Raw genomic sequence first — 144,179 nt, 5'->3', positions numbered from 1 at the left:
GACTCTCTAATTTTACATTTTTTGGAAGATATTTAAGGGGTAGGGCTATAATATAGCTTATTAAAGCAATTTAAACTGAAGTGTACAACAATTTTAGACTCCCTTTTAAAGATTTTGATGGTCCTTAAAAGGACCGTTTATTTTATCTGTATCTGTTTCAGCAGTAGATGCATGGGGCTATATCTTCCTTGGTTTTAGAACTTTTGAACATCAGCTTCTGGTTAAGGAAACACTTAGTGCTCTTTTAATAGCTTCACTGTTTGAATTTCATTTTCATTAATGCTTCTTTCCTAAGTTTCATTTTTAAAAGTTCCTGCATTAATAACTTGTCTTTGTTATCTATATCCAGGTTGGTGAACTTGGACTAAAGTACATGGATCTCAGCCACCAAGAGTTTCAGTGTCGCCGAGAACACACATATGAACTAGTGGGACATTCAGACCAGTTAAAAGTACAACAACGCACAGTAGCATTAAGCGGTCAGGAAGATCAAGGATTGCCCTCCACATCTGTTAAACTATAGGAGGTGCTGTTTGACTGGTTTTAGCTACAAGTGAGAACTTCTCTGCATCTAGCCTCTTATATTGTATTTTAAATGACCTTAGCAGACTATTTGAAGACTTTGTCTCATATTTTATACCCTTGTTATGGGGTATGCTTGTTTTGCATATGTAATTCTTTAAAACGGAAGATTTTTTTATTCTAATTGAAAAAAATAATATATTTAATTTATTTTCAAACAAATTTTGGTTTCAACTAGATTTCCATACAAAGAATGAATTTATCTATCTTTCTTATGCAATTTACAGAATGTAAATATCTCTTAAAATAAAAAAGTTTTGATGATTTTTAGCATATTTTCTTCATGAATTTAAGATTTTCTACGATCAATTTTCTGGTATTTGAGATGTTATAGATAAGGATCTATAATTCTGTAACTGTTTGATAAATTCTTTTGAAACTTTGCATAATAACTACTGAGATGTATATCTTTATTTTAAAAGTGCAGTTTTAAGTCTGGGGAAAAAAATAAAGTCTGACAGGAATAGGATCCCAGTTAGGGCAACCAGTCCGGTACCCACGAATGTAGTTCTTAAAAAAAATATATAACTTTTGTTATAAATTGTGTAGTGTTATTATTTCACTAGTTCTGTAACTGAATGTAGATTTATTTGAAAGGGTAGGCTTTCTAGTTTGAATTTCTGTAAAAATTTTGATTGATTTAAATGTAATCTGGCGTCAGTACATAGAGTAAATTGCCTAAATTCTAGCCTTTATTCTTTCCCGGAAGTAGACAGACTGACCCTGTTGTCAATAAAAACAAAATTTTGCAACGGAATGCCGGTCATGAGGCACTGAGATTGTACTTAGACACTTCAAAATGAATTCCTAACATGAACCAGAAGTCCCAAGGTGGCTATCAAAATTATTTATTGAACAGTACCCTATGTGTTTACTATGATTTTCAATGCGTTCCAATGGGGCAAATAATTGGGTCCCCGTTCCAATTGAGAATATCGTCTGCTAAACTAAAGCAATTTTTATTTAAGACGTTTAGTGTTTTCTTACATAATTTCTTAAGCGGCTTTCTCGCTTTTATTTGATATAAAATTGCATGCTTATCGTGATTTTTGCTCATTGCCTGATGCAAACTGAATGAACATACCCTTTATACCACCATTCCCCATGTGAAATTGAAACATCGTCTAAAAGATTCCACGGTTGCTTTGGGATACCATACGTCATAGTTTGTTAATGGTGAACAAAAAGATAAAACATGCTACACAGAGGTGCAAGTGGTCATTATGAAGTTACTTATTGACAACATATTTGTTGAATTTTCAGGTAGAGTTTTTCAACAAATTGTCGGCATTCTAATGGGAAAGAACGGTACGACATGGTCAAGGTACGAAATGGTCAGGGTACGAAATGTTTTTACCAGGGTACAAAATGGTCCTTATCGACCTCATTTTATTTTCATATCAGTCGGAATTCCTATAGACACTTTCCAAAAACAATTTGATCTAAGATACGAGATCATTTAATTTCACATTCAGATATATCGATTATGTTCTTTCTATTAACAATCCAAACTTTTCTAATTGGGTTCCATTAATATCTTCTCCAGAACTAGAAATTAAAGATTCAATCGACACAGCTTCCTCCGCCTTATTTTTAGATTTATACCTCTAATTTTATAAATTCACCTGCCTCATAAGCAATTTATCCGGAATATGACAGTTGTTATCCATTCGTTTGATGTGTTTGATCTTTGATGTTGTCATTTGATTAGGAACTTTCCTTTTTGAATTTTCCTCAGAGTTCAGTATTTTTGTGATTTTACTTTTTTTACCAGCTTCACCTACATATGGAAAATACATTTCCCAACTCATTCGGATGGTAAGACCCTGCAGTTACTACTCAGTTATAAAACGATTTACAAAACGTCACCTGTGTACAGAAAGTGGATGAACCAGGGGTATGTCAAAGAACGTATCGTCCTTTTTCTAAAAATGTTCATCAATGATACCAAGATTTTGTTGATTAATATTTTTATTAACTTTACAAATAATACATGATTGTCTTGAGGTATAGGTTCTAATTATGTGTTAAAGTGAGGTTTTCATTTGACTTTATATGTTAAACCTTTAATTTTTTGTACTGTATATAGATATAGGAAGATGTGGTGTGAGTGCCAATGAGACAACTCTCCATCCAAATAACAGTTTATAAACCATTATAGGTCAATGTACGGCCTTCAACACAGAGCCTTAGCTCACACCGAACAACAAGCTATAAAGGGCCCCAAAATTACTAGTGTTAAACCATTCAAACGGGAAAATCAACGGTCTAATCTATATAAAACACGGAAACAAGAAACACGTATACATAACACAAACCAACAACAACTACTGTACTTCAGATTCCTACTTAGTAAAGGCAACAGTAATATACCGATGTTCAAAACTCATAAATCGATAGAAAAAAAAAACAAATCCGGGTCATAAACCAAAACCGAGGGAAACGCATTATAAGAGAATGACGACACAACATTAAAATGTAACACACACAGAAACAAACTAAGCATTAGACAAATCCGATGAGAATAACAAATATAACATCAAAACTAAATACATGAATTTGGGATAGAAAAGTACAGTGACACGTCTATAATATTGTGAATTCACACTCAAATATAAGAGGAAACAAACGACACAAAAGAAACACAACGTTGACCGTTGAAAAGTTAAATAACCACAAAGGACCTTAAACAATATACAAATCTATCTAAGATCAACTTTGCCCTACATAGTTTTCTTACAATTTCAAAAGTTTTCAAAAATTGTGAATTATTTGTTCCCATTTCGTCCCCAAGGGTATCAGCAGCCCAGAAGTCTATACTTCGGTGTTGACAAAAATATCAATAATGTTGTCATTTATATAAATTTCCTGTTTACAAAACTTTGAATTTATCGAAAAACTAAGGATTTTCTTATCCCAGGCATAGATTACCTTAGCCGTATTTGGCACATTTTTTGGAATTTTGGATCCTCAATGGTCTTCAACTTTGTACTTGTTTGGCTTTATAAATATTATGATATGAGCGTCACTGATCAGTCTTATATAGACGAAACGCGCGTCTGGCGTACTAAGTTATAATTCTGGTACCTTTGATAACTATCGTTATTAATCATTGTCAGTTTGTTTTCGATTGTAGTTTCATTTACGGGTCCAAATTTAGGTTGCCAAATACTACAGAAGTTTAAATAATAAAAAGCCTATGTTAAAAACATTTACTTGAAAAAATTTCATAACAATTTGACGCAGAATTAAGATGTTACCAGAGTTACAAGTAATTGTTGGAGGCATATGAAACAAAATTACAGAATTCGTAGGTTTTGTGAAAATATCAATTTAATACTAGTATAAAGATGAATAAATCTGTTCTTTTTCAATTTGAAGTCATCTTGTTTTTAATGAAAGAATCATGAAACGACAAAACTTTATCTTTTGAAAGCACACGTAAAAGTCCCACACAAAACACTTTTTGTTCTGGTATGTGAATTAACTCATTTGGAATGTTTGTGATAATAATGGCATCGCAGTTATTCCGCTTCTGTCACATGTACATTTATTTGAAATACTTAAAAACTTGTGGACAAAATATTGAATGAAGATCAAATTTGGTTCAAACAGAACAAAAAAGTACTCATGAATGATGCATATTGGACATGAAAAACTTCCCGAATGACCAATCATATCGCTTGGGCCAACCAAAAAAAGTTTTTTAAGTATTAAACGCCTACAATTTTGTTTCCCGTAGAATCAATGAATGTGTTTGTAGATAGATGTTTTTGTGAACTGATAAATTGTTCCTTTTAAAATTGTTACACGATGACGACTGCTATACCCATATTTTGACTATTTTATATATTACGTCTGTTTAGTTCAAGCATCATTGTAAATATAACGGAATTTGATGAGACTGTGATCAAAGTGAGAGGGTACGCGCTGTAAAACCAGGATTAATCCACCATTTTCTGCATTTGAAAATACCTGTACCAAGTCAGGAATATGACAGTTCTTGTCCATACGTTTTTGATATTTTTTGTTATTTGATTTTACCATGTGATTATGGACTTTCCGATTAGATTTTCCTCTAAGTTCAGTATTTTTGGTGATTTTACTTTTTGTTAAAGGGCTGATCAGTTATAAACTAGCAGTGATACTGAAGAGACAAGTTAGAAATGCCAATAAAGATGATCAGACATACAGACATTACAGGGAAAGGTTTGATTAACAAAACGACCAGATAAGATAAAATAGATATAGGAAGATGTGGTATCAGTGCCAATGAGACAACTCTCCATCCAAGTATCAATTTATAAAAGTAAAGCATTATAGGTCAATGTACAGCCTTCAACGCGGAACTTTGACCCACACCGAACAGCAAGCTATAAAAGAGGGACGAAAGATACCAAAGGGACAGTCAAACTCATAAATCTAAAACAAACTGACAACGCCATGGCTAAAAATGAAAAAGACAAACAGAAAAACAATAGTACACATGACACAACATAGAAAACTAAAGAATAAACAACACAAACCCCACCAAAAACTAGGGGTGATCTCGGAAGGGTAAGCAGATCCTGCTCCACATGTGGCACCCGTCGTGTTGCTTATGTCACATAGGTCTTGTGTGGACAAAATACACTTCTGGCGTATTAAAATTTTGAACTTGTTGCCTTTTGTTGGCTGTTGTTCGTGTGATTCTTTGTCTATTGTGTTCTCCAATTTATTTATATTGTAGTCCTGTGTTGTCATTTTGATGTTATATTTCACATGGCCATAAAAGTGCGAGGTTTGGCATGCCACAAAACCAGGTTCAACCCACCATTTTTTCCTTTAAAAATGCCCTGTACCAAGTCAGGAATATGGTCATTGTTATATTATAGTTCGTTTCTGTGTGTATTACATTATAACGTTGTGTCGCTTGTTTTCTCTTATTTTTGAGTGTAAATTCACTTGCGATAAGACGTGTCACGGTACTTGTCTATCCCAAATTCATGTATTTGGTTTTGATGTTATATATATATGTTATATTTGTTATTCTCGTGGGATTTTGTCTATATGTGTTACATTTTAGTGTTATGTCGTTGTTCTCCTCTTATATTTAATGCGTTTCCCTCGGTTTTAGTTTGTTATCCCGATTTTGTTTTTTGTCCATGGATTTATGAGTTTTGAACAGCGGTATACTACTGTTGCCTTTATTTATGTGATTACAAATCCGGTAAATAGTCTAATTCGGTAGGTCACATTCATGAAGGGAAGGGGATTGTAGTTACGACGTAAGGAACATATCCGATGTCATTTGTGAAACGGTTATTCCATAACGGTCAACCAACTCGTGATGGCGTCCGTAAAATTTACGAAGGGATGATTTCAACTTCACCATTTGGAACTCTTGGTTTAATAGCTTCCTTGTGAGCAGTAACCCTCTATCAAGAAAATCATGATAGGAAATGCAAGCACGGGAATATCGTATCAATTGGGAGATATATACCCCGTATGCAGGTGCTGCTGGAATGTTGCTACTTCGAAATGGAAAGTTCACAATTGGAAAGCTGAAATAACTCTTTTGTCGTAAAGTTTTGTTTTCAACCGACCCTCATTGTCAATTTCTAGATGTAAGTCAAGATATGAAGCCGACTTAACTGTATCTGTAGTATCCTTTATCTCCAATTCGATGGGATAGATGCGTTCCACATAGTCACCAAATTTTGAATTGTTTAGTGAAAGGACGTCATCTATATAGCGGAAAGTAGAGTTAAGGGATATTGCTAACTTCTTATCTTTCTTCCTAAGAAGTTCCTGCATGAAGTCCGCCTCATAATAATAAAGAAACAAGTCGGCAAGTAGAGGGGCACACTTTGTTCCCATTGGGATGCCGACAGTCTGTTGAAAAAAGGGCCCCAAAAATTACTAGTGTAAAACCATTCAAACGGTATAAAAACTAGAAAAGTCTGAGTAATGAACAAAGTCCCATCGAAACCGTGAGTTATTTTTTGGGGGTCTTTTATAACCTTCTTGCTTATCAGATCCGAACATTCGACCGGTATTCGAATATATTGACAATGTACATATAATTGGCCGCATAAGGGAATTACACGAGTGTATTAATTATTTCTTCAACTTTGTTCTCTTATGAAGCTGCATCGGCATTTATTTTCAGTCTTGCCCAATAAGAAATCCTCTACACACTACAATCGTCTTTAACACTTTTTAACATTTGAAGCCTTTACCACTGATAGGATTTATGGTGTTAGTCATCTTTGGGGAACAAACAGTCTTCAACAATAATGGATTTTTAAAACTTTATAAAGTTGTTTTTTTAAGGCTGTATGGTGACCCTGAGCTGTTTATTTCTGTGTCATTTGGTCTATTATGAAGAGTGGTCTAATTTCTTAAAATGTCCTGTACCAAGTCAGGAAAATGACTATTGTTAATACCTAATAGTTAGTTTCTGTGTGTGTTGCGTTGTCGCTTAGTTTTTTGTTGCACGATAGTGTTTCTGTTGTTTCGTTGTTTTCCTCTTATATTTGACGTGTTTCCCTAAGTTTTAGTTTGTAATCCGGATTTTCTCTCAATCAATTTATGACTTTCGAACAGCGGTATACTACTGTTCTCTTTAATACACCTTATCGCTATTTGTCCGCCATTACTGAATATCACACAGATTTCCGTAAAATTTTGACGTTGCACATTTACCTATTATGGTCCAATATCCAAAATCTAAATACATGGTTAGATTCAGCATATCAAAGAACACCAAGAATTCAATTTTTGATAAAATCAAATAATGTTCAATTCAAGATCCGTTAGACCTCAATGTGGACCAATTTGATAACCGGGCCCAAATATTAAAAATCTAAATACATCATTGTACATGGTTATATTCAGCATATATCAAAGAACCCCAATAAATCATTATTTGATGAAATCAAACAAAGTTTAATTTTGAACCCTTTTGGCCCCTATTCCCTAAACTATCGGGACCAAAACTCTCAAAATCAATCCCAAACTTCCTGTTGTGGTCATAAACCTTGTGTTAAAATTTCATAGAAATCTTTTTACTTATACATGCTATACTAAAGTTATTGTGCAAAAAAAAAAGAAAAATGCTTATTTGTGACCTTTTTTTGGACCAAAACTCCAAAAATCAATCCCAACCTATCCCAACCTTCCTTTCATGGTCATAAACCTTATGTTAAAATCTCATAAATTTCTATTTACTTATACTAAAGTTATAGTGGGAAAACCAAATGTCTTCAGACGACGACAACAACGCCAACGTCATACCAATATATGACCAAAAAATTTCTCAATTAAAAAAGTCTCAAATATATGATTACAGATACATACCAGCGGATACATTGACATTATGAACAACAGCCATACAAATAGTAGCAGATCCTGGATGTTTATCAATGAAATTCTCCACCTAAAAGTATAATACTTATAAGTGTGATACCAAGGAAAAATATATATATAATATTTGAAAAAAATATCATAACACTTTTTACATTTATAAAAAAATATGTCAGATACTTAAAGTATAGGTGTTTTATATCAGTAACTGGAAGCAAAACTTGTATCCTGCAGTCGACCTTTTCATTATAGTGAAAGAGTTCACGATTCGTTGAAAACAGATACATAGGTCTATAGTTATGATATCCACATGTATAATCTGTATAACATATACCACTTCTTGTTACGGTTATTGTTATTGGTCCATGGTCTTCTATTTCATTGTGGAATATGTATAAAAGAGACCATGGTATGTTTCTGACAGTCTAATTGATGTCCATAGTTTTCTATTTCATTGTGGTATAAGAGTCCATGATGTGTAAATACATTGTGTTATTTATAGAGTCTATGAAGTGTTACTTACAGATTATCCATGGTCTCATGTGTAATATGTATTAATGAGACCATTGCTTTTTATTCAGTCTATTTGGCTCATGAATGGTTTAATGTTTCTTTGTGGTTTAAAAATTCATGATATGCTTAGGTCCATGGTCTCATGTGTAATAAGTATAAATGAGACAATGGCATGTCGTTTAGTCTTTTTAGTCCATAATCTTATGTTTCTTTGTGGTTTAAAAGTCAATGATGTGCTTCTGACAGATATATAGGTCCATGGTATCATGTGTAACAGGTATAAAAGAGACCATGGCATGTTTAAAAGTCTAATTGGTCCATGGTCTTATGTTTTCATTGTGGTATACAGTTCCACGATGTTAATAACAAATGTTAAGGTCTATGGTCTCATGTGTAACAGGTATAAAAGAGACCATGGCATGTTTCTGATAGGGTAATTAAGGAATAACAGTACTGTAGTTGAAGAGTTGCCACCGTCAATTGTGGATTTGACGGTCGCAAATGCAGTTTTACTGGCGACGCGTAGCGGAGACAGTAAAACGGAGATTTGAGACCGTCAAATCAAAATTGATGGTGGCAACTCTTCAACTACAGTACTGTTATTCCGATTCTAATGCATTACAAAAATAAAAAATTACGATAAAACTTGAACAAATGTCTAAATTTGTCAAATAAAAAAAAATCCGTGAAACTTCATGAATGATTTTGGCACAAAGACGTCATGGCTAAATGTGACGTCATACAATGAAAACTCACAAACCAGATGTTATTACGTTACCTGTACGCTTCAAATTCGGTTAAAAGTACATTAAAACGGCGAATTCGAGGTAGGTGTTGTTTTATTATCGATTATATAGTAGTAATCGAACATTTGTTGATTCTTTAATTCATAATGGCGAGTCCCTCCTTAGTTACGCCTGGTCAACTGTGGATTTGACGGCAACTTTTAGCCAATGAAAAAAATTGTTACATTCAAATTGCATTAGAATTGGCTATTGTCTTCAGTTTCATTGTGGTAAAAGAGTTCACGATGCTTTAAAAACAGATACATACAGTCATGATAGTCACATGTATAATGTGTATAAAATAGACCACGTCTTGGTAACTCTTGTTACGGTTATTTTTATTAGTCCATGGTCCTCTCTTCGATTTCATTATAGTGAAAGAGTTCACGGTGCGTTGAAAACAGATACATACATGTAGGTCTATAGTCATGATATTCACATGTATAATCTGTATAAAATATACCACTTCTTGTTATGGTTATTGTTATTGGTCCATGGTCTTCTGTTTCATTGTGGAATATGTATAAAAGAGACCATGGTATGTTTCTATAAGTCTAATTGATGTCCATAGTTTTCTATTTCATTGTGGTATAAGGGTCCATGCTGTGTTAATACATGGAGCATATGTATATAGGTCCATGGTCTCATGTGTAATATTTATAAAAGAGATCATAGTATGCTACTGTAAGTCTTAATTGGTCCCTCGCTTCGGTTAAATACAGGTATAAAAGTACATGATGTAATGTCAGAGATACATAGGTCCATGGTGCAATGTGTAATTTCATAAAATAAACAATGGCAGTCTTATTGGTCCATTGTCTTCTGTTTCATTGTGTTATAAGATTCCATAATGTGTTACTAACAGATCTATAAGTCCATGGTATCACTTGAGATATGTAAAAAAGAGACCATGACATGCTTTTGTCTTTTTATTTGGTCGGGTTGTTGTCTCTTTGACACATTCCCCATTTCCATTCTCAATTTTATTTTAACAGATATCCAATGTAGGTCCATGGTCTCATGTGAAATATGCATTAGAAGGACACATCATGTTACCGTCCCATTGGTGCATGGTTTTTATATGTATCATTGTGGTATAAGAGTCCATAATGTGTGAATAACATATGTATAGGTCTATGGTTCAATGTGTATAATTCATAAAAGAGACCATGGTATGTTACTGACAGTCTAATTGTTCCATGGTCTTCTATTTTATTGTGGTATAAGAGTTCATGATGTGTTGATAACATATGCATAGGTCCATGGTGGTATGTGTCAAGTGTATAAAAGAGACCATGGCATGTTAGGGTCTAATCGGTCCATGGTCTTTTGTTTCTCTGTGTGTTGAGGGTCGATAGTCTCATTTGTAATGTGTAAAAAAAACACCTTGGCACAATACAGGACTTTTAATTGGTCCCTGGTTTTATGTGTTATTGTGGTATAGGAGTCCATGATGTATTGACAACATACATGTATATATATAGGTCCATGGTTTCATGTGTAATAAGTATAGAAGAGACCGTGGCATGATACACTTTTAACTGGTCAATTGTTTTATGTGTTATTGTAGTATAAAATCCATGATGTATTGAAAACATATGTATAGGTCCATAGTCTAATGCTAAATATGCACAAATGAGACCATGACATGTTCCTAACAGTGCGAGTACTCAGATCTATTCATTGTTTTTTTTTGTGTCAGGATGTTCATTGTATAAGTACTGGGCCACATTCATTTGTATTTTGTCCATCTGATGAGTTAAGCCTTTTTCAACTGATTTTTATAATTCATTCTTATGTTGTACTGTTATACCGCTGTCCCAGGTAAGGGGGAGGGTTGGGATCCCGCTAACATGTTTAACCCGGCACATTATTTATGTATTTGCCTGTCCCAAGTCAGGAGCCTGTAATTCAGTGGTTATCGTTTGTTTATGTGTTACATATATTTGTTATTCATTCATTTTTTTTAAAAATAAATAAGGCCGTTAGTTTTCTCGTTTAAATTGTTTTACAGTGTCTAATCGGGGACTTTTATAGCTCACTATGCGGTATGGGCTTTGCTCATTGTTGAAGGCTGTACGGTGACCTATAGTTGTTAATATCTGTCATTTTGGTCTTTTGTGGATAGTTGTCTCATTGGCAATCATTGCACATCTTCTTTTTTTTATGATCCATGTTTCTGGGTGATTTAAAAGTCCATAATGTGTTATAAAAAAAGATATATAATATATACCTATGGTCTGATGTTTAATTAATATGCATAAAAGAGACCATGGCATGCTACTACAATGTAGCTGTCTCATTGGCATTCATACCACATCTTGTCTATATAAGAGTCTAATTTGTGGTAAAAATAGTCCTCTATGTGTTTCTAACAGAGATAAAGATCCATGGTCTCATGTGTGTAATTCGCATAAAAAAGACCATGGCATGTTAATGACAGTCCAATAGGTCCATGGCACCCATGGTGTTGCTTATGTTAACTTCGAAACACTCAATTATGTATGATTTCCCAACTAAAAGACATTTCAGAATATTCACCCAACTAAGAACTAGCTATACAGAACTCAACTACTACAAGAACCGAGTAGGCCAAACCAACGCCATAGAGTCATGCAACTGTGAAGCTTCTAAAACGCCTCATCATTTCCTCTGGTGTGTCCCTGCTATGAGAACAAACATGAATATATGTTACACCAAATATTCAAAGAGGTCAGGGTAAGAAACCTCAATCTTCTATTTCTAACGAGACTGAACAGCGAGAACACAGAAAGGACAAAAGCCAAACTAAAAACAGTGGCACATTACATTCACAGAACAGGCAGATTTAATACTGCTGTTATACTGCTGTTCCTCAATCAGGACAATCTTAACCAGCGCATACTAATTTAAACCACAGAGAACATGGAGAGAAAAAAATGTTGAGAAAAACTGCACATTGAGACATTTCATGCTAACAGGCCTTAAGATTGAGGAACTGAAATAAAGGTTTTATCAGATCTGTCTGAACTCGAGACTCAAGTAAATTTTGAGGTGAAAAATACGGCAATTTCAGACAAAGGGTCCACAGTACATGAACCTTAATTTATTGAAAATTAACCTTTATCGGGGGGGGGGGGGGGGGGGGGAAATCGCCGCGATATAGCCTTTTTGTGCTAATGCGGCGTAAAGCAAATAACAATCAATCAATCAATGGGGGAAAAAACTAATATATTTTTTCAAACTCAAATGAACATTTGTGTGCTGTAGAGGTGATCAAATAGCAAGAGATTCATCTTATTTTGAAAAAAAAATCTTGGGGGAGCATGCCCCAAACCCCCCAATCGGGCCGATACTGGTAGAGATGGCCTACCAGGAATACCCCCATTTTTTTCTCTCGTTAGTCTTGTGGACTAAATATTCTCTAAAGTAAGGATCTAACAACTGCATGTAAGCTTTGCCTTTGCCACAAAATACCTAGTATCTGATGCAGGACAGTCGCCATCTTGCTTACAGCTTCACCATTATGCATAAGTATCTGCATATCTGATTGGCTCCCTAAAAGTGACGTATTAGATATCCTTATTTGGCATTTGCAGAATATTTCCCAACTACCTAGTGGTACCGTGCATTAATTCATTAGGAATTGCTTTTGTGATAATAATGGCATCGCAGTTATTCCCCTTCTGTCACATCTTTGGAAATATTGTAACTTGTAAATTAAAGGATCAAATATTGAATGAAGAATTACACGAAAAATTACCCACGAATGATCGTGCATGAAAAAAAATATATCCGTATATCCAATCATGTCACTTTGGCGAACCACAAAACATTTTAAGTTATGCCTTTATAATTTTACAGAATCAGGATCCTATAATGTTCAGGAACTATTAACTTTTAAGTAAGGAACATAATGTTCAGTGATTATCGTTTGTTGATGTGGTTTAGACGTGTTTCTCGTTTCTCGTTTTTATTTCATAATTTATTAAACCGTTGCTTTCCCTGTTTGAATGGTTTTATACTAGTAATTTTTGGGGTCCTTTATTGCTTGTTGTTCGGTGTGAGCCAATGCTACGTGTTGAATGCTGTACTTTGGCTTATAATGTTACTTGGATGAAGAGTTGTCTCATTGGCACTCATACCAAATCTTATAATTTATTATCGATAGTTTTAGAACTGTAGGCAAATATGTTTCTACAAAAATTTCCAGTGTCTCTCATTCTAACGATTGAAGTAAAATCATTTGCTTACTTACAGTTATTGTGAAAAGAAGACATGTTGGGTTGTTGTCTCTTTGACACATTCCCCATTTCCATTCTCAATTTTATTTAATAAGGTATGTTGTGTCAATTTTAAAGCGCTCAAATACCCCGCCCCCCAAGAAAGGTGTGTGCTACAGGCTCTAAGAATCTCTGTGTCCTTTTCCCGTTAACTATACCATTTTGGTTCTTGTATACAATTATGGCTGACACTAAAAGGACAATATATATCCTATAAAATATATAAAACAAATCAAATAAAAAAAAAATGAATAATCATTAAAGATGACGAATATGTGTGACTCTAAATTAGTGCTTGAAAGTCTGTAAATTTGTCCTTGAATGGTTGTCAATTTGTCCTTGAATGGTTGTCAATTTGTCCTTAAATGGTTGTCCATTTGTCCTTGAATGGTTGTCCATTTGTCCTTGAATGGTTGTCCATTTGTCCTTGAATGGTTGTCCATTTGTCCTTGAATGGTTGTCAATTTGTCCTTGAATGGTTGTCAATTTGTCCTTGAATGGTTGTCAATTTGTCCTTGAATGGTTGTCAATTTGTCCTTGAATGGTTGTCAATTTGTCCTTGAATGGTTGTCAGTTTGTTATTTGGATGTCTGTTCTCTTTTAAAAAGCGCGTCCTTACAGACTAGATTTAATATGCCTTGCTTTCAGAATTATAGAAAAGGAATTAAAGCTGCATTATATAAAAAAAACAATATAGTACACTGTAACCGTACTTCAAGATATATAAAAAAAAACAATATAATACACTGCAAACGTACTTCAAGATAATTTGATTGTATAAAGGACCATATAGTACACTGCAAACGTACTTCAAGATAATTTGATTGTATAAAGGACCATATAGTACACTACAAACGTACTTCAAGATATATAAAAGACCATATAGTACACTACAAACGTACTTCAAGATATATAAAGGACCATATAGTACACTGCAAACGTACTTCAAGATAATTTGATTGTATAAAGGACCATATAGTACACTGCAAACGTACTTCAAGATAATTTGATTTAACGGAAATGTCAACAAGCTATGTAACAATTAATTGTCTGCTTGTGCTTCGTATATCTACAGGATTATATTAATTAGTGGAATTACTTTTTTTCTGTGTGTGTTTCTAAAATAAAATACAAAAAAAACCCATTAAACTAGCCCTAGTTGTGTCATAAATTATCTTGAAAAAAAAACACATAAAAAGCACTCGAAAATACGAAAGATTGCATTGGGAGATTGTATATCAAATTAAGTATAATATGCAATAATTTTGATAACTAATTTTGTGAACTTTTGTTGGTTTTTTTATAATTGCAGATCTGAATCTTGATGTCCCAAATGTGAATTTTCAATAATCCCCGATGTTCATATACACGGCCGACACTCGGCTAACCGAGAGATTGGTCGGTTAATCTATATTGAGTATGCGGCTATATCGGCAGTGGGTCTGTTAATCGGGTTGGCTAAAGTCTGTTAATCAGGTGTTATCGAGAAAATCATTGAAAACTCAGAATGTTTCATTGTATAACCTTTTAAATATATGTTTATCATAAAAAATATTTATGTCTGACAAAACTATTCAATGTACTGAATCCAGTGGTGTAATTATTATTTTTCTAGCTTCTATGTACGATCTATAAAATGAAAAGGCAAATTACTTATCAGTAAATTTATACACATTTTACACACACAAAATGTACACAAAATGACACTTGGGTTGAATTTACTTGCATGCACTATTTTGAACATCGAAAAAAGACAGGCATTTTGAGTGTTAACCAAATTGGTATCATTTTGTGAAAAATCTACACGAAAATCTGTATTTTGGTGACATAAATCAATCTTTATTAAAAACCTGGTCTGTTAATGGGTCGGATGTATAAAACCCGGTCTGTTAATTAGTCTGTTAAGAGTTATGAATGACAATAAAAGTATAATTTTATTACTTTATGGTGCATGTTCATTTGGTAGGCTCAAGACGAGCGGCTAAAATATACGGAAACAACACTTGAGCAATGGAACATAAAATATATACGGAAACAAAACATGAGCAATGGAATATAAAATATACGGAACAAAACACATGAACAATAACAATGTAGGCAATGGATATTGGAAATTGATAAAAATGGTTTCAAAAAGTGTTAAATTAAAGTAAAATTGATTTTATCCGAGAATGGTCGCATATATCATGTGGATTCTGTTTAATTGTCATGAATGACACCAATTTGTCATCTACTTTGGTAACCAGTATATAAATCAGAGATTAACGTCGTAATGTAACTAAACATCAGTATATTGGGATGCCTAAATATAAAGAATAGAGAAAGAATAATGGGTAAGATAAATAAAATGTAGAGAAAAGTAACATAACCATTTAAAGAATACAGAAATAAACAACACCCCCCAATCCGTACCCTCATGGTATACACGAGAATCTGGATGGAGATACAGAATACAAAATAAAAGATAAGGACAGTAGAGAGTGATGCATTGCTAAAAAAGAGAAGAAAACAAATTGTTTAAGAATAAAGACATGAAACCCCCCTGGGTGTTGAAACAGTAACGGATTGCGATGTACTCATATTGGTGACAAATGCTTGACGTTTACATGTGGACACCTGCAGTTCTCCTCTGCACATATGTAGAAAAGGAACTAAACGGAATAAAATGAATTAAATTTTAATACAACCAAATGTAGCTGCATTCGCTCCTTTCCATTTACTTCTTTAGAATGATTTGTAAACAACAGATGATTAAGTAATATAAGAAAAAACAACAATTGGATGATGCTGAGGAATTAGGATTAAGGTGGTACCGAACACTTTCACTAAAATCAATGTGGTTCGTTTAATTTGGATAAAATTTCGACAAAGTATTTAATTTGAACCTTTAACAGAAATATAGAAATTTCAAAAAATTTGAACCAACCGTTTTGTCAGAAAAATTAACTGGTTATATAGCAGTTTGACAAACACCAATTTTGATCTTCGAGAAGCTTATTATTCCCTTTACAACACAACGTAATTAAAACGTATCACTGACTTTACAGAGTTTAAAACGTATCACTGACTTTACAGAGTTTAAAACGCATCACTGACTTTACAGAGTTATCTCCCTGTAGTGTTGGGTACCACCTAAACGTCCAGTGACAAATGTCATGTGCATATGAAAACGACAACACGTTATATATGTACCCTGTGTTGTATTAGAAAGACACGTTCAATCGGATTTGAGAACATGCTACTTTGAGCAGACACAAAAATTAAGGCTGATTGAAATCGTTAATAATAAATTCATGCATATTCCAGCGACCAACCCAGATCACGCTATATTGAAGTGACACACTCTTGAGTAAAATGCAAAGAAAGTCAAAATAAAAATGCTTTTACTGGAAGGATAGTGTTGCATCGTATTATTATTTTTTGTCGAGCCTTCGACTTTAGTCGAAAAAGCGAGACTAAGCGATTCTACATTCCGTCGTCGTCGGTGTTGTCGTCGTCGGCGGCGTCCACAAATATTCACTTTGTTTTTGAAATTTTAATAACTTTCTTGAACTATACTGGATTTCTAACAACCTTGGACAGAAGCTTGATTATGATCATATTAAGATAGTATCCAGAAGTAAATTTTGTAAAAATAAAATTCCATTTTTTCCGTATTTTACTTATAAATCATGGACTTAGTTTGTTCTGCGGGGAAACATTACATTCACTCTGTGGTTAAAGTTTTTAAAGTTTTAATAACTTTCTTAAACTATCCTTAGTTTGTACCAAACATGGACAGAAGTTTGTTTATGATCATAAGATAGTATCGAGAAGTAAATTTTGTAATTAAGTAAATCCATTTTTTTCCGTATTTTACTTTTGAATGGACTTAGTTTTTCTGCGGGGAAACATTACATTCACTCTGTGGTTAAAGTTTTTAAAAATTTAATAACTTTCTTAAACTATCCTGGGTTTGTACCAAACTTGGACAGAAGCTTATTTATGATCATAAGATAGTATCCAGAAGTAAATATTGTAAAAAGATAACTCCATTTATTCTGTATTTTTCTTTTAAATGGACTTAGATTTTCTTCCAGTTAACATTACATACAGTCTGCAGTTAAAGTTTTCAAAACATTTATTAGATTCATTCACTATCCTAAATTTTTACTAAACTTGGACAGAAGCTTCTTACAATCATAAAATAGTATCAAGAGGAATATTTTTATTTATTTTTTTCCTCATTTTTGTTGAGCCTGCGATTTACAGCAAAAGTACGCGAGACACTGGGTTCCGCGGAACCCTTACAATATTTTTTTTTTTAAGAACATCTCATTTTTAACATTTTCAATGGGAAAATATAAAGGTAGCACAACTATTTTCGTGGCTAAATAACTCTTAACTGACACAATTTCAATTGTCCAACCCATTAACAGACTTTATTCACATAATTTTCACTAAAACGTGGTATTACTCACGTTATATTACAATTATGAAATATTTACTAATGTCAATTTATATTTAAGAACCAAAGTAGTATTTTGTGTCTTTTAAATGATATCTAAAATTGTTTGTTTCGCCTTTTATTAAGAAATTGCTATGCGTGTAATCATAAATACTACATACTTGCGCGACGCCTTTTACTTTTACTGAAAACTGCGCAGACTATGAAATGTTTTTAAAGGTGGAAAATGTTCTTTGATAGATATCATTTTGTCAGACACTTTTCTTTTTTTGTTTTAATTCTTATAATATGCCAAAAATCTGTATATTTGATCGAGTTTAACATTAAATTGTGCGTTTTACTCTTAACAGACGTATAGCCAACCCGATTAACAGACCCACTGCCGATATAGCCGCATACTCAATATAGATTAACCGACCAATCTCTCGGTTAGCCGAGTGTCGGCCGTGATATAAGAAGCCTCGGGAGTTCTTCAAAAATAACTTTATAGGTAAATGCAATTAATTTTCATTATCATATGGTATTTTGACCTTAAAAAAACATTAATATTGCAAGCCCCGGAACCTTTTTTTTTAATTATTTTATCTTACACACTCACGGATTAAGAAGTAAATTGGTATTACCAACAACTTTATCCGTATTATTCCAATAAAATCTCAAGGATTTTCAAAACTTTATACGAGAAAACAATCACAGAGTTTCTCGTTAAATGAATCTAATATTATCCTGTTTTATCCAAATAGAATCTGTAAATAACGTTGAAAAATAAATTAGGTCGACATTCGTTAATTGATAAGATTCATTAGGAATGATAATACATCGTTACATCAACCTTCTCAAAATAATGTATATAAAACTGTTATGAGACATCTGTTTTGTGGAAATGTTCCAATTCTCGTAACCGCGATCCAATCGTCTTTCCTCGTGCGGGATACTTATCACAAATTTTATAATAATATTAGCAACACGACAGGAGCTACATGTGAAGCAGATTTTGTTTGCTATCATGGGACCACCACTAGCGTTTTGTAGAGTTCGTGTTGCTCTGTCATGCCGACTAAAAAAGTGGACCTCGCTATTTTAGTAGTATAGTTGTGTTTTATGTAAGATGTATTGTTTGATATATAAAGTTAAATTGTACTTTTCTTTCTATTTAGGGTATACTAATTGAATAATGAAAAACCATAAAACTTAAAAATAGATTTATAAATCACTAAGCTAACAATTTAATTAAATTTAAAACTTTAGAATGGAATTTTATTATAAGATTCTATATAAGTTTCAAGATTTCATAGGTCACATCGAATGTATGAGGATAGACAAAGTGCAACATTCTTTATTTTTCAGTAGAAAATAAAACTCATTGAATAATTCGATACGTCAGACGTAGATCCAAAGAAATCCAAGTTCTGACAATCAGCTTTGACACATAAGCTATTTCAATAAATAAACATCTGAGAAAGGAAATTACTTTATTTACTTTGAATTTGACGGCCTACATTCTGGACAAATTCATTAAAGGGTGCTTCATGACAGAACTTTGTTATTAGGTATAAGAACACTTTTCTTTTATTAACAATATTTTCTGAATGTCGATATTTTTGATATGAGCATTCCAACTTTATGCGTTATAGGACAAAACAATTATTGTGTCGATCCTAGATTGTTTTCATTGTCGAACGATTTGTTGAACTCTGGTGGATAGATGTCTCATATGTAACTCTGCCACATTATAGATATTTCTACTAAGTAGCGGAAATAAAGACCAGGTTTGATACGATAAACTAATTATCGGGTTTTCTGCAAGTAGATATTGTGAAATATCAGCCGCTCGACATAATGTCAAGCTTTTGTTGTATTTTGTAATAATACATAGTTCAATATTTATTTTGTTAATTTTGAATTTGGATTGTTTTGCGCATCTTTTACTATAGTGATCTTAATACTCTTTGTTAAATGTATTCAATATTTTTAAGACTCCAAACTATTTAAAGCGTGATGTAATGGAGCCTCCCTATTGACGATGACTGTACGATGACTGTACGATGATGTGTATATGCTTTTTATTATTGTTTTGTGTCGTTCCGATGCTGTAATATTTGCGAATGTACCATATTTCCAATTTTTTTTAAATAGTGTACATAGTATTTAATTTGTGTGTTAGGGTTCATGATAAATCGTTAGTTTTCTGAAGTTTTTTTTTTTTTTTATCTGAACAGAAAAGACGTCAAATTCCTTAAAAGCATAACATTCTAATTCCAACAGCCGTGCTTGAAATGTCTTTTACATAATTGAAATGAAATTAATGTGACGGTTTCAAGCCGTTGTAGAAACTGTAATTGAGTTAAGCGTATAGATACTTAAAATTCACCACTCTGTAAACAGTTTCTTCTATAATTATTATTCTTTTAAAGGGGACTGAAATATAATTGCGAAAAAAGTTACCAAACAGATCTATAATATATTTCGTGTGTATGTACCCTAATGCCATATGCGTCACTGAAGGAGAAGGAACTGATAACGATAAATTGTGCTGATATCTATACCTTGTATGCACATATTAAGTTTCATATATTTGTTTCACATAAGTACATCATAATTATCAAATTATCTGAAATTTAAGTTATAATTGGTAAAATGGTATAGTTACAAACATATATAAGTTACAGTGATCTGGTGTTGTATGCAGAACATACGAATTGCTGTTAACTTCAGACTAACTTCTCTATTTCAGTTGTACTTTTTTATTATTAAATTAAGACTAGCAAAGAGCGTTTTGTATCGTTCCCGGTCTTAGAAATATTTTAACGTTCTTAGTCATTCGTTTCTTTACATTTCAGTAACCATTTAAGGGGAGGGGTGAAATCTCACTAAACATGTTTAACCCCGCCATATTGTTGCCTTCTCGAAAGCCTCTGGCCTTTGTTAGTCCTGTTTTTTTTCTCCTTCTAATTTTAGTTTATTTATATGTTTTGTAGTTTGATGTGACGTCACTGAACACAATTTTAGTTTAGGTGACAGCTGAAGCACACTTCCGGTTACGGGATTTTTCTTATACAAATTGTGGCCTTGGACTGTTTTCTGCTCTAAGGTCGGGTCGTTGTCTCTTCGACGCATTCGATAGGTTTTAGTGATGGTTAGTGATGGTTACTTGAAATAAACCTACGATTTTTTTCAACTTGCAGCTGTTTAATTTTTATATTTTTCCGTCAACAAATATTATTATTATTTGCTGCTTTGACATCCTTTAGACCGGAGCTCATTGCTGTTTTAAGTGTGTTCAAAGCAATCTAGTATTGAATCATTCAACAATAACGAGACCATAAGCACTTGATTTTTAGAACTTGCATATACATGTTTGATTGTTTGGTAGTTGATATTTGTGCATTCATCACATGTAAATTAATGTTTAGAAGACTTTTAAAACAAGGACGTGAAAAGATTTTTTATGACTTCTAAAGTACACAAAATAAATTTAATTAAAGTCCAAAAGCAGAATTCAGAATAAACTGTAAGAATTCAATCTAGTGATGTCTCGTTTTGCTAGCCTAAATCATTTAATTTAACTTGATTCCAGATTGTGTGTTTCCTTATTCAATTTCAAATGTAACTAGTCTAATCATTATATAAAATAGATTAGTTGTAGCATTAGAATATCTTATTACTTATGTTTATATACAACTCGGTACTTTGATTCTCGATTTTTTTCTTTAACATAATGTAAACCAGAATGAGATTGCTACAAAGGACACTAAAACAACCATCAAAAAGACCAGAATGAGATTGCTACAAAGGACACTAAAACAACCATCAAAAAGACCAGAATGAGAATGCTACAAAGGACACTAAAACAACCATCAAAAAGACCAGAATGAGATTGCTACAAAGGACACTAAAACAACCATCAAAAAGACCAAAATGAGATTGCTACAAAGGACACTAAAACAACCATCAAAAAGACCAGAATGAGATTGCTACAAGGGACACTAAAACAACCATCAAAAAGACCAGAATGAGAATGCTACAAAGGACACTAAAACAACCATCAAAAAGACCAGAATGAGATTGCTACAAAGGACACTAAAACAACCATCAAAAAGACAAAGGACACTAAAACAACCATCAAAAAGACCAGAATGAGAATGCTACAAAGGACACTAAAACAACCATCAAAAAGACCAGAATGAGATTGCTACAAAGGACACTAAAACAACCATCAAAAAGACCAAAATGAGATTGCTACAAAGGACACTAAAACAACCATCAAAAAGACCAGAATGAGATTGCTACAAGGGACACTAAAACAACCATCAAAAAGACCAGAATGAGAATGCTACAAAGGACACTAAAACAACCATCAAAAAGACCAGAATGAGATTGCTACAAAGGACACTAAAACAACCATCAAAAAGACCAAAATGAGATTGCTACAAAGGACACTAAAACAACCATCAAAAAGACCAGAATGAGATTGCTACAAAGGACACTAAAACAACCATCAAAAAGACCCAAAAGACACAAAGGCTACAAAGGACACTAAAACAACCATCAAAAAGACCCAAAAGACACAAAGGCTACAAAGGACACTAAAACAACCATCAAAAAGACCAGAATGAGATTTCTACAAAGGACACTAAAACAACCATCAAAAAGACCCAAAAGACACAAAGGCTACAAAGGACACTAAAACAACCATCAAAAAGACCAGAATGAGATTTCTACAAAGGACACTAAAACAACCATCAAAAAGACCCAAAAGACACAAAGGTTTTATCCTAGAGTACTTATAGTAACTAAAAGATAGTCCAAATAAAATAAAAAATTATCATAAAAGATAATGCATCCAAGAATTAAACACAAATCATCCCACATCCAATGGATTCAGTGTATTTGAGACGTCACATTAACACATACTATATACTGATAGTTTCTGTTCATTCTAGTCTCAACATTTTTATCAGAGCATTTTAGAGCTTGACATATGTCACATGTTAAGTACTGTGCGTTGTTCTCCCGACGACCTTCAATTATTTGTGTGGTTTAGTTGCTGTCCCATTGACGTCTAACCTATATAAACTTTTATTTCAGATAAACCCGATTAATCATGACGTTATTAACACACACCCTTCCCACCTCTCCCCCAACCCCCAATATTTATATTTTTGGAAAATATCTAACATCTCCTTTTATTGATGTACACCGAAAACTATTTTTGACGCATGCCCCTGACATTTCCTTATATTTACGTATACCCTGTTACTGATGAAAAACTCGAAATGACGATTGTCATGATCTATTGTAGAAGATAGTATGTTGCTCTGGCTAACTGGGTTTCGGTTGTTTTGTATTTTGGTTGTAGTCTCATCTCCTCTTATCTATTTTTCCTTTTATTCACATATATATGTCTCTATTTATTATTAAAGGTAAACGTCACACCTCCTTTTATTCACATATCCCCACATCACATCTCTAATGGACGTGTACCTTAAATCTTATTGCTATTCACGTACGAAACTGCATCCCTCTTCATTTAAATTTACCACAACCCTATCTAACTACTTATATATCCATAGTTTCTTTTTTTATTTACGTTTATCCAGGAACATATATATTGACTGCTCCCAGATTTATCGCACATATTTAACAGACATACACCTAAAATGTTATTGTTTCATTGACGCATACTTCAAGCTTCCTTTTATTGACGTATTTACCTCATTTCCTTTTATAAATCTTATTTCAATGACGTCTTCTGACACATCCGTTTATTCAAGTATACCGACGTCTTTTTTATTGAAGTGTTTCAAAATCTTTTTTTTATTTATGTATACTTACATCTCTTATTGGAGTATGATTTATATCTCTATTATTGTCGTATGATCATGTGTTACATATTGTTTTCGTTAAGTTTTTGCACATAAATAAGGCCGTTAGTTTTCTTGTTTGAATTGTTTTACATTGCCATTTTGGGGACTTTTATAGCTGACTATGCTCATTATTAAAGACCGTACGGTGACCTATACATTGTAGTTGTTAATTTCTGTGTAATTTGGCCTCTTGTGGAGAGTTGCCTCATTGGCAATCATACCACATCTTCTTTTCATATTTAGAGTACATTTTACATGTCTTTTTACCAACGTCAACCTAACATCCTTTTATTGACATATACCCACATCTCATTGATGTATATCCACATTTCTTATAGACCAAACATTTTTTTATTAGTTTAACCCGACAATGTCGCTTCTCCTTGTATTGGCATATATTCCAAACATTTTCTAAAGCATACATCTTAATTATATCGTGATATACCATGTATGTACTTCCATGACGTAAACAGCATCTCTTTTTAAGTATACTCTACAACTCTTTTTACTGATGTACAACCGTTGTTGTTGTTGTGTCGTTGAGTTATGTCGTCATCTCCTTTTAACCATTTAACATTAACCATTGAGCGCATACCTACACATATCATAATGACGCATTCCTAAATCTCACATTGACGCATACTGCACAAATCTCGTACTGATGCATACCAACATCTCATATTGACGCATACATATACATCTCATATTGACGCATATCTACACATCTTATATTGACGCATATCTATACATCACATATTGACGCATACCTACACATCTCAGAATGACGCATACCCACATCTCATATTGACGCATACCTACACATCTCATAATGTCACATACCCACATCTCATATTGACACATTGCTACACATTTCATATTGACGCATACCTACACATCTCAAATTGACGCTTACGTACGCATCTTATATTGGCGCATACCTATACATCTCACATTGACGCATACCTATATATCTCATATTGAATTATACCTAACATTTCATATTGACGCATACCTATACATTTCATATTGGTTTCTACCTATACATCTCGTATTGAATTATACCTACACATCTCAAATTGACACATACCTATACATCTCATATTGACGCATACCTATACATCTGATGTTGACGCATAACTTCACATCTCATATTAACACATTGCTACATACTCATATTAACGCTTACGTACACATCTTATATTGGCGCATACCTATAAATCTCATATTGACGCATACCTATATATCCCATATAGGATTATACCTAAACATTTCATATTAACGCATACCTATACATCTCAAATTGGTTTATACCTATACATCTTGTATTGAATTATACCTACTCATATTGACTCATATCTACGCATCTCATATTGATTTATACATCTCATATTTATGCATACCTATACATCTCATATTGACGCATACTTATACATCTCATATTTGTTTATACCTATATTTCTCATATTGACGCGTACCAACGCATCTCATATTGGTTTATTCCTATACATCTCGTACTGATTTATACACATCTCATATTTATTTATACCTATACATCTCATATTGACGCATACCTACACATCTCATATAGACACAAACCTACATATCATTTTTACGCATACGTACGCATATTATATTGGCACATACCTATACATCTCATATTGGCGCATACCTATATATCTCATATTGATTTATACCAAAACATTTCATATTGACGCATAGCTATACATCTCGTATTGAATCATACCTACGAATCCCAAATTGACACATACATATACATATCATATTGACGCATACCTATATATATCATATAGGATTATACCTAAACATTTCATATTGACGCATACCTATACATCTCGTATTGAATCATACCTACACATCCCAAATTGATACATACCTATACATATCATATTGACGCATACCTATATATCTCATATAGGATTATACCTAAACATTTCATATTGACGCATACCTATACATATCATATTGACGCATACCTTCACATCTCATATTCGTTTATACCTATAAATCTCATATTGACGCGTACCAACGCATCTCATATCGGTTTATACCTATACATCTCGTATTGATTTATACATACACATCTCATATTGATTTATACCTACACATCTTATATTGACACATACCTACACATCTCATATTGACGCATACCTGCATATCTTATATTGACGCATACTTACATTTAAACATACCTACACATCCAAAATTGACGCAAAACTTTATATCTCATTTTGACACATACCTACGAATCTCATATTGAAGTATACGTACATATCTCACATCTCATATTGACGTTTGCCTACCCATCTCATATTGACGCATACATATACATCTCATATTGACGCATGCTTGCGCATTCAATATTGATGCAAACATACACTTTTCGTATTGACGCATAACTAAGCATCTTATATTGACGCATTCATACACTTTTCGTATTTTTACAAAACTATGCATTTTATATTGACGCATACATACTTTTCGTACTGACGCATACACACACATTTTATATTGACGCATACCTACACATCTCATATTGACGCTTACTTGCGCATCTTATATTGTTGCATACCTTTACATCTCTTATCTGCGTATGCCAAAATCTAACATTGACGCATTATTAAATATCTCATTTTGATGCATGCCTTTAAATCTCATATTGACGTATTCCCATATCTCAAATTGACGCATAGCTACGCATAATTTATTAGCGCATACCTTCATAACTCATATTGACGCATACCTAAGTATCTCATATTGACGCATACCTACACATCTCATATTGACGTATGCTCACATCTCACATTGACGTATACTTATACATCCTACATTGACTCATACCAACATATCTCGTATTGACGCATACATACGCATATCATATTGACACATACGTACGCATCTCATATTGACGCATACCTATTCATTTCGTACTTTATAAAAATTTGGAGTAAATCTGGCCAGTGCTACGACTCTGACTGGCATTAAATATAGCTAGTTAATAGCTATAAACATGAATATATTTACTGAAAACCATGAAATATATTGAATTCTATGTTTACAGGTATTCACTGACATTGTATTCTATAACTATATACATAAACTAAATCATAGTAAGACAGTTTTGTGATGTACAATTTCCTAGTCGAGTCCAAATTTATTTGTAAGATGTATTTCTATTTGTATCCATCTGATGAGTCAATCCTTTTACAGTCTGTTTTCATGTTTTACTGTTAACACTGTCTAGGTTAAGGAGAGGGTTGAGATCCCGTTAACATATTCAACATGTTCAACCCCGCCACATTCTGTTTGTATCTGTCCGTCCCAAGTCAGGTGGTTGTCGTTTGTCGCTATGTTACATATTTCTTTTTCGTTCATTGTTTTGGACATTATTTAGGCCGTACGTTTTCTCGTTTGATTTGTTTTACATTTGTAATTTCAGGCCTCTTATAGTTTACTATGCGGTATGGGCTTTGCTCATTGTCGAAGGCCATACGGTGACAAATATCTGTTAATTTCTGTGTTATTTGGTCTCTTGTTGAGAGGTTTCTCATTGGCAATTATACCACATCTTCTTTCATATATCAACGTATTTTACAAAAAGAAAACATAGTTATTGACTATTTCTTTTTTATATTAATATAGAAACTGTTTACAGATGTAACATTTTGTGATAATTTAAAAAAAAAAGTTGTTTTTATGATATGAATGGTCCTTATTTGCTCAAAGCACTGTATTGTTGCAAATCCTTTTTGTCAAAATGAAATGAAAGTAAATATAAGTGGAATTAAGTCACAATGGAAAACATGGCCGTATCAATTCCGTTGCGCGAATTTAATGAAGCATGAAACCAGTGAATGTGCTCATATTATGGACATAGAATGGAGGATGCCCATCAGACCCATGTCTAGTTACTTCAACATGATCTCCCTTCTCAAGATGCACAATTTCACTATTTGATGCGCAACCCAATTCTAGATGCTCTGCGTCTGCGTGAATAATCATTTCCTCGTGGTCCTCAACGTGAAGTGCGAATTCCAAAACGGAGTCCCTCTTTGTGCATATTGTGACACTGAAATAAAAGTAGCCTTCTTCTTCTGCTACAAATTTTCCAGTATCAGCACAGTAACAGCCTCCAGAGTTTACTCTGACTTTATCAAAATGAACTACTTCGTCGGCGACCATGTTTTCTATAGGATGGGTCAGTTCAGCAGAAAATGCTACGTGGTGAGATTTTAGGTATTCAACTTCCTTGTGCAGCTGTGTAATTTCATGATGAAGGTCTTCAATTTCGTGCGTGTTGTTTTGAGCAGCTAAAAAATAAAAATAGCCTGTTGTTCATATGACGTCACAGCATTGAGAAATATTTTTTTTTATAAAGTAAACCGCATTTTAAGTATGTCTAGAGAAAATGGTTTTTTTATAATGTTTGTCGTTTCGTTGTTTTTGTTATGCCATAACATTTTTAACAGTTCTTCGCCTTATGGATTTGAATGATAATATCTTTCTTAGGTTGTACTGTTATACCACTGTCCTAGGTTGGGGGAGGGTTGGGATCCCGCTTACATATTTAACCCCGTTACATTATGGATGTATGTGCCTGTCCATAGTCAGGAGTCTTTAATTAAGTGGTTGTCGTTTGTTTATGTGTTACCTATTTGTTTTTCGTTCTTTTTTGTTCATAAATAAGGCCGTTAGTTTTCTCGTATGATTTGTTTTACATTGTCATTTCGGGGCCTTTTATAGCTGACTATGCGGTATGGGCTTTGCTCATTGTTGAATGCCGTACGGTGACCTGTAGTTATTAATTTGTGTGTCATTTTGGTCTCTTGTAGAGAGTTGTCTCATTTGCAATCATACCACATCTTCTTTTTTATACTTAGCTATTTCATAGTGTGTCTTTCTTACTGACAAAAGTCTAACACTGAGAGAAATTTATTTTAAAACTCAAACAATGTTTTGAGTAAATGTGATATATACTGATTTTGCTTTTGAATTTTTCTTACAAAGATATGCACCAGGGTACGTACAACAATAAAACAGAAACCTAACGATTATATACAAAACATCATCGTTTCAATGAAAAACATATTTTCATTAAAGAAAAAAAAACATAATAGAAATTTGATCTTTATATCAATGAAGAACGCTAGTATATGTTGATATTAACACCGTATGAACTTTTGATATTGTATTGAAACCAGATCATAGGCCAGTGTATTTTTCTGCTTTTAACTATTTTTTTTCATGTTATGTTATTAATTATTTTATTTTGATCGATTGCCTAGCATTATTTTAAGGCAAGCGAGGTATAAACAGGGAAAATTATGTAAGTTTGCAGAAAACGCTTTTTTATTTGAGATTTTATAAATGAAAACTTGAGACAACAAGATTAACAAGGTGATAGGGATTACCGGAATACATTTAGAGTATACAGAGTTGTATAAACGGAAGGCAGTCAGTAGCTTAGGGGTGGGGTGGAAATGACTGTCATAAGAAGGAGCCCGCTCCGGTCATGCTTCAGTGATTCTATATGTAATCAACCAAATTTTTCCCACAAAAAGGGGTGGCCCTCTGGATCCACCTATGGCAGTTTAGTGTGCAAAAAAACAAAACAAACAGCAATAAATGTCTTTCATATCTAAATCTAAATAAAGATTGGTGTGTATCATTTTATTACTGGTGTGTATCATTTTATTGTCTATGGAATGATGGTCTTGCATTTCTTTCTTTCCCCAAGTTAAAAGATGAAAAAAAAAATCAGAGAAATTCTAAAGTATCCTCCCCTCCAATGAAAGAAAATAACCAGTTATATAGGTTCTAACAAGAAAATATCGTAAGCTGTGTCTTGAATAAATAAACAAGAGCTGGTAGAGTTACGATTGAATCACAACATATTTTCTGCAGCATGCATAAATAAAAAAAAAAAAAAAAGAATGCACACGCTGAAATGCCTCGACTGCTTTACTAACAATTGTTTTTGTTGTTGAAAGTCTTATCGATACAGATTTTACTACATGTATCACATAAACTTATTTTTTTTGACGATGCATAACAATGAGGCCAAGGTCAAGTAAATCCTGTTCGACAGACATGTACACTTTACAAGTATTCCATTCAACAAATATAATTGACCTATTGCGTGGGGTTGGTAACAAACAGACCAAAACACTTAGCATTGACCATTGAACCTTGGGAATAAGGTCAAAATCAGATGATACATGTACAGCCAAAATTCATTCAAAACACTATATATAGTTGACATAAAAATCAAAACGACACACAAAAAATTAACTTTGACCAATGAACCATAAAAATGAGGTCAAGGTCAGACGAAAACTTGTAGACTGAAATGTACCCGTTATAATAATTCCAAACACAATGTATAGTTGACAAACTACTTACGAACCTTTAACCTTAAAGTTTATCACTGAGGCCGAGGTCAGGTGAACCCTGTCTGACTTGCAGGTAGACGTTGCCATGAACCCATATACATGTACCTAACATACATGTAGTTGTCATATTACTAATAATAAGTGAAAAAATCATATGACAAATGAAATATGTTTCTTAGCAGTCGCTGAACCATGAAAATGAGGAAAGATGGCAGGAAACATTGGGTATCAGCATATAAAGTTAGAAGCATTCAGGTCATCTACTTACTAAAATAAGAAGCTTTATAGGAATAGTCCGCCCTACCGCAGCCGATGCTGCCGGATTGTTATTCTTATGTTTTGCATACTGCGACGAACACCGCGATTGCGACTTGTGTGCCAGGCGAGACAAAAACTATTGTTAGTATTACCCATTATTTAGAAAATATATTTTTTTAGGTGACCACCATCATCCTAAACAAGACTTTATTAACAGAAATTAAACATTGACATTTTCAAAGAAAACCTCCTTTTTACTATACGATTATTTGAAGTGAGGAATATATTATTCCAAAAATGTTGACGGCAAATATAATATCACAATAATTGAGACAGAAAAATGAAAAGAGGAATAAATAATCACCCATTCGTGTTAGTCGTCAAATAAGTTGAAAGCAAAAAATCAAAACAAAAGTAAATTTTTATCATCAAAAATAAATTAATTGCCGGATAAAAAAAAGGGGGTGGGGAGTTCCGGGTGTGAAACTCCCGTTTTCTCTCGATTTTTTACTCTTTTTTACTTAAATTAACCACTTTGCTTTTTAATTATGTGAAAATTCTGATGTGAATGGGGTTCCAAGACTATTTAGACAAAAACACAAACATCAAGCTCTATACATATAACATTTATATCGTGTAATATTGATTCTTCTTAAATAAATAATTTCTTACCGTGAAACTCCTTTTCAATGATATGGTGGACGTTCTTTTTTAGCTGAGCATTGAGTGATGTCAAATCGAATTCGGCCTTAAGTGATGCAGTGCGATGACCAATTATCGGCATGAGCGGGGCATCGTGGTGTGGTTCAGCAACGGGAGTAGTTGACCCCTGGTCAAACAAACTGATAACGCAAAACAGCACCAGGAGTGAAATATGGTAGCGACCCATTCTAGCACAAGACTGATGTAGATGTTGAAAAAGGTAAACGTCGACAGTCGTTTGTATCCAATTTCATTTAAATTTCATTTTTATACAAATGTGCCAAGGCGCATGGGCAATTTGTAGAGAGTCATTATCTGGTATGTTCTAGTACGAGAAACATACCTTGTATTCAAATTATTTTCAGCTGATTTCAATGTGCTGTAGAAGTATGTAATGATACAAGGGTTATAATGTGTTACGTTTGACACGTGGTTGTCTATGTAACTCTCATCACTGGCTCTCGATTCAGTGTAAAGGCCAAAATCAAATACGAATTTAAAAAAAAATCATTGGCGATCATATAAAACATCGTCTTATTTTCATATTATTAAAAGTTCATTGAAAAATGAAAATACAGAAAAGTTGTCCCTGAAAACTCTTAAAAATGACTGTGGGTAGAAATAGATAACTTAGGGTTTCGTGAACAGATAGTCTAAACAGAAATAAATGATATTATCATGTCAATATAGATGTCAAGATAGAAGTGCCGACTACTGTTCTGGTGATTCTCTCAGTAATGAAATGTCCAACAGCAGTGACATTCTCGAGTGACATTCACCCAGAGATTGTAAAAACTGAGCAGACGCATGCTTTGTCAAACAAAGACTCATTAGTAGCGCTCGATTCAAAACAGTTATAAGTATGTACCTTTCAATACAATTATTCTATATGCTTCATTCCCATTTGGGCCTAAAACGTTTATACTACAAATAAGTTCTTTCTTTCTTTCTTTATTAGTATTCACATAAGCATATGCATATATATATAGAGAGAGAGGGGTAAAACAAAATATTTCTTCCTTCCCTGGTGCATTAAAACTTGGAGATAAAACTAACCACGCCACTGAAACCTACTTTCGATATTTGGCCATGGAAATGTCGGTTAATCTGAAATGTATCGGCTGACTTTTAAGAAATAGCCACGAAATGCTGACATAATATTAATCTGTCGAATGTGTTTGCGTAACAAACCAGAGTGCATATGTATGTATCATTTTTTATCAAGTTAATGTACAATTTGATTACCCTATCCCTGTGTCATTCTGCACTCTAACTTGAAATGCATATAACCTTGGCATACATCCACGTTTTAAAACCTAATTGCACTTGGAATTGATATATTTGTCAGGGTTTCCTTAAAAAAATTACAGATAAATCTTGTATAAACTTCGTAAAACTGACATAATTTAAATGCTGCCGATGCAGTATTTTTTTCTTTGTTTCAATGTTCCAAATTTTGGACTGCTAATTCGGGCATTGCCATGCGCCTTGACACATTAGTATAAAAATGAAATTCAAATGAGAACAATCACAAACGACAGTCGACGTTTACCTACTACAACATATACTTCAGTCTAAACTTGTGTCAGAATGGGTCGTTACCAAATTTCCTTGCTGGTGCTGTTTTGCGTTGTCAGTTTATTTGACCAGGGGTTAACTAATCCAGTTGATGACCACCAAAACGATGACCACCACGATGCTCCGATAGTTGGCCACCATGACGCTTTCCTTAAGGCCGAATTCGATTTAACATCACTCAATGCTGACCTTGAAAAGTTCATCCACCACGAAATCGAAAAGGAAATTCACGGTAAGAGCTTATTTCTATTAAAACAATATAACACGATATGTATTTTACTCATATAACGCTTAATTTTGGATTTTCTTTTTAAAGAAAAAACGATTAATTTTCAATTTTTTTATATTTTTTATAATAGTACTATTACTAGCTTTTGGGAAATATAATTTTTTTTGCAATCATGATTTTATTTTTGTTTTAAGAATTTTGGAATTTTACTCTAATACGTTTGATAGATAATGTCTTCCCGTCTTGATTATTGCGATAATTATGTCTCTGTATCAAGTATTCAGATACTATATTTGACATTTATTTTTGAGGTAATATATATTTCTTCGTCTCAATTTATGGTAAAGTCGAAGGGTAAATTATTTTGAAAATGTAAATGCATTATTTATGTTATTAAAGTCTCATTAAAGACGGCGATTTTCATCTAAAAAAATCAGTAATACTAGTCTATGTTCAGTCATTCTAAATTTTATGTCTTCATATCCTTGTGGTCATCTTTGACGTTGTTTATTTTATGGCATGTTTACGATAACGGTCCGTTGTTTTACCATCTTATAGACATTGTTAGTTTCATGGTATGTGCACGGTAACTTTCGGTTATTTTGCCATCTTTGCCCTTGTTAATTTAATTGTGTGTGCGTTCGTTAATAACGTTTCGTTATTGGACAATCTTTGTTCTTGTTAATTTCATGATGTGTACACACACGTTAACGTTACGTTATTTGACTATCTTTGTCCTTGTTAATTTCAGAGTATGTGTTCTATAACTATCAGTTTTAAAGCTCTACTTGTCCTTCTTCATTTTTTCAATACTAGTATGTCTTCGGCAACGTAAAGGGATAAGACTCTAATGGCCCTTTTAAATTTCAAAACATATTCGTTCACTCTGAGCTGTAACATACTGTGTGTCGTAGAATATTTAAGTTTTCGGTATAGAGCTGTATTCGCCCTGTCATTTTCTATTATTCTTTATTTGAACCTTGTCAATCTCTGGCTGTCTCTATATGATTTTCATAAATTAAAAAAAAACAAGTTAAAAAATTTGATAATTTTTCTTTTATTCAAAATCTTTTCTGTTATCTCAAAAATATAGCAACGCAATATGATAAGTACATTATTTGTCCACATCCACAAATACACGCTTTGTTCTTTTGATATAATTATATGTTATTTTCCTGATTGTACACAAACAGCAAACGAAATTATCATTGAAACGATAGGCAGCAATAAGGTTTACCTGCTCTTTGGTCGGGTTGTTGTCTCTTTGACACATTCCCAATTTCCATTTTCCATTTTATATGATATACTTGTTAGGTTTCTGTCTCATTGGTGTATATACCCCATGCATATCTTTGTAAGAATTATGATATCAAAAAGCAAAACCATATCTATGACATTTACATTAAAGTTTTTTTTGCGCACAAAACATATCTTCTATAAATGTTAGACTTATCTCAGTATAGAGATGTGCAGGATACAAGGTGATATTTAAACTCACAAGTCTAACACTAACTGACGATACAATGGCAAAACAAAATCAACAAGAAGACGATCAACTGTAATCATTTTCTCTTTGCATATATGTATTACAATAAATGTATTCACTTTACTTAGACAATTGATCATCATTGCTGCATTATAAACCATTGACTATTTATTTTTTAGATGTTGAAAACCATACAGAGCATAACAAGCATGAGATTGACGCACTCCATCTAGAAATTAAACAACTGCACGAGGAGGTCGAATATTTCAAATCTCACCACGTGGCATTTTCTGCTGAACTGACCCATCCTATTGAAAACCTTGGTGCTGAAGAGATTGCTCATTTTGATAAAGTCAGAGTAAACTCTGGACACGCATACCATGTTGATACTGGAAAATTTGTAGCACCAGAAGAAGGCTTCTTTTATTTCAGTGTCACAATATGCACCAAGAGGGACTCCATTTTGGAAATGGCTCTTCACGTCAACGACCACGATGAAATGATTATTCACGCAGACGCAGAGCATCTTGAATTGGGTTGCGCATCAAATAGTGAAATTGTCCATCTACAGAAGGGGGATCATGTCGAGGTAGTGAAACATGGCGCCGATGGTGTTCCTCCATTCTATATCCATACAATGAGCACATTCACCGGTTTTATGCTCCATTAAATTCACACAAAGACAATTTGACAGCCTATTCTTTTTCAATTGTGAACTGATTCCAACTTTATTTACTTTCATTTCATAAGACAATAATACGGTGTTTTGAACGAATTAGAACCATTCATATATCATAAAGACAACTTTAATATCATCAGATTTTACATCTAAATGTCAACAGTTTCTATATTAATAAAAAAAAGAATAGTTACACAATATTTTGTATGTTTTCACTTTGTAAAACAAGTTTATTTTTTCCTGTACCTAGTCAGGAATGTGGCAGTTGTTATCAAATAGCTCGTTTCTATGTTTGTTAGATGGTTTTTTTTTTGGCACTGTTTTTCCTTTGTTTTCCTTTAACAGTTGATGAGTTTCCCTCTGCTTTAGTTTGTAACCCGTATATGTTTTCTATCATCGAATTGTTACTTTTGAATAATGGCAACAGTAGTAAACCGCTGTTCAAACTCATAAATCCATGGACAAAAAGCAAAATCGGGGTAACAAACTAAAACTGACGGAAACGCATAAATATAAGAGGAGAACAACGACACAACACTACAATGTAACTAACACACACAGAAACGGACCAAGCATCAGACAAAATCCCACGAAAATAACAAATATAACATCAAAACCAAATACATGAATTTGGGATAGACAAGTATCGTGACACGTCTTATCGCAATGTCAATTTACACTCAAAAATAAGAGAAAACAAACGACGCAACGTTAAACTGTAACACACACAGAAACTAACTATAAACGAACACTGTTATGCTACTGTTATAACTCAATGCTCTTCAACTTTGTACTTGTTTGGCTTTATAAATATTTTGATATGAGCGTCACTGGTGAGTCTTATGTAGACGAAACGCGCGTCTGGCGTACTAAATTATAACCTTGGTACCTTTGATAACTATTATAGTTAGAGAATACCAGTAATAGCCTTTGGGAATACATGTAAACCTAGTATTCAATATCTTTCATGGTTTTATGTTCAAGAAAATCCATAGAATTGAAAAAAAAACCAATCTACACACATTAGGTTTTATATTTTTTAACCAGGCAAACAGTCAGTGCCATCGCACTGGCTAGATTTTGTTCCGAGCATTTATGAATAAATTGAGACTAGGGTGTACGTCAAAAGGATTTGTTCCGGCAAGTGTCAATAAAGGTTTTGTCTTTCTACAACAAACTAGTAGATGTGGGTAAACTTCATTAAGAGGAAGCATGGGGTATAAGTTAATAGAAAGGAAAACAATTAAAAGAAAACCTAGGTATGCTTCAATGACACAGCAAGAAAACGACCAAATAATCAAATGACAAATAGAGGGCAACATACAGTCTTTGACAATAGAAAGGTGTCATGTCGTGTGAACATCAGTAAAATATGATCATGTAGAGTGAACATCAGTAGGAAAAGATGAAGCGTAAATGACACGAAGGCATATATATATAAAAGAAGATAGGGTATGATTTCCAATGAGACAGCTAATAAAAAAATCATGCATCTAAGACATAGTTCATTTTGAGTATATGTGAAGTAAAACATATTCGAGGTATACTTAAGAAAAGATTCTAGGTATACATTTATGTCAATAAGAGCGGATGTCGATTTATACATACATAAGAGATATAATGGGATATTGTAGGTATACGTCGATTAAAGGAGGTGTCGGGTATTCGTCAATAAGAGAGGATGTTGTTATATTTCATTGACGGATAAAGTCGGGTATATGTCAATTAACGGACATGTGAGGGGTTTACTTCGAAAAATACATTGTAGATGTGTTCTTAACTTCAACAAAAGGAGACGTGGGGTACAAATCATTGACATTAGATGTCGGGTGTTTTTGATAAACGACCATGTGGGTATAGGTACTTAATGAAGACGACATATACATTAGAAAAGATTTCAGGTATATGTCAATAAAAGGAGGCTTGGAATATGCGTCATTAGAAAGAGATATCGAGACAAAGTTCCGCACAAACACATAAAAAAATTTTGTCGGGTTTAACTATATAGATTTCACAAATCTCAACCACCTTTTAACTTCCATTTATTATGAAGGGGATATAAAAGATGCTATGAAAATCACCTCAGGAAAATCTCTCAGGTGTATTATAAAGGTATATTATTTTAAATACACAATAATAAACAGAATCATGATTTAAAAATGATCTCAGTTACCAAAAGAGGGTTCAAAGTTTTTAACCATCTAATATGAAACCATACCGTTTTTCACTGATATGCGCCAACCCAACAACATACAAAAATGAAATATGTCTAGAAATGATCATCTAGAGTTCAACATATAGGGTTCCAAATAGACAATAACTTATTCATTTTGCTGCAGGATACTAGTAGTTTTAATGTCTGAATGATCAGCAGTGTAATTGTTTTTTAAATATCTTCAGTTATTTCCTAACATAGCATATAAATAAAGGCAATAGAGGCAACCCAACAACACAATAAACTGCAAAGAAGCTAAAAGAGATCAACACATACTTAATGTATCAAAATGAAAGAGAACAAAAAAACACCTCTGATTTTGTTATAAGACGGTAAAGCTTGTTACGATCGACCTAAATTTTAATCTGATTTAAGAAGAAAAAAAATCAAAGGGGTAAAAGTGTGTTCGCAGTTACTAAAAGCAAGTCCATATATTTAATATAATGCGTTACTTCACTCTGATATATGATGATGTTGTCTTACTTCCATATCATTATCAATTATTATACATTAGAACACGATTTTGTGCTTTGCAATGAGTTCAGAACGTCATTAAGGGCATACGATACAGTATTGAACCTCTATTTACAAGTTGATGAAAATTTGCATATAGGCTATTTTTTACCTGATTAAATCAAATACCTTCATGTGCTACTTTTTGAGTAAAATCAGGTCGAAATTTTGTTTATTTGCTCAAAATACAGATTTGTGTCCGTATTTTTTTCTCTCGAAAGAACGACGTAACTTTTTTGCTTTAAAAGATAAACACAAATTGTTTTTTGTTAAATAATCGGTAATTTCTGTATTTTATAAGTATCATTAAAAATTATGTAATTTTTATTCCGAAATAACTCTATATTTATCAAATGTTCATGAATAGAGGAAAAAACGTCATTTTTTGCTGCATGTTTATCAAAATTAAAAAAATTGCGCTATTTACAGTTTTATAAAATTTGGGTCACATAATCTCCTTGCAAAATGAAACAAATTGCTGTTTTAAAAAATAGGGGTCCATGCACTCTTTTCAAATTAAATCAGTTTGAATGATAAAAATCAGTCGAAAAATGCATCTTTTCCCGATATCTCATAGTTTGACGTCGCGAAAATAACATTTTACGTTAGCAACGTCATTACCTTCCCTGTAACTGTATCGTATGCCCTTAAAGTCTAGTAGTATTCTAACCTGTGAATATTGTATACGCATGTTATTTGGACTTTTTTTTTGTGAAATGGAAAACATCAAGGAAGGAACACACCTCAATATATCAGTATTTGGTCGATATTTGTTAAACGTAAGGCAGAAAATATTACATGAATATTCCAGACGATAACATTTAATATGATTGATAGAAATAAAGTAGAAATACACTGTAAAGAGTTCGGTTATTTATTTAAGCTCTGGGAAATTTTTCAAATATGAAAATTGTGCTATAACATTTTTTTAGAAGCCGTAAGACTGACGGAAAAAACAAGCATTATAGACCTTTTTTGTTTGACAGTCCGAATTTTTACATTCACACGGTACGGTCATAGGACCAGCAATTATTGTAAGAATTTCTTCAAATATTTTACCCTCGGACTTTTCAATTAGATTTTGTGAAAAAATGAGGTAACATTCCTGTAATTTTTATTTTAACTTCTGATTCATACAAGCCAATGGTTTCAAAAAAGGAATTACTCAAAAAGATTGAAATCCTACTTTCGACCATTTTTTGTTGTTGTGATATGTTCAACCCTTTTGCGATATTTTGTATCAAATAGATGCAGATTGTAGCCATTTTACACCAAAAATAGATTTGTAACTATTAGAAATCAAATCATGGAAGATATTTGCACAAGCAACCCACATTTGTAAGATAGCAAGGAGCAAATAATGACTGTTAATTCTATTTTTTTCAGCTGTGTACTGCTACCTACACTACGTTAGAAAGAATGATTCGGATTTTACCGCTCTAGGTTACAATGGACCAGTCTTTAAAACAGAAAGTCCCTAATCAAATGATCATCAAATGGCAAAATTAAAAGCCCAAACCAGTAAAGCAGGGGAAATAATGAGTTCATTACTCCATGCCTTGAAGCGCAATTCATTCAAACTAGGTATCGTCTAGGTATTTTTCTTCAAAAGAAAAACCTATAGTTTTGAAAGGAAATAAATGAATATATATATACTGAAGTTAAGATAAATTATTTGACAAGTTATGACACCTTAACAATAATTGATTATGTACTGATTGATATTTAGGTCTTAGAGATACGATCTGTATAAGTTGTTTTTGAACTAGCGTTCAGTAACTACAAGTACTCTCAGGTTTGTATTTAGTATCTTTGGTGTTTTTTGTTTGTTGTGTTTTTGCTTTGTATGGATATGATGAGTTTTTCGTATGTTGTATTGTTTAAAATACTGTTTCACACAGAGTTTGGCGATGCTTGAGGGGATATTCGTATATTGTCTGCCTGTAAATTTGTGGTTTAAAAAACTTCGAAATCATTTGAAATTCAAGAGTGTCATATCTTTATTTTCTAGTCTATGTGTGATTATAATTTCAATCCTTCCGGTTACATCCACTCTTCAACGTATACATTAGTTTTTATTTTTATTAACTGATTAATTTTCGAACGTGTTTGGCTTCACTGAAGATACATTAATTGTTGAAATACTCATCTGGTGAATCATTTATGAAATGTGGTCTGCGTTTCATTCCACATTACGATGTGGATTATATAAAAAAAAAAGAAGATGTGGTATGATTGCCAATGAGACAACTGTCCATAAGAGACCTCAATGACACAGACATTAACAACTATTGGTCATCGTACGGCCTTCAACAATGAGCAAAGCCAATACCGCATAGTCGGATATAAAAGACCCCGATAAGACAATGTAAAACATCGAACATTAGGTTGGTTTTTTTTCTAAAACATTTTTGACATCACTGAATTTATATTAATTGATTCTTGTGAATTAGTTTGTATAATGTTGTTAAATTCAATCGCATTTAAAGATATTATTCATATTTTAAAATATACATGATTTATTTATATGAAATAATTAATTCAACATTAAGTTTTGCTATCTTTCGTATAACTACTTATTAAAATCTTTTTATATCGTTCATCGTTATTTTTCAAGTATTCAATTGCATTAATACTTTTGTGTTTGAAGCATCATATGCAAGATAATCTGTCCAGAAACTGGAACTTGAATCTTAACCAGCAGATCGTCGTAATGTTTGATTGATAGCCCCTGACGTCATTTTGTTACACCTCACGTTAATAACCTTTTCATTTACTGAAATTTACACCGTTGAAGAACATAAGTGCCTGTGGTGGATACCAATTAAATATAGATGCAGATCAAGGACGAGGTTGTCTTTTTTTACTCGGCAATGTTTTTTTTTTATTTGATTTCCTTTTTGAATTTTCCTCGGAGTTCAGTATTTTTGAGTTTTTACTTTTTTTTTATGCTAAAAAATGTCAATGCCAAAATCAGCTGACATTCAGTACTTCGGTACCGACGTGGATATCATGGATATACAGATATTGTTTTCTTATAAATTAGCGGTTAAAAAATTTGAAATTATGAACTGTATCTCTCTTTTGTATATAGCATTGATTCATTAATTTTCTTTTCGTTTACAATCAAGATCTTCATTAGGTTGTTGGTTGATTTTTAACTTTTTTTTATACATCATGGAAGATGCATTAATTGTTGCAATTCGCATTGATTAATTAATTTATAACAAGTGGTACTGTTTAAAACAACTTCAAAGATGGGCATTATTATTTTGAATTTGGTAGGCGTTATGTTTTAAAATAACAAACTACCGAACTCCAAGGAAAATGGAAATTTGTTGAGTTGCGTACAAACTGCACATCTGTTGAATTTAAAAGATTTGATACCGTTTAATTGCACTTCATGGTGTGCATGAACTTTTTTTTATATTTTGTTATTGTTTTTAACATCACTTATTATACATTTATTGTCAAAAGTCCAAAAGTCGCATTTGCTGAATCAATTTATAAGATTTGGTACCGTGTTATTGCATTTCAAGGTGTGTGTTTGGTACATCAGTCGTTAAAATGCGTATCTGGTGAAAACATTTATAAAATTTGACACCGTGTAATTGTGCTTCAAGGTTTACATTATGTTTTTTTTTATATTTTTGGTAATCACTGAAACTTCATAGATAGTTGGAATTTTTATTTGCTGCATGTAACTCTCATATGATTTTGCACCAATGAAGATAATTAAGATCTTAATTGTACCTGTTCTATCGTCCTGCTGTTATTTATATCTAAGAAAACATTCAGTTTTTTTTTATATTGATGAACTAGTTAGGTATTTAAACTAAATAGAAAATGAATAAAACAGATATGCTTTAGATTGTTCAAATTCACTTAATATTGTAAAACTGAAGAATATTTTTTTAAAATATGAAAATGAGATGATGAGGTATAATTGCCAGTGAGACAACTCTCTACAAAAGACAAAACCACGAAGAAGTATTATGCATTTTATGTACGAAACAAATTAACGAAAAACTTTAATATACAAAAAATGGACAACAGTTGAATTACAGGCTCCTGACTTGCATGGGAAAGGTATATGCAGATTGTTGCGGGATTAAACATGATTGAGGGCACCAAAGTCTTCCTTGAACAGTATTTTAACAGCACAACATAAGAAAAAAACTATGAAACTCGTCATATCGAAACTAAGTACAAAAACATCTAACAAAACGTTTTGCTGCAGATAAAAAAAAATGACCTCGTCCTTGATCTGCATCTATATTTTTAACAACCGTATACGTATCAGTAAATGAAAAGGTCATTAACGTGAGGTTTACAAAATGACGTAAGGGGCTATGAATCAAACGGCGATATCATGTTACGATGCGTGTTCCAGTTTCTGGACAGCTTAGATATTGCAAATGATGCTAAAAAAATATAGTTGCACCAAAGACTTAAAAAAGCGGCAAATAAGATTATTATTTTAATTAATTAACCAAAAGCTATAAATTGATTCATCACATTGAATTATATTTGCGCGTTAAAATCATTATGTTTGCGCACATTTATTTGACAGGTAAATAAAGGCAACAGTAGTATACCGCTGTTCAGGTAATTATACTTATTTATTTAATTAATTTACAGATACAAAATACCCAATCCATTAGTCCTAATCTTCTAATATCGAGGTGGTGTTAAAACATAGATAATCTTGAAATTAAAAGTATTGATAGTACAGTTCGGTGCGTGTCAGATTGCTTTGAGAGTCCGTTAACTTTTCCATCCTGTTATTTTCTTAATTGGTCCATCAAATAATTTACAAAATAACAATAAAAACCTAATGAACACTGTGCAATACAACGGTTCTTTATTCCATGTGTTAATTCTTGAGGATAGCATTTCAACAATTAATGTATATTCAGTGATGCCCAAAACGATAAAAAAAACAACACTTAAGCATGTCTTGAAGTGCAACTATACGGTACTACATTTTACAATTAATTTATCAGAAGCATATTTCAACATTTAAATTATCACACGTCATGGCATCATCTTGAAGTTCAATTGTACAATACCAATTTTCAAAAATTTATTAAGCAGATGGGAATTTCAACAATTAATGCATATTCATTGATGCGAAAAATGTTAAAAAACAAAATATAAACCAGTTAAAAAAGTACCACATTTAAAAAAAAAATTTAACAGATGCGCATTTTCAACAATTAATGTATATTCAGTCATGCCCAAAACGTTTACAAAATGTTAAAAAAAACTAACCTAATGCACATCTTGAAGTGGAATTAAACAGTACCACATTATATAAATTAATTAACCAGATGAGTATTTCAACAATTAATGGATATCTAGTGAAACTAAAAACCAATGAAAATAAAACCATTAAAAAATACATCATGCACACGTTGAAAAGCAGGCATAACCGAAAAGAACAAGAAGCAGAACTAAAGCATCTAAGATCAAGAGAACAAAAATATGCATGAAGGAGATAAATTCGTTAATTTAAAATCATTTCCTGCGTCTATAAGAACAAATTTCAATAAACAATATTCTTCGCTGCACAAAAGATGTGAACTACTTGTATATTGATATTCAATTCAACGGACACATTTCAGTGTGATCTCAGCATATAACTTTATTTGTTCTATGATTGAATTTTGGTGGCAATACATAATACAAAAAATCAAAAACAAAGAATGTGAGTTACTGTTTCAAATTAAAGAAGAAAAAATGAACACGGTTGTATCATAAAAAAATGTTAGACACAAGATAACGTTGTCTACTAACTATAATTGTTTCAGATCTTTTTTTTAAAGTTCAAGCTGCTTTCCACAAACGAATCTTAATAATTAAAAAAAATTGTCAGTAAGTCATACATTTTTAATCGAAGATATTTTGTGAAAAGAATCGCAGAATGATGCTTAGAAATATTAAAATATGCGAAACTTACACAATATATACTTATACAAATTTAATATATTCAAATTATTGACTTTTAATTTATTTGATCATAATCACTGTTCTATAGGTAATAAAAGGAGCCGACTGCATCCTATGGATCTGCATCAAATCGCTTAAAACAGAAAATAAATCTTATATATATTTCGAAATACAATTATAACCGAAAAGAACCGTAAGTATAAATCGCTAGGACAGGAAATCAATGCTATGAATGAAAGAGATAATTTCAAATGATTTATAACAACCGGTTTCTCCAAGCCAGTACCGATCGGAGTATTTATATTTTTTTAGCATATACGCTGTACTATTGACAATTGACCTCGTCCTTGATCTGCATCTGTCAAACAGAGACATAAATGTTCTGCAACGGTATTAATTTCAGTAAATGAAAAAGTCATGGTGTGAGGTGACGTAAGGTTATCAGTCAAACCTTAGCGATTTGACATTAAGATGCAGGTTCCAGTTTCTGGACAGCTTATATTATAGATGATGCTTTAAAAAACAAAAGTGATGCATCTAGCACTTAGGGGGAGGAGGAGGTACATGGAGATTTTTACAAGAAGTTATACCGAAAGACAGCAAAACTAACTATGTTTTGAGGTATTCAAATACATTAATGGCATTTATTCTAAAATATGAATAATTTCAGAACTGGATTTTGATAATGCATGCAAGAAGCTACAATCATGAAAAGTGAACGTTTATTTTCATTATAATGTCTAATAAACTCAAATGGTACTAACTTTTATACATTTCATTCGATGCCCGTTTCAACAATTGATGCATTTTCAGAGATACCAAACACGTGTACAAATTGAAATAAAATAATGCATATAGCTTGAAGTGCAATTATACGGTATCAAATTTTAAATAGTTGTTCACCAGATGGGAAATTCAACAACTAACGTATATTCAGTGAAGCCCTAAACGTTTACAAAAAAATATATATACACGCATTGAGGCTCAATTATACGGTATTAAATTTTTCTAAATCATTAACAAGATGCGCATTTCAATAATTAATGCATATTCAGTGATGCTCAAACACGTTTACATAATAAACACACAGACATCTTGAAGAGGAATTAAACTGAACTATAATAAAACTTAGCATTTAAACCAAAAACCATATACTCAGTGTTATACAAAAAAAATTACGAAAAAATCCGTATGAGGGCAAATATAACAGAAAGGACCAAAAAGTATAACCTAATATAAGGAAATGAAAATATACATGAAGGATTCAAATCCTGAGTTTCAAATGATATCCTAGGTGGGTTGTACAACAGCTAATAAGAAAAACAAAACAATATCCGTAAATTTATGCCAGTACAGAAGAACTGTGTTCCAAGGATTGAAAAGATTTTATGTCAGTGCAAACTCAGCAAAAGCAGGTTAAGCTGTCAGCTTTGTTTTTTCTTGAAATTTTCATCAAGTGCAAAATATCTAATTACAACTTTGTATGTTGTGTCATAATATTATCGCATCCACTTTTGTGTCATAGACCTGATTTTCATTTTAAAGATAAAATACAAGATAATGCTGTTAACTAACAATTATTGTTTCTTATCTTGAATTGTTTAGAAACATCTTAAAACATTCATTTTCAAAGACAAATAAACGTATGTGCCATGCATATATTTTCAAATGTATTGGCTTTTTATTATTTTTGTTATCACCAACGTTGTTCTATTGCTGATAATAAAAAATGACCTTGTCCTTGAACTGCATCTATATTTAATTGGATTCCAACAAGGGCGCAAATGTTCTGCAACGGTATAAGTTTCAGTAAATGAAAAGGTCAGTATCGTGAGGTGCAACAAAATGACGTAAAGGCCTATCAATCAAACATTGCGGCGATCGGATATTTAAGATAAAATTTTCAGTTTCATAACAGCTTATCTCACAAATAATGCTTCAAACCAAAAATATAGTTGCACCAAAGAACTGAAACAAAACGGTGAAGGTCGACAGAGACACCAATACAAAGAGATTTTATTTAACAAGTAGATTTTAGAAAGACGTCAGAACTTGAAAAAGGGAAAACGAATTAAAGTATGAAATTCAGATATTTAACTAAAACTGAAGATCCGTTTTAAGAAGTCAATATTTTGCTATGAAATGTCTTTAATTTCAATCTAAGGATATTTTGTTTAAACTGACCGATTTGGTTTGAATAAGTATCAATTACACTTCTTGTTTAATTAAATTGAAAAATACCCACCAAAATATTGGCATTTTCTTGAATAGTTACAAAATGTAAAATGTACAATTACAAAAATACAGAACTCCGAGAATAAAGGACTCTATAGCACCATGGTATGGTTATTTATTGCCCATCTAATACCGATGTAAAACGTATGATAAATACCTCAACAAAACATGTAAAATGTATTTCTATATACCAATGAGTCATAGTCTTTTCTATACAAAAAAATAAAAACAAGAAGCTTGTATTTAATATGCTACTGTTGCGGTTGCTGTGCATGGCTTTTTTCCTCACCTTTCTAAACTGCGTTAAAGTGTGCAGTTCATAAGCGGCATGCAAATTGTACCGTTTTCTTTCCACGATAAGAAAAGACATTTATTATACAGACAATGAGTCACTCTGTGTATCAGGAACAACTGCACTGGGTTCTTAAATTGTTTCTTTTTTACGTTTTGAATTAATTTGGAAAATACCAAGTGAAAACAATTGGAAAACGCCAGTATTGTAAGCAGTATCTCCGGCCATGATGTCATGTGAAATATGATATACAGATATTAAATAAATAAAGGATGCATGCCATGACACAGATAATCAATGAACATATATAGAGGTCAACATACAGAGTCGTAAACCAGGTGTCTATTCGATATGTTCCACCTTGAATCGGCCTGAGACTATATTTTTTATATATGAATTAAACAGAAAACGTCGTATTTAAACAGCAAAGTGTTCTCCACTATTAGCGTTTTTTTTTTGTCCACATTAAGGAGGTGGACCTAGGTTAAGGGAGATAACTCTTTAAATCAGTCAAGCGTTTGTAAAAGTCAAGTTCACCAATGCATTTTAAGCATTTACTTGAAACAGATTGAAAATAATCTATGTAACCTAGAAGCTTAGAATATGTTTTTGAAAATGGTTGACACAAACGTTATTTTCCTTAACCTAGGTCTACCACCTTAAGTCATAAACAAAGCAGACGAAAACCAGAACTACGATGTAAAAGGGGCCAAAAGCCTTAAAGGGGACGAAGAAAATGAATATTCTAGAACACAACATGTGAAAGATATCATGATTGTGTATATGTGTACAAAAGAGAATATAACTAAACATGCGTACCAACAGTTGTAAAGGAATATTCAATCCGCTAAAATCCTCAGACCCCTCTACGGTATCAAATGGTTGCCCCCTTGTAAGCGTAGATCTAATCTCAGATCTTATCAGAATTTGTTTTATGTGGGACATACGCTGTTTAACGTGATGTTGCATAGAGAGCATTAGGTATATACATAATAATTTGAAATTGAAAGGTTTCATCGGATTACAAAACAAATATATAACTGAGCTTTGTTTTCGAAGTAAGCAGTGCATGTGTATTCCTTTGTTCTATTCTTATAATTCATGTAGAATAAAATTGCACAGAAGCAATGTCAGGTCATGTGACTGTTGAACACTGCTGAATTTATTATCAGTTCATTATCGACTAAAACAAAGGCATGTTTTTCTTCATAAATCGAGTTAATTTTGCTAAATAAGGCAGCCTTAATTTTAAATTTAACATCACAATAATTGAATTATGTTAGAAAATTATGTTTTGAAGGGCAGGTGTTAACTCCAAACCTTTATGATTAAGCAAAGACAACCCAATTAAACCAATCAAATCCATAGCAAGCAAGGTTAAATAAATAGGTTATACAAATGTACTGTTTGTAAATGAGAATTTAGCAAGCCTTACGTCTAAATCAAAACTATTAATAACACATGAAAGTATTATTGTCCTATTTAGAACAGTTGTTCCTGAAATAGACATTTGACAATACACATTCATTTTGTTTCCAGATAAACTTGCATTTAGAATGGATCATGTATAATTTTGTAAAAGATGAAGAACATTTTATTACTTCATGTCACTAAGGTATTGATACTTAAGAATGCATGTGCCAATAATAAAGATAGTTGTTGAAGGACAAAAAGGAGAAGAATAGCACTTCTAAAAAACATATTGATATGATTTCCGTGCAGTCAATGGATACGTCACGTATTTCAGGGACGTTTAGTAATGAAAGAAAAAAAATAAGATGCAATTAAAAATTGTAAGGCTCTATTTCAGACGAAGTGAATGTAATTTTTTTGTGTTAGTCCTGTTTAACTGTTTATTGTCCGTCGTAGAGAGTTTAAAGGTTAGGAGTTATACAATATCAAAATTACCCACAAACTGATGAGACCCTTAACGGCTGACATAACCGAAAATTACTGATCTGTGAGATGTTTCATCCACACAACATCATAAAGCACGTGTTTCCCTACATTTGACGAAAGCTTTTTATATAAAGCCTTCAGTGTGCTAAATGGTGTATAGTGCTAGGCATATTGCAATTTGAGATATCATGATATCACAGAATAATTGGTTTAAATTCAACTGTGGAATGGACACATTTTTTCAGCTCGGGTTTGCAAATATTTTATATTAAAGGTGGCTGGATTGCAGACGAAAACATTTTTTATTAGTCCTTTTTTGTTCGCTTTTAAAAGTTAGTTATCAAAATATGTTTACAAAAATTGTGACAATTATTTGTGATAAGAGTTTGCTTGGTCAAACTGCATGATTAGCCCTTAAACTGATATTGCAGAAATCGATGAACATGCTATTAACGGCATATCCTGTTTTAATATCTTTATATTTTGTAACTTGTAAGCTTCATTTTCTAATTGAAGCTAATGCAGTTATTATCAAGGGAATCAAGGGAATCCCAGCACCGTTGCGTATATGTTTTCATAAATTGTATTGTTTTTTTTTCCATACTAGATCATAATAATCCCAAAATATGTCTTTATGGTTTGCTGCTGGACCGGCAATAAGCAATAATTTTCTTCTTCTACGAAATAATGTCTTATTAGTGTCTTTCCATTATACTATTCTCAAAGTTCTACAATCGTGAGAATGTCGTATTTTTCGACAATTATGTACTGCTTCAGGATGTAAGCAGTAGGTATAGCAAGCCTCCATTGTATGTCTTCTCTTGACTCATTCGTTGGGTATAAATGACTCATTATGTTTTACAAAGCATTGACCGTGTACGATCGTTTACCATGGATTGAATTTTTATTTTTATTTCAAGTTCTCATGCTCCTGTATCGCTTAAAACAACCAGTAAAACGAGAGTTGACGGAAACATGTTAACGACAACCGTCGATCATGAATTAATCGCCATTATATGACTCTTTATCACATACAGTACTATTTCCTGAAACCCTACAAAAACATCTAAATATCAAGTGGTACCCCGGTCAGGCCATCACACCACTGAAAGATAATGACGTTTTATGACATTGAAAAGCAGAAATTCATCTTGTTTGAAAAAATGACTTTTGACAGTAAAATTACTGTTTTCTCTCTGCAAATTAGGTACGATATTTATAGATTATCGTTGATCATCTCAACGAGATTGATTTCTCGCTTGAGCCGGGACGGCGAAAGCGAGAAAGGCAATCGAGTTGAGATGACCAATGATAATCTGTTTATCGCTATTTAACATATGACGACGTTGTCAACTTCATGTCAATTTCGTTAGCAACGCCACGTGCCTTCTTAGTTTCTAGCTATAATTTTCCATCTCAAGCGAGTAGCATGATATGAAAAATTATCACAAAAAAGATCAAAGGAAAAACGCACAAAATAGCGATAATCTTTTTTCTTTATTTACTTTAAACAATACAGTTTATCAGTATAATATGCATAAATATACAGTTTATAAGTTGTATAGCGTTAATATACACATAAATAACAAACGTCAGAAATATCAGTCACATATTATACAGTTTGGGAGTTTCAGACTACATATAATAAACATAGGTCTTAAATATTATTCCTGCACGTAAATGCATACAGTAAGTAATTTCCTAAATTACAGAGTTCCTTAGTGTTTTCAACAGAAAGCAATTGTACTTATTTAGAAGTTGACGGTCTAGTCCAATAATATTTCTTGATAAACTTCTTACGTATATCATTATAATTTGTACATTGTAAAATAAAATGAAATTCATTCTCTACTACATTTTTATCACACATAATACAAATTCTACTATTTCTACTTATGCCATAAAAACGACCAGTTTCAATGCATAGATATAATGTACCTCGGCGTCAAATTGAGTCAGATCTGCGTTATTTTAATTCTTCCAATTTAATGTCAATATTTTCTTACAATTTACAGAGGATTTTATTTTTTCAAACTGATTAGGACACGATAATAACCAACCATGTCGTACAGTACATGATTTATTTCTTTACTTTAATGGCTTCATTAAAATGCTGTAAACAATTGCATTTCAAAGTCATGGGTTCTTACAAACGTTTGTTGAAAACTAATTCATGCCTTTTTTTTGTCAGCGCAACCTTCAAATTGAACGCATTTTTTTTCAGTTTTTTTTTTTAATGTTTGTGACACCATTTGTTCATTTTAGATTGATGAATGAGTAATAAAAAAGACATAAGTAAATATAGATTAAAGTTCAATTCTTCTTGAATAATTGATAGGTCTTTCCTTCCATTTTCTTTTAATTATACTGTCATAAATAAAAATATCATATATATTGATTGATTAATTTATTGATTAGTTGGTTGGTTGGTTGGTTGATTGGTTTATTAATTAAACACTTGATATAGGGTCTCTTGAAACAAGCGGAAAAAAAAAGAGACCTTGGATTCCGTATTAAACACATAAAACGGAAACTTTGCATTAATTTATGGAATGGATTGATTGATTGATTGGTTGGTTGGTTGGTTGGTTAAACACATTGTTTGGTTAAACACATTGGTTAAACACGTTGTAAAGGTTTAATTTAAACAAGCGAAAAAAAGAGACATTAGATTCCGTATTAAACACATGTAACAGAAACATGCATTGGTTGATTGATTGGTTGGTTGGTTGGTTGGTTAAACACGTTGGTTTGGTTAAACATGTTGGTTAAACACGTTGGTTAGTTAAACACATTGGATAAGCTCAATTACAACAAGCGAAGAAAAAAAAGAGACCTTGGATCCCGTATGAAACAGATGAAACGGAAACATGCATTGATTGATTGATTGATTGATTGGTTGGTTAAACACGTTGGTTGGTTAAACACGTTGGTTGGTTAAACATGTTGGTTGGTTAAACAGGTTGATTGGTTAAACACCTTGATAGGCTCAATTAAAACAAGCGGAAAAAAAACTTGGATCCCGTATGAAACACATGAAACATAAACATGCATTGATTGATTGATTGATTGGTTGGTTGGTTGGTTGGTTGGTTAAACACGTTGGTTGGTTAGTTAATCACGTTGGTTAAACATGTTGGTTCAACACGTTGGTTAAACACGTTGGTTGCATTGGCTTAATTAAAACAAGCGAAAAAAAACACCTTGGATCCCGTATGAAACACATGAAACGGAAACATGCATTGCTTGATTGGTTAGTTGGTTAAACACGTTGGTTGGTTAGTTAAACACGTTGGTTAAACATGTTGGTTTAACACGTTGGTTAAACACGTTGGTTAAACACGTTGGTTGGATAGGCTCAATTAAAACAAGCGGAAAAAAAACCTTGGATCCCGTATGAAACACATGAAACGGAAACATGCATTGATTGATTGGTTGGTTAAACACGTTGGTTGGTTAGTTAAACACGTTGGTTAAACACGTTGGTTTAACACGTTGGTTAAACACGTTGGTTGGATAGGCTGAATTAAAACAAGCGGGAAAAAAAACCTTGGATCCCGTATGAAACACATGAAACGGAAACATGCATTGATTGATTGGTTTGTTGGTTGGTTAAACACGTTGGTTGGTTAGTTAAACACGTTGGTTAAACATGTTGGTTTAACACGTTGGTTAAACACGTTGGTTAAACACGTTGGTTGGATAGGCTGAATTAAAACAAGCGGAAAAAAAACCTTGGATCCCGTATGAAACACATGAAACGGAAACATGCATTGATTGATTGGTTTGTTGGTTGGTTAAACACGTTGGTTGGTTAGTTAAACACGTTGGTTTAACACGTTGGTTAAACACGTTGGTTGGATAGGCTCAATTAAAACAAGCGAAAAAAAAACCTTGGATCCCGTATGAAACACATGAAACGGAAACATGCATTGATTGATTGGTTAGTTAAACACGTTGGTTGGTTAGTTAAACACGTTGGTTAAACATGTTGGTTTAACACGTTGGTGAAACACGTTGGTTAAACACGTTGGTTGGATAGGCTGAATTAAAACAAGCGAAAAAAAAACAACATTGGATCCCGTATGAAACACATGAAACGGAAACATGCATTGATTGATTGGTTGGTTGGTTGTTTAAACACGTTGGTTAAACACGTTGGTTAAACACGTTGGTTAAACACGTTGGTTAAACACGTTGGAAAGTGTCTATTAAAACAAGCGAAAAAAAGAGACCTTGGATCCCGTATTAAACACATGAAACGGAAACTTGCTTTGATTGATTGATTGATTGATTAATTGATTGATTGATTGATTGATTGATTGATTGATTGATTGATTGGAATTCAAACACACATAAAACTGTTTAAATAGTGCCAAAAAACACATAATTTGATGACCTTGACCTTTGGCCTCGTGACCTTCGTCAAGGTCATTGCTCCACAAGGTCATTGCAAAAGACTGTATGGGTCAAGGACCTTTTGTTAAAGAGTTTTGCCTAAAAATGGCTTTTTAAAAACCATCAATGGGAGTTATGTCCCTTACATGATGGTAAAATCAGTATAGTCATAATGTAAAAAAGTTGCCCCTTGAAGTACCAATCATTTTTCACTGCTTATTTTTTCTGTATCTATAACCGTTCAATAGTTATAGGGAAATGAAAATTTTTTGAAAATCTAAAATATGACCTTGACCTTTGACCTTGACCTATATTTTTAAGTTTTGGTCCAATGAACTCAAATCTGAAGACCCGCAGTCTTTACGACTTACGGTTCATGAGATTTATATGCATATCGAAAATTCAAATATTCAAGGGGAAATAACTCCTATAATAAGTCACCGGATCGCTTCGGTTAAAATTATTTGAACTTGTATCATTTGGCAAGGAACATTTAAAAAAAACCATTTGCCGCTAAGTCTTATAGTTTATGAGATATAGCGATAACAGTGTTTTTTGTAATTAGGGAGATAACTCCTATAAAGTAAATAGTACACTTCGGTGCCCCTAATACAAGATAGCTTTTATTAACCCGATACTTGATACCAAAGATCATTTTGATATCTTGCGTACTTTTATCACCGATTAACTTTGAAAAACGGCGGAAGAAAAAGAATAATAAACAAACGAAATACAGTAAGGTCTTTCCATTTAAGAAAGGAAAGACCTTAATAAGGAAGAGATTTGATATACAGAATAATTACGTACATTAATAATTTCAAGAAGAGAGAACAGCTTTTGGGTATAACATCAGTGAAGATTAACTATATAAACTGAGTATGATCATGATATGGTAACAGTATTTTAATTTAAATTCCGTGCCCTTTGAGTACCATAGTAAGTTACCGAGGGAAAACATACCATGAAAAAAATAGAAAACTGTACAAAAGCGTTCTGTGATAATTTATAAAAAAAGATGAATTTGACGAATATTTTTATATATTTTATGAAGATCAAATAACTATGTAGATTAGAACTGGCAACCACTGGTTACCTATAGAAACGGGTAGATGTTTTGGAATTGGTAGCTATGAAAGATATTGTGTAATTTCTACGGAGAAGCAGGTGCTGAATTGCGTGTAAAGCCATTACAGAAAGAAGAAGATCTTTTTTAAATCTGTAATTCTTAAAGCGAGTGATTGCTTCGTAATTTTGCATGTTTTTTTATTCAATGAATATTCGAAAACTAAAAAAATTATGTTAATTAATCAGAGTTGTGAGTACAGAATTTCGTTCTCTAGGTTGATCATCAATCTCTCATCTTTTTGTTCTAGTTTACTAACCTGTTTTTCATGCGCATAATCTGTATTTTGGTACATGTGAACAAATCTTTCTTCACACCATAACCTTGATTACATAAGAATTACCGAATCTCTGGAATCTATCTTTTAACTAGTAATGTAATGTATATCAGTTCATGGATAAACTGTAGGCTATACAAGACACAGCTTGACATATGTTTCCACCAACTCTTGATGATATTTTAATGACGCATTCTCTTTAAACAAATTAGAGGTTTTTTTTATGAAATAAAGCAAAGACACCAAATTCCCCGACCTTAGTCTCTTTACATCCAGTGCCAACGTTACCTTTGATCGTTCCATACCATTTCTCATGCTTATCTTCATGTAGTCTGTTTCCCGACCGATATTGAAATTCTTGTTAATATTTGTATATTCCGAAGGCATACTGAATGTTTTACGAAGGGGACCAACCTAATCTTCATGCCACAATTTATTCAATCAATAGCTTTAGTTATACGCATATGAACGAAAGTTGCGATAGATCAATATCTAAATTGAACAACCAGTGACAAATATTTCAGGCACGTACGAAACTAAACAAATTGAAAAAAAACATATACGAAATGTATTCTAAGGTCCCTCTACGGGATGTATAGATACACAGCCACGTCTTGTTGGAATGGGGACGATAGATTCGACACCTCTTGAAAAAGTAATTTCTGTAAATTAAATTTACAACAATTCCTTGAGAGGTCCGTAGAATATATTTAAAACAATAGACTTTACATTAATTTGCTCACAAATTACAGAGTGACATCTTCGTTATAAAAAAACCGATATAAAACTTACAATTAATCACATATATTAGCGGAAAGAATTTGGTAAATATAGAAGGAATGTGTATGAATTGTTTATCCCGTATTAAAAATGTATTGAATATTGATAAGAAAAAAAAAAGCTTTCTATTGTGACGCGAAAGGTATTCCAATTGTTACGTATTTATTAGTAGCATACGTAGCACCAAGACGTTTCTACGGAAGCGTATTAGCGCCACACATTTTTTTTTAATTTTTCTTCCTATGTTTGCGTTATTACGCAAACCTTTGCGTTATAACGCAAACCTTTGCGGTATAACGCAAACCTTTCATAACGCAAACCTTTGCGTTATAACGCAAACCTTGTTATATAACGCAAACCTTTGCGTTATGTACAACGCAAACCTTTGCGATATAACGCAAACCTTTGCGTTATAACGCAAATATCTTGATTTCAATTATTCATAAAGTTTTGTATATATTATGTCCGTCTGTCATTCATTTCGGATGTGATTTACCAGTAGATAAAAAAAGAAACATACATACAAGGCCAAATCATTATAATAAATATGCATAGGAATAATGGAATAATTGAAGTGCAATTATACATAAATTAAGACTGATTTGTGCATCAGAAAAGTAGATATAGTTTAGTATATAGTCATATTAAAATTGAAAGATCAAAAATAATGTCATACAATTGTGAAACCTCCAAGTCAAATAGACAAAATGATCTTTCTGCTTTAAAATGAATTATTAATAAGGAAACATTTTTTTTAAATCTCAGAATATGATCAAGATTTTTTGATAGAAAGTCATTGAATTTTCATTTCAATATAATGAAGTATTTTTAAGATGCTTGGGTAGCAATTTGAATAGAGAGAACATAATTTTATTAATAAAACATCTTTATTCTATACATTTATTGCCAAAGGGAAGCTTGTTTGATTCTAACTTACTTTATACAGTTCTCAAATGAGAGCTTACTTTGGAAGTATATTTATATTCGGTTATAGCTATATTAGCAGGGTTGATTTTTTTCTTAGGTAAAACCTCAATTTACTCAATTTTCTTTGTAATATATATACTAGTAGTAACTTGGATATCGTTTTTGGGGACCTTTATAGTTTGTTGTTCAGTGTGAGCCAATGCTCCGTGTTGAAGACCGTAATTCGGCCTATGATGGTTTACTTTTACGAATAGTGACTTAGATGGAGAGTTTTCTTATTGGCACTCATACCACATCTTCTTATATTATTTTGCTCATTATTAGTCATTGATATAGATTGGACAAATTGGAAAATATGTTCGAGAACAAATTAACAATTAATGCAACAGATTAGGTCGACGAAATAATAGGCGAGATTTATGACTACTTCTATACATTTTATAGAAGGCAAGAATTATTGCCTTGCAACTGGCCATCAAATAAATCCTCAAACAATTTTTACAAGGGGTAATTGGAGTGCGGATAGATCCGGTGTATATATTTAGCATTCCGATTGCGGTTTTGTGTGGCTGTGTATTTATAAAGCCGTGACGTCACGACAAAACAAACCAATCCCTCTTCAGCTACCGAGACAGCCCTAGGGATCCACGAAATGTGATACTTAATGAATCTTCAGCTACCGAGACAGCCCTAGGGATCCACGAAATGTGATACTTAATGAATCTTCAGCTACAGAGACAGCCCTAGGGATCCACGAAATGTGATACTTAATGAATCTTCAGCTACCGAGACAGCCCTAGGGATCCACGAAATGTGATACTTAATGAATCTTCAGCTACAGAGACAGCCCTAGGGATCCACGAAATGTGATACTTAATGAATCTTCAGCTACCGAGACAGCCCTAGGGATCCGTCAAATGTGATACTTAATGAATCTTCAGCTACCGAGACAGCCCTAGGAATCCGTCAAATGTGATACTTAATGAATCTTCAGCTACCGAGACAGCCCTAGGGATCCACAAAATGTGATACTTAATGAATCTTCAGCTACCGAGACAGCCCTAGGGATCCACGAAATGTGATACTTAATGAATCTTCAGCTACCGAGACAGCCCTAGGGATCCGCCAAATGTGATACTTAATGAAAACATTCTTGAATAATCGGGTTATTTCATTGGTAGAATGGGATTTGGTATATTTCTCAATAACTTAAGTAATAAAAACCAATAAATGTATTCTAATCTGAGGAACAATTCGACATTTTAACAAACAAATTTACTAATGAAACTAACGATCCACCACAAAGTAATATAAATAGAACCATACCAATAGTAAGCAAATACATATAAAAAAAGATGTGGTATGATTGCCAATGAGACAATTCTCTACAAGAGACCAAATCGACACATAAATTAACAACTACAGGTCACCGTACGGCCATAAACAATGAGCAAAGCCAATGCCCCATAATCAACTATAAAAGGCCCCGAAATGACAATGTAAAACAATTCAAACGAGAAAACTAATGACCTTATTTATGTCAAAAAATAAACAAAAAACTAATATGAAACACATAAACAAACGACAACCACTGAGTTACAGGCTCCTTATATCATGTTCTCAAATCTAGATATCATCTCCCATTTAGAAAAAAAACCACGTAAAAATTTAACCTATTATGTGTTGCTCTCCTAGCTACAAAATGTATCCAAAATCAAAGATGTAGAACATATTCTATCATAATCCTTTGGTAACTAATGTAATTACTGTCTCCTTCATGCCCGTCTTGAACATATAAAAAAACAAATTAAATAAATAACACTCCTAATGCTCAGTTCTGTTGTCACCGTGCAAGATAGTTATAATACCATATAGGAAAAAACATAGAACTCCTTTTTTCATAAGACACTGTCAAACATCCAAACATACCATCCACACTCATCTGTGTCCACGCTTGTTACTATACTATATATAAAAATATTAATTTTCACGAACCATTTAGGTCACGGAAATTCCAAAATATGGCATCAGTAAGGAGAGTTGTACAAACAATGTAAATACACAGAACCCCATCCAAACTTGCTTTAGCTAATAGTATTCATCTTTTTCTATTTTATATGTACAAACAACATTCCATTTTTCTATAATTTCGATTAAAAAATTCCAAAATCTGAGTTAAAATAGGTCGAATGCCCCAAATAAACGTTGTCTGATTGGTTGAAGTACTGTGGCGTCGATGATAAGCATAGAAAGCCTCGATGTAAAGCACACGCTTCACAGGAATAAGGAGAGTTTTACAAATAATGTGAATACACAGATCCTCCATCCTATTTATGTTTTGCTGAAAATGTTGCAGTGTTCATCATTTCTGTTTTGATTCTGCTAACAACATTCTATTTTTTCTATAATTCCGATTTAAAGATGTGGAAACCCGTAATAAAAATAGATGGCCTCAATGATTTAAAAGCTACGCAAAAAATTCCGTTAATACGACCCTGAGTTCAACCGGGGTTATATAAACCGATTCACAAATAGATCTCCTAGCTTGCGCTCAAATGTAATTCTTAGTGAAGTATACGGGTAAATTCGTTTACGGAAATTTATACACACTTTATCATTAATATATTACCAGGCTTTTGCATATTCACGGGTTTTTTATGCTCAACTTTAGTCAAATTCAATTCTATACATTTTTTTTTACGTAAAGCAATAGGAGTAAGAATATTATTTCGCGCCAATTTAACCAGCATTACCATGATTACCACCACCATCAAAATTATTTACCGTTATCTTTGTGAAATTTCAGTTATATAGTTTATTAATTAGAGAAATTTTGGTAAGTATTATTTATTAATGTTAAGGTTCTACTGATGTGCTTCTCTAGACCTTTTTGACGGTCAGTTTTATCCCATTTATCTCAATATTATCCCCGATGACAAAAATGTCAACCCGACCTATTCGTGTCAAAAGTGAAAATCGATCTATTTGATGAACTAATTTCTTCATAAACTGTACATGCATTATTTCTGTCTTATTTGATAACCAATCACATTCACGTTGCATGTTTGCATGATAATGGGTTATGTATTAGTGGATTGTAAGGGCGATGCAACATGTGAGGTCTGCGCGATCACGTGACATTATTATTTGTAAACAAACATGCTCCCCGTGTAACACGTGTCTGAATTATCCTTTCAAAGTGTTATGAATCTTTCAATCACTATTTTATGATATATTTTTCTGTTTTTAGGTTTGCATATCAGTAGTCAAAGTGAATTAGACATAGTTCTGAGTATTGTAGGTTTTTTTTTTTAATTAGAAGGTAAGATCAGGTAAGTCTACATAACTTCATAAGTCATTATTTAACTCTGAGACTACTATTACACATTATAGTAGTCTCAGTTTAACTGAAGTCTAAAAAGATGACTCAACTTTCCCTCTTATTCTCCCTCTGTTTTTGAAACCTGCATACCAAATGAAAGGGCATTTGCTCCCCTTCCCTGTCATTTCCCTTTAAATTTGCTCAAAAGTCATAGTCCATTTACAGTAACGGCTGATTTGTGATTTGACCATCTTAACTGCAATTTTCATATTGAACACATTTGACTATTCAGTATGAGTTCCCATGTATTTTTGTCTTATATGAAGGAGGTTTTAGGTCATGTTTTCCTAAACACCTTATTTGTCTGTCTGGATTGTTAAAACCACAAATTCAAATATCGATGAAAATGCAAGTTTGCTACCATATTAGAAAACTGGGATTTAGACGCTAGTCTATTAGAGGGATAATTCCAGTGGCGAATCCAGAAATTTTCATAAGTGGGGGCCCACTGACTGCCTAAGAGAGGGCCCACTCTGATCATGCTCCAGTGGTTCTTTAAATAATCAACCATTTTTTTTCCAGACAAGGGGGGGGGCTCTTAATTCGCCTTTGATTTCATTGGTTGTAATTTTTATTTTCTCATGAATTAGATTTGAACACGACTTGGGGAATGAAGGTAAAGACCGAATGTCAATTTTAGTCTTATATATGTACTTTAATTTTAGTCTTGCATGTATTTATGTGTACATATATCACTGATTCAGTGGCGATGGTGAATAGCTATATATAGACACTGACAAGTCTTAGATAACATTTTATAGTTTTGAATGTTTCTTCATCAGTTGACTTAAATTAGGTGGAGGTATGTTTTTATTTCCAACAGAGGGGCACTCCTGCTCAACCTATATCAGTTTGTGCATGAAGCGATTGATAGTTGCCAGACACTGAATGTTTATACCACAAATTTGTGAAAGTTTTAACCTATGCATATATACTTTAAATACGATAAAAAAAAATCATGTCTTTTTCAGGACTTCTGATCCAACCATGTAGAATGGCATGTTATTGAGATATGGTTCTGGTTGATGGATGTTCATGAAGGACCTGTAGTACAAAGTATATCACTGGATTGAGCTCTCTGTCAAAGTGTATTATTAAAGTGCTTTGCTTTGAGCTCGGTTCATTGCTATGCAATTCATTCTTTGTGAAATAAAGATTTTACAGACAACTCTCATGTACAAGGATGTCTCCAAGTATTATCATTTCTAAGTACAATGTAAGTAACAGGGAGATAAAAGCATTTTTTGTTTGTTTGAACCAAACATTATTTGTCCATTGACCAAATTTGTTTTGCTTTCACCAGCTTTGAAGGAGATATTATCAAAGAATTGATAGAAAACAGCACAGAAGCTTACTTTCTAGCTCATCAGGCCCAAGCATCATGTTAGGCATTGTCATTACTAAAAACCAATAAATGTCTTCTAATCTGAGGATCAATTCAACATTTTAAAGTGTTTTACTAATGATACCGACAAGCCACCACAAAGATATACTGAGTGCCAATGAAAACGCAACACTTTTGTTTTTCAAAAAAGTCTGATAAGTTTTATTTATTTTATATTAGAACTTTGTAAAGTTGGTTGAAAATGGCTTTAAAGACAATTGTCGACAACTTTACGGTTGGGTGATTTTTGGAACAAATGCGAAGTAAGGGTTATTTTGAACGGACATAAACCGAGTTCACCGCTTTTCAACATACGCACCATTTTCACGATTTTGTCATTTTAAGCTTGGCTAATGTCATGAATTTTCCCGCCCTTATTGTAAGGAAACTGCAATAAACATCTGAGTAAATGCCAGGACTTTCTGACAACCAGCGACATGCAGTTTCGGGCATGATCCAATGAAGCCTTTCACAGCATACAATAACCCAAATCATCCACAAATTCAACAAAAATGGATCAGTTAATGATAAGCCACATCCCGGGGTTCAAAAAGCAAGAAACGCTCAGCAAAACCGATACATTTGGTCTTTAACATATCCGATATCGACTCTGATGGATGTCCAAAGGTCACGTGAGTTCAATTGTGGTCACGGTAGATCCTATGGAGCAATTTCAGTAAAGCACCATTTGCGCAGAAATTCAACGTTTAAAGAGGACCACACCCGACATCTAAACGGTCGTCTGGTGTAAACATCGAATTCTGTAGACCAAAAATCATTCATTATGTACCAAAAATCATTCGTTATGTACCAAAAATCGTCAGTGGTGGTTACATAGACGTTTGGCACCCGCCTTGGCCAAAAGTCTTGCATTTCGCCAGATTTAGGTCCGATAGAGCAAATTTTGCATCAGATTTGACATGGTTTAGACGATGAAAACCACCACCAATATCATAAAGTCAGCTTGAGTTTGCTTTACAGGACAAGTGGAATAACATTCCTCGAGATCACATTAAACGTCCGGGATGATCGATTCCACGGCGCTGTCGAGATTGCGCGGCACAACGGGGTTGTAACATTTTTTGTTAGGACTGTGATTTGATGATTCGACATTGGATGTTTCGTTTATCTATTGCGCCCGAAAAATGACAATGAAACATTTTTGTTTGATATCGATCTATTGTTAGAATTGTTAATTTTCAAGAACAATTCATTTTGAAAGATTATGATTTCTAATATAAATTTTATTTTTGAAAAACCAAGTGTTGCGTTTTCATTGGCACTCAGTATATATAAATAGAACCATACCAATACTTATAAAAAATGATGTGATATGATTGCCAATGAGACAATTCTCCACAACAGACCAAAATGACATAGAAATTAACAATTACAGGTCGCCACACAACCTTCAATAATGAGCAAAGCTAATGCAGCATAGTCAGCTATAAAAGGTCTCGAAATGACAATGTGAAACAATTCAAAGGAGAAAAATAACAGGCTTCTTTATGTACAAAAAATAAAAAAAAAAACGAATATGTAACACATAAACAAACGACAACCACTGAATTACAGGCTCCTTATATCATGTTCTCGGATATCATCTCCCAATTTAAAAAAATCACGAAAAATTGAACCTATTATGTGTTGCTCTCCTAGCTATAAAATGTATCCAAAATCAAAGATGTGGAACATATTCTATCATAATCATTTGGTAACTAATGCAATTAGTGTCTCTTCCATGCCTGTCTTGAACATAAAAACTAAACTAAATATAAAATAAACAATACTCCTAATGCTCCGGTTGGTTGTCATCGTACAACACAGTTAATAACTCATAGGAAAATCATAGAACTACATTTATCATAAAACACTGTCAAACATCCAAACATACTATCCACACTCATCTGTGTCCACACTTGTTAACTTAAGTAAAAAATTGTTTCAGCAGTTAACTGATGCAAAAATCTCCTAAATTGATTAAGAAGTCAATATCAGGGTAACAAACAAAAATCGAGCAAGACCGTGGACGTCTACATGGTAAGCGTCTACTGCTATTTCACAACCATAGAGTCGGTAGACTTTATTTTCTTTGTTGCATTCGGAAAATTTTAGTATTGTCTAATAGACTAACTGTGTAATTATTCATTAGCAAATAATTAACGTTTCATCATTAATGTTTCTAACTTATTACCTAACCTTATTTTCCAAAGTCTGCTATGTTTTTCGAAACATATGTACTAAATGCTGTCAACCACTATACAGGGCATATGTCTGATGAGAACCTTACTGTAATTACTACGATGAAAGGCTGCAGGGTAAAAACTATATATTGATATGCATTTGTAAAATTATAATCAAAATTCAATTTTGTATTACGTTTATAAAATGATTATACCTTAAGGAAACAACCCATTTATTATATATTGGTCTTTGGTGACTGAAACATATTATTCCATTAAATGTGTTAATGTTTCTTTGATAATAGGTTGCGTCATTTTTATCAGTCTTGTGTACTTTTTGAACATTACGAACATTAACGTTTAACCGATTATTGACAATATAAGATGTTCAGCAGAACAATATCAATAAGCAGAGTTATCACGACCTCTGACCTTCTGATTGTCAACGCATCTAAGCAACTCCATTTGAAATGTATTAAAAAACAAAAATAAATCCTGAAAATAGAAAAAAACATTGGTGAAAATAAAATTGCATTGGAAATTATTTATTAATATAAAAAGGAGATGTGGTATGGTTATTGCCAATGACAACAAATGAAAGTTTTTAACGACCTTGATTGGGTATACAGCCCTTGCACAATGAGACAACTCTCCACAAGAGACCAAATGACACAGACATTAACAACCATAGGTCACCTTCAACAACGAGAAAGCCCATACCGCATAGCCAGCGATAAAAGGCCCCGAAATGACAAATGTAAAACATTTCAAAGAAAACTAACACCCTTTATAAATGTACAAGAATGAACGAAAAACCAATATGTAACACATCAACAAACGACAACCACTAAATAACAGGCTCCTGAAATCGGATAGACACAAACATGCAGAATGTAGCGGGGTTAAACATGTTAGCTGGATCCCAACCCTCCCCTAACCTGGGAAAGTGGTGTTACAATACAACATAAGAACAAACCATAAAAATCAGTTGATAAAGGCGTAACTCATCAGATAGATACAAATAGAACTACTACACAGAGTGGACGTGGCCGGGTAGTTGTATATCCCAACAAAAAACTTTATGTTACAGATCTGAAAGTTCAATCATCCCCGCTTAAAATGAGTAAAGGACCGCTTCATTAGAAATAAATTCGTTATCTTGGTGTAATCAACGGTGTATGGATTTTTACACCGGTGTCAAATTGTATACATTCCTGATTCCACCAAGATAACAATTTTGATATTGTAGACTGTCTACCAGGCGCAAGGTTAAATTTGGAGCGCGCATTTAGACTGTTTCTATTTCTTATAACTTAGGGAAACTGGGGAAAAGAAAAATGATGAAAGGATTTATAGTTTCAAAACATATTTTACAAAAGTAATAACTGAAATTCCAGAACTGTTGGGACTGCCAGCAAAAGTCGTCACGCCACTGCTAGCAGAACTGTTCTTCTGTTTATAAGATACATAATTTAAACAGATCTGTTTTTCTTTTTCCTTTTCAGTTATATTGATGATGTCTTTTCATTTGAAATAAAACTATTAAGCCCTATTGGAAATACTAAAAATGAATGGAAATAAAATATGCTTCACAGACTATAGGACATTAATCTATGCTACACAGCCCTTACACAATACACTACAGAGACTGAGCAATCAGATATACTTCGGAAATAATGACATTACATGTACTTCCGAGACCATAAACTCAAATTTTAAAAGAAAAAGGAAGTTTAAGAGACTGACAGATGCAGAAAAACAAAATAAACTACATTGGTGGACAGGTTAATACGTATACTTCATAGACACGGAAGTAAGATATATTTCAGAAACAAGGAAGTGAAATGCACTCCAGAGACCAGGGGTTAGATGAACTATACTGATGAAGTACAAATGAGTATTTATCAACCGATTTGTTCCAAGGATAAATGACCTTTTTTTATGTTATTTGATATGCAAACAAATGGAAATGATACTACTGCTTAAATTAATCAACAGCTAAAATAAAATTGAGAATGGAAATGGGGAATGTGTCAAAGAGACAACAACCCGACCAAATAAAAAACAACAACAGCAGAGGGTCACCAAAAGGTCTTCAATGTAGCGAGAAATTCCCGCACCCGGAGGCGTCCTTCAGCTGGCCCCTAAACTCCAAGCTTGGGGTACATTAAGTATAAACGTTTAAACTCAGTGATACTAGTACTCAATTATATTTAAAAAAAGGCGAAATACACTACATTCAACTCGTATAAAATTACAGAAACTGCAAACTCCATGACATTAAATTAAAGACAATGCATAAACAAACAAATTCACAGAACACTACACAGAAACCATAAACACAGACTGAGCAACACGAGCCCTCCGAAAACGGGTGAGGATTATCATAAGTAAGGCAACAAATTATTTAAACAGACGTAACATCATTTACGTAATGGATAATTTTTGTAATACCATTTGTATCGTTTATGTTATTGACTATGATATCTTTCTCCTTACACTAGTATCCACCTTTCCAAACTATGTTGCACAATATTTAGTTTTCTCTGTAATATATTTTTTTTTTCGTTTTTCGTTTTATCCATGGTGGCGTATGTATTTGTAAGGCTTTTGATTCTTTTGACACTAGGTGTTACTATTTCTATTTATAGGTTTAGTTTCTATTGTTACCTATTCTCTAATATCCATCTAACTCGGAATTCATTTAATCTGATTTTTACTATAGGTATTGCGGAGTTAGTTTATTCAAAAATGGCTAGAGGTATAGGAGAGGGCGGACCTCACTAAACACGTTTAACTTCGCCGCATTTTTCACTTCTCTCAAGTCGATCTGGAACCACAAGCCCTTATAAGTCTTGTATTTTTTGTTTAATTTTAAATTTGAACATTTGTAGGTGTTAGGGGTTAATGTGGCGTCCATTTCGCAGAACTAGGATACTTTGTTGTTTAGGGGATAGTTTAAGTCTGCCTCCGGATGCGGGAGATGCGGCTTTGAAGAGCTGTTGATGGTCTTTGGTTTTTTTCTGTTCTTTGGTAGGGTTGTTGTATCTTTAATATAATCTCTGTTTTCATTCCTTATAAATTCTATGAATGACGGCAGCGACAAAGATGCACAATAATTCATAGCGAACTATATAAATAAAAAGAACCTTCAATAATATCCGAATATGCACGATGAATTTTAACAAGAAAGGCTTATCTTAGTATTGTAAAATTCCAATATTTATCAGCTGCGATAACAGATTAAATTATTTAAATATTTTGCACTTACATAAATTATTCATTGAAAATGTTTGGTTGCTAACTGTGTAAATGACTTGTTGTAATTACTGTTATTTTATTGAAATTATATAAAATCTAAGATTTCTAGCGATTGTAGTTACTATATTTTATGTCAACTATGTGAAAGAGTTTTATAATGAACTATGCAGATGTTTTTGACCGAAGTTAGATTGATGTATAAATGGCTTGATATTCTAAACAGACATAAAATTGAGATGGAAATGGGGAATGTGCCAAAGAGACAACAACCCGACCATAGAAAAAAAACAACAGCAGAAGGTCACCAACAGGTCTTCAATGTAGCGAGAAATTCCCGCACCCGGAGGCGTCCTTCAACTGGCCCCTAAACAAATATATACTAGTTTAGTGATAATGAACGTCATACTAATTTCCAAATTGTACACAAGAAACTAAAATTAAAATAATACAAGACTAACAAAGGCCAGAGGCTCCTGACTTGGGACAGGTACAAAAATGCGGCGGGGTTAAACATGTTTGTGAGATCTCAACCCTCCCCCTATACCTCTAGCCAATGTAGAAAAGTAAACGCATAACAATACGCACATTAAAATTCAGTTCAAGAGAAGTCCGAGTCTGATGTCAGAAGATGTAACCAAAGAAAATAAACAAAATGACAATGATACATAAATAAAAACAGACTACTAGCAGTTAACTGACAAGCCAGCTCCAGACTTCAATTAAACTGACTGAAAGATTATGATTTCATCATATGAACATCAGGTACAATCCTTCCCGTTAGGGGTTTAGTATCATAAATAAAGGCAACAGTAGTATACCGCTGTTCAAACTCATAAATCCATGGACAAAAAAACAAAATCGGGGTAACAAACTAAAACTGACGGAAACGCATAAATATAATACCATCATAACATATATGAGAAGAACATAACCCGTGTCATGCTAACAACTGGTTTTTGAATAAATGTGTTTAGTCCCGATGCAAAGACCCTATAAGTGAATCAATATTAACGCCAAAATATGCAATCTTTTTTGACCTGACAACAGTATCGTAACTATATCCCTTCTTAATAAGTCTATTCAAAGGTTTTGTTAGTTTTAGAGGTGAATATTGACACCTTTGTGCTTTATAAAGAATATTTCCATGAAAAATTGGATGTGAAATACCTGAACGTATAAGAAGTCTGCATGTTGAGCTATATCTACGAATGATGTCCTTATACCGATGATAAAATTTAGTAAATGTTTTGACTAGTTTGTGATATCGAAAACCCTGGTGTAATAATTTTTCAGTAATACATAAATTTCTCTCGTTAAAATCTAAAACATTGTTACATACACGAGCGAATCGTACAAGTTGAGATATATAAACACCGTAAGATGGTGACAAGGGAACGTCACCATCTAAAAATGGATAATTAACGATAGGAAATGAAAAATCATCTCTTTTATCATAACTTTTAGTATTCAGCTTTCCGTTAGTGATATAGATATCAAGATCGAGGAAAGGGCTGTGGTCATTGTTAGTATTAGCTTTATTTAAAGTAGGTTCAACAGGATAAATTTCTTTAATATACATACTGAAGTCGTCATTATTGAGAGCCAAAATATCATCCAAATATCTAAAAGTATTATTAAATTTGTTTATCAGATGTTGTTGTGATGAGTCTTTGCTTATTTTTGTCATAAATTGTAACTCATAGCAATACAAAAACAGGTCCACAATAAGTGGTGCACAGTTAGTCCCCATTGGAATTCCGATAATCTGACGATATACGGAATCCCCAAAGCGAACAAAAATGTTATCTAGTAAAAATTCAAGGGCATATATAGTATCAAAGCATGTCCAATTGACATAGTTTTTTTGTTTATTGCTACTAAAAAATGACCTAAAAGAGTTTGAACATATATATTCACATTCTGACTTTTTAAATGCCCATTTAATTAGGTGTGTAAATTGTTTCTTAATGAGAATGTGAGGCAATGTGGTATACAGGGTAGAAAAATCAAAACTTTGAACAGATTTAAAATCACCAATATAAGCATGCAATTTATCACGTACTTCCAACGAGTTCTTGACACTCCAAAAGTAATTAATTCCACTATTTTTGAAGGCCTTATTTGAACAATTTATTATCAGGTTTTTAATTGTACCAAGTGTGCTGGTAAGAAGAATAGACAATTTAGTAGTGGAACAATGGCTTGAAGACGAAATGGAACAATGCACTTTTATGAATGCTCCAATAAACGTTTGAACTTCAAATAGCTGTCATAGATGTCATTTCATCATACATGTGCCAGAAAATGAGTTCATAGACCAAAATGTTGTTTACCGAGGCTTATTTTTACGGGTTAATTTAGCATAAGCATACAAATAGATTCTATTCTCAATTTTATATAGATGTAGTATACATTTGTACTGTTATGTCATGCCTGGTCTTGCTTCAAAATTTTAAAATCTCTTCACCAAGTGCAACTGCACACAGAGAAGATGATCAAAAATGTACTTTCCTTCAATAATTTCCACTCAACTCTTCAATATATCAACGTTAAAATCTGGGACAGTTGTAGTCTATAACAATTCAACAATTGCAAGATGAAACAAGAAAAATCATTTCTCGTTTTCGCTAGGTTTTTTCAGCAGTGAAGCACATTGTACGAATTGTTGCATAAAATATCAGACTTTAAATAATTTATGATTGAAGTAGTTGTTTCATTGTGACATAGTCTACATATAATTTGTTTCCATCAAACCCAGAAACAATTAGTACAATCAAACAGACAATCGAAACAATCTCCAAATGGTTTGAAGTACGTTGTGTCTACAGAGAACGCATAATTCGCTATATGCTATGTATGCATTGTCCGTTACTTGATTCCAATGAAATCAATTATCAAATGTTGAATTCTGCAAAACCAGTTATAGTGTAAAACAAAACAAAAGTGCAGCTCAACGACGGTATAGTGCTGCTATTATGATTGATGGTAAAACTCTGTCATTTATAGAATCATTATGTTGTTACAATATTAACATTGCACTTTTTACCAATATCTGAATTTTCATTGAAACTATATTCTAGAAATATAATTGACCATTAATGCTTATATATTTTAGGGTTACACAAAAAAAAATATAACAAACTTCAGATTGTCATGGTTCTTGTCTCTTTATTAAACAACATTCAACTGCGAGTGTACATACTTTGTGTTTTACCAGATTAACGATATTACAATTCTAGGTTCATTTTTTTCTGTTTGGTGGTTTATACATTGGGTACTTTCAATGTTTTCCTTATCTATTGAATTAGAACTAGTCCTCGAAAATGTCATTTTTTTAAAATATGTTTTATCATTTACCAGGCCATACAACATTTTCAATTTTACATCAATACGTTTTTTATATTGATTAATTTATCGCTGCCATTTGAAGCAGGCGAGTGTTTTTTTTTATTAGTTTAACCATTGAGTGGCGTCTCGTATGTTAGTATGCTGTCTGTTGCTGACATTTCAACATAAGTTGTATGTTCGGTAGTATCCAAGGATCCTCTGTCAGAATGGTCACTATAAAATAGAAAAACAAAATTGTCATTTTTACATATTGTGGATTCAATAATGGTTTTCCCTTATCATATTATAGCTTTAAATATATGTCCCAAAGCTAAAAAGGGAACATATGATGGACCTCTTTTGTCTCCAAATCACACGAACCATACGGTTTACAAGAGTGATTTCACACAGGAAGTCTCATTTTGAAAAAAGAGAAGAGCACAACACTTACAAAATAAATGTCATGAAAACTCTAATCATGATTGTTTTTAAATATACAAGTCTTTCAAATCAAAATACTAGAAAACGTACACTATAAAGACATTTGAAAGCATCATTTACAATATGATATGTACATCACACGAAAACAACACTTTATAAATAACATGCGTCCGAACCGTGACAAAAACTTAATAAATGGGAACATTTTTTCAATTCTCATCGAGGGGAAGAAAATAATTATGCTGGTATTTAATGTCAATCAAACCAATGCATGCATCATGCAAAAACAATTTGCATTACTGTTAAACTTATGCTGTCAATATAATGGAATTTGATGCGACTGTCATACAAGTGAGAGGTTTAGCTAGCTATAAAATCAGGTTCAACTCACCATTTTCTACATAAGAAAATGTCTGTACCTAGTCAGGAATATGACAGTTGTTATCCATTCGTTTGGTGTGTTTGAGCTTTTGATTTTGTCGTTTTGAATATTCCTCTGAGTTCAGTATTTTTGTGATTTTACTTTTTAATAAAGAATTAAGGAAGTAAAATAACCAGCATTTTTTTAAAATTCAAGATTAAAACATTTTTAAAATAGTATTGTTATGTCGATATGGAATTACATGTATGTCGGTTAAATCATTACATAAGTAATTGTCACCGTAAAGAGATTTTGTACTTTAAGCAGAAAGAAATTGCTTTTAACAGATATTTACTTATTACATATTAAATGTTTATTTTGAGAGTAGTGATAGATTAATTGGTGTGAGCTAAAACGCCGTCTCAGCACAAAACAAGCTATATTATGGCAATCAGTGCAGTGATATGTTTATAAAGATGAATAGGATATATCACAAAAGCTTCTTATTGTTTAAAATTTATAGTTAACCGATAATACCCATGCACGGATCAAATAAACATTCATTATTTACCTAATCGAAGACAATTCATAGTAATCTTTAGAAACAGCCACAGACAAATTTATGTATGGTTTTGTCTGTTCTAACATTGCTTCTAACTTCTTCCTTAATTCTGTAAATGAGGGTCTGCAGTACGGATTAGGATGCCACACAGACAACATTAATTGGTATCTGGAATGAGGAAATATAATACACTAAGTAATAGGTTTAGAAATTAAACGCCTTTTCTAATGCTCAGACTCACTCAGTTTTTATAAGTCTTCGTCAAAGATTTCATTTCCTTCTGTTATTTCCTTTTAAATAATTGGGTTTGACTTATGTTTTCGCTGATATTTGCAAATACGTTAAAGTTTCTCTATTAGGTCAAAAGAAAACATCGTAATTCTTAAAATCTCTTGTGGATTGGCAAAAATAGTTATTGTTTTTTTCTTTAACGAAGGCGATTTAAAGTAATCCTTATATATTTCCACAGTAAAGTTTATATATGGTTTTGTCTGCAATCAGATCACTTCTAATACTTTTTTAATTCAGTGAGTGATGGTTTGCAATATGGTTGATGAGGCCATTGCACTTTGTCTTGTTTTGTTTAATACGTTGTTTGGGAATTTGTCTATCACTTGTAGAAATGCTTAGAACAATGTCTTATTGTTTCTTCAAATAGGAAATATCAAGATATGTATGTATATAGGAAACAGTATACCGCTCGCACATTTTCATGTGGGAAAAAGTTTTTAGTTTTAGTAGTTTTTAAATGACAAATTGCTTAATTTTGATGTCTTCGTATCATTTATGCTACTTGGTCCTATATTTGGAAACGAATCGATGTCTCCCTTTGTGAAACAGTATGGTATTGGTGGTTTAGAGATTCTTCTTTGAATGTCTTGTCTTCTTCATTTTACCATTTACATGGACTCACCACTACTCTTTTGTTGTCTTAACTTTATATATCTCCAGAATTGTTGAATGATTCTTTGCTGAGGCGACCAAGTTTTGGTTTCATTTTTAATTTCCAATACGTTAGACTAGAAGTTTTTATGTTCATAATCTAGTCAAGTTTTATTTTATAGTTTTCTATAATCTTTTATTTTTATCCTGTCTTTATCTGTTTTGAAATTTTAGCTCTGTAGTATAGTCGTTGTTTCTAGCGCTTGTGTGATTTATCTCGTGTGATCTAGGGGATGTTCCATCTACTTGTGCATGTTTTCTTTGGTTCCTTCGTTCGTCTTAAAGAAGGGTCTTACTTAATGTTTCCCAACAAGTTTATATACGTTAATTTTTGTTTTTGTTTACATATTCAGGAAATTCCTTCCATAAGCTTGCCTTTATACTTGGTACACATGTATATTTTCTTAATTTGGCGTATATGGATGTATGGCGCAGTTACCTTATAGTAATTTTTTTTCTAGTGTTCTCTCTACAGTGATGTTCTCTATGAAATTTGTGTTGCTTTTGAAACTGTTTCTTTAGTTGGTGTATCAATTTGTTGTTCAAGTGTATGTTAATCTGTTATATTAAGAATGGTCTCAGAGACGTTGAAATCTCCTTTTAGCAATATCTTAAATATGTTTTGTTTGACTTGTGTGCGAGTCTTTCAATTGATTCGCCCAGTTGTTGTAGTGTACCAGATTCAATGTTTGTGTGTCTATAGAAACATTCAATGTATAGGGGTTAGTTTCCATAAACGTACAGTTTATTCTATGATATCTCACAATAGGTGTAAAAAATCACTCCTCCTTAAGATACAAGGTCGTTTCTTATTGATATTGGATTTTTGGTTAAGAAACTCAAAACTCGATTTTTGTTTGTATAGGTTTATATGGATTTCTAATGCATTTATATGACTTTTGTATGGTTCAATTTGAAATCTATCATTAAAATTATGCAGACTGAAAAACCGGAATTACTTTTCCATTATGCTTACACTTCCAAACTGCAGTTTTCAGGTTTTTCCATACGGTATCCTTCTTTGAGCAATTTAAACAAGTCTTTGTTTGGAATTCCTGGATATGGACTTCCACCCAAGGTAACAATCTCCCATAAAACTATACCAAACGACCAGCTAGAAATAGATGTATAACATGATAATTATAAGGATACACGTTTGAACAATCTTGTCCAATATATAAACTTGATAAAGGACAAATGAACCCATTCAACAAAAATCTGTAAAGCATGACTTCGATTTCAGTTAGTCGTGGTATAGTCAGACATAAAATGATCCATATTTGCCTTACAAAGTCTCAATGGTATTGTCGGTCACAAAATAAAGTTATTAGTATATAGAAACGTGCAGAATCACAATAGCACCAGATATTACTATTACTGTAAGAGGCTTTGTTTTTTTTTTAATATGCACATTATTGGATAGTGTTGAAAATTGTAGATTAAAAATAATTATCTCTTAGTTTATCCATCTCAATGACCTTTTTCAAACAAAAAGCCAAACTACAAAACTGTCTGATTCAACTACTGGTCATTGATGGATGTGTACTGTTCACGAATAACTGACCGAAACAATATCTCTTTGTGAATAAGAACATAGTAATGATAATAAAAGATAATGAATATTGAGATACCATAATATATTCTATAAATATTGAGCTGTTTTCCAAGTTACGTGACTACAGTAATGAAGAATTTAATACAATTTGGAAATAAGTAGGTAGTAAATTTTACATATTACATTCAATAATGGAATACAACATGAATAATTGTAGTAGTAAATTTGATTAATTTGATTACAGAACCAACAGATTTGAAAAAAAACTTCTATAATAAGACATACAAAAGAAACAAGTTTTCACAAAAAAATATTCCTCTTAAAATTGATCGTTAGTTATACTGAAGTATGTATGTCTTACGGGTGTTTTCACTCTTATTATTTTTTGTGAAAAGAACCGCTGTGTCGGACACAAAAAATAGTTTAAGAGATAATTAATGTGTAATTTTTTAAATTATTTTAGTTGATCTGATTTTACTCCCAAATAAATCTGATATATGATGCAGTTCCTGACAGAGATGGTATTATTTTCTAATAATAGTTATACTACTTCCGTAGGGTTTGTGTACAGTCTTCAAAATTAATAAAATCAAGATAATATGTTTTACGAGCCGTTTAAACTACCTATATATACTTCAGGCTGTTGACTAATGGAATTGTTAAAAAATGTATAACGCTGAAACCGATACAAACATGAAGCTGTGCGGGGAAAAAACTATACAAAAGATCAATTTGATTTGTTAAAGAAGAGTAATGATTAACTAGCAATCGTAAATCCTCAATAGAAAACAAAAGATCAAAGACTGAAGTGTTTAACCCCGCCATATTATTTATGTTTGTGCCTGTCCCAAGTCAGGAGCCTGTATATTCAGTGGTTATCGTTTATTTATGTGTTACATATTTGTTTTTCGTTCATTTTTATTTACATAAATAAGGCCGTTAGTTTTCTCGTTTGAATTGTTTCACATTGTCTTATCGGGGCCTTTTATAGGTGACTATGCGGTATGGGCTTTGATCATTGTTGAAGGCCGTACGGTGACCTATAGTTGTTAATGTCTGTGTCATTTTGGTCTTTTGTGGATAGTTGTCTCATTGGCAATCATACCACATCTTCTTTTTTATATTTGAATATTTAAAAAACGACGAGGTTACCAAGTCTAGAAAAACAATAAAAAATTCCATGATAACCAGTGCAATCATCCTGTGAAATTTCATGGTATGGGTTGAAAACTGTAGTAGGAGTTGATTACACAAATTCGGTACACCCTTTTCCCCCGAATCTGCCATCCAGCCTTCAAGACATCACCTTTCACAGGCCGGTTTTACAAAAACATCAAAAGATATCATTGAGAGGGAAAACTAAATAGGCAAAATCATAAGCACTTTATATATATATTTGCTTTCTTATTTCAAAATAGTTAGATAGATATAGATTCCTACCCTGCAACAAGTGTGTTACGATAATAGAGAATTTGATATCTATATATAAGTGCTTCGAGAGAAACCGGCAACGTTGTAGTTCGTACAGTTGGGAGAAACCGTCAAAGTTGATGTTTGTATAGGGAAGAGAAATCGCGAACGTTGTAGCTGGTACAAGTGAGACAAACCGCCAATGCAACGTTGTAGTTTGTATAGGTAAGAGAATCCGCAAAGGTTGTAGTTTGTATAGGTGAGCAAAACCGCCAACGTTGTAGTTTGTATTAATGGGAGGAGAACCCGCCAAAATTGTTGTTCTTATGGGTGAGCCAAACCGCCAACGTTGTAGATCGTTTAGGTGACCGAAACCGCCATCGTTATAGTTTGTATAGGTGAGTGCAACCGCCAACATTATAACTCGTATAGGTGAGCGAAGCAACCAACTTTTAGTTCGTATTGGTGAGTGAAACCGCCAACGTTGAAGTTCGTAAAGAATCTTATGCTGTGTTTACATGTAATTCATATTCCATTCGCATTAACTGATTCGGGTTATTTTAATTCGCATTCGAAACGTTTTACATCCGAACATAAATTCCGATTCGAATTGTTATGCGAGAGTCTATGAACACGTTAAGCGAATTCAATTCGAATTAAACGTACGTGTGAACGAGGCATATATTGGATGATGCGATTTGGCTAACCCACATTGAATTCGAATCAAACGGACGTGTGAACGATGCATGAACAACCTGTTCCCCTCAGTTGCACTTTTATTATGTAAATCAACATTCTGCTTACTCGTCTTGAGCACTTGATATCCCCCTTGTTTTTGGTGTAGTTCAATGCCAGTTTGTTTTCGACTATTGAGTTTGAATATCACTTTGGTATCTGTCGCCTGTCTTTTAAGAAAAAGTCACCCAAACATGTTGATATAATGGTACTGTTCCAAAGGAAACTTAGGAGCCAGTATGGTAATCCTTTATAGTGCATCGATATTTACTGATAATTGATTGTCAAATCTGAAAATATCTCTACTAGCCAGCAGCGTCCTCAAAGTGAATATTCTCAAAAAAAATAACGTAAGCTAATTTGACGTCTTTTATACAATGAAGCCTTGAGAAATTTGCTGGTCCTTAATTGATCAAAGAATTGTTAAATGAGGTATATAAATACAACACGGAAGTAGACAGTCCGTGGTGTAATTCTTTTATTTACCACGACTTTATCAGATTCCTGTCGCCAGTCATATATAAGCATATACGCAGCCTAGGGCCTTACTACTATAGCGGTTTCGATCAGCAGTTTTTGCGTTTCAATTTTGTACTTGTTTGACTTTATAAATATTTTGATATGAGCGTCACTGATGAGTATTATGTAGACGAAACGCACGTCTGGCGTACTAAATTATAATCCTGGTACCTTTGATATATTTTATATAAATGTTATCAAAAATCTTAAAGAATTTCAGAGGTTTCAATTAGCAGAATTTTTCATAGCTCAACTGAAGTTGAAAAATCTGTCACAATAATTATATCAAGAGCTTTCAAGATTTTCATAGATGAGAGCGCTTACATGACAATTTTCAAACTTTTCAAAACAATTCGCAGTTCCAAGAGCAATTTTACTATAATATTTATGATTATATATTTTTTTTTTAAATCAATCATAAAATGTATTTGTAAACCTGTCAAACAATTTAATAATATCCGTAAAGTTGCAGGGATGAGTCGAATCTTTCCTTGAATATTTTAACCAACAAATCATATTTCTTAGGTGCATAACAAGGGACATAACTCCTTGAAAACTTTCTACAGACACTGAATTTTCTAATATGTTTATACAATTGATACATTGTTTAAAAATGTTTCACATATATTTAAAACAAAATCTACTAAGCGCTATAAGGGTAAGACCACTTTCAAGATCATTTTTCATATTCCTTAGGTTTCCAAGGACATAACTTCTTTTATTTGAAACTGGATGACATTTCGATCGAGATATTGTTGATTTAAAACCTGTTTGCTAATTTAATAACAGAAAATTCAGAATTTTAAAAGCAAGAACGATTAATGACCAATTTTCATGTAATTTATGCTTCCTAAGAGGCATAACTCTCAATTTTTTAATCGGTACTGGTTTCGAATACGATCAAAATACGCAACACTTTGCGAGGAAGAGAACATTTAAGTTTATTGGAATTGTTTTATACAGCTTTCATTTCAAAGAGCATTATAGCTCCAACAATTTTTATTGAAGATGGAAATATGTTTCATCAATCGAGACATTCATCATTGACAAATGCACTGATAAAATCTCATAACCCTTCTTAATACAGGAAAGTCTACAAGAGAATTTCATCACAGTTTGCTTTAAACCCTAGCCCGGCCTCCCTCTTTTGTGGGAAAAAATAGTTGATTATAATGACTGGAGCTCCCCTTGGTCAGTCAATGCCCTGCTTCCTTCCAAAAAATTCTGGATCCGCCACTGAGTGAAACTAAGACATTGTATCTGTACGGAAAAAACTGTTCAATAGATCATTCAAACAAAAATAGACATATAGAAATATTCCATATCAAGAGTAAATTCACGTTAAGTCTACGTTAATAAAATGTAATCTTGATATTTATAATACATATTAATGCACATATAACATCAGAAAAAGTGCGTCTGTTCATCATTTCTTCAAATTTATGTATTCGCTGCTGCTCAAAAACAGCATGACATAATATTGAGAGCGTTTCCCAGAATCCTACTGACTCTTCTACTAAATTATCTCCATATTTTCTCTATAAAACATGTATGATCATTCAATTTTGAAGCTGACGCGTCTTCTGATAGGCTGACAGTGTGTTTTCTGTCTGCTAATAGACATATAATTGACATGTGACCTTGACGTCATCAACGTTTTTTCCTAATTTACCTCGGGTTAAAATGAAAGGAGTAGGTCCGGTAAGACCCCTTTTTGGCCCCAAAATATAACAGTTTTACAAAATTGTTAAAATGTAAACTTTTAGTTATTTATTGGACAGTTGAATGCTTCTGCTACATAAATATGGGCTGTATTTGACAATACAATGCACATATATCGGGTTGTAGCACCATTAAGTCATGCTAAATTACTGAAATCTTCAAAATTCTGTCATTTAAGTTAAATTTTAGACGGTTTCCTTGTAAAACGAAAGTGGCCGCATTCGTGTTCATCCTTAATATTGAAATGTAAGTTGTATTTTATGATAATACATAACATATATAAAGGGTGTGGATGAACACGGATGCGGCCACTTTCATTTTTGACAAAAACCATCTGAAAAGTGACGTTTTTTTTACATATTTGAGAGATTTTTCATATTTGAGCTTGAATCGGATCGTTTTTAATGACTTAATCAGTTAAAATCTTTCACTTATACTAATTGAATCAAGTGAAATAGACACTTAAGTCTTGAAAAAGTGGTCAAAATCTTTCGTCAGATGAAACTGAAATTTGAGGCCAAAATGAGTCCTTATCGGACCTACTCCTTTATTAAAATATAAGGAATGACTGTTATATTTCTTCTGTCTATTCGGAATAACATCAACAATGTGATGCTCATATTAACATAACACGCTATGCTGGTAATTCATGATGTTATTTCTTCATAGACGGTAAACATGATACAGTCATTCCTTAAACGTCATTTTTGCAACTTCTATTTTGGTTTTAATTTGAACAAAATATGCAAGAATAATCGCGGATTATGTTTTTGCTTTATTCGGGGATACCTATTGTGCGAACGCATGTCCTCCTTAGTGCCGTATTAAAATGTATTAAAAAAAAAAATCAATATCAATAACCATATGATGATATAATGTGCCCCTTACTTTATTTCAATACGAATTATATTGGTGGTTTTCCTAAGCAAATCAATTCTCTGTATTTAATGGATTTCGAGGGCTGAGTATCATTTTGTGAGACTTTCCTAAAGTGCCTTTAGTTTGGTCTTTAATTGTTTCTTAAACAAATTAAGATACAACAAACACATGAAGTAGCATTTAATGATGACTTCAAATCGCTTCTTGATAAAGACAAGACTATACAATCGTTTAAAGATAAGACATGCATCTGTGTTTGAAACTGAAATTGGAAGCTCTGAAAACAGTTTGTTAAAGTTTCAATCAGTTGCAACGCAGATATTCGATGCCGATCGGCGAATTCTCCTACAGACAATTAATAACTATTTAATATGTTTATTTGAGTATTCGGTAGCAGTTATAAAATCTCATAATCCTAATCAATACATGAAAGTCTACCAGAGAATTTCATCACAGTTACCTTTAAATCATTAGCCCGGCCTCCACCTTATGTGAAAACGCGCGTCTGGCTGTCAAATTATAATCCTGGTACCTTTGATAACTATTTACACCACTGGGTCCATGCCACTGCTGGTGGACGTTTCGTCCCGAGGATATCACTAGCCCAGTTGTCAGCACTTCGGTGTTGACATGCATATCAATTATATGGACATTTTAATAAATTTTCTGTTGACAAAAAAAGTTTTTCGAAAATCTAAGCCTTTTTTTTTATCTCAAGAATAGACAACCTTAATCGTATTTGGCACAACTTTTTGGAATTTTGGGTCCTCAATGCTCTTTTACTTGTATTGCATTTTAACTATTTTGATCTGAGCGTCACTGGTGAGTCTTATGTAGATGGAACGCGCGTCTGGCGTATTAACTCATAATCCTGGTACCTTTGATAACTATTTATTTACATTTATTTCAAATCAAACAATTGAAAATAATTTAATTGCCAAAAAAATACGGATTGTTTGACTACGAATTATACAATCATTATACGATCCACGCAGGGTTGTAATCATAACAAGGCGAAATGTTATATTTTCACAACCACGCTCAACATAAGGCAGAAACAAAACAAAAATGTAACTAAAACGATAGGAAGAGGCAAGACAAACAAAAATAAACCAAAAAGGAATACAAATAAATAAAAGTAGATTGAAATTGCTATTAAATTGATTTCTTACTATTTTAGAACAAAGCTTTTAGATTATTGTTAAACATCATTGAATTGTGATGCTGAATTATTACTTGTGACATAATCTGAATAACTAAATGCATGAAGGCTTGATAGCTTGTAGTTAGTCTTCAAATTGAACGATTTATAAATTTTAGAATAATAAAAAAAAACTAAGATTTTGTCATATTTATCTCATTATTTAGTAAAAATACTGGATTTCTAGTATCTAAACAAAGTTTATATTTTCGTCTCATCTGTTGAGAAAGACCTTTATATACTTTTACAAAAAGAACTATATCTTTTTCGAAGGATTCACAATTTGTTTTGATCCGACGTAATGACAACGTCTATTGTCGTATGACGTCAGAAGAGTGAAATAACCACGTTTATTTCACATGTGAAATTATCGGTTTTATTTCACTGGGAAATCAATGTTATTCATTGCAACCAATTTAAAAACAGTATATCTGCTTCTAAATGCATTTCCAAGTCTTTATACTTGTAAAAGTTTGAAGTTTATAAGTTAATGTATACCAAAGGTTTGTTTGTTTGTTTGTTGTTTTGTTAGTTGGTTGTTGTTATATTTGTGTTTATATACATCTATTGTTAATATGTGTGTAATAGTAGATTAATTATGTTTTATTCATGTAGTTGATATTGTATGTAGAGAGCCTTATTGAAAATGGTTTTAATCCAAATGAGTTACTCTCTTTAAATAAAGATATTATTATTATTATTATTATTATTATTATTATTATTATTATTATTATTATTATTATTATTATTATTATTATTATTATTTTTATTTTTATTTTTATTTTTATTATTATCATTATTATTGTTTTAGTTCGTACAGGTAAGCGAAATCACCATTGTTGTAGCTCGTACAAGTGAGAAATACCACTAATGTTGCAGCTCATACAAGTGATAGAAACCGATAATTTTAAAACTCGTACAGGTGAAAGAAACCACCAACGTTGTAGTTCGTAGAGAATTTAATCAATGTTTTCCCATCAGTTGCACTTTTATCAAATACATTCCACTTCGTTATTTAAATAACAAGGTCTGCTTACCCTTCCGATGCACCTGCGATCACCCCCTGTTTTGGTGTGGTGTGGCTCAGTTTTACCCTTCCGATGCACCTGCGATCATCCCTTGTTTTGGTGTGGTGTGGCTCAGTTTTACCCTTCCGATGCACCTGCGATCACCCCTTGTTTTGGTGTGGTGTTGCTCAGTTTTACCCTTCCGATGCACCTGCGATCACCCCCTGTTTTGGTGTGGTGTTGCTCAGTTTTAGGTTGTCGATGATGTGTTTAGTTTATATAGATGTTCTTTCGTAGGCTTTCTTATTTTGCTATGCTAATGTCAGTGTGTTTCGACTAATGAGTTTTAATATTCATTTGGTATAGTACCTCGCCTATATTTTATGTAAAGAAAATCACTCAAACGTGTTGACATAATAGTACTGATCCAAAAGAAATCGAGAAGCCAGTGTGGTAATCCTTTGTAATGCATCCAGATTTGCTGATAATTGATTGTCAGCTTATAACACAAATGAAAAATGAAAAAATCTCATTTTAGTGCATACAGGACAAATATAATTATGCAAGATCATCTTGCTCCATCATTATCGTATTATGTAAACAATAAGTCCAGACTAGCCAGAAGCGCCCTCAAAGTGAAAACTCTCCAAAATAATAACGTATGCTAATTTGTCGTCTTTTTAACAATGAAGCCTTGAGAAATTTGCTGGTCTTTAATTGAACAAAGAATATGGTATATGAGATGTAGAACACCACACAGACGTAGACAGTCCGTGGTGTAATACCACAAGGAAGTAGACAGTCCGTGGTGTAATACCACACGGAAGTAGACAGTCGGTGGTGTAATACCACACGGAAGTAGACAGTCCATGGTGTACTACCACACGGAGTAGAAAGTCCGTGGTGTAATACCACACGGAAGAAGACAGTCCGTGGTGTAATACCACAAGGAAGTAGACAGTCCGTGGTGTAATACCACACGGAAGTAGACAGTCCGTGGTGTAATACCACACGGAAGTAGACAGTCCGTGGTGTAATACCACAAGGAAGTAGACAGTCCGTGGTGTAATACCACACGGAAGTAGACAGTCCGTGGTGTAATACCACACGGAAGTAGACAGTCCGTGGTGTACTACCACACGAAGTAGAAAGTCCGTGGTGTAATACCACACGGAAGAAGACAGTCCGTGGTGTAATACCACACGGAAGTAGACAGTCCGTGGTGTAATTCTTTTATTCACCATGACTTTATCAGGTTTCTGTCTCGAGACATATATAAGCAGATATGCAGCATATGTTATAGGCCCAAGGCCTTTCTTTTATAGCAGTTTCAATAAGCAGTTTTTCATTACTTAACTGAATTTGAAAAAAAATTATAATGATTTCTATCATTTTGTAACATTAAATTTTAATAACACAAAAAAATCCGTATTTTCATGCCAGTACCGAAGTACTGGCTACTGGGGTGGTGATACCCTCGGGGACTAATAGTCCACCAGCAGAGGCATCGACCCAGTGGTAGTAATAAGATTAACGGTACCAATTTTCTTGCACCAGATGCGCATTTCGACAATATATGTCTCTTCAGTGATGCTCGTGGCCAAAATATTTGAAATCCAAAGCTTATATAAAAGATGAAGAGCTATAATCCAAAAGGTCCAAAAAGTATAGTCAAATCCGTGAGAGGAATCAGAGCTTTGCATGAGGGAGATAGATAAATTGCACGGATGAGTCAAATTATTTTTCGAATCCGCATAGCAAGGGACATAACTCCCTGACAACCTTCTACAGGCACTGATTATATTGATTAATTGTTTAAATAAAGGCAACAGTAGTGTACCGCTGTTTGAAAATCACAAATCGATTGAGAGAAAAAAACCAACAAATCGGGGTTACACACTTAAATTGAGGGAAACGCATCAAATATAAGATGAGAACTACGACACAACAGAAACACAACATTCAAAATGTTTCACATTTTATTAAAACACAATCTGCTAGTCGCTGTAAGGGTAAGACCAGTTTCATGGTCATTTTTCATATTCTTTAGATTTCCAAGGACATTACTTCTTTTACTTGAAATTGCTTGACGTTTCGTTCGAAATATTGTTGATTTAAAACCTGTATACAAATTTCAAAAAAGGAAAATTCAGAATTTTAAAATCAAGAACGATTACAGAGCAATTTGTCATGTAATTTATGCTTCATAAGAGGCATAACTCTTATTTTTTGTTATTGGTACTGGTTTCAAATACGATCAAAATACGCAACACTTTTTCCGAGGAAGAGAACATTTAAGTTTATTGGAATTGTTTATTCGGCTTTTATTTTCAAGACCATTATAGATCCAGCAATTTTTATTTTAGATGGAAATGTGTTTCATCAATCGAGATGTTCATCATTTGACAAAATGCACTGATAAAATATCATAACCCTTATTAATACAGGAAAGTCTACAAAAGCAATTGATAACAGTTTGCTTTAAAAACATAGCCCGGTCTCCACCTTTTGTTGGAAAACGCGCGTCTGGCGTATTAAATTAACTATCTACACCACTGGGTCGATGCCACTGCTGGTGGACGTTTCGTCTCCGAGGGTATCACTAGCCCAGAAATCAGCACTTAGTTGTTGACATGAACATCAATTACATGGACATTTTGATAAATTTCCTGTTGACAAAACTAAATTTTTTTTAAATCTACCGATTTTTTTTTATCCCAGGAATAGATTACCGTAGCTGTATTTGGTACAACTTTTATGGAATTTTGGGTCCTCAATGCTCTTTAACTTTGTACATGTTTGGCATTTTAACTATTTTGATCTGAGCGTCACTGATGAGTTATATGTAGACGAAACGTGGGTCTGGCGTATTTAATTATAATCCTGGTACCTTTGATAACTATTTACTGGCATTTACTTCAAACCAAACAATCGAAAAAAAAAATAATTGCCAAAAAAATACCGATTGTTTGAATACGAATTATACAATCATTATACAATCCACGCAGGGTTGTAATTATAACAAGGCGAAATGTTACGAAATTTTCACATCCCCGCTAAACAGAAGGCCGATGAGAAAGAACAAAATAAATGTAACTAAAACAATAGGAAGAGGCAAGAAAAACAAAACAAACCAAAATGGTATATAAGTACATAAAAGTAGATTGTAGTTGCTATCAAATTGATTTCTTACTATTTCAGAACTGTTGTCAGGTTATTGTTTAACATCATTGAACTGTGATGTAAATTAATTACTTGTGACATAATCTGAATTACTGTATGCATGAAGGCTTGATAACTTGTAGTAAGCCTTCAAACTAAACGATTTATCGATTTTGAATTAAAAAAATACCTGAGCCTTTTTTACATTTATCTCAGTAACAATACTGGATCTCAAATATCTAAAAAAAAGTCTGTATTTTCATCTCATCTGTTCTTTCTCAACAGATGAGACGTTATAGCTCGTACACGTGAGAGCAATCGACAATGTTATAATTCGTGCAGGTGAAAAAAACCGCCAACGTTGTAGTCCGTATATGTTTTCCCCTCAGTTGCACTTTATCAAATACATCCCATTTTCGTTATTTAAATAACAAGATCTGCTTATCCTTCCGAAGCACCTGAAATCACCCCCTATTTTGGTGTGGTGTTGCTCAGTTTTAGGTTGTCGATGATGAGTTTTGTGTATATTGTTTGTTCTTTCGTAGTTTTTCTCATATTGCTATGATAATGTCAGTTTGTTTTCGACTAATGAGTTTTAATATTCATTTGTTATGGTACATCGCCTATCTTAAATGTAAAGAAAATTAATCAAACGTGATGACATAATGGTACTGATCTAAAGGAAACCGATAAGCCATAGTAATTCTTTCTAGTGAATCGATATTCGCTGATAATTGATTGTCAATTTATAACACATATTAAAAAATCTCATCTTAGTGCATTCAGGACAAATTTAATTACGCAAGATCACCTTGCTGCATCATTAGCTTGTTATGTAAAAAATATGTAAAGACTAGCCAGCAGCGCCCTCAAAGTGAAAATTCTCAAACAAAATAACGTTTGTAATTTGACGTCTTTCTGGTTAATCTAAAGTCCAATGAAGCCTTAGAAAATTTCTGGTCTTTAATTGAACAAAGAATATGGTATGTGAGATGAAGAACACCACACGGAAGTAGACAGTCCGTGGTGTAATACCACAAGGAAGTAGACAGTCCGTGGTGTAATACCACACGGAAGTAGACAGTCCGTGGTGTAATACCACACGGAAGTAAACAGTCCGTGGTGTAATTCTTTTATTCACCATGACTTTATCAGATTCCTGTCTCTAGACATATATATATGCAGATATGCAGCAAATGTTATAGGCCAAAGACCTTTCTTCTATAGCAGTTTCGATGAGCAGTTTTTCATTACTCAACTGAATGTTAGAATAGTATTTTATATACATATTATCAAAAACCATCAAGAATTTCACAAAGGTTTCGATTAGCAGGTTAATTTTTCCTATCTCAACTAAAGTTGAAAAATCTGTCACAATAATATATCAAGAGCTTACATCATGTACATGATAATTTTCATAATATTCAAAACATTTCCCAGTTCCTAGAGCTTTTTTTTAATATTGTTTTTTAATAATACAAATTTTCTTCAAATCAATCATAAATTATATTTGTAAACAATCCATAAGATCCGTAAAATAGCAGGGCTGAGTCGAGTTTTACCTTCAATGTTTTAACCAACAAATTATATTTCTGAGGGGCATAACAAGAAACATTACTCCTTGAAAACTTTCTACAGCCACTAATTGTTTTAAGATGTTTAACAATTGATGTATTGTTTTAAAAAGTTTCACATGAATTTAAATTCAAACTCTGCTAAGCGCTGTAAGGGAAAAACCACTTCTAAGGTCATTTTTATATACTTTATATTTTTAAGGACATAACTACTTTCACTTGAAACTAGCTGACATTTCCTTCGAGATATTGTTGATTTAAAACCTGCATACACATAACATAAAAAAATAGATTAAGAACTCTAAAAGCAAGAGCGGCAACAAAGCATTTTTTCATGTAATTTATGCTTCCTCTTAATTTTTTTATCAGCACTTGTTTCGAATGCTTTATTTGTATAATGTCTTTATCAAAATACGCCAAACAGTGGAATTGTTTTTATACGGTTTTTGTTTCCAAGGGTATAACTCAAACTTTTTTTGTTTATATGAGACGTGTTTCATCAATCTGGACGTTCATCTAGGACAAAAATGCACCGATAAAAACATTGCTATTAAGTTATGATATACCAATGGCACATTAGTTGTGCCATGTGTACTAATATGTGTGTGTTTGTCTTTTTCATTTTAAGCCATGGCGTATTCAGTTTGTTTTCGATCTATGAGTTTGACTGTCACTCTGTTTACGTTTGCCCCTCTTTTAGAAATGAAAGTAAAAACTCTAAAACCAAATCTATTAAAGTCTGGTCTTTACTTAAATTTTACGTGTAGTGTCATTTGTTTTACATCAAATATAATCAGTTACGAATCAATGTTTCAAAACTTCAATCTACAGACTTATAAATTTCATGACCCTTACTAATAGAGGAAAGTCTACAAGAGCATTTCATCACAGTTTGTGACCTTAAAAGTGTAATTGCTTGAACTATGGTTTTTCTCCAGCGTTTATCTTGAAGATGTTTAAAGACTCTTTATGCGAAGCTGTATAACTTATACATTGTATCTGAACCAGAAAAATCTATTTAATATTTCATTTAAGGTGGTACCTAACACTTTAACTAAAATTTATTTGGCTCGTTTAATTTTCTTAAAATTTTGACAAAGTATTTACTTTGACCATTTGACAAAAATATAAAAATTTCAAAAAATTTGAACCAATCGTTTAATCAGAAAAATTACACTGGTTATATAGCAGTTTGACAAACACTTATTTTGGTCATTGAGAAGCTTAATATTCCCTTATGAACACAACGTCATTAAAACGTTCTGCTGATTTTACAGAGTTATCTCCCTGTAGTGTTAGGTACCACCTTAAACATAAATTACAGTAAGGTTCAGTTCACGTTAAGTTCACATTCATAGATTTTGATCTAGATACCGACAAAACAAATTGTTGTCCCTCAAATACCCAAAAGAATTAACTGAAATGTACTCTTTATTATAATGACATTTGTGCAAATGCTATTCTGTTTTATTTGAAATAATATGTTACTTTCTCGTAGGAAATCACAAATTTGTCTGTCTTTGCTTTTTCAGGGATACCAATTTTGCAAACCATGTCCTCCTAAACCACTTATTGAAATTTATTAAAAAAATCAATATCTTTACCGGATTTTGTTATAATGTACCTTTTATTCGATTTTGATACGAACCGTATTTGGGGTTTTCCAAAGCAAATATTTCTCTTTGTTTAATTGATTTCAAAAGGCGGTGTATCATTTTGTGAGCCTTGTCCACTATGCCTTTAGTTTTGTCTTTAAATGTTTCTTAACCAAATTAAGATACACAAACCAAATAAAGTAGCATTTAATGATGACTTCAGTTCGCTTGATAAAGAAAGGCAACAGTAGTATATCAATGTACGAAATTCAAAAATCGATTGAGAAAAAAACAAATCCGGGCTACAAACTTAAACTGAGGGACACATGTCAAAACAAAAGGAGAACTACGATACAATAGAAAAACAACACTAAAATGTAACACACACAGAAACGAACTATAATATAACAATGGCCAATTTCCTGACTTTGTTCAGGACATTTTAAGAAAAAAATGGTGGATTGAACCTTGTTTTGTTTTTGCTAGCCAAACCTCCCGCTTTTATGGAAATGTTAAATATAACATTAAAATAGCAACATTACATGACCTCCCGCTTTTATGGAAATGTTAAATATAACATTAAAATAACAACATCACATGACAGGACTATAATACAAATAAATTGGAGAACATAAAGGACAGAGATACACACGAGTAATAGCTATCAAAAGATACCAGATTTATAATTTAATACGCCATACGGACGTTTCGTCCACACAGGACTAACCAGTGACGCCCAGATAAAAAAAAGTCCGAAAGCCAAAACAAGTACAAAGTTGAAGAGCATTGAGGACCAAAAGTTCCAAAAAGCTGTGCCTACTACAGCTAAGGTTTTATACCTGGGATAAGAACATCCTTATTATTTAGAATAATTCATACTTTTGCAAACAGTAAAGACAAGACTTTAAAATCGTTTAAACCTAACTATGCATGTTTGTTTGAAACTGAAATTGGAGGCTCTGAAACAGTTTGTAAAATTTGCAATCAATTTACAGTTGCAACGCAGATATTCGATGATGATCGGCGACTTCTCCCAAGGACAACTATTAACTATTTAAACTTTTTGTTTGAGTATTTGGTAGCTTTTTTACTTGTATTTGCTAGAAACTAAATAATCGGAAATAATTTAGTTGCCGATACAATACGGATTATAATGCGAATGTTTATACAATCATTACAAAATCACAGCATGGTTGTAATAATAACAAGGCGAAATGTTATAAAATTGTTGTGTACACGTACATACATACACACCCACACTCAACATAAAGCAGATGAGAAAGGTAAAAAAAAATGTAACTACATATACAACAATAGGTTGAGGCAAAATAAACCCCAGAAACAAACTTGAAAAGTATTAAAATAAATTAAATTAAATTAAAATTGCTATAAAGATGGTATGGGGTCTACATTAAAAACGATAGAATTTGCTCATAATTTTCCAAAACGTAGTATATGTAATTGATATATGTTCAAAAATATTATAAAAATGATAGGTCGCTACGAATTTCTTAAGCTACCGGTTGTATGGATTATTCAGGGAAAAAAACATCATTATGTGAAGCTAAACTAAATGATAGAATTTTAAAATAAAATACGAGAAGATAGCTTTTCGAAAATGCTTTGAGAATATCAAAAGTCACCGTGTTTGTTTTCCTGCTTAAATACAAAATAGCAAAATTCCATGTAGTTTCCAAAAAATGGAGTTATCTTCCCTTAAATGCCAATTTTAAAAACATTAAAAATCAAGCATAATATACAATTGTAAAAATATTTATATTCATAAGTTATAATCTTATAAATTTGTTCTTTTAAATGTAAATTCACACTAGTTATCTGTACCTGTATCAAATTTTGCTATCTTGATTGAAAATCTTGACATTAGATTCTCTGTTTTTTTATAATCCAAGATGACGAAAGATTCCCATACCACCTTTAATTGATTTCCGACTATTTCAGAACAAAACTATAACTTTTTTGTTCGGTTATTGATAACAACATTGCATTGTAATTTCAAGATGCTTCAGGGTTTGCTTGTAACTTAATATAAATTAGTGTAGGCACCACGGCTGAATAACTTGTAGTAAACCTTCAATGGAAACGATTTATCAATCAAATAAAGAGAAATATGTTATTAGAAAAACATATTTTACAAAACTGAGTCTCATTCACAATTATTTCAGTAAAAATACTGGATTTCAAGTATTTGTATTTTCGTCCCTTCTAATTGTTTTTGATGTGTTTTTTCATTTGATTTTGCCATGATGAGGGACTTTCCTATTTGATTTTCCGCTGAGTTCAGTATTTTTGTGATTTTACTTTTTTCTATTCAGAACCATTTCATACTTTTACAAATAGAAAGGATTTTATGACAATAATTCAATCATAGAATTGATGTGAATACAGAATTTAGCATAGCGGTTTACTTCTGTTGCCTTTATTTAGCTGGAAAAGGTGTTTGATTGTTGCTGTGAAAATAGAATAATTGACAATCGATTTCCTTGCTGTCGTTTCCCCCCCCCCCCCCCCTCAAATTTCTAACTGTTCATCCGCAGTGTATCCAGTCTTATAGACATAAAAAATACTTTTGAAATCTATATCAAGTTCCGGCGTTGTGTTCAACGTATTTTAGAATGAAATTCAAAACAGTGTGGCTGTGGCCATTGATTGACACATTAAATTCATCCATTGTCTGGGACAATTTAGGTGAACGTTTGTATGTAACGACCACCGCTCACTATGTACTTTTTTAAGACACTGAAACTATGGTGTCACCAAAGGTTCTTAGTACCTTAATAAAGTAATTCGAAAACTATTCAGAAATAACACGATGTTTTGATTTATATATCAATTATATAAATCAACACATAAAGGTTATTCCTGATTAATTTGTCGAATTATTTTATAATTAAAGGCGTTAAGAAACCTTTGGTGACCCCACAGTTTAAATGTCTATCGTAGGTACGTTGTGAACAGTGGTCGTTACAGACAAACGTTCACGTAAATTGTCCCAGTCAATGGATGAATTTAATGTGTAAATCAATGGCCACAGCCATACTGTTTTGAATTTCATTCTATTTTACTTTTCAATAGTACATACATGTACAAAAATTCATATAACAAGAATCACCAGAGATAACTGCCCGCACAACTGATCAAATCAATCGCCAATACCCTTTTCCTCCGACGAAATAACTAAAGGCATATAAACACACAGGGTCTATATAGCCTTAATTTTTTAAAAACTTAAATGTGGTTGTGTTAATTTAGTTTTACGTGCGCACACATCCTTTTTCTTAACTATCTGAACCGTATGTCTTAAAATCTTACACAGATAAGAAAAAATGCGCAATGCAGTAACCAACAGCATGCACATTAACTAGAGCTATTGGTTTGATACCCCTGAAAAACCACAGAAACAACATATATAACATGTGTCTTGAGTTTTATCTTAAAATGAAAGGGTCATAGTACTGGATTTCCACTTCCCTATCCCCCAACTCCCACTTCCTTTCTTGCTGTATTTCAATTTCAATTATCCCCCTTACGCTCACTTCCCTACCCCTTATTCCCAGACAAATATCCGGAAAAAAGTTTCAAAGCATATACCTTTTTATACTCCGCCCCAAAATCGCACTTCCCGACCCCCTGAACCCTCCTTTCTGTCCCTCATTCCTATGTTCCCTTTCCCCTGTCCATCTTCTCTAAAATGTTATAATAAAAATCTTCAGTACTTTTAAGAAGTCATTAAGGACAGTAAGTATTTTGAATCATCAGATCATTCGATTAAAGACCGGTTAATTGAATTAGTAAGTTTGTCATACACGTCCTTTCTGCTAAATCTATTATATATGTTTTAAATGTTGTAGTTCTCAAATAACATAACAATGAAAGGTAGGGTATGAAATATTATTTTATAAAGACATTATATTCACAGATTAAGTTGAAAACCACTTTGTTTTTTTAAGTAATTCACAAGTCGGGGATATTTGAAACCCTGAAAAAATAAATGTATATGTAAATGCATAGTTACGTTAAAAGTCATCTTCATTAGAACGTGATCTAGCAACCGTCCAAGTTATGAAATGTACAAGCCATAGGTTGGTGTTATATATTCATTTAATGCTTAACATACGTGGTATACCTACACGTCTGACTTTATTGTAAACACCTGGTCAAAGATGGCTTCCAGCGCCATCCATTTATATGGTAACTTCCTGGCTGAGGTAGGTTGGTAAAGATTTCGTTCGTAAATATCTCGTGTCAGACCAAAATCAGACACTTTTATTCGCTCTTCGTCATACATAAGTATATTTCTTGCGGCTAAGTCTCTGTGAATAAACTTCCTTGATGCCATGTATTCCTTAAATGAAAATAAAAAAAACAGTCCAAGGATTTTTTCATTATCTTACCTAGACAGGCAATTATCAATTGATTACGAAACTACTGCCAGTGGTTAATTTGAAAATAAACCAGGAAGACAACACCAAAGCAGCCGTGGGAAACAGAATCCAGAAAATAATAAACCAACATCACGTAACAAAGTACAAATAAAAAAACTCTAAAATTAAAAGAAAACGCCAATAACTACCGAAAACGCAAATTACCACCGAAAAACGCACACTAACTGAGGTCACCGACAACAATAGTAAAAATACACAGAGGTCAACATAATGTCAACAGATAATTTGAGAAAACAACTCAAACAACTTGAAATCACCAACTACTATAGTTTATAAGACGCATTCTGAAAAGGACTCAACACCTTCTGAAAATACGGACACACTATAAAAAAGAATAATAAGTCTTTTGAAAAAGACGCTATATTTAAACAAAATGAGACATACACTAATGGAAGAAAAATAATTGAATGTTTTAGCTAACATATAATATGTCGTGTACTGCAATCGTCGACATATTAAGTGAGACAGCAACCAAACAACATAGAAAAACCAACAAACAATCAATACACGGTCGATATTCAACAATTATAGACTGGTGTAGAAAAATGTTAATATCTCTAACTCTATGACAAAACATTCTTTTCGTCTGGCTTCAATTTATAAATTAGTGAGTTGAAGCTTCTCCAATAAATGTGTGTTTGGAAACTTATACTCTTTTATCATTTAAAGAAGTGCATGTCTCTTACGTCTTCTTTACACAATATTTTACAGAACCAAGGGCAATATATACTAGAGCTGAAATAGAGAAATGTGTCACTAGAACAGTATAGATAATACAATAACAGTAATTACAAAGAGAAATGACCTCAGTATATATTTAAGAAAGAGAATAAAATATGCTTAGTTTTTAATCAAATTTGCGTTTGGCACCAAACTCAGTTATTTAATTTTTGTAAATTCCCAGAAGACACTCAGAGTTCGATATGCTAATGGCGTAATGCATCGAAATTCGTAAACTATCTAAATGTTTAATTGGATCTAAAAACTCTTACATAGAAAAAAATGTGAAAAGATGAAAGTTATTGTTCCGTTTTATTTGACTGACAATGATTATAAAGTAACTCACCATCGCCAACACAATCTGTCTGGCGTAGGACAGTAAACGAGTCTGGTGTAATTCTGTTGGTGAGTGTGCTATAGAAAGTACAGAAAAAGATATTGTCCTTTGATATTATATTTGCAAGAATCTTATACATGTTGTTCTCTTTCTCGGTTGAGAGTCATTTATATGAATAAGCAAATGATCAATTAAAACTAAACGACATAAAAATAAAATAAATAACAAATAGAAAATATAAAACCTGCTACTTCTTTGGACGAACAAATAAAGCTGAACGAAAGTAAATTATACATACTAGACTACATCAAGTATTTGTCGTGAATAACAATGAATAAATATATCGGTGGTTCTTAAACAATAGAGTACTCGTTAAAGGATAAAAAACCAGGAGCAAGACCAATCTTTATTACGTAAAGAAGTATGAACTGAACACTTACATGATGTTGCACTTTCCCCTGAAGAATTCAAACCACTATCGTCGTCAGAGGAAAGTCGGAATGTTCTATAATCAGTCTACAAAAAAAGTAATATGTTCGCCTTTCAATACATCAGACAGAGTCAAACGATATTTACCATGAAAAATGGTACATATTATACTTTTTTTTATGTACAAGAATGTGTATCTAAAACAAAAACCTTTATTTGTCGAGAGATTTAAAGTTTACATAGGCAAACATAAGAAAAATGGTACATATTATACTTTTTTTTATGTACAAGAATGTGTATCTAAAACAAAAACCTTTATTTTTCGAGAGATTTAAAGTTTACATAGGCAAACATAAACTGACTAAAACTAAAGAGATCTAAACAGAATGAACAAAAGCCGTCTAAGGTCATATTTGTTTGAAGGAGTTATGTCTAAGGTCACATTTGTTTGAAGGAGTTATGTCTAAGGTCACATTTGTTTGAAGGGGTTATGTCTAAGGTCACATTTGTTTGAAGGAGTTATGTCTAAGGTCACATTTGTTTGAAGGAGTTATGTCTAAGGTCACATTTGTTTGAAGGGGTTATGTCTAAGGTCATATTTGTTTGAAGGAGTTATGTCTAAGGTCACATTTGTTTGAAGGGGTTATGTCTAAGATCATATTTGTTTGAAGGAGTTATGTCTAAGGTCACATTTGTTTGAAGGAGTTATGTCTAAGGTCACATTTGTTTGAAGGGGTTATGTCTAAGGTCATATTTGTTTGAAGGAGTTATGTCTAAGGTCACATTTGTTTGAAGGAGTTATGTCTAAGGTCACATTTGTTTGAAGGGGTTATGTCTAAGGTCACATTTGTTTGAAGGGGTTATGTCTAAGGTCACATTTGTTTGAAGGGGTTATGTCTAAGGTCACATTTGTTTGAAGGAGTTATTTCTAAGGTCACATTTGCATATACTGGCAGAAAACAGTAAACGGTTGCCAATAATTACTTGCATTCATTTCATTGATTGTCGATAGTTTTATAAAGTTAACTATGTTAGGTAGTTTCAGTCGAAAACCGTTTAAGGTAAACTTTGCCTATAGGAGTAAAAGCCGAATACCATCTAGGGTTCGCTTATTCTAAAAGAGTTAAAGCCGAAAAATATTTAGGGTCAGCTTTTTCTAATGAAGAAAAAGCTGAAAATCGTCTAGTAAGGTCATTTTTTTTCTAATAAATAAACAGTCGAAAATCATTATGGTCCGTTTTTTCTAGTAGAGTAGCAACCGAAAACCATCTAGGGTCAGCTTTTTCTATGGAATAACAGCCGAAACCCGTTCAAGGTCAACTTTGCATATAGGAGTTGCAGCGAAAAACCACCCAAGGTCAGCTTTTTGTAATGACATTGCAGCAGAAAACCGTCTTAGGTCAACTTTGCCTAGGGAAAAAGTTCGAAATTCGTCTACGGTCAACTTTGCCCTAGGAAGTTAAAACTGAAATTTGATAAGGTAGTGAAGTCGAAATTTGTCTAAGGTCAACTTTGCATGAAGGAGGGGCGAAAGTTACCAGCGAGACATTCAAAGCTCATAGATCGGTGTTCCAAGCATAGTTTTGGTTGATTAAAAATCTATAGTTTACATATCCTTTACATCATGTCAGTACCGACGAAAGAGCAAATGGGAATGGCTTGCTTGATATTTATTGCTTTTTACTCTGAAGTCCATTTAAAGAACCTATGATTCAAATCTATTCGAAACCTCTCATTATTGAACATAATTTACTTTGCATGAATCAAAATAAGTCATTCTTTCTCCCACTATACTTTATAACTAAACAGTCATATACATTCACGGCCGACACTCGGCTAACCGAGAGATTGGTCGGTTAATCTATATTGAGTATGCGGCTATATGGGCGATTGGTCTGTTAATCGGGTTGGTTATACGTCTGTTAAGAGTAAAACGCTTAATTTAATGTTAAACTCTATTAAATATACAGATTTTTGGCATGTTATAAGAACCAAATCAAAAAAAGAAAAGTGTCTGACAAAATGATATCTATCATAAAACATTTTGCACTTGTAAAAACATTTCTTAGTCTGCGCAGTTTTCAGTAAAACTAAAAGGCATCGCTCAAGCACGTAGTATTTATGCTTATACGCATAGCAATGTTTTTAATAAAAGGCGAAACAAACAAATTAAGATATCATTTAAAGGACAAAAATAGTACTGTGGTTCTAAAAAATAAATTGACATTAGTATATATTTCACAATTGTAAAATATTGTGAATAATACCACGTTTCAGTGAAAATTATGGGAATAAAGTCTCTTAATTTGTTGGACAATTGAAATTGTGTCAATTTAGAGTTATTTAGCCACGACAATAATTTTGCTACCTTTATATTTTCCCCTTGAAAAATTTAAGAATGAGATGTTCCTGAGTAAACAAAAATGACAATACGGTGCTACAGTATCCTAGACAGAGAATTTTTATTTTGACTTTCTTTGCATTTTATTGAAGGGTGTGTCACTTCAATATAGCGTGATATGAATTGGCCTCTGGAATATGCATGAATGTTTTATTGACGTTTTCAATCAGCCTTAATTTTTGTGTCTGTTCGAAGTAGCACGTTCTCAATTCCGACTGAAAGAGTCTTTCTAATACAACACAGGGTATATATATATAACGTGTTCTCGTTCACATCTTAACATGATATTTGTCACTGGACGTTAAACCCTAATTTGTCAGCATCATCAAATTGGTTCTTTTCTTCTATTACTTAATCATATGGTTTTTACAAATCACTCTAAAGAAGTAAACGGAAAGGAGCGAATGCAGCTACATTTGGTTATTTTAAGTTTCAATTCATTTTATTCCGTTTAGTTCCTTTCTACATAAGTGCAGAGGAGAACTACAGTTGTCTATGGTAGCCGGTGAAGTCCATTTAGCGATTTCGCCTTTCACATTCTATAGGGCAAAAACGCGAAATTGCGAAAAGGCGAAATCGCGAAGTCGAAATCGTGAAATGCGAAATCGAAAACGAGAAATCGGTTTCGCGTTTTCGCGTTTCCGACTTCGCAATTTCGCGTTTTCGCCATATAGAATATGTAAGGCGAAAATGCTAAAGCGCTAAAACGCAAAATGGCATTAACCTCCCACCATAGTTGTCCGCATGTAAACTTCTAGAATTTGTCACCAATATGAGTACATCGCAATCCGTTACTGTTTCAACAGCCATCGGTGTTTCATGTGTGTATTCTTATACAAGTACTATTTTTCTCTCGTTTTTAGCAATGTATCACTCTCTACTGTCCTTATATATTATTCTATATTCTGCGTTTCTATCCAGATTCTCGTGTATACCATGAGGGTCCGGATTCGGGGTATTGTTTATTTCTGTATTCTTTAAATTGTATTGACATTTTTGTCTACATTTTATTTATCTTTCTCATTATTCTTTCTTTATTTTTCATATTTTGTCGTCCCAATATATTTTACTTACTGATGTTTAAAAGATAAATAAAGAGCTGCTGAACCAACGCCTCTTATGTTTTGTGCTGGTAGAGTTCCCTTAAGTGGATACCAGATGGTATGCAGGGTTGTCAGATAAAAAAATCAAATACCGCTACATTGACAATAACACTTAAGTAAACTGCATCTTTTATTGTCGACATGTTTCTGATGTTTAGTTACATTACGACGCTTATCTCTGATTTATAAACTGGTTAACTTACCAATGTAGATGACACATTTGTGTCATCCATGACAATTAAACAGAATCAACATGATATATTCTTGAATGAAATTAATATTACTTAAATATTACACTTTTTGAACCCATGTTTATCAATTTTCAATTTCATGTGTTGTTTCCGTATATGTTATGTTTCATTGCTCATGTGTTGTTTTCGTATATTTTAGCCGCTCGTCTTGAGCCTACTCGTTTGACCCCATAACACCCCATATAGCAATAAAATTATACTTGTATTGCCATTCATAACTCTTAACAGACCAATTAACAGACCGGGTTTTATACATCCGACCCATTAACAGACCAGGTTTTAAATAAAGATTGATTTATGTCACCAAAATACAGATTTTCGTGTAGATTTTTCACACAATGATATCAATATGGTTAACAAACATAATGTTTTTCTCTTTTCGATGTTCAAAATATTGAATGCAAGTAAATTTAACCAATGTGTCATTTTGTGTACATTTTATGTGTGTAAAGTGTGTTTAAATTTATTGATTAGTAACCCGCCTTTTCATTTTATAGATCGTACATCGAAGCTAGAAAAAAAAAATAATGACACCACTGAATTCAGTACATTGAATTGTTTTGTTAGACATGAATACTTTTTATGATGAAAAGATATTTAGAAAGTTATACAATGAAACATCACGGCCGACACTCGGCTAACCGAGAGATTGGTCGGTTAATCTATATTGAGTATGCGGCTATATCGGCGGTTGGTCTGTTAATCGGGTTGGCTAAAGTCTGTTAATCAGGTGTTATCGAGAAAATCATTGAAAACTCAGCATTTTTCATTGTATAACCTTTTAAATGTATGTTTATCATGAAAAATATTTATGTCAAACAAAACTATTCAATGTACTGAATCCAGTGGTGTAATGTTTATTTTTCTAGCTTTAATGTACGATTTATAAAATGAAAAGGCAAGTTACTCATCAATAAATTTATACACATTTTACACACACAAAATGTACACAAAATGACACATGGGTTGAATTTACTTGCATGCAATATTTTGAACATCGAAAAAAGACAGGCATTATGTGTGTTAACCACATTGATATCATTGTGTGAAAAATCTACACGAAAATCTGTATTTTGGTGACATAAATCAATCTTTATTTAAAACCTGGTCTGTAATTGGGTCGGATGTATAAAACCCGGTCTGTTAATTGGTCTGTTAAGAGTTATGAATGACAATGAAAGTATAATTTTGTTACTTTATGGTGTGTTAATTTGGTAGGCTCAAGACAAGCGGCTAAAATATACGGAAATAACACTTGAGCAATGGAACATAAAATATATACGGAAACAAAACATGAGCAATGGAATATAAAATATACGGAAACAAAACACATGAACAATTAACAATTTAGGCAATGGATATCGAAAATTGATAAAAATGGTTTCAAAAAGTGTTAAATCAGTAAAGTAAAATTGATTTTTTCCGAGAATGGTCGCACATATCATGTGAATTCTGTTTAATTGTCATGAATGACACCAATTTGTCATCTACATTGGTAACCAGTATAATATAAATCAGAGATTACCGTCGTAATGTAACTAAACATCAGTAAGTAAAATATATTGGGATGCCTCAATATAAAGCATAGAGAAAGAATAACGAGTAAGATAAATAAAATGTATAGAAAAGTAACATAACAATTTAAAGAATACAGAAATAAACAACACCCCCAATCCGGACCCTCATGGTATACACGAGAATCTGGATGGAGATACAAAATATAAATAAAAGATAAGGACAGTAGAGAGTGATGCATTGCTAAAAAAGAGAGAGAAAAAACAATAATTGTTTACGAATAAAGACATGAAACCCCCCTGAGTGCTGAAACAGTAACGGATTGCGATGTAATCATATTGGTGACAAATGCTTGAAGTTTACATGTGGACAACTGCAGTTCTCCTCTGCACATATGTAGAAAAGGAAATAAACGGAATAAAATGAATTAAAACTTAATACAACCAAATGTAGCTGCATTTGCTCCTTTTCATTTCCTTCTTTAGAATGATTTGTAAACAACAGATGATTAAGTAATAAAAGAAAAAAACCAATTGGATGATGCTGACGAATTAGGGTTAAACGTCCAGTGACAAATATCATGTGTATATGAGAACGAAAACACGTTATATGTACCCTGTGTTGTATTAGAAAGACACGTTCAGTCGGATTTGAGAACATGCTACTTTGAGCAGAGACAAAAATTAAGATTGATTGAAATCGTTAATAATAAATTCATGCATATTCCAGCGGCCAACCCAGAGCACGCTTTATTGAAGTGACACACTCTTCAATACAATGCAAAGAAAGTCAAAATGAAAATGCTTTTACTGGAAGGATAGTGTTGTACCGTATTATCTTTTTTTTTACTCAAGAACATCTCATACTTAACTTTTTCAATGGGAAAATATAAAGGTAGCAAAACTATTTTCGAGGCTAAATAACTCTTAACTGACGCAATTTCAATTGTCCAACCCATTAACAGACTTTATTCCCATAATTTTCACTAAAACGTGGTATTACTCGCGTTATATTATAATTATGAAATATTTACTAATGTCAATTTATATTTAAGAACCAAAGTAGTATTTTGTGTCTTTTAAATGATATCTAAAATTATTTGTTTCGCCTTTTATTAAAAAAAATTGCTATGCGTGTAATCATAAATACTACACACTTGCGCGACGCCTTTTACTTTTACTGAAAACTGCGCAGACTATGAAATGTTTTTAAAGGTGGAAATTGTTCGATGATAGATATCATTTTGTCAGACACTTTTCTTTTTTTGATTTGATTCTTATAATATGCCAAAAATCTGTATATTTGATAGAGTTTAACATTAAATTGTGCGTTTTACTCTTAACAGACGTATAGCCAACCCGATTAACAGACCAATCGCCCATATAGCCGCATACTCAATATAGATTAACCGACCAATCTCTCGGTTAGCCGAGTGTCGGCCGTGAACATGCTGAACTTTCAATGATTTTCTCGATAAGACCTGAACAACAGACTTTAGCCAACCCGATTAACAGACCAACCGCCGATATAGCCACATACTCAATATAGATTAACCGACCAATCTCTCGGTTAGCCGAGTGTCGTCCGTGACATTACACTCAGCGAAGGTAGCTATTATGTATCCTTTTGTGTTTACTGGAGACAGCTTCATTTTTGTAATTATTACTAATTTCTAACAGAATCCATACACCAACCTATTCAATATTAAGTGGATTATTTTAATAAAAGTAATCGTAACAATTTCCAGAAGGTCAAAAGAAGTCGTGGTTGTCCTTAAGCCAACACAATGTCTAGAGATCAGCAACATATTCAAGTTAACGCTGCGGTTGCAGCCTTTCAAATGTGAATCAAAATTAGGAAATTAGAGAACCGCTTTACTGACAGTACACGCTGATTTTTTTAAATTGAATGTCTATCATGTTTGTATCAAATTTCGGGAAATTTTCAAAGCTTTATTCAATACAACGGAAAAACCTCAACGATTTCCGTTAAAATATATTTCATGATCTATTTGTGATAAGTATATAAAAGTCGATATAACATCAAGAAAACAAATATAGCTTTAATGAATAAGTTTGCCGTGCTTTCGACATACATTTACACGCACGGTATCTTTTGATTTCAACGCCGTTGATGACATTTCAATTAAGGTAAAACAAAAAGTCAATATCTGCTCTAACAACATAAAAGAGGTCAAAAATTTTGTGGATATAATGACCAAATAAAAAAACACAGCCAATTGTTTCAAATTTTGAAACGGCTTGATATTCTGAACGACAAATTGCGCAAAAGAGCACGGAAGATTAAGAATAACACAGCTATGTTGAACTATCAAATAAACCGAAAAGGGCTTAAATACTCATATATTCAATTTTTTTTTTATTAAGATACCAAAAAATGTTTAAATAAAGATGAAAAATGACAGGCGTTAATTAAGAAGGATAAGTTTTGAACAATTTAAACAAATGTGATGTGCCAGCCGCTATGTTGGTACACGTATTGTATGTATATTATTACAGACCAGACACCAGACGACAACAATAGTTACTCCTTTTTTCTGAATATTTGAGTTACACGAGTTATCTGCCCGTATTTTCGCAATGTAAAAAAAAGCCCTGCACGATATGTTCTTACCTGTAAACCTCGGCGATAACGTAAGAGAAATGAACGTAGATCTCCTAGTTGACAATAATCCATCAATAAACAAATGGTATCTCTTTTACAACATCCTATAAAACTGACTATATGTGGATGACTTCCTAAACGTTTCATAAACTCTATCTCCAGTAATAAACTCTTCTTTTCAGGAAAATCGTGATAATCTAGAAAATTCACAAAAAATAGTTAATATTTGTTATGCAGATGTGAAAACTTATATACTGATGTAAATTTATTTTAAGCCATGTTTTACTTGTTTATTAATTGTATGACTTCTCAATCTATGCCTCTCCCTTTTCTCTTTTTTTTTATCTATAGATCTATAGCTCATTTGATAATCAATTAACAACTTTGCTTTATATCATTACTGTATATATTCATATTTGTGTTATGGAGAAGACTTCATAAGTATAAATTTACTTGTTTTCTATCCACTTTACCTTAATATATCAATGTTTAAACCCAAATTGTTTATTCTATTATTTTTTGTGCATAATAATTAAAATTCCATAGCAACTAATGAATTACTTAGAGCCATTATATGCTCATTGAGAGCAGCAATGTATTATGAGTTATTCCGTTTCAAAGCATCACCAGCAAAGTAATGTTTCTTTAGGGTTTTATGTGCATCTTTGTTTTTTTTTTATTTTGTATACATTTTCTGTTTTTTTTCTTTTTTTTTATCCATTTCCTGGGTTTTTTAACTTATGAATTCTGTGCATCTTCATTAATAATCTTTTAAACGATATATTTAATCAGCTCTGTATATGTAATAAACAATAAGTCATTTTAAAAATTAAAAAAATGACCTAAAACTATTTTTATTTTGAAATACCAGAGGAACTATCGAAATGATTACAATTAAAGAAAACTTTAAACAAACAAAATTACCTTTTAACATTTTGACTGCTACAATAAAATCTTTCTCTTTAGAGAGTTTGTTGTCATTCAATTTAGCTCTGTAAACTTTTCCGAAGGCACCCTCTCCTAATACCTCCAGTAAAATCAGAGATGAAAAGTCTATTTCGTAACAGTCATCGGATTCAACTTTTGTAATGTAGTCAGTACCCCTATAGTACAAAGGATTCATTTCCTGTATAAACAAAAAGAAAACGCATGTATGGACAAAACTGTTCGAGTAGATTTAAGACTAAACAATAACATGTAATTATAGTTTTCATACTTAGACTTTTGTAGAAAAAGAAGACTGTGTGTAGACTTCTAAATGTCTTTTACTAAGAATGTTCTACCCTTTGCATCGTATATTACAATTATAAATTATAATCCTAGTACTTTTGATAACTATATTTGATGAGGTTTTTTTTAAAGTTATTTTTGTCATTTTGTTTATTTCTCAAAAAAAAAGAGTATAAAAAGTATTAAACAAACTAACTGTCCTCTTTGAAATGTATTATTGTATTATTGTTATTCATAAGGGTATTTCTGATTGTAGTAGAAATGATTTACTATGTAAGTGACTACAATACAAAACATCGATTTTAGCAATTTATTTATCATATTTTCACTATGAATTATTCTTTATAATTGACTAAGAAATTCAACTTTGCTTTTAAGTAATTTTAACAAAGAGCAGCGTTGACAAAAACGTATCAGGTGGTCAAAATTGGGGTTTGAAAACTTTAATATCAGTTCCACGACCTCTCTGGGGAAACCCGGAGAGATAACACGAGAACTAGGTATTTATGTACACTGTGTTTGTCAGTCTAATGTACATACCTCCTCTCTGCCTTCATTAGAATTGCATTTCTGTTGTCGTTGTAATTTTATTCGAAGACAAATACCCAATGACAGAACTATGATGATTACAGATATACCAGCTGATCCTATAAAACAATTTAAAGCACAATTAAATATTCAACTACTTTAAAATGGCTTATAACATCTGAAATATCTGTTATACGAATAAAATAAACAGGCTGAAAAATAATCAAATCTTTTACAACATAAGGAGTAAAGTTGTTTCTTTTATGATTTTTAATTTAGGGATTGATGATTACTGCTTAAAGTGTCAATTTTTTCCCATGAAACAGAGGGTATGTTTGATTGAGGCAGAGACTTGCAAAAAGTCACATATGGAGCATCAAAATGGTATGACAAGAGTTCTTTATAAAGTGTAAAAATAAAGTATTATAAACCACACTATTATCATTAGAACTTACGCTCCATATACAACCGGACATAAATGCGTTTTTATTTATATTTAAAGGTAAAGAGATTATGAATTACATAGACTTTAAGTGCATCATCCAAATTTTTCTTATATTTAAAAGTATAACTTACCTCCGAGTATTAAATTCAAATTTGAGTGATAACCTCCTGTCAATTCTAATGGAGCTGACCACTGACAACCTTCTGTAAAACACGATGATCACATTATAACACGTGTAGAATTATATTTCTTGTATGATACATGTTCAAGTGTACATTCCTGTTTTTATCGGTATGATCAAAGCATATTGGTTTGTTAGGTCACCAGCATGCTAAAAAAAATATCATAAGGTAAATTTGGTCGGGTTGTTGTCTCTTAGACACATTCCCCGTTTCCATTCTTAATTTCATTTGTTTACTTTATAGGGCTCTGCAAAGAACTGCTATACTTCTTTGATTACTAACAAACAAAGTCCTATTATCCAGAGTAAACTATGGGAACTTACCATGAGCTACAATAAGTATAACTGGTTTACTATGGCCTTTAGTAGATGTTGCCTGTACGCTGATACTATAGTTATAGTCCCAATGGATATCATGTACTTCAACCCATGTCCTATTCTGTAAATATCGTATTTTGAATCAATTTTAGTGAAGTGGGATTTCTGTAGGCTGTACAATACAAATTTAGTCAAGCATAGTCTTTAATTATCATACAACTCGAGGAAACTTTAACTAATAGTATCCATGCATTGTCTTCTTGATTACAGAATACTGCATAACTGAAAAACTCGTTTTGTATAGACTTACATTTACCAGTTCTCAAGTACACTGTAAGTGACATTACTGTATTCACTTAATTTGGAAGTAGCACATCCCAAACTTGTGTGTAAGAAAATGTGTTTTATTATACCAGCAGACTACGCACTTTGAGCCAATATTTAGATACTGGTCGATGCTTTTCTAATTATTGTTAATTTCTTTAGCTTGCAAGTGTATTTTTGTCGTTTATTTTGTAATGGTATTAAAGAAAAGGGTTAAATCCAAGAGTTTCTACATAAGACAATACCTGTACTAAGTCGGGAAAATGACAGTTGTTATCCATTAATATGATGTGTTTGAGATTTTGATATTTTGATATTGCCATTTAATTAGGTACTTTCCTTTTTGAATTTTCCCTGGAGTTCAGTATTTTTGTGATTTTACTTTTGAAAGCTTTACCATAATTTATTCTATTACTGTTTTCTAAGTTATTGCACATTTCATTAATCTCTTTTATGTTAAAAAAAAAAGAAGAAAAAATAGGCAAACCTTCTTACCCAAAAAATAAGCCAGGTGTCTAGTCAGTGTTTAGTGCCAGCGTTTTAAAGGTTAAATAATTTCCTGATGCTAGCAGATACTTAAGGATATTTGAAAATTATTGAATTTGATTAGACAATTAGTATTTTTTTATTTTTCAAGAAAAACGTTTATATTTATATCGGAATTGTTTGTGGAAACCAATTCTATTGTTAATAAAGTTTGAAAGTACACTGACCCAAAAGACTTTTACAGAAATTTAAGAAAATATATGTCGTCGAATATTTAGATAGCCCAGCTATCTTAAAGATATTTTCGATTTTTGTATAGAATTTTATCTATATTTTTCATTGTATAAAGTTAATCCACAAAAATACTGAACTCCCAAGAAAATCCTAAACAGAAAGTCTATACTCTAATGGCAAAATCAAAAGCTCAAATATATCAAACGAATGTGTATGTATATAGACATGTAACATATCTATTTGTACAGTAGATTTGTTTACCCTAAGGGATATAAGTAATCTCATCCTCTTTATGTAATAATTTTTTAATTATTTAGTTTCATGCAATAGAAGCATAACAAATTTATATATACACTGATTCAACATAACGTTACGCTCAACTTATTCAAATAAAGAAGAAAAATAATAATAAAAAAAAAAAACTAACAAAAAACTCTTCGTTTACTGCAGTACCGATTGTGGCTTTAATTTCTCCCAGAATCATTTAAGTGAATCAAAGTCTGTATTAGTGAAATCATCGTTAAACCTGCGATAAAGATCTGAAACTCTTATGTTTTTATTACATTTAATTAAGAAATAGCAATGTAAAACAATTGATTAATAATTGTAAAAAAACAACAACACAATTATAACATAGCTGATGTTTAAACTTTAAAATAAAATCCCTATTTCGTCTACTCATAATTCCTATCTCGCCTTAATTGATTGTGTGCTTATCTTTTTTGTTAAATTTAATCAGTTTAAGCGAAACAGAACACATCGATACATAAAAGAAGACACAACCTTTCTCAGAGTAATTTGTAATGAAAATGAAATGAATAAATAAAGCAAAATACTTATAAGTCTTCGATCTATAAATTAACGAATTAAATGAAAGCAAATGTTAACACTAAAATAAAGCAGACACAATAATTGAACGAAGACAACAATCCTAATAATAAGTCTGTTAAAACAAAAGGAAGATTAAATGGACAATTCCTCAATGTTTTAGCTTTGTGGATAATAGAACCGTAATTATTCTTGAAACATTTTTATAAATTACTTCAGCTTAAATATTTTTTTCCTACAAAACTCTCTATATGTTTGTTAAAATAGCGGGAAAATATTAACCAGATTGTGATAAAACTTAGACATAGTTTTCAGTTTTCTGTATTACATTGTAATTACGTTTAACAACGAAAATGTTGTTTGTAATATCTACAAATACAAATATCTTTCCTAAAGAATTTAATTTGTTTTTCAGTTTTGATGGTGATTTATTTGAATGGTTTTGTATATAAAACTACTTTAGGAGTTTTTAATACGATAATCAAAGATTCATGCATATTATGTACATTTCACATAGAAGGAATTCGATCATTTTTATCGACTTTCCTTTTTCTGCATAAATAAGTTGCATTTAAAAACAAATAGGGACTGTTGACGTTAAAAGTAAAATCACAAAAAATACTGAACTCCGAGGAAAATTTAAAACGAAAAGTCCCTAATCAAATGACAAAATCAAAAGCTTTCACAACGGATAACTACTGTCATATTCCTGACTTGGTACAGGCATTTTCTTATATACACAAATGGTGGATTAAACCTGGTTTGGTAGCTAGCTTAACTTCTCACCTGTATGACAGTTGCTTCAAATTCCATTATATTGACAATGATGTGTAAACAAAACAAACAGACATGATAGGTAAAAATGTCAAAAATGCGGATATAGATTCTTTTACGTGATTTGAAATATAGAACATCAGTCCCCTCTCGGAAAAGCAGGACCGGTCGGTTTTGGCTTTGGCTAACTCGGCTGTGTATTTATATCTGCTGGTTTAGGTTGTTTTATGTAATGTATCCGTTTGTAATCTTTAGTTAGTCACCACTTTGGTTTTATCATGTCTATCTAGTATATAGTCATTTTATCAAATTTACTGTTTGTAAAAAAAATTTAATTATTCTGAATAAAAAGGGTTTTATTATCTCAGGCACTTGTTATTCATTCGTTTGATGTGTTTGAGATTTTGATTCTGTCATTTGATAAGGGATTTTTCTTTTTTGAAATTTTCCTCGGAGATCAATATTAATTTTGATATGAACACAATAAAAGATATACGTTTTCTAAGAATTATGCGAGATGCTTTTTCGAATGTTATTTTGATGTTGGATATCTGCATCATTCACTTATGCCTTACATATCTATCCAGGTGAAGTGGGACATTTTACCCCAAAATGTGGACACTATGGCCATAAAAAAATATATAAAAATATATGATAAGTGTAGCATAAGGAGAAGACAACGGATTCTTCCTTCGATATATTTCCTGATGGAATAAAGCTTCCTTACAAATTATAATTCAAGCACGTCTGGATAGAAGTCCAGTAGTAGTAATAGATAACAGGTGTTGGTTACTCTTAATATACATTGAAATATCATACATAAAAATATCATGTAAAAGCTACTGATAGAAATCAACGCTCCGTGTTGAAGACCGTACTTTGACCGATACTGGTTTAATTTTACAAATTGTGACTTAGATATAAGTATCATTGGCACTCATACCGCATCTTCTTATAACTATATACACTATACAGATAAGAAAATTAAAACAGTCGCTGGTTTATCTTTTATAGTACAAATTTGTCTGAATTATGACATGCTTACCCCTTTGACCTGTGTAGATGAATGTCGTGGTTTGTGGTATTTGCTGAGGTGTATTGGGATTATTTTGTACCATTTAATCAGGTATGAGAACATATAGTCGTCTCCATACTGAGGTGGTATCCAGGATATATTCACTGAACAAGATGATGTATTATCTGGATTCAATATGAGCTCACCTGTCACGTTTCTGGGTTCGTCTGGACCTTGAATAAGAAAAGGAATACGTAAAACAATGTTGTAGAGTGCAAATATTTCAACGATGGAGTAAAACAAAGAGCTCACAGTGCAATCATAAGAATTCAACAGAAATGCGACATTAGCTTACTAAGTTATTTTCTGAACATTTATCCATTGACGCAACAGTGGTTTACCGAAGTTCAAATCTCATATAAATCTGTTTAGAAGATACAAAACAAGATCTAAAACAAAGAAATTGAAGAAATGACATGAAAAGTTTAACTAAGCCATAGTTCATTGTTCTGAGAGATCGTTCACTTTTTATGCGTGGGTTCGCCAGTTAATTAGCAGTTATTGAGAATAAAAAGACCGTATAAAGTTCCACACGAAACCTTATTTTCTATTGTATCACAATGGGAAAAGACGGAGAATAAAATCAAAACCATGATGTAACAAAATAGCAAAAAGGATTTTAACAACAACGAAAATCAAACTCAGTCTTCAATGCATTTTCTGTATTTGCATCATATGCAACACTTTCTAGTTTGAAGTCAAAGCGAAAATGAGTCAAAATCAGTCAATGAACATAGTATGAAATTCCTTTAAATCTTATGTATACATTTGTTTAAACTAGCGACACCAAGTTTCATAAAAAATACTACTTGGCTACAAATAAATTAAAACATATCACGAACAAACACCTCTGAATTAACCTTAACTGCCGCTCCTAATAGATAACAGCTAGCAGTTGCTAAACCTATTTTTCTGTCTATTTATTTTATCAAATACATACCGCAGAGATGATAGTTATAATTGGTAGCTTGCAGACAATCAGCAGTGACGAACCACGTGACTATCTCCGCACTTCCGGTGGTAAATTCTGAATTCGGATAACTGCTCATATATAAGGTATAATTACTTCCAAAGTGCAAATTATTAATCCAGTATTTTGAAATTGGAGGTGCCTGAAGTAAAATAAAACCTGTGAGATAACTATAAGCCAATTGGATGTGGTACAATAATCAGGTCGTTATTTTTCTCATTTGTTTTGTGTTACAATTGTCATTTCGAAGCATTAGATAGCAAACTATGCGATTTTGTTTTTATGTCATTTTTGAAGGCCGTATGGTAATTTCTTTTTCATTCTGTCTTTTGTGGAGAGTTGTCTCACTGGCATATATATATACCACATCTTTTTATTTTCATATCGATAGATCAGATACATAAATGTAACATGAATTTCACCTTCAGTTTATCACGTTTGTGTTCAGAGTTCTTTGGATTACTTGTCATCAAGTGGAGTTCATAAAAGCATGAAGGATCTGAAATATAAAAATACATCATATAAATGAAAAACATTGTAGTTTCTTAAGTAATTTTTGCCATGTAAACACTCACGATAAAGAGAAAGGACAGGCAAATAATGCAAAACTAAAGTTAAGAAAATCAAGCATTACAGAATACATCTTTCTTTTTGTTTTGAGTCTATTAAACATATAAAAAAATTATGATTTCCAAGACAAACTCAATACAAATCCGGAATTAGAGAGGATAGTCTAATTCTTATATTGGAAACAGTGAAATATCTTCACATGTAATTCAAATAACACGTTTGTAACTTTTATTTTTCGGAGAATGACATGTTTTCCCTTTAACACAATGTACCCTCATGTAAAATGCAGAAGAGAAAAACGGGCAATAAAGGGTTGTTATTTTGGAAAATCAAGTACAAACTAATAATAATAGTTCAATAAATTACTCAGATTAATCTTGGAATTAAAAGCTTTCTAATTTGTCCATCATTTTATTCTGAATAGTCTATGTTCCTGATGCTCTTTGGCTTTATTACGGTTAACCTGTATAGTGAGTTGAGAGTTAATTACCCTCATATTAAACTTAACCTGTAAGCTATTTTCCTTCCTTAAAACATTGACTTGTGAGTTATTTTCCTTCATAGATACATTGACCTATGCGTTTTTTCACGAATCTAGTGTATACAATTCTAATCTTTGTATCTATGATGAGTTGATGTATGCCTTGACATGTGAGTTATTTTGCCTTCTTTATACCTTGGCTTGTGTGATGTTTGCTTCTTTATGCCTTGACTTGTGTTGTTTCCGCTTTTTAATGCCTTGACATGCGAGCTTTTTCACCCATCTATATGCATTGAACCTGACTTGCTAGTTATGCTTCCTACTTGACAACTCAACTCGGCTTGTGGGTTATTTCTCTTCCCTTAAATCATGACAAAAGAGTTATTTATTTTCCTGCATACCTTTACTTGTGAATGATTTAGTGAATATTGGTATATTGCTTTTAAATTTATTTAGTTTTATTAGAAATGATTTACCTTTCTCAGATCTCCAGTATAACAAAGCACTCATCATTCCATTGTGGACTTTTTGTTTTTCTATCTTAACGCCTGATGGACTCTTAACAGTGTTAGTTGCTGTTGAAAAAAATATCAAGACAACTTAAAATTTCTATTAACAAAGAAAATACATGTTAGATCATTTGCTGTTTTATGATAACGATGATTTCTCTTGATTTTTCTCAAATGGAATCGTATGAATAAATACACAAACAGACTACATTCTATTCATAGTTATTAAAATCTATATCCTTAAACCAATGCTTATAAAAGTAAACGTTTAAATTCACAGATCATTATTACTTCTTATGTGAAAAGTTTACCAGTGTGCATGAAAAATGTCTTGTGTTTTGAATAAGCAGAGTTCAACATGAGACTGATGCTATGAAATGGCGTTTATTTTGCCATTTGATAAGGAACTTCAATGGTGTGTGTGGTATTGATGGTGTTAAATTCTGATATGGAGAATATACCAAAACTTGTAAGGAAAAGGCTAAGAAAATGTAGAGTTAGATTGAAATGAAAATAAGAGAACATATTTCATAAATATAACGATCACATATCAGAAACGTGTGATGCCTGTACCAAGTCAGGAATATGACTTGGAATTTTGAAAACAAAGTTGTTATCCATTCGTTTGATATGTTTGAGCTTCTTGTTTTGCCATTTGATTGGGGACTTTCAGTTATGAAATTTCCTCGTAGTTCAGTATTTTTTTTATTTTACTTTTGAGAAAACCATCATACATTTAAGGACAACCACAGAGATACATTTAATGATTTACGAAACAACTGCCATAGATGACACAATTAAGCATGCTCGTTAACATTGTTGTAATGCTGATTTTCTTTTATTAATAATTCCACAACGTCAAAACAATCGTTTAGCATAAATATAACGATAATGGCACAGAAAGAAAATCATGAAATGTTTTTCAAACAGAAAGATTAATTATGAGACTGCATTGAAAAAAGACAGAATATAGTGGTAATAATCACCATTTTTGAAGAAATTAAACCTATAAAAATCCAGCTGGAGAAGCTTTATTTAATCAATTTATCTTTGTTCAAATCAAACTTTTACCAATACTTATATGGAAACTAGGTTAAATTGCATGGTTTCATAAATAAAAGCAAAACATGTTGAAAGCAATTAATTGCGAATAATAAAGTTTTTTTTATTATTCGTATTTCATTTTCCAAAATCAATATTTATGATATTTGATATAGGAGTTGATATTCTCATTACTTTAAATGAGAAAAAAATATAAACAATTGTACAGAAATGTCGACAGTCCCGCGGTCAATGTTTATCTTTGCTTATTTTATCTATTTAGATAATACCATCAAACGTTTTATGCTTTGTGATGTTGAAGTTTTGTTTATTCTAAGTCATGGGGCTTCTTATAACCACATTATAAATCTCTACACCAAAAGTTGAATCGTGTGCTTTACTCATGGGAAATAAATAAGAAATTCGTAATTGAACAATCTCAATATATATTTTTATTTCTAAAGCAGTAAATTCACGACTGCCAACCACCATAAAAGGGACCCGCCTCTTCAAGGTTTTAATCAAGTGACTAGAAAATTTTAATTAGTTAATTTCTTATTATTTATGCCAATGAAACAATCAAAAAGATTCAAATAAATGTTAACACTATTAATCTACTTTGAATTTTTTAAGGTGTGTTAGGACTAGGACTTGTCCTACCAAATTAGTCATTATTTGGTTTATCAATAACAAATATGTCTTAATTCAAGTTAGGTCTCTGAATTTTTCTATCGATTGTAACATATAAATGATGATGTAATATATAAACATCTACAATTTCAATTTATTAATACTTTTGAAATTTTTTTGTTGTCGTTATACAGTTATGTTTTTTTTGTGATTTTTAATTTTCACAAATGTAATAACATTAACGGTACCAATTTTCCTGCACCAGATGCTCATTTCGACAATACATGTCTCTTCGGTGATGCTCATGTCCAAAATATTTGAAATCAAAAGCTTATATAAAAGGTGATGAGCAATGATTCAAAAGGTAAAAAAATATACGAACTGATACATCACCATATAATGCTTTTAGTGCACTCAGTTTAATTCATTCACATGACCAAGTGGTACAAAAATGTACTGGCATTGGAACACTTATAGATAATGAAGTAAGTGCATTTAGCAGTTATAATCTAGAAGAGTTTAACAACCTATTGGCAAAACCACAATAGAACATAAAAACAAATTATTTCTCACAGCGGGTTTACAAATATTGCATAATTTTCAGACTTCGCATATCACTCCAACATTTCCTCTCTTTTAGAAATTCTATAAATATATCTCAATTATTAAACAAAGGCTGCTATTAGTAAAAATAGCCTCCGAGTGCAGGATATTCTTTCTGTGTTGAAGACTCATTGTTGGTATTGGTGTATGTTCTGTTCTTTGGTCGGGTTGTTGTCTCTTTGACACATTCCTCATTTCCATTCTGAATTCTATTAAGCATATAAGGCAATCGTCTGATTCATACTATATCTTAAATTTAAGAGTGATTTTCCCCTCGTGAATAAGTAGTAACCTCTGATAACTATTTTTGTGTAATTGCTGTTTTACAACGATGTAAAACAATCAGGATTTACATATTCTTCATTATAATATGCCACTAAAACACGTTTCATCAAATAAGGATTAAATATAATCGAACTAGAAAATATCTTAATTTCCATTTTCATACAACTTTAACACTATTCTATTAATTTTACCAGATATTATTTTTGCATTTCTACTTTGTTTCAAAACCACAAAATTTTCAAAAGAGAATATTGAAACCGGAAAAAATAAAGAAGAGCAATATTTTGTTGAACACAATTCTCAGTGTTTACTTACAGCTAATAAAAACACACCCGAACGTTGTAACACCTTTATTCCTTAAAACGAACATTTGTTATAAAAACAATACCATTTCAGATACATTTTCATTAACACAAGGGTTAGAATTTGCTAATAACTTAAAATGTCAAGGAATTTGATCTTAATATATATGTCTTTGCATACAAACTATGAATAAGTCACCACCATACACGTACCATCGTCAAATTCTATTATAATTGATGGATAGAACTAAACTATGTTGAAGACGTTAAGGTTACCATACTAGAAACACAGAGGACACGTTATACAGTTGAATAAAGGCAAATAACAAAAATCTCCAGACCACTTCATTTCTAAAGACAGAGGTCAAGGTCATATTTTATATTCTGATTTTGGCTAATTTTCAATTTTGTTTAAAAGCTGTATAAGATATCGACAACATATTTTTACTAAATTGTTAGTTGCAACATGTCGTAACACATGCATTTTGATTGAAAGGGTACGCTTACATTAAATTGGAGTTTCCCCCTTCTTATATGAAAACATTAGACATTTAGTTGTATAACTCATTGACCATATATAATTAACACCTTATGGTGTTTTGATTTGAAGCCCTTGGTTTATGACCTACAAATTGAACTCAAGGTCATAGGTTAAATTGACGGTCTAGATTTTGACCTTTGCTCTAACCTCATATGTATACATGATTAAGCCTTTTTGCATAACGTTGCAAGACACTTGACCATGGAAAAGTCAACCGGAAGTGACCTTGTGTAGACAGGAAGTAGCTATTTTTTGCACTTTTTTAATGTAAAAAGTAAAATCACAAAAATACTGAACTCCGAGGAAATTCCAATCGGAAAATCCATAATCACATGGCAAAATCGAATGAAAAAATTCATCAAAAACGATAAAAGCATATTGAACAATTTATTTTTAAAATCAGTATCTAGTTAACTATCAAATAAAACCGTAAGTGACATATTTCAAACCGGAAGTAACAATTTATCTCCCTTATTTAGAAAAAAATGTATAGAAACCATATATTTTAGGAATCAGTGTACAATAAGCTATCATTTGACGCTGGATATGTTATTTCAAACTTAATTTTCATAGTTCTATAACAAAATTTATCCTTATCGGTGGAAAGACCTTCTTAATTCTGTATATTGTTTGTGCTTTGAAAAACAAAAAAAACTCTTATTTATGGCATTTATTTTAGATATAAAATCACTCCAGGCTCGCGTTGTAATATTAAATTCACACATTCAGTTCACGACGGGTTGGCAGAAAAGAATCGCAAATGGTCAACAATAATGCATAGCTCAAAGTAAATAGTAATCTTTTTACATTAAAAATAGTTTCAACAGTACAAATCAATAACAAAACATTGTCCGATTTAAAAGAAAAGTGTACGAGTCGTCCTACTTTTCAGAATTTGGAACTATACATGATATTCACTTATCATGCTGACATTGACATGGTTGATTTTGTGTTACACAGGTACACATCAAAGTTTTCGTTGATTTGGGCAGCAGAAAATGGAGTTAATCCTGCTGTTCATATTTGTATGATACACAAAATGGGTGTCATTCATATTGGTCTAAATAAATGCTTGAAAACAAACAGAACGTAAATTTATCTATTGTTCGTATAAGTAAGGTCAAGCAACACTTCATTGGAATGCGATTGCAATACACATTATGAGGTCACACAGGTTCAAACAACACTAGTCAACAGCAATACATAAACGTAGTCCGGCAGTGAGAGGAGTTTAGCGATATCTCTCGGGCTGTATATGTATGATAAGACACCCAATTGCAGGACAAAAATAATTTGATTATCTCATAGTCTGACAGAAGCAAAAATCTAATAGTGAAACATCAGGAAGTCACATTTTGAAAGTAAACCAAACTTAATTTATACGTATTTTACGTGTATTGGAAGCAAAAAAGTCGTAAAATGCCTAGATTTAATGTGAAAAATATATATTCCCTAGCAGACGATGCTTGATTGTCTCTGACAGAATTAATGGAAAGTTAACAATTGGATAATTGAAGCCATATCTATAGTCGTTTAGTTAATTTCTCAACTGACTCCTTATAAATTTCTAAATGCAAGTCACGATATGAAACAGACTTTTCTTAGATATTCGTAATTGCAAGTCTCATAAATAACCAATGTACTTTAAATGAATGAAAACTTCAGGCTTTTTGAAGAAGTGCTTTCAAGAGAATTTTAGTTTTGCCAACTTGTATCCAAATATGACATTTTTATAAACTTAAAATGTGTTTCATTTAAATAATATATCTATAAATGACATCTAATTTTTTTTATATAAATAGACAAAAAAAGCATAATGACACAAGATTTATCTATTGTGTTAAATAATATAAATAAGTATATCAACGCCTTTTGAACTCTGGTTGATCGTTGTTTCAATGACAATCATAAAAATTCTCCTTATCCTTATATTAATACATGTAATGTTATTAAACAATTCTTCTTACACAGCAATGTATAGGTTTTCCTATCCCTACTAGCTTTATAGAAACAAACAAAACATACTTATTGAACTAATTTGAATAAACAATTTCAAGCTGAATATTTTTTTAATTGAAATACTTGTCTAAATGATAACGCATTCATATTTTTTTGAAACGCAATCTAGAAACATTTCACAACATTATTTGATATGATAAGTTTCGGATGTGTTTTCGAAGTAGTCTGACACGGTAATATTAAATAAACTCTAAAGAGGAAATAGAAATCACATTAAACATGAATAAATTACAATATGGCGAAAAGTGGCAAAAGAGACACACACAGTCAAATAGTGGTCAACACATTTACGGGCAACATCAATTTGGAAGAAAATGTGAATAAATGTTATGCCAAGACGTGGGTAAAGAAAAGAACATTAAAAGCTGTTTTTAGCCAAACCTCGAGGAATGTTGGGTCCTGAATGCTCTTAAAATTCGGACTTTAACATAATGGATTACATCCCTATAGAGGTACTTGAATCAGATATGAAGCCAAGAAAAGCACATGCAAATGTCATGTATTTGACATTCTTGAACTAGCTTCTAGACATTTCATTCTTACTCCTGTTTTATTTCGATCAGTTGAACAGTTGAATAAAATTAAGATAGATAAAATTACACACAGGTTTTCCACTTTACTTTTTGATTTCGTTCAAAAGGGTCAATACTGTTGATTGTGAAACTTTACTACAACTCCGATTAAAACTGCTCTAGGCAAATTGAAGTGTGTATCAACCATCATATTTTTGTGATCCCATGTGTTTATACCTCTTTTTCTTATCCAATATTTAAACTTTCCATTTCTGACTAACGAAACACACGACCTTGTTGCATTAAGACATGAGGTGGTAGGAAAATGCGGCTTATCACTGTTATATTATAGATAGTGAGGTAATCAAACCTTACAAGGTGTGACATATAAAAAGTAATGCCATCTTTGATGATAAATTAGTTGTTTAAAAAATTATTACATATATATTACATAACAATGCCGATTCTAAAGATTTTTTTGACGCAAGATAATTTTTATGATTCCCAGAGTTATTAAAAGTTAAGAAACAGACTAATAAATCATATTATCACAAAGGTTCATATTTTGGTTTCATTATCTTCGCGTGTGTTTGATACACCAATCAAATCATCTGTTATTGGGATTTTTGTCTCATCTCCCAGACCTTGTCTCATTTAATCATGTTCACGTTAATACTTAAAAGCCAATTTGAAACATGATATAATATTCAATCACTAAAACAATCCTATTTACATTGTAGAATACCGTTTTAAAAGTTCAGCTTTTAATAAGAAGACATTAATCATTTAAAATGTACAACTTGAATCAATAAAATGTTGCAATTTACAAGCAGATATCTCATATCATGCACTATTAGAAAGGGAAACAAAATCATTGTATGATATTAGTTTTCTTTAAAAATCATTTGTTGCAAAAACTATTTCACAATTTCATTGTCAGAATAAAAATCTTCTTAAGAATCCAAGTGTAAGATTTTAAAGGTTTTCTGATTTTCAAAAGAAAATTCAAGGCATGAAATAAAACGACGATAATGTATTCACTAAAATAAAAAGCCCAAACATAAATAACATTATTTCGTCTAAATTTGCTATTTGCAAAACTTTATCAAAGAAAATTTTCTTCAGTGTTCGGTATTTTTGTTATTTTACTTTTGATCTAAGATGGTGAACCCTTCCATACTATATGTGTTACCATTCTTAAATCATTTTGATGCAATATAATGTCGTGTTGTACTTGAAGCTGTCGTTTATCATAAAGTTTTCTGGAGTAAATTTATTTTAAGAACTGTATTGTTGTAAAGTGTGTTTCTCTTTGCACCTATTAACTGGTTATTTCTGAATGAGATAATTAGATAAGCACGGAAACATTTACTATTTTTGTATGCTTATAACATGTAAAGTGAAAAACTTCGTCTATAGCTAAACATTGTTTATAAGTTACAATTTCATAACAGTTGATTTGTTCTGTTACTTTCAAAAGAAGACTTTCATTGTTTTTTTTTACAGCATTTTCAATTCGAATCGATTGTTTGAAGCCTTTTTTTGAAAACATTTTATTGTATTATGGATGTTTGATATGTTTTACCGTCCGACACTTACTATCGATAACCAAGTGATTGACTGACATTCAAACATACCAATTTTTACTAAGACTGCCGTTTGAGGTATATTTTAAAAAATTGTTTAACGTCAGTAAATTCCTGGGAATCTAACTTTGTATATGAGGAGTATTATGCTGTTTGTTAAGTCCAGAAGTGGACTGTTGCAAGCCATACTTTATGCACCATTCAACTTTTAATTTCAATGGCGTTCTCATTTTTAGCCTTCCGTTCCGATTGACCCAACTAGCAAATCTAAAGGACGAAAGATACCAGAGGGACTGTCAAACTCATTAATCGAAAACAAACTGACAACGCCATGGCTAAAAATGAAAAGACAAACAGACAAACAATAGTACACATGACACAACATAGAAACCTAAATAATAACCAACACGAACCCCACCAAAAACTAGGGGTGATCTCAGGTGCTCCAGAAGGGTAGGCAGATCCTGCTCCACATGTGGCACCCGTTGTTTTGCTTATGTGTAAACATGTGTATAACATGTATTCAATGAAAAACGAATACATGACTGCTCTTGCGTCTGGGACATACACCACTACAGGTTTTAGTATGAACTACAATCAGCAAAACCATAATGGTACATTTAATAAAACGATAAAAGACGCATGTTGACAAACATAAATTAATTCTAGATGCGCAGACGTGTAACATAAGTTGGGCACTTGACTTATTCGAATGATAATAAGCACAGGACAACTATCAACTGAGAAAAGACAAAAAGTACCAATACAGTAGTCCTCGTGTTAAATGAACGATATTTTAAAAGCTAATGTCAATTAAAAAATAGACTTGTTTTTTCTTGTAATGAATGGTCAAGTATTATTTCCCATTGTTCTTTAAGAATCATTCGGTCAATCACATTTGAAGTTTCTTAAAGTACAGTGTTTTGTAAGTTGAAGATTATATGGGAAGATTTATTCAGAAAATCTCTTTTTAATGAATAATTGTCAACGCTAACAGAATAAAACGATTGAAAATTCGAACAGTGACAAATGTACTTTAACAATGGAAATAAATAATGACTTGGTTTTGTTTTCGCTATTTGGAGAGGTTAACAATGCTCTATTGAAATATCAGGGGGAAAACTCTATACACAGACATAGTAAAGAGATTTTTAATAGTGCTCCTAAGAACGTCTATATGTTTATCCTTTGGAGAATTAATTATTGAAAACAGATATTTGTTCACGTTGCTATACCCGAGGAGATATTGTATAAGCTCATATCTATTATGTATATCGTTGATCTAGTTCATGTTTACCTCTTTAAAGTATTTTGTTATGGATGCTGTTCCATTGTCAAATATGCAATTTCTCCTTTTGACATTATTGAAATTGAAAGATATCAATGCAAAATCTGCATAAAATGTTTAACGTTCAATTTTGGAAATACTAGAATAAGGACTTTTCTGAACTGATTTTTCATAAAAATATCGTTTTTTAAATACAATTGAAAACAATGTCGTATCTAGACTTTTATCAAATGTTTAGTAGTAAATCCAGTAGTTTTGCATATGTTATAAATAGCCTGCTGTTTAATCCATATCGCGCAACTTTGATGCGCACCCTTTATCACAACCCTACTTTTATTTGTTTTGTTTTTTTAACATGAAGTCAGTTTTTTTAATGTAAGCTTAAGAAAAAATTTCCTCAAATAGGTCCAATAGAACGGTCATTCGGGAGTGACGTAATTTATTGAATGACGTCATTGTTTGAAATGTGACGTCACGAACGTCAAGTTTCATATTTTTTAGCACACTAAATGCAACTTTAAAAAATACAAAACACACAAAAAATACAACAATAAACATAATATACAACAGCACGCAAATTGTAAGGTAATCCAGGTGCTTCGGATAAGTAATTGAGAAGTTCTGTTTAGGCTTTTGAAGCAAGACAAAAGTAGAACTGAAGGAAACCCAGTGCTATGGATCAGAAAACAGTTCATATAATATAATACTCTCCTGATGAAAATCGTATTACCCTAAAGGCCCTTGGGCTGATATTGGTGTCTCGGGATGATACGACATATGATACGGATTATGCCATGTATTATTCTCTATTTATCAAACTTGATAGTAGTAGACAATAAATGACTTAAACGAAAGGAATGGTGCGTACTAATATCATTAAATAATAAGTTTAAGGCCCTTTACCTTTTATAGTCGTGATCCAGTTAGCAACTGAGGCGTTTGCAATAACACCATTTTTACTAACAGCTGTTACTTTAAACTTGTAATCTGTTTCAAATGACAGGCCATGAATGGGCACAACGGAACGTGTGATCTGTAAAATATAAAATACGTAACAAAGACGGCCATGAATGGGCACTACGGAACGTGTGATCTGTAAAATATAAAATACGTAACAAAGACGGCCATGGATGGGCACTACAGAACGTGTGATCTGTAAAATATAAAATACGTAACAAAGACGGCCATGGATGGGCACTACGGAACGTGTGATCTGTAAAATATAAAATATGTAACAATGACGGCCATGGATGGGCACTATTGAACGTGTGATCTGTAAAATATAAAATATGTAACAATGACGGCCATGGATGGGCACTACAGAACGTGTGATCTGTAAAATATAAAATATGTAACAATGGCGGCCATGGATGGGCACAACGGAACGTGCGATCATTAAAATATAAAAGACATAACAAAGACGGCCATGGATGGGCACTACGGAACGTGTGATCTGTAAAATATAAAATATGTAACAAAGACGGCCATGGATGGGCACTACGGAACGTGTGATCTGTAAAATATAAAATATGTAACAATGACGGCCATGGATGGGCACTACGGAACGTGTGATCTGTAAAATATAAAATACGTAACAAAAACGGCCATGGATGGGCAATTTTGAACGTGTGATCTGTAAAATATAAAATATGTAACAATGACGGCCATGGATGGGCACTTCGGAACGTGTGATCTGTAAAATGTAAAATATGTAACAAAGACGGCTATGGATGGGCACTACGGAAAGTGTGATCTATAAAATATAAAATATGTAATTAAGACGGCCATGGATGGGCACTACGGAACGTGTGATCTGTAAAATATAAAATATGTAACAAAGACGGCCATGGACAGGCACTACGAAACGTCTGATCTGTAAAATATAAAATATGTAACAAAGAAATACAAAAGGCTGCAACGTTAATTGTGTATACATGTAATAATGAACTCAAATACAATATCACACTCATCCGCCATAAATATCAACGGAAAAGCAAGACTAAAAAAAATACAAATTCATTACAAAAGTAGTTGATATAGAAATGGAAAAACGCCAAGAAAGATGAGCTTGAGTGTAAAAATTCATATCACAAACTAGGAAGACTATGTAATGGAGTCAAGTACAATACACATTAAAATGTAAACTAAAATAGAAATCTCTGGGGTTAAAAAATGTTTTTGTTTTACTTGTGATATCCGTCGTGTCATTCAAGTCAATCAAATAAAGTTCGACAGAATACCAATCTAGAAAAACTGAGAGTACTATATTATAAAACTGTTAATCAACTAACATTGGAATCATGGTCGCTAAAAGGGGATTGTATTTGATAATTTACAAGTCGGGCTGACGTATCGAAAGATATCTTTTGAAGTTTACCGTACCAAAAGAAATCCGCAAAACTTTAAGAACATGTGTGCGTCGAAAAAAGATCGTGAAAAAGTGAGAATTCAAGAAATAATACCTAGACTTTATACAGCTTCAGAAAGCCCTGTTTAAATATGCAAATCTTTTATTGTTTGATAACATGTGATAAGTAATGTAAATTTTCCCATACTTTGACGGTAACAACAAGCAAAATAGCGTTGCCAAAAAATTCATTTACGCTAGAAACAATCCTTTAAAACAAATAATGCAGAAATCATCAAACGGCAACCACTTATTTACAGGCACCTGACATCAGACGGGTGCACCCAAAATGTGGCTGGCTCAAAACTTGTTTGATAGCACTGATGTTCCAACTTTCCTTAAGACTGTGTTGTTAGATCATAACATTAGAAAAAAGAAACAGTAAATAAGATTATAGCTTTCACCAAAAAATCGTAACAAAACAAACATCCTTAATTACTTCAAGTTGATGAAAGATAGTTCAAAGTCAAGTCCAACTAATAATTTAACCATGCAAAATATGTCGATATTCGTATTTTTATCAAACAAATCCACCTAGGGAGGATTTCATTGTCGTTTACATAAAATTAAATTTACAAATTGGGGACAATTTTGAACGGTAAAAAAAGACGAAAGATATAAAAGGAAAACAAAAACGTATAGGGCGCAAAATAACTGAAAATACTTATGGCACAAAAATAAAACGGTTATGAGACAAACAACATTACATAATACACATCACAGAGCATCATGAATTCCCTGGAAACCGGTGGTCACAGGTGATATTCGATAAGATCTTTGTTAAATCGAACAATATCGTCCTATTTGTGTTTATGCAATCTTATATTATAATGGTTAAAGAAATCAATTTTACAATTTCATCAGGAAAATCGGCAAATTATGTGATTTTATTTATGTGTGAACGTTAATTATATAACAGATATTTTCTATTACACAATTATCAAAGTCATTTGCCTTTGAATTCCGAATAATAACAGTGAAATAGTAAGATTTCTTAGATTGTATAAGGGCAGTTATGCCTTAGCAAAAGAAGGATTAGGAAGATTTACGTATTAACTTGAGTACAAATGGATATGTATAAATTGCAAGTGTATTAGTTTACTATTCTTAATCGGCCTTAATAACATATCAAAATACAAAAAAGGAGATGTTGTATGATTTTAATCGAGAAAAGGGTAAATCAAAGTACAATGACAATGATTTAAGCAAATATCGTTCACCATTTGACCTTCAACATAAAAAACAACATTACATATCGTATTGTCAATTTTAAAGTCCCTCGTGATCAAACGTGAAACAATAAAAACGATAAAATAAGCGACCTGATTAGATTTTAGGAATTTACAATGCCTGACATACAAGTTTGACCGCCAATAATCAACGACAACTACTTGTTTATATTATCCTGAGTAAGGAGAGACTTAAAAATGTAGCGGAGTTAAACATGTTTATAAGCTTTTAACCCGTAACCTGGAAGAGCGGACCATACGCATCAATTGATTAAATAAGTTGGTAATTAAGTCATCATAGATATAAGGTATGATTTTTTTTTATTTGCACTAGATGCGCGTTTTTTCTACAAAAGCCTCATAAGTGACGCTCGAATAAAAAAATATTATGACGGACAAATGCAAGTGGCCTGATTCATCAGATTAGCATAAAAAACACATATATAAAACTAAAGTGTAGAAGAAAGACTTAAAGAGATAAACTGAAAGCTAGTTAAAAGACAATTAAAACTGATGAAAATAAATCGCTTTCTCCTAGACAAAAGTTAGAACACATCCAACGGATTTAGGATATGTTACGTCACAAACAGCCGGAAAATTATGCATTGTTTAACACCAAAGTATGAGTATGCAGAATAAACAGTATCTGGATCATTGATTCTAAACATGAATTATTATCATGTTATGCATGAACTTATCAAAATAAATCAACGCGAGAAATGGTAAAAATTATTGACAATGCCATGTCAAATCCGGTAAAACGACAAAAACGACAAACAACTTTTAACAAAACACAACATTTAAATCTTAAGACTAAGCAACAAAAAAAAAACAAAACAAAAAACGAAGTTGATCAAAGATGAAAAGGGGTTTGGGTAAGCTTATTCTGCTCAACATGCGACTATCGTCGTGTTTTTCCTATTAAATTCGCTATAAAGTATTATCAAGTGATAAGGCGATTGACTCTTATCTAACCGTAAGACATCGAAAAATTAATAAAACATCGAGAATGTAAATTTTATATCCCTGTAACTTGATCGACTGTAATCATTTGAAAAAGACACACGTGTTTCATGAGGACGAAAAGACAAGACTGTTACCGGTATATACAATAACAAGCATTGAAAAATTAAAAACAACAAAAAACAACACTTAAACTGAAGCAAGAGTATCGCAAATCCCTTCCTAAACAAAACTATGGGTGATCTTATGTGCTCCAGGAGGGTAATCAGATCCTGCTCTACATGTGAAACTTGTATGTTATCTTGGAACGTTTATGAATTTACGAGTTTTATAGAAAAATATCACCGGAAATAAGACATGATATCCCGTTTGTTATGATAATTCAACAGGGACAGTCTTACTCTAAAACAATATTTTTGCATCTATGGGAGGACTTTATGAATAACATGTGGTCACGGAATCGGACTTATAATTCATTAAGTACATAGATTATGTTTATTGAAATCGAAAACGTCAATACAAATAAAAGGTAGAAAGACTTTTCCTCTAATGTCCGAGATCCGTCAAAGGATAAAAAACATTTTAACAACAGTTTTGCATATGCTGTTTGTACATTTCTTTACAGGTACAGCAATATCAATGAAGATCTCTGTATGTTAGGTACTTAAGACAATGGTATCTTCAGGATTATAATTATAATTTGTTCGTATGTTATATATTATTTATCATTAGTACATTATTTCTTTATCATTTGACTATTATCACTTACGTCAAAAGGAGTTGAAACTGGACTAAACGGTAAAAGATAATGATAGACACCAACAAATATAAGACCATGAATACAATAACACGTTATTAAGATGATAAACAACATCTGTACCTAGAATATGAACTCCACGACCATTGTGTGAGCGGTATAGTGATGTATGAAACAAGGACGTTACCTTCCCTAATTAAAATGTTTCTGTCATCTTCAGACATGACTAACATTAATGAACTCATTTTCTTTGAATATAAAGATGTATAAATAGTTTATGTCTTTCGGAAATGTTGTTAATAATTAAACAACGCGTAGTACGACTTAGATTTATTTAATTCATAGTAATGATGTGGGTGTTAAATGATCGACATTTATATACCATCTTATAATTCTGCCATCAATATATTCGTAGAAGATAGGATATATAAGCCTCAGAATATTTTCATAAATTCACAAATTAATTTGACAAGAATTCGCATTCGATAATGTATTTTAATGTATTTTAAGTATTAGTCAAACTACAAAAACTACGGACTATGATGCAGTTAATAGTATTAGTTTCATAGTGTGCTAGTGACTTAATACGGTATATATGGGGTCAGTAAAATTCTACATGGGGTGAGAGCAAATTTATCTTTCCGACTTAATTAATATGTAGTATTAAGATTAGTAACCTATCAAAGTGAGAAAGTCTTCAATACCATTAACATTAAGAAACTATTTCCATTGGTCATACAACTTTCTACAGACTTTGGACATGTTGAGTTTCATATCAATCTCCAAAATAAATTGCCATATATCCAAATTTGGGTCCAATCACAATTAAACCAATGCGTATAAGATTATAACATATAACATTATAAGGGGAAATCGAACCAATTCAAAAACGGTTTAGACATGCAGAATACCCGCCATTTGTTTTTAAAATATACAAGTCGTCAAAATTGATATCATGTATCACGTAAAACGTTAAATATTTCTCCGTGTCATAAAAAATATATTAACATGATATTTTAACCAACTCAATCTACGTCAGAAGATTCTTTTTCATTCAAAATCAAATTATAACTTCGGGGGAAGTTAATCAACATGTCTTTTTACTTTTAAGAACGTTTTAAATAGCAGATTTGATTCAGCTTTGATTTGTTTTTACATCTTCTGCGTTTCTTAACGTCTATTCTAATTACTTTAAAGATTTTGCAAACGACACGATGTTGCTCTCATCTGTATAATTCCGGTTTCAGATTATCACTGAGGAAAATAAGAATCAAAAGAATGACAGCCATACGATCAAGGACAAAAGAACGACTATTAAGGAGGCTCGCGGGTATAAGATTTTTAGAAAAAAAATAAACATTATTTTATCATTACAAATTTTATTTATTACCCTAAGTAGTTGTTTCTTTATCACATGGTACAAAAATCATTCCAAAACATCAATTCGTGTTGGCCCCAGGTGACTTTTAAAATGTAGATATCATTCAAAAAGCTCCAAATTATCTCCCTTTGGTGCAAAAATGCCATTTTTGGCATTAAAATTGAAATTTCTTTCTTAACTCATTGGTGACCTATATTTTTTATTGATTTTTTCGAATAAGCTGTACACAAACTAAATAATTGCAAAATTTAAGCGATTTCATTAATTTATAGATATAGGAAGATGTGGTGTGAGTGCCAATGAGACAACTCTCCATACAAATAACAATTTAAAAAGTAAACCATTATAGGTTAAAGTACGGCCTTCAACACGGAGCCTTAGCTCACACCGAACAACAAGCTATAAAGGGCCCCAAAATTACTAGTGTAAAATCATTCAAACGTAAAAACCAACGGTCTAATATATATAAACAAAACGAGAAACGAGAAACACGTATATATTACATAAACAAACGACAACTACTGTACATCAGATTCCTGACTTAGGACAGGTGCAAACATTTGCAGCGGGATTAAACGTTTTAATGGATCAAAACCTTCTCCCTTTTTCTGAAACAATAGCATAACATCACAACAAAGAAAAACATACGATAAAATATCAATTGGCAGACTTAACTCAATCAAAAAACGTATGATTAAACAATGAACGAATAAATTTGATCTGCGATATCTGAATACAAATGCACAGTAATTAAATATTAGAGACAAACATTCATGACCAAAAAGCTAACAAACAAATTCAAAAACAGGACATGACTGAGAAATATTTAACCAATCAATGTTCACTTTAGAAAAAAACCGGTTTTTTTATAATCTTGAAGTTTATACAAATGATGTAAGAATAAGTGAAAAATTGAAGATATTACAAATAATCAAAGTACTTTTTTTATTTCGATATTACCTACATTAGAAAATGCCTGTACCAAGTCAGGAATATAACAGTTGTTATCCATTCGTTTGATGTGTTTGGACTTTTGATTTTGCCTTTTGATTTTGGATTTTCCTTTTTGAATTTTCCTTGGAGTTCAGTATTTTTGTGTTATTACTTTTTACCACTATTTCTCCTATTAGAGCAACAGAAAAAAAGGACATTAACAAAAATGTATGCTTCTTTCGAAGGCAGATTGTGAGCGTAAATGAACGGTGACCCCATTATTTTTTATTTCATTTCTGTATTAAGTATAAGATAAAGTTTATTTATAGAAAAATATAGAGAAATCCTATTTTAAATAAAAAAAATTGATTTAGACCCGAGAGCCCCCTTAAGTTTCAACAAGAAGGTTCTAAGTTTATTTCTCTATGCGTCCGAGATGCTCGTTTTTAATTGATATGTCATATTTTAATAAATAAGAAATCGTTGTATTATTATAATAAGCTGGTTAATATTTATATTCAAACATTGTGTAATCAGTTTTTCTTTAACACTTAAACTTTTTATTGCAAGTTAATATTTTGTTCCCTATAATTCAGACACAGGGATTTTATTAAATAAAATTTTTAGCAGTTTTGTTTATGAATGCATTATTTATAAAGCTTACAATTTTTTTTTCTATGAATAGAAAAATTGATAAAGATAGTTCTAAACTATGCTGTAATTGTTAAATCATTGCGTCTTGCATTTTTCAGGATTAATATTGACTGACAGAGTCAAACAAGACTTAAATATTTCATTTATATTTCTTTTCTGTACTTATGTTATGTACTAAAATTAAAGATTGGAATTGTATAAAATCCTGTTTTTCATTGTTAATACGATTCTTTTGTTTTTATATTACAGTCGCCTCAAAAGAGATCAGGTGACTTGTGAATTGATGGCGCCAAATCAATGCATGCATTAATAAGGTATTCTGAAGTATTTGGTTAACTAATTCACGTGTTTCCTCCACTTTAATACTAATTTTTAGATTATCCCGAAATAATTCTTCAATGATCTTTTTGTAATACTTTCATCCGTATTAAAACAAATGGATTGTTTAGTAGTACCAACAAGTTAAAATCTGATATTTGTGGAAATTCTTATCGTCAATCATTTTTTTTTTTTGACAATATCATTGAAATAGCTTGGTTTTTTTTTTTACTATTGACAATTTAGAGCTAGATAAATCTTCATCTACGGTTGAAAATTGTTTATAAATTTCTTTTCGTATCTTATACTAAAGTAGAATAAATAATACCAGCTAATTGATATCTCTAGGTCAACTCGACCGTTTAATGAGTTCATAATACAAAAAAATAATCTGAAGATAAGACTTGACTCTCTTAAACTTATGTTTCATCAGTGCTGTCCGTTTCCAATAACAATTAAGCAGACATGGCAATTATCGAAGCATCGAACATTTAGAACGAAATTATGATTATCTGGACAATACAGGTTCCTGTTGATATGCAGTGGTTTGCAGCTGTATACATATACGAGGGTGGTAAAGGGTTATTTTCGTGCAACGTTTTTGGCCTTTTTATTTCACGTGTTTTCGTGTTTTGACGTTTTATTTCTCGTTTTCTCGTGTTTGGTTCGACGTGCGTGATTCGTGTTTCTTCTTATTTATTTTCCGTGTTTCGTGTTGGCACTCTAAATTTCTCGTGCTTGTCCGACAATTGATTAAGAAGTAAACTAAATACAACGTCAGTCCGGAGATTGTTTTAAATTATGTGTTCCCAAGATATTAATGGCTATCAAATTATTACTATGAATACTATGAAGATATTTTTTCAAATCATATGCAACCAGTGGACGCTAAGGGTTGACCACAGGATCTTTATTTCAATTAATAATGACTGGATGATCCCAAAGAACGTCTGAGTAATAACTTCTAATACTTTTTTCCTAAATATTTACAATTTAATTTCTCGTGCTTCGTTTTTCACGTTTTATTTTTCGTGCAACGTTTTTGTGATTTTTATTTCACGTGTTTCCGTGTTCATTCCCCCCCATAATTTCCATACAATTGTTTAGCTTAATCAATAGGAATCTATTAAAATTTAAATTGTTAAACATTGAAACAGAAAATATCAATTAACTTACATCAACACCAAATTCTCAAATAAAAAAAAAACAACCAATATCAAGGTATGCCAGTTACTGACGAATCTAAGAGTTGAGATGGGAAAATTAAAAAGTTGAGAGTCATACGTTTGTAGTTTCCATCCGATCTCGCTCTTTTATACTTCATTGTACGTATAGGTGTAGATATATATTGATAAAAAATAGCTATCAATTGACAAAGATATATATTACCTGTCCAAGAGTTTTCCATGTCTTCGAAAATTTCCCACGAATCATAGAAACAACAAAAACAAAATCAGTATGATATTTGAGCTGAACGTTCCAATATAGATACAAAGTTACTGTGCCTTTGACTGCGATATGTTGGCATGTTGATCTAATCGAATCAATATGTGCACCTATTTTTTAAAAGACAGAGAATACAAATATGACAAACTTAAACGTGCTACTACCAATAAATTATCTGAACTATTCGGTGTTAACTAGAATTTACAGTACAATAAAGGGTATTTTGTTTTTTGAGGATTTATGACTGTAGTGATGATGTAACAAAATCAAGCGTAAGAATTTCGAATAACTGTTAAATGTTTATTACATTACTACAGATGTGACTTCATATTAATTAAACTTGTATAATGACTGTTGAATAGCATATACTATGTTATAACAGTGAATTAGTAACTATATGATTATTGTGCCCCATACTATACATAGCCATCACTGAGATGACATTTAAACACACCAAGACAGCGACAGTTGTGAGTACATGGTTGGCATGGGCAATGATGAATTATTTAGTTATAATGTGTTAATTCATATATACTATCAAGTTTCCTTGACTGAGGGTTTATGTTCACAAGGTAGCATTCAAACCTTGATTTCTCATGTGTAATGTTGGATTCATCACTTCGTAAATTTTAAAGACGCAATCATGTGTTGGTTGATTGTTATGAAATATCTGTTTCAGGGATGATAGCGAATATGTTCCAACTGTTGAAACTACGAACCCGTCCCCTTTTCCCCGAGGGTGATCTTCCGAATTATCCCTTTCGAAGCACCTGCGATTCCTCAGTTTGGTGTTTGGTTCGTGTTGCTCAACTGTTGCTTTCTATGTTGTGTTTTAACATAAATAACATACAAAAAAAGAAAGCAATGAATTCGGTTGTTAAATTTGATATATGCCTTTTTGTGCTTCATTGTTAAATTTTTGTTTGTTTTTATTGTGATTAAGATTATAACTCAATGTTGAATGATGTACCCCTTTGTTACAATGCATTATGTCTGTTTGTTTTGTTCACGCATAGTTGTCAATATATAGGAAGTTGATGCGACTATTGTTCAAGTGAGAGCTTTAGCGCTATAAAACCAGATTCAATCCACCATTTTCTACATAAGAACATATCTGTTCCAAATCAGAAATATGACAGTTGTTTGATATGTTTGAGCTATTGATTTTGCAAATTGATAAGGAATTTTCCGTTTTGAATTTTCAGTTCAGTTTTTTTCTTTATTCTAATCTATTTTTGTACTGTTGTTAGCCTGTATGTCTTTTTTCTTCTTTTTTAGCCATGGCGTTATGAGTCTATTTCGACTTATGAGTTCAAATGTCCCTTTGTCATCTACTCGCCTCTATTTAAACACAAACAAATTCATTCATTACAATCACAGCTTGAAAATACTAGATTTTCTTTCACAGATCAATGTATTTTCAGACAATGACTTCATATTTATAACAATTACAACAATGAACATAAGTAAATATATCAATTATTAAATAGAGACCGCTCGAAGTTAACATTTGTTTCGGATATACCAATGAGTTACCCTAGTTCATTGGATTTCCATCATAATGACCATCCAAATAGTATTATGAATGCCAGTACAACTTATTTATAGCATAATTATAGAATAACTAATCGAAGAATTCAGGTAGAGAAAAATATTCAACGAGTGACCGAAGACCACATTAGTGCATGAATGGTTTTTATGTCACTGGGAAATCTATGTTATTCATTACAACGATTGTAATAACCCTTGTTAATGATAATAATACAGACAATTTTATTTTTGCAATTCAATATTAATAGTTTGTATAAACACAATGTTTGATTAATTCAAAAATATATTTACCGCCATCAAAAGCAGATATCACAGAGGTATTACCGGTTGATATGGCAAATTCACAGCTTCTCATACAGATGATTCCATGTGGCAACTTAAAAATATGATAAAGATAAATTGTTATCAAGCCCTTTGGACTACTAATGATTCTGTTTCGCATCCACATCAATGTATCCTGTTATTCAAGGTAAATTCACTCAGTTGAGATAAACCCGTTCAGCTCTTGAGGGGTATATACACATTCCCAAATATAACCGAAGGTGTTGACTATCTGTCAGATACCATTATTTAATTTAAGTTGCACTATACGAAAAATTGTCAGTTTAGTGACCTTAGTGATATTGAAAATAAAGGCGATTTTTCTACTGGCAATTAATGCAAACGAAATACTGAAAAGACAAAGTTACAATAAAAAACAAACAAGTGATGGTTATGACAATTCTCTGCCGCAAGAAACCAATTAAACACTAGAAGGCGTCATGTTCAATCAGATGGGAAATGACGGTTAACAGTTTGATTCGTCTATTATTTCGAACAAGTATAAAGGTACCGTCTAAAATAACTAAATGTATTTAGAGTATGAAACCAGAACATTCTGAGGAACGGAAGAGTTGCAACTGTATAATCACATATAAAAGACATACATACGAACAATGTCATTTGATAAATAAGATCTGAACAATCACTGAATGCGAAACCCTTTCAAACAAAAATTTAAATACCTTCATTTTTTAGGATAGGCCTTTCAAAATCAATAAAAGAACCAGCATGTATTTTTTAGACGAAGTGGTATTTGTAAAGCTGTTTGTTTGGACCAGTCTGAAGAGACGCGTCAGTTAGAAGTTCATCTAACAGTAAATATTTCCACGAGTTCAGTGTTTCTGATGAACAGAAAAATGGTTTTCAGTATTAGTTTTTTTCCATTAAATCCAATCTCTAAGACTAAGACTTGATAATATGAGTTTGTTTTTTCCACCCCACCCCCAAAAAACAAAAACATGTACAAGGAAGGAAATGATTAAGCAAAAGTCAGTAAAACATATTGAAATCGGACGACTTTAACATGTCCACTATATTGTAAACATTCACAGGTAAAAAATCGAAAACAAATCATTGAGAATAATTGTAGTTTTATTAACTCCTTTTAGGATGGTGCAGCCATGGTATGCAATATTACAGGAAATGTCTTCTCAATACCCCGTTCTATTAACAAGATTTAATCTCTGCTATCTCATCAAGGGGAATATCACGTAAGAATTGAACACAAATCCCTCCAACTAATCAGTGGCTTATATCAGAAGAGCACATCATGTCAATACCGAAGGAGGTTAAAAATAATTCTGCTCAACTCCCGCAGGATGTGTCTCGCTATTGAACTCGGGTTTTGTTTTAATTAGCACGCATGTTTATGTAGTACGCAGGCGTCCTATTTTTTTCTTATTTGAATGATTTTAGTTTAAACGACTCATTGACAATTCATTATTGTAGGCTGTTTCAATGCTACATCTTAAACATTTTCTGCGTATAATCGATATTTTTTATCGGACGCTTCCTGACATCATCACATCTTTACATAGCATACATAATAATAATTCATGTCAATTCAATGTATGTTAGAAAAAACATCACCACAGAAAAAAAAATGTCTAAACTGTAGAAATAAGAAATAAGAATGTTTTTGGTACTTACACATTCTTCCGTACAGGTTTTCCATTGTTCGATATACGTAATATTCCCACATGGTATGACACACTGAAATTGAAAAACATGAGGTTTCTTATTAAAATCGGAAATTGAGAGTATCGCCTGAAGAGTCCGAGTTTTCAATCATTTATAAGTCCATTTAATTTTTTACAGTTTTTCAATATTTTAACCAAATTGGGTTATTTTTGTCAATATACACATTAGATTGATAAGGCTATTTTCTTAGGTCTTTCCTAGATAAACAGCTCTTCAAAGGTTTCGGTTCTTACGCACTCATAGCTTTCAAATAGTCGGCTTTGAGCGTTCCTAGTGTTGGTAAATCAAGAACGGACGGATGAAATTTATGAAATATGGTTTTAATTTTTTATATAATCTCTTTCATTTATTTCAAACATGACATTTTATAATTCATACATCTTTACTTACAAAGACTAATTAAAATTGGATGATGACAATCACATAAAGATATCGTTATTGTTAATTACAGATAATTATCTGATCTACTCATGTTTGCCCTAAAAACTAAAAACTGGCATAAAAAGTAAAAACAACTTATTGTTCAATATAACACCGAAATTTAATTAAAAATAATAAGTCTGGAGCAAAATATGTTTATCATGAAGAAATTGAAGCATCGAGAACTTCAGGACCTCGAAACCTCATTGTTGATCTTAGATTTGAATTATTATTAAAATTCATGACCGAATAGTTATGATAATTCGAATAAGGTTTCCAAATTGTTGTATCATCTGACTCGGGCTTTAATCCTTTCCTGGAATTGTCCCAAACTGCATTCATTACTTCTTCATTCAGAAGATGGGCATGAAAACTCGATATTTCGTTCAACAGAGGTGTTAAATAATGATATTACTACACCTTTGACTAGATATTATACCTACACTATCAATTCTGTATCAAGAGATAGCTGTTTCCAATTCTCTGTTCCAGAAATATTTTCTTTCCAATCGATATAACATAACGTACTCTAATTGGAATTATGTATTTAATGATAGTTTTGCTCTTTAATTTAAGTTCAAGCAAGTGGAGGTGTTTATAGAAAAATGTATTTGTTTTTTGGATAATTAATTTCGATCAGTGATTATTCATCCAAGTTTTTGTGTAGATTGTAGGGTGTCTTTTGGGGACTTTTGATGTATTTTATTTACTGTAGAATGTTATTAATATTTTATACGCAAACTCTGTCTGTGTAATTAATATGAATGTATAACTTATGTTTGCAAAAAAGTATAAAATAGATTTTTTTCTATAATAGAGTCCACCGTTTATCCCTGGACGATGGATCATTGTAAACATAGGACCCCTTGTGTATACCTCCCTGGGTTAGACAAGGTAAATTATATTCAGGTTATTTTCAATAAATGTATTTCAAGTCTTAAAAAAAAAGGTTTTTGTTGTGTTTCACCAACACTTATTAGTCCACAAACAGTACATAAAATCATAGACTCAATACAGATCCTCATGACTACATGCATTGTAAAATTTTCTAGCCAGGTTAAAAAAAAGAAGCAATGTGGAGTATATCGAAAGTGTTACAGCATTAACTCCTACAAAAAAACTGTCTGAATTTAGTAAAATAAAGAATAATATGAAGACTACACAAAGGTCGTTTACATGACATAGTTTAAGGTGATTATATTTTGTTCGTAAAAACTTAAGTCTTTGTTAAAAAAAACGACCAGATCTACTTAATAGATTGACGATAGTTGTGATATTTTACAGATTAAAAGATGTCGTTCAAAATATTGTTTAATGTCTAGACAAGAATCTGCAAAAGATGAAGTAGCGACAGGGTGTATAGCTAATCGTGTTATCACTTATCTTTACGTTATTGATACTTCAACTGCATCATACTGATCGAATCTATAGACGGATTGAAACAGGAAATTGTGCAACAAGTAACTACGTGCAGCATACACAATTATTTTTAACGATTTAATGCATGCGCATATTTTGTCACAGAAGGGCTTATAGCTGTAAATCCATCCATCACTTTTTGTGTTCATTCTCATGTTTGTATAATGGCAAATGATATATTGGTTAACAATCTTATTATTTAAACTACGTTATGTTGAATAACTACGTTCCGAAACAATGGATTGACAGAAAAAATCAATGCGGGCCTCAATGTTCTAATATTTCCCTGAACAGTATAACAAATTTTCTTACAAGAGTAAAACAATTATTAATCTTATTTCTTGCAACGGATGAAATGGGTATCCTAATGAAATAAAAACAATATACTTAATAAGTTCAACATAGATATCACGATAAATATTTGAAATTACCATCATATCATAATCCAACAAACTAGACATTACTATTATGCATTCCTCTTGGCTTCTTATAACTTTTAGATACATTGAAAACAATTCACGAATGGGTTGATTGGTATAATGTTTAAGTATCGAAACTCATTACAAATTGCATTCTCTGTAATATAATTTTGATATCGAAATTACTTTTTAAATTATTTTGTAATTCTAAAACTGGCTTTAAAATACTAAATATTTTACATAAATACCAGGATTGAAATTGTAAACGCCAAACGTACATTTCGTCTGCACAAGACTTATCAGTAGAGCTCGAAGAAAAATAATTTAAAAAGACCAAAATAAAGAACGAAGTTGAAGAGCATTGAAAACATTAACTGAATGTCTCGTTTTACTTGGGACTAAAACTTAAAACTACATGATAATTGATACATGCATTTCTGCAATATTATTTAATCTACACAGTCGTTCTCAATCAAAATTTTGTTCAAACATTTATGAAATTCCTACAGCCATACCCACGTGCTTTAGATGTAACAGTACTTTACCAATGTTTTAAAATGGTTCAATTTCGAAAATATAGATTCCATGTGAAAAAACAGGATAATTTCAAAACGTCGCGAGGTCCTCCGAAACGAAAACTATGTCTCCCCTGCAAAGCATGTTTTACCTATAATGTAACTCTAGATTATGTATGCACATTACGTAATAGTTCAGAATATGTTAATTTACAGATCTTCACAAAAATAAGGCTTTAGTATAAATGCAAACTAGACAACTCTTTGCTAAGTTAGTTCTACGGCCTTCAACAATGAGAAATGTAGAATAAAAGACCCGACAAATGATTTTAAGTTTTTTCTGTACAACATCCATATTATCTTAGTCATCATAATATGAACGTGCACGATTGGCATGTTTCAATTACAAAAAAAAACATCCTACACTTTTTATATGGTAATTCTGAGAAATTAAAACTTAAGAGCTTTGCCAGATCTTGTTATTCTGTTTTCCTTTTGAGGTGGTTCTATTGAAATTTAATATTTAGAATAAAATACCTAATGGCATATTTACATATTACCCTTTACTCTAAAATATTCAATTAGCAATTAACGAAATAAAAGTGGGCGTCCATTTCATTTCTGTAACGTTTACAGCATTACATTTATCCCCAATTCAAAGGAAAGACGAATACATAATGTTAATAAATCACACGAAATAAAAGATGATACGATTTCTGTTCAATAAACCCGTTGAATGAAACAACAATACACTACATCCTAATTAAAATCACAAGAGGATTTAAAGTTTAGATTCTTAAAGCAAGAATATATATACAAAACAATGCAAATTCTTACAAAATCGTGCTTACCGTTCATGTAATCCAAAGTAAAATAAATAATGTGAAACGATTCAAAATAGCACGTGGAATCATATACTTCAAATCTAGAAAATGGTTTATTAAGTCCGCATTTCTTTCTAACACATACGATGCAAACGGCTAAGCGCGCACATGTTTTGATCATTTCTTTCAAACATACGTTTCAAAAGTTGACATAAACTTTGACAAACTATGCAAACGCTAAAAACGCGTCTGCAGTTTGTTGTTTGTCATTTGTTAGTACAAACGCTACATTTGTTTCTAACTTCAACCTGATTAAACGAAGTATGTGTTTCTACGTTTGTAAAAAGTATGTTTACCAACATGTGCATGTATTTGTTTCTACTTTTGTACCGTTTAGAAAACACCAACAAACGCGACACAACGTTAACAAAATTTTGGTTTAAAAGAAATGCGGCCATAGAAATTGATGACCAAACATATCATCCGAAAATGTACGTACATTTACTTTGACGAAAAACTAATCTACTTTTAACTAATTTGTTTAATCTTTTGCAAAATTTCATAAAATCTTATGAAGGTTATCAAAGGTACCAGAATTATAATTTAGTACGCCAGACGCGCGTTTCGTCTACATAAGACTCATCAGTGACGCTCATATCAAAATATTCATAAAGCCAAACAAGTACAAAGTTGAAGAGCATTCAGGATCCAAAATTCCAAAAAGTTGTGCCAAATACGGCTAAGGTAATCTATGCCTGGGATAAGAAAATCCTTAGTTTTTCGATAATTCAAAGTTTTGTAACAGGAAATTTATTAAAATGACCACATTATTGATATTCATGTCAACACCGAAGTGTTGACTACTGGGCTGGTGATACCCTCGGGGACGAAACGTCCACCAGCAGTGGCATCGACCTAGTGATGTAAATAGTTATCAAAGTCTTGCTATGTGCGAATCTATAACTTAGGCAATAAAAGAACACAGGTCCAATGTTCCCCGCGTTGCACATATTTTAAATTTCCAAGGGGCACAACTCCTTTTAAAACAATCGATCGCCCATCACAATAGAATTTGTTCGAGGTCTTGCTGTGTTAACGTATTGAATAAGTTTTATGAAAAAATCTGACAGGAATTGAAGCTATAAAAGCCTTATATACGCTTCCACTGCAGATTAAACTTAAAATGTTAAAGCCACCGACACTGACGAAGGAATTCAGGATCCTAATTTCTCGCTTCCGTGACATAATGCTAAAGATTCGACAATGAAAGTGATACATATTAATAAATGTACTTTCGAAATTTATTGATAAATTCTTTTGATCTGTTATATAAATATTTACACAATTGGCTTTTAATTTTAGGATTTACACAAGAATCGATGAGGGTAATTTGTTTCTCCACACAACATTGGGTGAATGTAATCTGTTTATCCAAACCAGTTTATGTGGTGTTATCTTTGTTACCTTTGGTTGATGTAATCTGTTTTCTTCACTAGATTCGGTCGTGTAATCTGTTTTCTCACACACAATTCGGTGGTGTAATCTGTTTTTCGTTACAAGATAAGGTGGTGTTATCTGTTTTCACACATAAGATTCGGAGTGTAATCTCTTATATATTTTTTAACGAAAATTCAGTGGTGTTATCTGTTTTTCTAATATTGTTTTTTAAATTGATATGAAGGCAAACTTTAACGATCTTTCAAAATATATCGTTACGGTCGTCTGTTTTCGTAATGTTACAATCACAAAATAAGATAAAGTGAATAAACACGACGTCATAATCAAATTTTGACTGAAGAACAATAATCAATTTTGACAATAGGAAAGTCGAAATTATTAAGTTTGTCATATATTCTATATAAAGATAAGAAAAAGTGATTTGAATGGCAATGATACAACTCTCCACAAGATACCACATGATGGAGCAATCAATAAGTATAGATCCACGTTAGGCCATCAACAAAACAAGTTTGAAATCGTCCATATATGTCATTCCCGAAAAAGGACATACATTAAGCATTCTAACATTAGTGAGTACTTCTTATTTTGAGGTCACTAGGATATATAAGATAGATATAAGCAATCATTGAAAGGCGAGTTATTCAGAGACATAACATCATTTACGTATTTGAAAACAATCTTTAAAGAACTTTGCGAGATGCTTTTTCTTTTTTATTTTCTGGATGAATTCGTCTCAAAAATGTACACAAAACAAGCAAGACAGCAGGTTTACACATTTCTATACTAACTGTAATTTTCGATGTACATTGCATTTCTCTTGGTTGAAATCATAAATCTAGTTGTGTATATTTTCGATAACTCGTATCGCATCAAGCAGAGGTAAATTTAACATTGAAATGAACAAACAGAAAACATTTTTAATTTGAATATTTTGGTAAACTTTTATTCACTACATGGACACTTGCCAACGGAACAAATCAAATAAGTTTTCCTTTGTATTGCCTTATCATGTTGTATCAAATGGCGTATACTCCCCTTTAAAGCCATGGCACTGGGATAAGTATACTTTAAAATCGTTTGTATTTTACTAAGATGTGTTATATCTTAGATCAAGAGGAACTGCACTGTTCTAGATTATCTCATTTAACTATAGAAAACAGTATCAGCTCCTAATTTGGGACGTTTCCTCTACAGAAGACAAAATAAAATAGTTTACAGGCCAAGTAAAAAGAAAGTTGAAAAGCGATTAAGACCAATATACCAAACAAACAAAAAAACATGCCAAAATTAGAGGATATGTGGGGCATTTTGCTTAAAATATATTTTTTTCCTCACTGATTTATGCGGAAGACTTCCTCTCTTTCTAAATTAGGTCGCGTTTGGATTTAAACATATTTTACTTTTTTTTTCACATCTGATTTTTTCATTTTAAATTTTAAGAAAAATCTAAGTGTACATGTATTTTGTGATCGATATCACTATGTACAAGTTAGATTGGTTGTTGCCAAGTGGTGCAGGAAGAGCTAGCGGATAATCAAAAGTATGACTAAGTAGCAGGATGACGACACAGAAAACGTCAAAAGACGACTGAGATATTGATATCTACATGCCTACTCTTCTACAACTACAGTTTCCCAAGACCCTGTAATCATTCCTCTGGTTCTAAAAAAAAGTTCCCTTACATACTATTTTGAACTGTAATCGGTGATGAGAAAAAGAAATGTGCACATCAATCAGAAAATTTGTTTAAAACTTGATCTGATTATTCATGGTAAAAATGGATTTAATATGACATATCGTTTATCAAAAAAGACTTAAATGTTTCGCATAATAAGAGGCGACAATCTTGGAAAAACGGTCTAGCTCCCAATCCGGTCCTGACAAGGGACCACCCAACGGCCATTTTTTATTGAGTACTTGTTAACTTGGAAAGGGTGATGACAGTGCGTCATTGAAAAGGCAACCAAATTACACAAATAAAATAAATCTTAAGTTTAAATTTCATACGATTCATAGGCTTTAAATAAGAATTCATAAATTTGATTAGACACTTTTCTGGGTTATCTAGCATTCAGAACAATCCCATAAATAAAAGAAATATATGTATTTGTAGTAATTTGTGTTTGAATCAGTGTGATAGAATATAAGCATATCAATAACCAAACTCTTTTTGTTACTTCGCGATTTCAAATAATTCACAAATTTCACATATCTTTTTAACTTTTGTTTATTTTTTCATCAATTTTATGATATAAATCAACTATATTTTGCAATCTATTGATTTATCAAACTGTGAGAAAATTGTCACGAATATTTCAAACTTGGATACTTTCTTACATGAAACATAAGGGGAAAAAATGCCTGCAAAGTCGGCTTGTAAAAGTATCCGTAAAAGCTATTTATATATAATAATAGTATATTTTAATGTTTTTTAGTAAATACTGATATCACAAAGGCATGTAATGCAGTTAAATATTCCTTTAAAAAAGCACTAGTACTGAAACATACCTTTTTACATTCAAAACTGTTACAATCATTAGCTTGATAAACATGGTACAACTCATCTTGTAGACTTTTTGCTGGTTTTTGTCCATACTGAAACAGTAATTGGTATCATTATCATTATTGCACAAAATATGTATGCTTACTGAAATTTAAATGTAATACGAACAACGCTAAATCAACTAAATTGATAGCAATGTTACAAGAGTTAAAAAATGTGACTTTATTTGACTCAAATTTCACTAATTTGTGTCGGTTCATTGATGGTCGACATCAGCATAGTTCAAAATCCAAAGCATATACTTACTTCAAAAGCAGATATATTTGACAAGACCGATAAAAAAAAGACAGCGGCAAACACGTACAAGGAACCTAGGTTATGTTTTCCTTAATCTAAAATGATTATCACAGATTTAAAACCGCAAATTAAATAAAAACTACTAGAATCCAGTTTTTTCATGCAAGTCAATAATCACTGATAACCTGAGCTGGTGATATTTTCGGAGACTAACAAAATACCAGCCGAAGTATCGACGCAGTTGTATCAATAACAAACGATAACAATTAAAATGCACCAGATGCTCATTTCAAAATAAAGGGTTAGTCAATGCGTCGACGAATTAATGCGTCAATTAAAGAAAACGAACAAAACCAGAAAAAAAGTTTTAAGAGCGTTTCGTATCAACTTGGCCAATTTAGATCAAAATTGGTTTACTAGTGTAAGTAAATTTTACGACTTATTCGAGAACATTGCCCTTGAAAAATAATGGTATATCAAAAATACTATGCTTTCAGATTTTAATCTTAGATTTCACGTATTCAGATAGTTTATCCAAGGTCAAGGCTTGTAATTATGTAAAAATGCTAAGGATGGACTTAATAAAGAAGAATATTTTTGGCGTTTGTGCTTTGTAAAACGGTCCAAATACTGTTCTTCAACAAATCTTATACACATGATATATATGATGAGTCTTTCGTTTGCGAAACGCAAGTTTGGCGTTCAAAATTTTGATCCTGGTATCTATGATGAGTTTATTCAGAATATGTTGAAGGAAAATGATTTGCATAGGGACTATTTAAACAACCTCGTACCTTTTGTTCGTGTTTTAGTTTTTTAACAACGTGATAAAATGTTACTTTCATTCATAGGCCCCTTGCAATAAATATTTTTCTGACAACGACCTAATCTTCAATATCATCATTTAAAGATGTTCAAAATCACTGACGCGATCACGATTGTCATTGGTAAAAAGTTTTTATTCTTTATAATTATTGATGATGTGGTGTAACAACTTGAAAATGCAAAAACTGGTGGCACAACTTTGCACATGAAGTGTTTAAAACACACAATGCAAATTTCATGGACAGGGCAGAATCTATGACCATCTTTATTGCTGGTTATTGTCCAGGAACCACAGTTGTTGTGTGTGTTTTATTGACATGGAAAATGCACACATAAAATATGTTTCTGGAGACTATAACAATACGACCCATTTTCTGTTGATTTTTAAAAGCGTAACAGCAAACATTGTAATTAAATAATTCGCCTGTTAGCCTCTTCGTCTGTGCTGCGTAAATCATGCAACCACTACAGAGACAGTATATTAAAAAGTTTGTACTCAGCTGTGTGTGTATGCATGATCAAAACGGGATAAATCAATGAACTATAGAAGTTCTGGTTATTTTGTTTGACGCTTGTTCTTTATTGTAAGGATATACCTGTTGATAAACAAACTACATTTTGCTAGAATTTACACCCGGTCCGGTCTTTTAGCTGATTTTATAAACAGTTCTGTGTCGATTATATCAAAGATCTCAATATTTTAACAGTTATTCTGATTTTGAATAAAATGTACCGACAAGTCTCATAATATTGTACTGAGTCCATTCCGTCCCTGATAGGTACTCCGGGGTGTGGCAGACGGATTTTTAGCGGAAGCATTCTTGTGTAAAATGAACTGATATGTCCATGGTGTGTGACATTAGAAATCCTTTCTTATGCAAAAACTGGTCCTTATCCATATTGGTAATTAAAGACTAAAAAGCAATATCATGGTTAGTTTCGTTCGTATAACCTGATGGTACAGGTGCTGATTTTAGTTTTTGTCTCGAAATGCATGCAGATGTGTTGACCAATAGAGGAAGAAAATATGCACTATAATTGATAAATCATTTTGTTCATGTCCGTACCTCTAGACATGTTTTGTCAGTAAACTTAAGTTTTGTTTTAAACAATAACATGAGTTATTATTCAAAACAGAATGTGGGTACAGGTGGGTTTCAGATTATTCACGTACGTGACAATCAGAGGAAATGCAAAATATAATCAAAACACAAGAAACCATCCAAATAATCACAGATAATATGCACAATCGTCTCAGAATTTCCAAAATAGTTTATGAAGAAAACGAACCAATTATTTATCCAATAAATAAATGAACGGATTGATGGATATGAAATACCAGTTCTTAAAAATATGCAGTACAGAAGTTTCATTATTCAGAGTGAGTCAATTGAAATAGGCATGCAGTATCTTTATATAATATTTTAGCCACTTAGATATAAAAAGTAAAATCACAAAAATACTGAACTCAGAGGAAAATCAAACCGAAAAGTCCCTAATCATGGCAAAACTCAAATGACAAAACACATCAAAAACGAATGGACAACAACTGTCATATTCCTGACTTGGTACAGGCATTTTCAAATGTAAAAAATGGTGCATTAAACATGGTTTTATAGCTCTAAACCTCTCACTTTGTATGACAGTCTCATCAAATTTCGTTATATTTACAGTGATGCGTGAACTAAACATTCCTTGTTGAAGGCCGTACATTGACCTATAATTGTTTACCTTTATAAATTGTTATTTGGATAGAGAGTTGTCTCATTGGCACTCACACCACATCTTACTATATCTATTTAATAAATTAAATAGTCAAAATGTGGGTACAGCAGTCATTATCGTGTTACAATTTTAAAAGAAACAATTGTCAGAAAATGTGTACGTCACTTTTTTTGTGGTTCAATGTGTATACAAACAATTTGAACATTTCACATGGGCAATGTTAGCAGACAGGGTTAAAAATCAAAAGTATGTAAGAATTAATTTCAAAAATAGACCAAGATTTAAAATAGTCTAAAAATTCTATAGAATTTATAAGAATCAACAAATGGTTCATTCCACTACGTGATTAATTAATTTTGACGTTTGTGGTCCAACGTATTTTCTAGTTTTTATAATAGCAATATAGCATAAAGACATATCATAGAACAATAACATACTGACAGGATCTATTAAAGTACAGAGTCACGTTATAAGAACCAAAGAAACACAAAAAGTCACATATACAAAACACACCAGTACAAATGAAAGATAATACAAACGCATTGACGGGATGTATAAGTACCGAGCCACGTTAAATGGATATCACAGAAAACAATTCAAAAGTAAAAGTAATATTAATAATAGATTAAAGACAAATGAAAGAACAATATAACACGTTGTTAAGATGATAAAAAAACGTCAGTACGTAGAATCTATACACCAAGACCATCATGTATTATTTGTGAAGTTGATACGGAATATTTATCAACAAGGTGTTGATACCTTCCGATGAACTGTTTTAGAAAAAGGACGAGACGTTCTTTGACATACCCCTGTTTCATCAACCTTCTCCTCAGACACTGATGACGTTTTACTAGGTCTGAGTATCGAATAAGTTGGGAAATATACCATATGCAGGTGAAGTTGGTATATTGCTACTAACATGACTAAGGTGGGGGGATTTATAATTTCAAAATTAAAATCGTCTCTTTTGTCATAGATTCTGCTACTGAGATGACTGTGTAAGACCAATTCGAGATATAAGTCTAAAATTAGGCGGTGGAAGCCGTGTCTGTTGTTTCTTTCATTTCTAGTTCTGGGGGTATATTAAAACAATGTTTTGAAATCATATCTTTGTCTTGTTTTCAACGAAATAAACTGTATTTCTCACTTAAAAACTTTCGAAGTGTTATAATGTGTTCGCAATTGTCTACTATTGTTTTAGCATTCCGATGACCCTTAATGGAATGTGCATCCAACGTTCTCACGAAAACTGCCTGCAATTAAATAAAACATTTTTTTTGTACTTAAAGTGACTTCCTAAACCATAAATCAAGGGGTATCCACGTTTGACGACCAGACAAAAAATTGAAATATAGAAATCATAAAATCATTCTACAATTTTAAACACTTTCTAGTCGTCTGTTATTCTGGTATCTAAAATTTGTTTATACAGCACGTTTTTCAAGGTCAGTTGCATCATTATTTAAATGACCGGTTTCAAAAGAAGTTATTTGTAGAACTATAGAGACAACCAGTTTGTAAAGATGGCATTTTTAAAAATATAGA

The 144,179-nt window shown here is 32.2% G+C and overlaps 3 protein-coding genes and 2 long non-coding RNA genes across 7 annotated transcripts in view; 2 read left to right on the top strand and 3 right to left on the bottom strand.

Moving 5' to 3' along the window:
• Positions 1–680, top strand: part of LOC139521142 (uncharacterized) — a 22,844-nt gene extending 22,164 nt beyond the window's left edge. For all 3 annotated transcript variants that reach the window (XR_011664012.1, XR_011664013.1, XR_011664014.1), the window contains one exon: positions 350–680. This is a non-coding gene — a long non-coding RNA (uncharacterized lncRNA). The remainder of the gene's footprint in view (positions 1–349) is intronic.
• Positions 681–27,431: 26,751 nt separating this feature from the next.
• On the bottom strand, positions 27,432–31,431 carry LOC139521141 (heavy metal-binding protein HIP-like). The gene is made up of 2 exons (XM_071314453.1): positions 31,144–31,431; positions 27,432–28,131 (listed from the first exon to the last, which is right to left on the bottom strand). Exons 1-2 carry the CDS (start codon positions 31,358–31,360, stop codon positions 27,653–27,655), a joined length of 696 nt encoding a protein of 231 aa, XP_071170554.1. The 5' UTR covers positions 31,361–31,431; the 3' UTR covers positions 27,432–27,652.
• A 1,247-nt stretch (positions 31,432–32,678) lies between these two features.
• LOC139521140 (heavy metal-binding protein HIP) lies at positions 32,679–35,345 on the top strand. Its single transcript, XM_071314452.1, has 2 exons — positions 32,679–32,983; positions 34,646–35,345. Exons 1-2 carry the CDS (start codon positions 32,764–32,766, stop codon positions 35,134–35,136), a joined length of 711 nt encoding a protein of 236 aa, XP_071170553.1. The 5' UTR covers positions 32,679–32,763; the 3' UTR covers positions 35,137–35,345.
• A 33,780-nt stretch (positions 35,346–69,125) lies between these two features.
• LOC139521626 (fibroblast growth factor receptor 3-like) lies at positions 69,126–120,539 on the bottom strand. The gene is made up of 17 exons (XM_071315105.1): positions 120,519–120,539; positions 119,466–119,595; positions 109,723–109,821; positions 108,618–108,694; positions 108,166–108,337; positions 107,196–107,398; positions 103,511–103,625; positions 103,137–103,208; positions 102,573–102,679; positions 101,727–101,928; positions 100,812–100,999; positions 92,919–92,994; positions 92,488–92,555; positions 91,107–91,321; positions 72,576–72,713; positions 70,667–70,825; positions 69,126–69,527 (listed from the first exon to the last, which is right to left on the bottom strand). The coding sequence occupies exons 1-17, from the start codon at positions 120,537–120,539 to the stop codon at positions 69,422–69,424; spliced, it is 2,148 nt and encodes a 715-aa protein (XP_071171206.1). The 3' UTR covers positions 69,126–69,421.
• An 8,060-nt stretch (positions 120,540–128,599) lies between these two features.
• Positions 128,600–132,237, bottom strand: LOC139521139 (uncharacterized). Its single transcript, XR_011664011.1, has 3 exons — positions 132,173–132,237; positions 130,493–130,577; positions 128,600–128,760 (listed from the first exon to the last, which is right to left on the bottom strand). It is a non-coding gene; the product is annotated as an uncharacterized lncRNA (long non-coding RNA).
• Positions 132,238–144,179: the final 11,942 nt, after the last annotated feature.

Source organism: Mytilus edulis, chromosome 4 (assembly GCF_963676685.1).
Source record: "Mytilus edulis chromosome 4, xbMytEdul2.2, whole genome shotgun sequence".
In the NCBI taxonomy this organism is placed as follows: Eukaryota; Metazoa; Mollusca; class Bivalvia; order Mytilida; family Mytilidae; genus Mytilus; species Mytilus edulis.
The sequence above is the reverse complement of the archived record's forward strand: the minus strand, read 5'-3'. Positions and strand labels throughout refer to the sequence as shown.

Excerpts from the sequence above, each read along its gene's own strand:
- LOC139521140 (XM_071314452.1), top strand. The coding sequence starts at position 32,764 with ATGGGTCGTTACCAAATTTCCTTGCTGGTGCTGTTTTGCGTTGTCAGT. Across the intron at positions 32,984-34,645 it reads AATCGAAAAGGAAATTCACG|ATGTTGAAAACCATACAGAG; the intron begins GTAAGAGCTTAT and ends TTTATTTTTTAG.
- LOC139521626 (XM_071315105.1), bottom strand. The coding sequence starts at position 120,539 with ATGGCGGATGAGTGTGATATT. Across the intron at positions 109,822-119,465 it reads CTGGATCACGACTATAAAAG|CAACTAACACTGTTAAGAGT; the intron begins GTAAAGGGCCTT and ends TTTTTTCAACAG. Across the intron at positions 108,695-109,722 it reads ATACTGGAGATCTGAGAAAG|ATCCTTCATGCTTTTATGAA; the intron begins GTAAATCATTTC and ends TTTATATTTCAG.
- LOC139521141 (XM_071314453.1), bottom strand. The coding sequence starts at position 31,360 with ATGGGTCGCTACCATATTTCACTCCTGGTGCTGTTTTGCGTTATCAGT. Across the intron at positions 28,132-31,143 it reads CATTGAAAAGGAGTTTCACG|CTGCTCAAAACAACACGCAC; the intron begins GTAAGAAATTAT and ends TTTATTTTTTAG.